Raw genomic sequence first — 134755 nt, 5'->3', positions numbered from 1 at the left:
CTCCACCCGATCGGATGGTGGACCCGATTCACGCCCCCTGCAGGCTGCCTCCCCTGCCCTGACCCCTGTGACTGGCACAGGACCGGGCACATGGAAGTTTCTCCACGGACACACTCCCCCCTCGACCGGGCGCCCCGGCAGTACTCTCGGAAGGCTCGCCGTGAATGTGACCTTTGGCCGTCTGGCCGGAGGTATGGTGCCCGGAAGTAGGAATGTGATAGGAATCTTGGCCAATCAGCCGGAAAAAAGGAACGTTGTGTCTGGTCTAAGTGCCTCACTTTAGGGACATTGGCACACCAGGACATCCCCAGGGACAGGGCGGTAAGCCCTGGACATCAGCTTCGGGACGCGTGGGTGAGGAACCAGAGGGGCTCAGCAGAAAAGCTAGGCGTGTCGCTCACTCAAACACTGGAAAGGCCAGCATGAGGAGGGCGAGGGGTTGATTTTGTGCATCTTCAGACGACAGAACACAGCTGACAAAAGCAGATCGTACCTGACACTGAAAAGACCTTCTCGGGGCGCCTGGGTGGCTCGGTCGGTTACACCTCTGACTCCTGGTTTCGGCTCGTGTCCTGATCGCACGTTTCGTGGGACCGGGCCCCACATCGGGCTCTGTGTTGACGGCGTGCAGTCTGCTTGGTGCTCCGTCTCCCTCTCTCCCTGCCCCTCCCCTGCTTGCGTTCTAGCAAAAGAAATGAAAATAAACTTAAGAAAAGAAAAGACCTTCTAACAGCCAAACCTGACCAGCGTTAGAAGCGGCTGCTCCGGAGGTAGTGAGCTCTCCGTCGCTGGGGGTATTCAAACAGAACTAGGACAGCTGTGGGTCAGGGACATCGCACAAGGTGAGCGGTTGGCCCTCTTGCTCCCTCGGGTTCTTCCTGTCTGATTGCTGCCGGCCTGGGCGGGCCCCAGGGAGAGACCGTGTGCTTCTTTCCTGTCTAAAAATGAATCCTTGCTTCTCATCATTTCTGTCGTGTTCCGTCCTACAGTAACAGCTGGTAGGAAATCACATTCGTACCTTCTCAGGAGCTCTCTTGAACTGCAGTGCAAATTAACTTCATGTGATCTGAAATATAAAAGGTCGCTTCTCCCACAAATTAAAAGCCGGGAGAGAGACGCTTGCCAAGCTCATGAGCACATCAAGTTCTGTAGGGACGTCGGGGGGAGGGCGAGGGCCTGCCGTCCGCCCCCTGCCACGTCCACGAGGAGGGCCCCGCATCGCCCTCTCTCAAGGCCGTCTGCCCGGTCACGACGTCCTCCCGGGCCGTGGCCTCCTCACCCTCGCAGCCTGCTTCTGCCGATCTGCCGGGCACTGAGCACTCAGACAGGGCACACGGAGCCAGGACCCCGTGCGACCCATCTTCCCGGCTTCTTCCCACAGACCCTCTGTCCCGTGTCGTGCGGGAAGGGGGCAGGGCCCCCCGAGGGGCCCTGGGTCTCCCCGCACCGCACCAGGGCAGAGGCCCCGCCCCACCTTCCCACACATGAGACTCGAGAATGTGTCCCCACACCCAGACGGGTGCTTCTAAGGGTTGGACCCCAGCTCTGCAGGCGGGGGGGGGGGGGGGGGAGCTCCCGGCTTCTCCGCTCCGTCCCCTCTGCCTCTCCTCCCCACATGCCCGTCACCAGGACAGAGCTGAGGTCTGTGCTGCACCGCGTCGGCCTTGGCTTGGCCCCACACGTCCAACAGGGCTCCGGGACGGGGGCTTCTCCCTCCGTCCCCACCCTGGGGCCTTGAGGCTCGGGGCTCAGCCCTAGAGACGGAGATGTCGAGGGGACGTGAGAACACGACCGTCTTGTCAGTGCCAGAACGTACAGCATCACACGTGGGTGCGAACAAGGTGAGGAAGAACATCGGCGGAGCACAGCGAAGCATCCGGGTCAGAGGCGTGAGAGCCGTGCCTCAGTTTTCTCCTCCGTGGGGACGTGATCGCGTGCGCCCAGCCCGCAGGCGCCCAGCCCGTAAACCATACACGGAGTCCGGTGCCCGCCAAATGCCTGGCCCAGCGTGTGAGAGACACAGGGGCAGGCCGGGACACGAACAGCCCACAGACGGTCCCACGGAAACTAGGAACGGTGGGGAGACGGCCACGGTGCACCTCCTCGGCAGGGCCTCGTGCCCTGCGTCCGCAGCCGGCTCGTGTCACCACCTCCCCAGCCCCTGCCCGCATGGGCAAACAGGGCCCGTCAGGGCCAGAAGCTCCAAGGCTGGTTCATTTCCTACAGAAACCGTGCCGCGGCCTCACGGGACCACACGGGACACCCGCAGGATTCCTGGCGCCTGTGAGTGGATCTTGTTCTGAAATCCTAATTACTTGCTCCTCCGGAAGAAGTTAGGGAGATGTGGTCAGGCCAGGAAGATGGGCTTGGGGACAGTCAGTGGAGTCAGCTCTGCCCGATGAGGCCCCTGTCGACGCCAGCGGGACTGGAGAGAGGTGGCCGGACCCTCCACGATGGAAACGCACCTCCCTCAACTGACAAGTCCGGGAGGGGCCGTCGCGGAGGACTCTCTCTCACCTCTAGGCCTATGCACATATGTCTCCCTTTCTGGAACTCTCTGCATATCTTCACCTGAAGACCTACCCAATCATCAGGTCTACACTGGGAGAGCGTTCTCTGGACCCTTCCCCCGGGAACCTCTGCTCCCTGCCCCCGGAGCCCGCAGCCCCCATCACGGCACTGGACCCAAGCTGCTTGGGGCGTCTGTCCCCCCAACGAGGAGGTGAGCTCCTGGAAGGTGACTTCACCCTCCCTCGTGGTCCCCAGGACAGCAGAGGGCCCGCGCCACGGTCCCTGTGCAAGTAAACACAGGTTAACGATGGGACGCCACCTGCCCTGAGGGGCTGCACTCCTGCTCGGGCCGGCGGTGTAGCCACAGGATCTGTAACCCTCAGCGCCCCCTCAGTGCCCGGCCTTGCCGAGAAAGACACTGCTGTGCAAAGGCAGTGAGGGACCCGCCCGGGGTTGTACGGCTCCTTCAAGGCCGCACCGAGACCGACGGCCAAGCTTCCCTCACCCCAGACTCAGCACTGACGCCTCCCTGCCTCCGAGTCCCGGCTCCCGGAATGCCTCCCGACTGGGGGCTGGTTCTCCGTGGCTGTGCCAGCGTCACCCCAGGGCCTCCCTCCCTCGGTTGCTACTCCCCGGGAGCCCAGCACACCCACAGACTTGCACACCAGCCGCCACGGCTCACTGCCAGAGCGACGGCCCCGTCATCAGAGCCTCCCTCTGGGGTTCGGAGTCACCCTGGCCTCACCCTGGGCTCCCAGGGGACACCTTGGCCTTGGACTTCCGATCCCCAGAAGGGCACCCCAGCCTCACCACCGGCCCTGCAGCCTGGTCGAACGCTCCCTGACCCAGCCAGCCGCCCCACCCCCCGCAGCCTGCTTAGTCAGGCTTAGCCAGGGGGCTTCTCTCCATCCTGGTCCACGCAAAACGGTGCTTCGCGAACATTCTGCCAGCAGCCCCGTGTAGCAGGCGCTGTTACTTCTCCTCGTATGTTAGCAAGGATCCCCCCGTGTATCCCCTGTGTTTAGGGGAGTGGTCAGGGTACGCCAGGCCCTGGAGGCCTGGACAACATCAGCTTTCTGAATCCCGGGGTCAGGGCCCGCACACACCCCGCGTGCACGGAGGCCCCCGGCTGCCCACACACACCTCCTCCCCTCTGCCCCTGACACCCGCTGAGCCCGCCTGGCCAGCCGCGGCCCGCTGAGCCCGCCACCCCACCTCCCAAAGGCTGCGTTTCTGACATTGCTGGTCCCGCAGGGGAGAGGCACTCAGACTCGGAGAGCATAACGAATCCAAAGAATCCTCATTGCTCATTCAACCTCCTGGCTGAAGCGGAGTTTACACCAGAGAGCAAGCCTGGTGAGGCAGCGGGCTTCCAGAAGCTTCTCTCGAACACGGGGAGAACCTCAGGGTCTGAGGGTGGAAAGCAGTCGTAGGGACCATGACATGGGGGAGAAAGGAGGGCTGGGGGGAGCGGGTGCTCACTGGGGTCACGAGGCGACCCCCCCCACCTCTGCTTCTCAAACACCCCCCAGAACACAGGAGAAGTAGAGTGACACAGTCCGCAGGGTCAGCGAGCGGTGTTCTTTTCTCCTTTCGTTTCCAATGTTTATTTATCTTTGAGAGAGACAGGGAGACAGGGAGACACAGAACGCGAAGCAGGCTCCAGGCTCCGAGCTGTCAGCACACAGCCCGACGCGGGGCTTGAACTCCGGGCCGAGAGATCATGACCCGAGCCGAAGTCGGACGCTCGACCGACGAAGCCCCCCCCGCCCGGCGCCCCTAAAAGAGGTGCTATTTTCTAACGAACGTATGAAGGAGGCATCGCACCCCGTCCAGACCCGGGCCTCGGGACCGCACGCGCTCCTTTGGGCCTGCTGGCCGCCACATCCGGGTCCCCCCGGCAAACCAGGGACTCGGGTCTGCCTTCCCCACGGGCCTTGCCGCTTGTCACCACGCGGTTCTCCCCAAAGCCACGGGGAGAGGCCCTGGCCGCCGGCGGTCCCCGCGGAAGCCTTGGAGGCCGACTCCTCTCTCTCCCGGGCCACACGCTCCTTCAGCAAACCTCCAGGCCGAGTCGGGAATCCAGCCCCCTCCCCTGGTGTGAGCCGCCTTGACCCCTGCCCCAGGTGCCCGGCCTCATCCCCGGGCACCCCGCCGCTCCTGTCCCTACCGTCTGCTCTGCATGCTCCAGCCGGGTCAGTTTTTCTAGAGAGATCAGACAGGGCCAATCCCTCGCAAATCCCTGCCCGCCACCAGCTGCGCGCGGAATTAAGTGAACCCCTTCCCTGGGCCCGCGGCCGTTCTCACCTGGCCCTGGCTCTGTGCTCATTCATCTTGTCAGGGTCCTACAACTCCCCGACCACACGCTGCCTGCGGGAGTCCAGGGGTAGCCCCTAAAAACACATGTCCGGCCACAGAATTCCAGAAACTGTGAAGGGACCTTATTTGGAGAAAGGGTCTTTGCAGCTGTAATTAAGTGCAGGATCTCGAGATGGGCGCATCCTGGCTTGAGGGCGGGCCCTAAATCCAACGACGGGTGTCCTTACGAGAGAAAGGCAGAGGGAGGCCCGAGACACAGAGACACGGGGAGAAGGCAGCCACGTGACTCCAGAAGCGGAGGCCAGGACAACCCAGGACGGTCAGCAGCAGGGGACGCTGGGAGAGGGGCCTGGAGCAGACCTTCCCAGCGAGTCTCCAGGGGAACCACCCAGGCCCCACATCCCGATCGGACTTCTGGCCTCCCGAACCGGGAGCGAGCAAGTTCCTGTTGTGCTAAGCTGCCCGTTTGTGCTCATCTCCTACAGCAGCCCCGGGAAACGAACATGCGGCTGCACGCTTCCTGCCTCAGACCCTTTGCACGTGCTGGGCCCTCTGCCCAGAAGGCGTTTTCAGCCTGCACCCGGCTGACTTCTGCTCGGCCTTCAGGTCTCAGCTGAAATGTCACCTCCTCCTCCGACCATCCCCAACACCATCGCCCGCCTCCGCCTTGGCCCCTTCGTGGCGGGATCCCCACGTGTAACGGGCTCGCTTACCACTCAGCCTCCCCGTCCCTCTGCCCCGTGGAAGACGAAGTCCGTGAAGGCTGTGCATTGTCTCTTTGTCCCCAGGAGGCACAGAGCCTGCACGTGCCTGGCAGAGCATGTGCTCGGCAACAGTGGGGATCAGGCAGACCGATCAGAAGTCCCCTCGCTCGGGACGAACAGTCTTCAGACTTCAGGCATCCACGCGTGGGAGCCACCTGTTCAGCCCGTGTGCATTCCTGCCTCTCTCAGCGCCCCCTCCCCCGAGAGATGCGTTCGGCCCCAGCCCTTCTGGCCAAACGCGCCCCCTCTCTTGGCCGAAACAGCCGTGGGGACAGAGCACCAGCCTGGAGCACAGGGGCCCCATCGCCCCTCCCCAAATACCTGTCGTCTGCCGCGCTGCATTGTGAACGGTCCCCAAGCGCGAAGAGCAGGAGATCAGATCCCAGGCTCGGCGCCCCGCGTCTCCGGGAGCTTTCCCGCAAACAGGGCTGTTTTTCTCTCCGCTGACTCGGGGAGGGAATATTGCAGCCTGGAGGCATTCGGAGATTAAAATGCTTTAATTAACTTTGAGTGACCGACGTTTGCAAGGCCTCTGTAGATGAAAGCCCCGCGGACCCCACTGTGCGACTTCACAAGCGAAATAACAATCCGTGGAATGGGCTGAAAACACGCAGGGAGATCCAGACCCCCCGCGGTCCTCCTGGGACACCAGAGACGCTTCCTGCCCACGGAGGGGGTGAAGTTGTGGGGGGGACATCATCTTGGGAGGGGGTCTGTCTTTATGTTCACACCGTCCTCCCTGACTCCCTCTTCCCTTCCTGATCTACCCGCCAGGGCAGGACACGCGAGCACTGGACGTGCTCATTACGTAGCGGCTCAACGCGGGGCCTGGTCTCCACCCTGTGCAGTCATCCCCCCCCCCCCCCTGCCCCAAGCTGCTTCGGCACCCCCTCCATCCTGTATCGTGGCCTGCGTCCCTCCCACTGCAGTGCCTGGAGACTTCCCCGGGGCCCCGAGTCCAAAGCGGCCCCCCTGACTCCCCCTCATCAGGCTCAGCAGCCATTGTGCGCGGGTGTAGACACATGGCTTCTTTGTCTGTTCTCTCTCGAACTCGACAGCCGCTCTGCCCAGGCAGGGCCTCTGTGGTCTCTCGGCGCCCGGCACAGCCCCCCCAACTCCCCGTCCTGATGGACGAGGATGGACAGGAGGGGGCGGGCCGGCACAGGGAGGGCAGCATCCCACCCCCGTGGCCGCGTGGCCCGGTGCCACCGCACACGGGACAGCCAGGAGTCCAGGTGGCAAAGTGCCTTCCAAGGCGGGCATGGTGGTTGTCCCCACCATAGGTAGGATCCACATCCCCTCCCCTGTGGTCTGTGCCATCCCATGTCTCCCTGTGGCCAGTGGGATGCGGGGGGGGGGGCGGGGGGGTCACACCCACTCCGTACTTGGGCCTAGAGAGGCCCCACAGCTTCTGCCTGTGTCCCCTGGAAGGCTTCCCCCAGGCGACCCTGCAAGGGAGCCCGTCTGGTCTTCCACAGGCAGAGGCCCCGTGTGCGGGAGAGCGGGCCCAGCGCCAGGGCCAGCCCCTAGGACAGGCACCAGACGCAGCTGCTGAGCGCGTGGGCCTGGCCACGCCAGTGGGGACCCGGCCCACAACCACGGGAGCACGTGCAGAGCCCCGGCCCCGACTCGCGCCCCAGGCGGTTCTCAGCCCGGCCAACCCCCAAGGGCTCCCCGGGGCCCTTCTCCGGCAGAACCCTCCCGAGCTCTCCCGACTTTGACCCTGGTGGGCACGACCTCGAGCTGCCTTGGGACCAGGAGCAAGGCTGGCTGGCCCCCTCACCACCTCCTCCTCGACCGTGAGACAAACAGGAGGTGTCTCTCGGTTCCTCTCAGCGTCCTGGAGGGCGGCCCTGTTCTGCTGTCTTACGACAGTGGCACACCCAGCCTGTAGCGCCTCTGCTCTGAAATTCGCCCCCGGGGAGTTTCCCAGAAGCCACAGCGCTGTTCCTCCAGGACGCAGGCCCCAGCCCTCTCCAGAAGACTCTGGGCCCTCCTTTCTTTTCTCGGCAGCCCTACGGCCAGGCGCTGGCCTCGACCCACCCCCAGATCTGGCCTGATCTCTGCCACTCCCCAGCCACTGGGGCCCGCACCCCCACCATCCCCCACCACCCGCCGTCTCCACCGCCGCCGCCTGATGGCTCCGTGGCCAAAGTGTCCAGGCGGCCTCTCTCTCTGCACAGCGTGCTGTTGTGGATTAAAGGCAGCTGCAGATTCCTGGCGCCCTCCGGCTGACAGGCAGCCTACGCCCGCTCCTCTGTGCTCCTGTGAGCACAGGGGACTCAGGCTCGTGACCTGTGGCCACAGCAACCAAAAGGTGGAGGCGACCCCAGCGTCCGTGGACAGACGAACAAACCGGGCCCAGCCAACACCGTGGGCTACCATGCAGCCTCACACCTGCTGCGGCGTGGATGAGCCCTAGGACACTGCAGACCGCGGGACCCCACTTGCGTGGGGCCCCTGGAGTCGTCAGCTCACAGACGCAGAGAGAGGACGGTGGGGAAGCGGCCGGGGTGTGTGTGATGGGGACAGACACTGTCGCGGGTGAAGGAGAGCTTTCAGGTGCAGACGGTGGTGACGCGTGAGTGTATTTAACGCCACGAGACTGTATGTGTAAAAATGGTTAAACCAGTAAGTATTACATTCTGTGTGTTTCACCACAATGAAAACACCGAGAGAGGGTCACCTGGGTGGCTCGGTCGGTCGAGCGTCCGACTTCGGCTCAGGTCATGATCTCACGGTCTGTGAGTTTGAGCCCCGCATCGGGCTCTGTGCTGACAGCTCGGAGCCTGGAGCCTGCTTCCGATTCTGTGTCTCCCTTGCTCTCTGCCCCTCCCCCGCTCACATTCTGCCTCTCTCTCTCTAAAAAATAAACACTAAAAACATATAAAAAAAAAAAAACAGAGAAAGAGTAGGGAGCAGGATGTCCCCGGGCAGCCTCTGCCCCTTGCCTCTCAGGACACAGGCTCAGGGAGCCCTGAGCTGCCACATAGGAGGTCCAGCCACCCCCAGAGGCCGTGGGTGGGAACCCCAGTGGACAGTCCCGGCCGAGCCCAGCCCGAATCCCGATCCACAACACCATGAGCTCCAGCAGAGCGGCTGGTGGGATGGCCTGTCACGCAGCGTGGATGCCGGGAACACAGGGTGAGACAGACGGTCAAGGCGCTGACCCAGGACAAGGCAGGACCCTCCCCCTGTACCCACAGCATGCTGGGAGCTGGGGACGTTCAGGTGAGTCAGCAACACAGCCTGCCCTGCGGGGCTCACGGACGGAGGGGACACATACAGGTCACCAGGCAGCGATCACATAATGTCCTTGGGGGAGCGATGATGGAAATGCGGGACAGCACGGGAGCCCAGAGTGGGGACCGCCCCCCCCCAGTTGGTGGGAACTTCGAGAAGGCAAACCTCGATGGCGCTCACCCCTCCCCTGTCTCGCTCCTCCTCGATGGGGTTCCCCGAAGTCCCCTCCCAGGACAGCACTGCTGCTCAGAGCCTGCTCTTGGGGCCTGTGTCTTGGGGAGGAACTCCCGCCACCATGTCTTCCCCAGAATGGTCCTGACACTTGCCCAGCACAGGCAGGTGCAGGGCTCCAGGTATGGGCTTCAGCCGGGCCCATAGCTCCACAGCAGGGCAGCTGTGTGACCTCAGACACATCACCCAACCTCTCTGAGCCTCTATGTCCTCCCCGGGCACAGGGGTCCTAGGTCCCACCCCTCCCCGGGCGGCTGCAAGGTGTTTACAAGTGATGTCTGCACACAGAGCGCTTGGCTCCTGGGTCATCACCAGTGTCTTCCTGTCTGGCCCGCGCTCTGCCCCGGCGCACTGTGCCATGTCCCCTCCCTGGGCCTCAGTTTCCTCCACTGTTCAGCTAAGGGACCGGCCTGTCCCCGAGACCCCCTGAGCTCTTAGAACACAGCATGCTGGCTCTTGTTCAGGAAATGAGGCCGCAAGGAACGCCTCCACTCTGGGTCAGGTTTCTCTTCTGGAAGGGATAGACCTCCCCCACCTCGCCTGCTCCGGGCCCCGACGTCAGAGACAGTGCACGTCCTGGCTGTCAGCGCCCGGCCCGGCTGGCAGCCTCTGGAGGGGTGGGGGGCCTCGCCTGTCCCCCCCTCTACCTCAGTCACTACCTTTGTGGCCTGGGCCCTCCAGCTGCACCCGGAACTCTCCCTTCCTTCCACGGCACATCTGCCTGCCTGCTACAGAGGACCTCGGACCATTGCCCACCCCCCTCACCGCCCCAGGTACCAGCCCTGGGGCCTGCAGAGCCAAGGCGGCTGGGTCACAGCACTGAGAGGAGGAACCTGGGACGTCTGATCCCAGCACAGGAAACAACAAACCACCAGGCCCCGCTCAGCCTGGGTGGGCATCCCTCACAGCTGCCCAGAGAGAGAGAGAGATCCCGGCTCTGGGCGGTGACCCGGCCTACCCTTCCTGTGACCACGGTGTCCCTGTGCACGAGTCACGGGTGGGGCGGGGGCACTCACGGAGCTCGCGAAGCCCACCCCCGGTCTGTGGCTCAGGGAGGTGGGTGCCTCTGGGGTTCTCCCGAGGTGACGAGTCCAGGAAAGCAGGTCACCCCAACTCACGCGGGACTGGTTACTTGACCACAGGCGGCCACCATCGGAGCCGAGACCAGAGCCAGGTCTCCAGACCCTCGGCTCAGGGCCCCTCCCCCCAGCCCCCCAGGCTGCCACCCCCTCCCCGGGCAGGAAGGAGCCTGGATGTTCGGAGAAGCGCAAGGGGGCCCCCGGGCAGGAGTGGCCGACCCCTAATGAAGCCATCTCACCGCCCTAACAAAGACCTCGTGTGCCTCCAACGACACTTAGCAAATCCAGGCACAAATAAATAACCCAAGTCAAATTGAATTAACCTTCAACTGATCAGCACAGCTAAACAAATTATCCCGAGGCCGAACGAGATTAAAAGGCCTGGCACAGACTGGGGTCGTGCGGCGGGAGGGTTCATTGGGTTTAACGAGTTTAAGCCCAACCCCTGTGTTCTTTTCTCTGGTTCCAGGGCCCCGTGCTCCCAGAGTGCAGCCTTTCGGGGGGGCCGTGGCCCCTGGGGGACTGCAGAGGGAAACCAGAGTGGGGGACGTCCCCTAGAGTGCAAGAGGCTGCTGCTAGCCCTGCCTCCCTCCGCTCACTAGAGGGCAGGAGAGGTTCTTCTGACCCTCCACGGGGAGGCAGGAGCCAGGAAGGTGAGCAGCCCACCTTCGAATGCCCCAGGCACCGCTGTACCCCCAGAGCCCCGGGAGTGGGTACATATGCGGTCCGTCCACACCTGGGCACGCGATTCAGCCTTAAAAACGAAGGAAGTTCCGGCACCTGCTCCACCACGGGCGGACCCTGCAGACACCGTGGTGAGGGACACAAGCTGACACGGGAGGACACGCACTGGGACCCACTCCCACGAGGCCCCGGGGTCGTCAGACTCATACACACGGAGGAGACGGTGGGTCAGGGCTGGCAGAGCAGGTGCGGGTCTGTGCGTAACAGGACAGAGTCTCAGTGTGGGGAGATGGAACGTTCTGGAGCCGGACGGTGGGGCGGCTGCACAACAGCGTGAATGTGCTCGGTGCCCCTGAGCTGCTCACTTAGAAGCAGTTGAAATGCTAAGTTTTAGATTTATTTTACCACAATTAAAAATTACCAAAAAAAAGTGTGTGGTCCGTGAGCCAAGAAAGACAGGTGGGTAAGAGCGAAGGCAGCAGGAGGTGAGGGGCCGCGGGGGCTTGTCCTCTGGGGACGGAGGGCATGGTGGGGCCATGGGGAGGGGGACCGTGGGGGAGATGCCGCAGGCAGGGGCTCTGGCGAGGCGGGGGCGGCCGTGACCGATGTGCACGGAGAAGGGGAACGGGAGCAGGGCTGACCCCGTAGGGCGCTGGGTCCCCTGAACCTCCACCTACACACCTGGGTACCTGATCCCTTTTCCCTGTGGTTACCAGGAAGGTCAAGGCTAATCTTGAGGCCCAATAATCGTGACCGTGGGGAAGGCAGAGGCCAGCGTGCACCCGCTTTGCTTTCATTATGGCCGTGACTGTCCAGTGCAGTTTAGGATTCCTGCTCCTGATTTCGGATGCTCACGGTTCGGCCTGAATTTTAACCCTGCTACTGTGCGCACCTGACGCCCCCTGGAGGATCACAGCGGGCCTGCGCCCTCTCGCTACCCTTATCGCACGGTGGCACCGGGTCTGGCCCTCAGGACGGGCTCCGTGGGTGCCCGTGACATAAATTACACCTTCAAGACCTTTGTTATTAGGTGACTGTACCGCTGGGGAAGAGAGACATCCAGATGAGAGAGAGACAGAGGCAGACAGAGACAGAGAGAAGGGGAGCAAGAGGTCCAGACGGGAACAGAGACAGAGTGACAGACAGGGAGCTGGCTCCCGGCAGGATCAAGGGCGCGTGGGCGGGAAGCGCCTGAGGAAGCAGGGGCTCCTCATCCCCCGTGGGGAGCGAGGACGAGGACGACAGGACAGGACGACCTCACATCCTCTACTCACACAGGCTCCGGGGGCCAGAGCGTTCTGTGGCCTCTGCTGCCCCCTAGAGGTGCTAACTGGTAGCACAGGCTCCCCCCACGGCCTTCCCGGGGTCTGGGGCGGCAGCCCTCCCTCCCGCCCTTTCCCTGCCAACAAGCGGCCCAAACCCCCTGCTGGATTCATCTCAGGGGCTGCGGGTGCGTCTACAGGACGCACGTTTCCCGGCTACGAGGGCCGGAAGTACACATCCTTCCCCGCCTTCTTTCCCGGCTATAAGAACAAAAATGCTGGCGATAAGAGTACAAAGAGCACATCCGTATGTGAACGTGGGAAGTCCCGCCCAATCGACACCCGCTGCCATCCCAGAATGACCTCCAGGACAGTGTCACGCTGGGCCCTGCGTGTCTGGGGCCTCTGGGGCCGCCGCACCCTGTCCTCCCCCACGGCTGCGTTCCTAGGGACCCCTTCCTCCTCGCAGGGCCCTTCAGTGACTACCTGCCCTGTCCTTGGGGGTGGCAGCGTGCCTGTGTCACCTGACGCTCCTGCACCTGCAGCTATGGGCCCCTTTTCTGTCTCGTCTCTGCATCCAGAGAGCCCGCCGATCAGCTCCGAGCAGGAGGTGCTCATCAGGACCACAACACCTGTCTCTCCTGCACAGATAGATGGATGGGGTGGACACACACATGGATGGGTGGACAGGTGGTCAGATGGACAGACGGGTGGGCAGATGGACAGACAGGTGGGCAGAGGGACAGATGGATGAACAGGTGAATGGATGGGTGGGCAGACGGACAAATGGACAGGTGGGCAGATGGACAGATGGGCGAACAAACAGACGGGTGGACAGGTGGACAGACACACGGATGGGTGGACAGGCAGACGAATGGATGGATGGACAGGCAGACCGATGGACAGATGGGTGGACAGACGCATGGATGGACAGGTGGTCAGATGGACCGATGAGAGGACAGATGGACAGGTGGACAGGTGAACAACTGGGAAGATGGATGGACGAGTGGACAGATGGACAGGTGGACAGATGGACGGGTGACGAGATGGACAGACGGGTGGGTACATGGGTGGACAGATGGACAGACGGGCGGGTGACGACAGCACTTTCAGAGCACGAGGAGGCGGACACCAGAGCTGTGTGGGTGGCACTAGCTGGGCGGGACACAGCAGTGCGGGCGTGGGCGGGAGCCCAGTGCACCAGAGCTCTAAGTTCTCCAAACGGGAGCCTGCCCTGGGCCCGAGGTGGGATTCCCCATCAGCGCCGCCGGCCGGGGGTGGCGTCTGTCTGCCCCGATTATTTACTCACTCTTTTTTACGTGCAGCCCCCGAAGTCCCCTCTCGAGGCACGGTTTCACGCGCGCAGACAAATGCAGTCACGGAAGCGCGGCCGCGGTCAAGACACAGAAGTCCCGCCGTCCCCCCCGGAGCCAGAGCTGCCCCTGACCCCCAGCTCTGCAACCGCTGATCTGCTTCCTGTGCCTGGAACCCGGCCTTTCCCGGAACACCGGATGCGTGCAGTCACCTGCCGTGTAGACTTAGTAATATCTCGCTGCGGTGATCGGTTCCGCTTGGACACACAAAACCACAGACACCTGGATGCAAACATCCTCAGAACGCCGAGTCCAGCCTCCCAAAGGAACGCACACGGCGCTGGCACAAGTCCCGGCCCCAGTGACCGCCTGGTCTCAATTCCTCCAAAGGAAGCACACCGAGCACCGCCCACGGGAGGCCCCGGCGTTCCTGGAAAGCTCCAGTGGTCGGAAAGTCCTCGAGCCGTGACCCATGTGCCTTCTTGGAGCCTCCACGTGGTACAGCCCCCAGACACAGGACAGCTGGGCAGAGCGAGGCCGCCTCCCGCCTTCCCAGCCCGTCATGCCCCGTCCCTGCCGGGGCAGAATCTGCTCAGGCCCCCCCTGCCAGTGCTCCTCTGGGCTGCCTCTTCCTCTGCGGACCCTCCCCGCTCCCCGTGCTGCGTGAGCTAAGAGTGGGTGGGAGGCACCTGGGGGCCACCTGGCCAATTTGCCCATTTAACAGATGAGGGTCTTTAGGTGGAGGCCCAGGAAGGGGAAGGGAGTTGTCTAAGGCCACAGGTTAGTGCCAGAGAGCCCCGGGGCAGGGCTCGAGTTCCCTGGCTCCATCCCGCCCCTCTGCCCCCTCCCGCTCCGCGCCCACCCGGGCCCCTCAATCCAAAGCTCCGCACGCCAACTTGAACTTGATCCGAGTCGACAAGCACATTTTCAGGCCCCCTCACGCGCAGCACTGGCGGGAGCAAGGACGAGCCTCCGTGCACGCTGGCAAGATTGGCCGCGGGTTCAACGCGGGGCGACGAGACCGCGTCTTCGCCAGGGGAAATAACTTCTTAAAATATTGAAAGAAAGGCTTTCAGAAATTGTACACGGATTAAGGTTTCATTTCTTAAAGAACTAAACAAACATGTAAGTGCGAGGCAGTTTTCCGGATTTCTAATGAGGGCGGAAAGGCTTGCTCCTCGAACGAAAACGTCGCGATATCTGAGCTCGACCCAGTTCGGCAGAAAACAAAACGACATGCTGAACTCTCGGTTCTGTGCCGTGATGGCATCGGGTCCGAAAACAAGGGATTTTCTTTGTGTTTACTGTGCGGTGTTAAATAAAAACACTCCCTTCGACACGAAACTCCAAAGCTGGGGACTTCCTTAGGCCAGACAGCCCCTGCCGGCCCTGGCTGAGCCGAGGCTACACCCAACAGGGAACACCACCGGCCTCTGCAGGAAAATAATGATTTTACTTCTTACCCTGTGCTGCAGGCATTTCAGAAATGGTCTTTAAATGCTCCCTGGGAAGAAGATTTATTCCCTTTCCAAAGGAACCGCTCCCTGGATCCTTATAAACTGGACTCAGTTTTAATGGTATTCATTAATTTCCCTTGGGAAAAATTTGAATTTCACACAGACCCGGGGCTTTGTTTTTGTAATAAAATATATGCGATTTTCAATTGGTTGCCTTTAATCTTTTTTTCTCCAAAGGCCTCAGCGGCGTGTTTCTTATATCCTGCCTCCGCTTGGATAATCCTGGTTTGGAAAAAATTAATTGTTCATTGTTTTTCTAGATAACCGGGTGCCGCTAAAGGTAATTTCCGTCTTATAGAGAGCCCTAATTAGAATCGCTTCTATTTCTGTGCTGTTTGTTCAAGGGTGTCTGTGACCGTCGTGCTAGGGACACTCTGCCGTGCCGGCAACGGCCCCGGGTCGCCGTCGGGCCTCCCAGCTGGGGCACCGAGAGGACAGCGATAAACTGGGGTTGAACACCAGGGCCCACGGGGCAGAGCATCCCCAGCCGTGGCTGCAAGGCCGCCAAACGGAGAAAGGGCCGCAGACAGCCTCGAACGTGGCCGTGCCCACGTGCCTGTACGTTGGTGTCTTGACAAGCCACGGCCAGCTTCTCCGCCACCTCGGCCTTTCTCCGGGGACGGGATCGTGGCACGAGGGTCTCACGGCCCCGGCGTCGACAAAGCCCACGTAGATATCCCCAGACCTGTGTCAGGAGGCGTCAGGAGACCAGGGAGATGGGCTAACGCTGTCACCCTTCCGCATCAGCGCCCCCCAAGCACCAGCAGTGCGGAGAGCTCGGAGCCACCAGCCACGTGAGGTGCCGTGGATGTGGTGTCGCCAGCTGATTCCAGTGATCCGTGAAGGGAAGGAAACCTTGCACACCTGTGCGTGCCAGGCCCTGCCCCGGGCCCTCCTGCCATGGGGCCTCGTTTCGCCCTCCCAATGACTGGCACGTCTGGAAGGAACGAAACCCTGCCACGCGTGGACGAGCCTTCACGGCACGGCGCTGGGCAAAAGGAGCCGGCTGTGAAAGGCCACGTGGAGTACGAGTCCCCTTGCGGGAAATGTCCCACCTGGCCGATCTGCGGGAACACAAAGTAGGTGAGTGGTTTCCAGGGGCGGGTTCTAGGTGTTTCACCATCCCCAAGATGATTTCTTCTTTGATGCGCACCGCTGGGAAGTATTTTCTAACTCTCGAGCACACGGGGAGCTGTTTTTACATTAACTGCTTTTCAAACAGTGACTGGTCAAGGACGGGCACGTGAGCCAGGCTGGTGATTTCACTGGCACGCAGGGACGGCAGCCTCGGAGCCATCCACGGAGCCCATCTGTTCCCCTTGGGGGCAAGAGACGGTTTCACATGGTGTCTGCCACCTGCCTGAAGGAATCCTAACGCACACATCCGCCCTCTGCGTCCCCGGGCCCTCGTGGGAGACTGGCCGAGACCGTGAGAGGAACAGTCATCTATACTGATAACACCGCTCCACCTATGACCACGTCTCCCCAGAACCCGGAGGCTCTGCGGGACCCTTGCTCGGGCAGACCCTGGGGGCAGCAGGTTGGAGAGCCTCCCGCAGGTTCAAGGGTGGCCAGAAGCACCTCACCTCCAACCAGAGGCCCTCTGAGTCCCAAAGACTGGTGCGCACTGAGGCTCTTCCTCGCCCGGCATGTAGCAGCGGGATGGTGCTTACTTAAGGATGGGAGAACAGGTGGTTAATAATAAACGAGAGGGGCGCCTGGGTGGCTGGGTCAGTTAAGCGTCCGACTTCGGCTCAGGTCACGATCTCGCAGTCCATGAGTTCGAGCCCCGCGTCGGGCTCTGTGCTGACAGCTCAGAGCCTGGAGCCTGTTTCAGATTCTGTGTCTCCCTCTCTCTCTGCCCCTCCCCCGTTCATGCTCTGTCTCTCTCTGTCTCAAAAATAAACGTTAAAAAAAATTAAAAAAAATAATAAACGAGATAAGTAATACATAAATATATAAATAAAGATAAAGTCATAGCTAACTTCATAAAGCTCCAGGGGATCCGTGCACATGAACCTCGCTCAATCCTAGGAGGCAGGCGCCAGTGTCAGCTCCAAACTTGTCCAGAGAGAGGCTGCATGAACAGGTGAATAACAGTGAATGGGTGAATGGACCTTTCGAAGGCTTCCCATGACAAAGCAATGCCCCTGCGATTTGCTTTTGGGGTGTGCGTGGGTGAACGTGCATTTAAATTTAGACCCAATAAAAACGCTCTCCTGAGAAACGGATATCCTTCCCCTTTTCGGAATATGCGAACCTTGAAAGTCAAAATCTTTCCGTGACCTGGCTGCAAGAAAGCTCAAAAACAGATTTCCTTTTGATGTTTATTTCTATTTTGATAACGTTTTGTATACATGCTTTTTATTTTAAGCCACCAGAAGTTGTTTTCAAGGTGCATGCTTCATTTGACTTGACCTGGATTGGACAGGAGTCAACAAATCAGGAGAAAAGGGAAAGATTAGGGATGCTGACATTTCCTAGGGGACTCAGTGACGTGGGCCCACTAGACGGAGGGGACACGCTCCCTGACCCCGCCGGCAGGGCACTGGACAGTGAGTATGGGGTTCTGAAGACACGTTAGTCCCCTGAAAAAAAGTCTCGAGGCTCTAATCGAATCACTGCAGTAGCGATCAGTGCGCGACTCCCCCACCCTGCCAAGAAAACTTCCAGCTTGGGGAAAAAGAGGAGTGGCGGGGGGGGGGGGCTCTCAGAGATCCTGGGGAGGGGCCAGAATTCATCGGGCCACAGGGGCCACATTGGTCCCTCCTCTTCCCCTATACCCGGGCATTCGAGCCCTGAGACCAGTACTCAAGAGTGATCCAGGCCTTACAGCTCTCCGACAGCGGCCTCGGGTAAGTTCCCCGAACCAGAACAGCCCGCTTAAGCGACAGGGATGAGAGCGCTCTACCACGTGGCGCTAAGACCCCGGAGTTACTGCACAGGCAGCACTTAGCACAATGCCCGGCACCCACTGCGGCCTCATGGAGGCTGGCCTAGGGGAGTGGGGGGCAGATGGGCCTCTGATAGGCCGCCAGCATCCCCGGAGACTGTCCCCGCTGAACCCCGCCCCCCCCCCCCGCCGCTGAACACCCTCCCGACCCCGCCGACCCCCCCCTCGCCCCCACAGACCGCCCCGAACCCCGCCGACCGCCTCCGCGGCGCGCCCACCCTGACCCGGGCCTCGCCGAGGGGCCTCCGCGCCGCCCCGCCCGGCCAGGGTCAGCAGGACGCCCCGGCTCGGGACTGGGACGCCCGCGGGCCACACTCGGGGCCCTGACGGCCCGCTCTCGGCGTCGGCTCCTCTCCCACAGCCCCCCCGCCCCCCGTCCCCGGCCGCCACGCGGGTCCCGCAGCCCACAGCCAGGCGAGCCCCGACCGCCGAGCCGCAGGGCTCCCCCGGGACGGCCGAGGACGCGCAGCCGGAGCCCCGCGGGGCGCAGCCCCCTGCCTCGAACACGCGGCCCCTCTCGGCAGCGCGGAACCCGGCGGCTCCGGGACCCGCAGGGAGGCCCGCGCGGGACCGGAAGCCCGCAGCCGCACTTCCGGCGGGGGCGCGGGGGCGAGCGGGTGGCCACCGGCCCCTCCCCCCCCCCCCCCCCCCCGTCGCCCGCGGGCGTCACTTCCGGGCGCGGCGCGGTGAGCGCGGGCGGCACGGCGTGTGGGACGGGTCGGCGGGAGCGCGGTCCCCTGCTCGAGCCCGGGAGCGGCGCTGGTCCTCGCCCGCCGCCTGCCCGTGTGCGTCTGCGGGCGGCGCCCCGGCTCCAGGGGAAGCCGGTGGCCGCGCGGACCCTCACCTGCCAGGGCGCGTGCGCGCGGCCGTCGGCGCGCCGCGGGGACGCGGTCTGATTCACTTATCCGTTCGAACGCAGAAGTGCCCCGGAGGAGACCCCGCCATGGAAGGCAAACCTCTGCTGATGTCCCGACAGAGGACGGAAGTGGTGTGCGGGGTCCCCACCCAGGTGGTGTGCACGGCCTTCAGCAGTCACATCCTGGTGCTGGTGACCCAGTTCGGGAAGATGGGCACCCTGGTCTCCCTGGAACCCAGCGACGTGGCCGGTGACATCGGCAAGCCGGTGCTCACCACTAGAGTCCTTCTGGGGCAGGACGAGGTATAGTGGCCGGGAAGGGGTCCCCACGCTGGGCGCGGGGGGTGGGGGAGCAAGGACCGCGTCTGGGGCTCCGTTTGGCCAGTAGGCAAGTCCCCCTTGCCCCCCTTCCCCCCAGCAGCGACAGCCTTTCCTGGTGCCCGTGCTTGGTGGCTGCCTTTCCCAGCCCGTCGGGACTTTATCCAGCAGACAAGCAGAGACACTGATTTTGTAGTGCGGGTGCCTCGCCTTCATCTTGACCCTGTCACCGCGGCCTGGAGGAGCGAGTGGCTGTCCCTGTTCGGTCTGAAAGATGGCCTGGCAGATTGGACAGACCCCCGCCCCCTAGCCCGGCAGACTCGTCTTTTGGGAGTCCTAGATTAGAGACAGCCAGCAGGGACCCGGGCATCAGAAGGCACCGAGAAAATAAGTATAATGGTGCGTGTTTAGCATTTTGTGTAGGACCGGAATGTTCTGGAGCCTCCTTGAACCCTGAACTGCTGCCGCATCACACTTACCGGGTGGGGGTCCGAGGCTGGTGCAGAAGCCAGGTGGGATCCTACGGGAAAAGAGACTCGCGGTTCAGATGGTTTCTGTCGTTCCTTCACCAGCCTCTCATCCACGTCTTTGCAAAGAACCTGGTGACGTTTGTGTCTCAAGAAGCGGGAAACAGAGCGGTGCTCCTGGCCATGGCCATGAAGGACAGGAGTGTGGAGGGGCTGAAGGCCCTGAAGGAGGTGATCCAGGCCTGCCAGGTGTGGTGACCACGCCCGCTCCTCGGCGCGGCCAAAGGGAGACCCCGACACCCTCTCGATTCGAAGGCCCTCCCCTGGCCGGTCCGCAGGAGGAACTGTCTGGCCTGGGTCCCCGGAGCCGGAAGAAATACGCACACCTCAGGCGTACTCTTGGTTGGTTGGGTCACTGAGTTACCCGCGGTCCGGTGGGAGCACAGCCGTGCAATGTGTCTTGGGGGGCTTGTGAATGGTTCTCAGCAGGGTCCGGGTAGTGGCATTTATTTGAGAGGCCAAAGAGGAGTCATCAGGTAAGAGTCCTGGTCCTCCACACGCGGGGTCAACTGTTGGAGGACGGCTGTTTCTAATAAAAATAAACGCGTACCCTAAGTGACTTCACCATCCTTCTTAGCAGGACTGAGAAGTTTCAGTCACATGGCGCGAGTTCGGTTCCGGGTGCGCCCGGCGGGAGGAAGCCTCGTGTGGCAGGAAACACAGTGTACTTCACGCTCTGCACACGCTCACCCAACTCCTCTTCCTCTGACTTCGCCGAGCGCGTTCGCGTTGCTGGGCAGCCGTTAACTTCCCTTCCGTGAACACTCCCCACGGTCCTGCTGGGCGGCAGTCGCTGCGAGGGTGTGGGGCACAGACCCCAGCCTCAGGAGCCGGGGAGCTGTTCATGTCGCCCCGCGGGCCTGGGGCCAGCCATGGTAGGGCTGTGGGCCCGCTGAGCGCCCAGGGAGGGAATCCTGAATGCTGGGAAAAGGGCGCGCAAAGGCCAGGAAACAGAAGTCCGGCGTGGGACGGCACGGCTGAGCCCGGGCCCCAGGGCGTTGGGGCTGGAAGAGCCCGAGGGTGGGGAGGGGGCCGATGGCAGGGGCCTCTGGTGCTGAATGCTGAGGCCTCTGAGGCCTCGGGCCTTGAGTCAGGCGGGTTTGCCTTTTGGAAATCATCCCAGGAAACACCTCCACAGGCGGGCGGAGCTACGGGGTTGGGCCTTTGTGCGGCTGGGCCTCCGGGAGGGCAGCTTGGGACCCGCGGGGCTCCCCTCGTCCCCCTCCGGCCACAAGGGCACGTCACTGGCCACACCAGAAGCTGGCAGGCTAGATGTTCTACCACGTGAGTCTGTCCCACAAGCTAGAAGCCCGCGGGAGAGCGAGCGGGGGCTCAGGATCTGCAGGCAGAAACCAGCGGGGATCCCCGTGCGCCCAGGATGGCCTTCTGGGCTGGGGGGGGCGGTTCTGAAACAGAGAGTCTTAACCTGAGAAACCCTCCAGGGCGGGCAGTGGAAAGACGGGGCCGAAGCCTCCGGACCAGCGTGAGCTTGCCGAGGGTGGGGCAGAGGGAAACCTCGAGGGCTCTTTTCCTCGGCAGACGCTGCCCGTGCTGGGCACAGACTGGCCGAGGGAATCCAACCAGACTTCCTGGAGGCGGCACCGACTCCTAAACAGGGAAGGCGCTTCACTCACCTGCTGCTACTGGGAGCCTGAGTGACCAAGGTCCCGCCGCCCCCTCCTGGTGCCTGCACCTGTCAGGGACACGGGGGGGAACTGAGGCAGGCCCATCCCTGGGAGACACGGGACTCCTTTGTGGCCGGCTTCGCCCCCCCTCCTGGTCTCGGGCAGCCGTGTCCCCAGCCTGACCGCTCCCACCCTTCCTGCTCTCACACTGGCCTTCCCCGGTAAGATCCTGCACACCAAACCGCACTTGGTGGGCCGCTTGGGGGACCGGGACCGGCACAGGTTCTAAGGACACAGGAGCCGACCGGAGAAGGGAAGGGATCTCCACACATACGAGGACCCCCAAGGTGACTCGTGTGTCCTGACGGGTGGGCAGTAATGTCATGGCCAGAGCGAGGAAGCCCGGGGGGCGGGCACGGGAGACCTTAGGTGGGAGGGGAGGAGCTGGCCCCCGGAGAGGCAGCCCCCCCAGAGCAGGAGCAGAGGCCTGGTGTCCTCAGGTCAACACTTCGGACCAGCGTCTGCCCTGTGCAGTCATGACTTCTCCCGTGTAACAAGCAGGGGACCTGAGGCTTGGGTAGGGTCCCGTCTGAGCCTGGGTTTCGCATCCGCAGCCTCTGGCTTTCTGTTTGGTCCCTAAATGCACAGCAACTAGGACTCACACGCGTGCTGCTTGGCACCGTGGCCAGGCTCTGGGGCCCACCCTTCTCGGCCCTCACTCAGACTGGAGGGAGGTGGCCACCCTGGTCACCCACGTGTGCCAGAGGGGGAAACCGAGGCGGAGTCACGTGGCCGCCCTGAGAAGAGGCAGGGGCGCGCTGGCGGACGCGGGCTGGGGACACGGGGCGGTGCCGGCCCTCGGCCGCCCACCTGGACGGTGGACGTGTAATGGAAACCAGGCCCCCAGCACCTTCCTCAAGTCATCGACAGCGGCCCGAAGCTCGTAAAACACAGACCGACACTCGAGGCTCCCGGCCCGGAAGCCGCCCTGCCGCGCAAACGCAGGCACGGGACTCTGCCCTTTGCCGTGGCCGCGCCCTCCCGGCTGCGACGATTCTGGGGGAGAGGGACGCACTCGACAGAGACCGCGAAGCCTCGGTTTCCGCAGGCGGGGCTGTGTGCTCCGCGGACGTGGACACGGGTGGCGCTTAGCCAGCGGTCAGACTGCAGTTCGGCCTTGCAGTGATTTGTGGCCCAGCGTGAATCATGATCTTTGTTTCGGGCCAGTTTGCCAGCCCCTGCAGCCCAGACTGCCAGACGAGGCTCCTTTGTCAAGGCCGTGCCCTTGGTCGACAGGGCGCGATCTGGCCGGCCCAGCACCACTGAGCTGCACGTGGAGACCCCCGGGCCCCTCCCTCGCATGCCCCCCAGTTCCTTAGAGGACGTGGGGGCGTGGATCCAGCTCCGAGCCAAGGGCCGGCAGGTGCCCTTGGGGGTCAAGAGAAGCCAGGGAGGGCAGCCGCTGTCTGCTGTCACCCCGAGCTGCTTATCCGGGGCTTTGACAGAGCCCCAGTCCCCCCTAAACCAGGTAGGACAACTAACCGGGGGCATCAGACGCTGCTCGCGGGACCGGCTCTTCCGTTAACGCCCTGCAGTGAAGTTGGAAACCAGGAGGGGGGCACGCGGGTAAGTGGCCAAGACGATGCCCATGGATGAGTGAAATCCGAGGGCCCTGAGTGCCCAGGGGACGACGGCAGGGAGGCGCTCTGCGCCGCGGTCTGCTAGTGCACGTCCCAACAGGAAGCACGCAGACGCGGTCACGGGGGGTGAGGACTGGCTCGTGGGAAGCGAGGACGCATCAATCCCTGAGGTCTGTGACAGGATGGGAGGCCCCGAAGCCCCGGGGACAGGGTGCGGGGGGGGCGGGCTTTCGGGAGGAAGCCCAGGTCTGGGGACATTTTGATGGGGACCGTGTCTCCGTGGGCCCCAGGAAGCCCAGGCCAGAGGCCAGAGAGCCGGCGGCCGATAGTCTTAGGGGTCCACGTCTCTGGAGGAGGTGCGCTGGGACCCCTGCGCTGGGCTGCTCAGGGACAGGAGCCCACCCGTTGTGAAGGCAGGTGGGGACCCCGCGGGCCACCTCGGTTCCTGGGCCTTGCGATCTGGCGGGCCAAAGTAGGGAGGCAGCTGGAAGGAGGGGAGGGGGAGAGACACTGAGAGAAACAGAGGTCTCTGAGAAACCACAGGAAGTCCCAGGCCGCGCCGGCTCCCGGGCTGTGCAGGCCCCACGCTCAACCCGCACACGACCTGGGAGCACACGGACCCCTGAGCCCCCTTAGCAGCCGGGAAGACCAAGGCTCAGGGCTGTGCAGGTGAAGCCAGTGGGACAGGGGCCACAGCATCGCCCCATTTAACCCTCGCTGCACCAGAGGAGGTGGGCGTCAGACTCCCGCACACACAGACTAGCGATGCAGCCACGGGGGTCAGTGGTCCCGACGAGATCCACACCCAGATGGCAGGGACCCTGAGGCCAGCTTGTGGCCCCCGCTGGACGGTGGCAGGGCAGGGCAGAGGGTGTGGCCCCGGGGCGGCATCCCAGCAGGCAGGGCCGGTCCGGCAAGGTGGGCAGGCAGCAAGGAGGAGTTTTCTGGGTCCAGGGAAAGGCCAGGACTTCCCCAGAAGCAACAGCGTCTCAGACCGACCCTGGCTGCCGTGAGGAGGAACCGCGGAGGTCCGGAGGCCTCACCGTGGGGCTGGACATCCCGGCCACCCCTCCCTGGCCTGGGGCCCCGCCGCCGAGCTGCTCGAGGGGCCCGGCCGGACAGCCGAAGGAGCCGCCATGGAGGTGAGCTGTGAGCCCCAGTTCATGGGAGGGGTGAGGGGTCCAGGCCGGGGTCCCATTCACTCCAGTGGGGCAGGGGCTCTCAGAGAAAAACGCCCACCCCTTGAAATTCTGGGAGTCCCAGCGTCTGTGCCCCACTCCTTCTCCCCTCAAGAGGACAGGGCCAGGGCAGGCCCCAGGATGCCACCTCGTAGCCAGAAAGGGTCCTCAGGCCAGCACCCCACCCCAGCCCCGCATAGAGACGGAGGAGGGCCTCCAGGTACACACCCAGGACAGCCAGCTACCTCTGGGGCAACAGGCAGGTACAGGCAGGCCCTGGGCACACACGGCTTCTCTCTGGGGACGGAGGCGGCACAGAGGAGGGGGCCGCCCGGGAATGCGCAGGAAGGGAGGGAGGCCCCCAGATCCCACGCTGGGGTCCCCCGGGGCTGATTGGCCCAGATGACGAGAGAAGCCTACGCAGGCGACCTGGCTGGCAGGACAGCAGGACTGAGGCGGCCGTCTTGGGCTGTCTTGGGCTCCAGCGGCCTGTGGCCACCTCCAAGAGAAACAGGAGGCAGGGAGCCCGGGACACGCGGGGGCTCCAAACACAGAGGGAACCGAGGTTCAGAGAGAACCAGGGTCTGCCCAAGGTCACGGACACAGAGAGTGGCGCATCAGGGTCCCACCCCGGTGCGTCTGACCCAGGGCCCTGGCCCAGGTCAGGAGCCAGCATCCTGGAGCCTCCCTGCTCACCCAAGCATGTAAGGGGGCCCAGAATGAGCGAGAGAAAAAAGCTCGTGGCAAACCCTGTCTGCCACTCCCCGGGCGCCAGGCAGGGAGGGCCCCCGGGAGAGTCAGAGCACTCCGATGGGGCCGGCCTGGGGGGAGCGAGGTGTCTCGATGCCCCCACCGCCGTGCCCCAGCCCTGCCTCTGCCTGCCCAGGGGTGGGGGTGGGGGGCAGGGAAGGGGCTGCGAGCCTTCAGTGATGTCCCCAGGTGGCAGCCCGTCTGAGAAGGGGGCTGGCCTGGCAGGGCAGGTGAGGAAGGAGGTCCAGGGCCAGCAGGAAGGCCAAGGAGACACGGGCCGTGGGTCATCAGCGGTGAAGGGCAGGTGTGGGGATGAGGGCTCCCAGGTCTCAGCCGCCCCACAGCCCAGCCAGGACCTGCCGGGAGTCCAGGCACCTGGTCACCGTAGACAGGGGTCAGAGGCCCTGGCCGCCCGGATCTGGGCAGGCAGGTCCGTCCTGTGACGGGCTCGGTCAGCGTCCAGCCCCAGGCAGGGAAATCAGGCCGGGCCGGCCCGCCACCTCTCCTGAGTGTGCGTGGACCGTGACACCCGCGGCCAGGGGTGGGGCCACATTCAAACAGCCCCACGGGCAGCCAGGCGGCTGGGCCGAACCCCAGCCCCCACCCGGCTCCTTCCCCTGCCGCCCTCCCATGCCCCACCCACCCAGGCTCCTTCTCTCCAGGGAGAGCCCTGGGGCCGGACCCTTTCCCTGAACTGAGAGCAGGCCGAGGGGGGTTGTCCCAGGCCCCCAGTGACGGCAGGTGTATGACAGGCCGTACCCCAAGGAGCGGCGGGAGAACTCAGACTCGTCCGCACAGATGAGAAAGCAAAGGCCCAGGGGGGTGAAGGTCTCTGCTAAGGTGACCACCCAGGGCATGGGCAGAACAAGGCCCTGAGGGCCGGGGCTGCCCCCTGAGCGACAGGTCAGGACCCAGAGAAGGAGGGGAGGGGATGGCCCCACCTCGCAGGGTCCCAGTCTTCTAAAGGGCACGCATGGCTGGCGCTGGTAGGAAGGCCCCTGAGCACAGCCATTTCCCAGAGTGTGCAGGAGGCCCTGGAGTGGGGACCCCTGGAGGCCTTCCTGGAGGCAGTGGCTGAACAAGAAAACTTGAGGGCAGACCTGGCCTCCGCCGTCAGAGCAGGGGTGGCCTTGGGCAGAAGAGGATCCCGGATGCCTTGCCCCCACCTGCCGCTGTGCCCCACAGTGTTTCTGCCTTTGAGAAGGCGGCGCTTGGAAAGTCCCTCCGTCTGGGTCCAGGGTCCAGGCCTCGAGCCTCCTCAAAGCCAGGCCCTTCAGTGCCCTCCCAGAGGCCTGGGCCTGCTGACTCCAGCTAGGAAGTCCTTCTGACATCTAACCACAGTGCCCCTGCTGCATTCCCAGTCACTTCAGCAGCAGCCTGGGAAGGATGTAGGCCTGTTTCCCCGCCTGCAGCCCGAGTGGGTTCCCCAGGCCCCTGCCAGCGCCGTCCATGTCCCAGAAGCTGAGTCTTCTCCCTCGAGGGTCCCCAAGCTATTGTCACCAGGGGCAACGATGGGTGCTACCTCCAGAATTGCCCCATAAAGACGACAGCCACGTCCCCGGCCGGCAGCACCACCCTGCACACACCGATGGACGCTCCTGCGGGTCCCGGGGCACCGGCTGGGAGCTGGCATCGAGGGATCAGGGCACACCAGACTGCCCACCCCCCACGTCCGGGGATGGGCACGGCAGCCCCTGTGCAGGGGGTGGGGGGCAGCACAAAGCCAACAGGTGGACAGAAGTGGGATTTGAAGAGGGGACAGGACCGAGTGGGTGACATGCGAGCCTGCGGGACGAGGGGACGGCTGGGAGAAAGGTCGGTGTGGAAGGCTCCAGGCAGTGCTCAGAGGAGGCCCGCTGGGGATGATGCAGAGTGGGGGGCAGACTCAGGCAAGGCCTGTCCTCGGGGGGTTCCCCCGGGGCTGGTGTGTGCAGGGGTGGGGCTGCAGACACGCGGATGAACCTCTCTGAGCCCCCCACCCCCACATCTAAAAGGGAACGAAAGTTCCAACAATTCAGCCCTTGACCCCATCGCCCAGGTCTGCGGGGAGCGTTAGGTGGCACAGAGGACACGGACGGGGTGTCCCCATCACGGGCACAGAGCAGGCACTTGGTCCTGGTACCCACGGCCGCAGCATGAACACATCTGCGACCAGAGTATGGCCCCGACCCCGACGCCCCCTCCAGAGACACAGCAGAGACAGCCGTTCCCCAGAGGGCCTCTGGGCTCAGGGTTGAGCCCAGGGCAGCAGAAGCCAGGCCCCCCAGTGAGCCCAGTGACCTGTCTGTCCCCCTCCACCCCTCCACCCCTCCACCCTGGAGTGTTTCCAGCATACCTGTGGGGGACAGGGTGAGATTCTCACAACGCAAATTCACCCATCCTTGAAGCAAACCGTTTCACCGCATTTAGTGCAGCGGCCTGCCTACCTCGGTCCACAACTTTGTCATCGCCCCACACGGAAACCCGTGGCCCCACGCAGCCCACGCCCACCCCACCCACCGAGACCCCTCCTGGCCGCCTGGGGCCCAGGCAGGAGCCACCTGACCGGCTGGCACAGGCAGGTGAGGGCACCTGGCGGCCTGTAGGATCCTGGGAGCCAGCTGCCAGCGGCCAAGATAGAATGTCAACCGCGGGGGGAGGGGACAGGCCTCAGCTCCTCCCACTCCTGCTGGGCCCCTCCCTGCAGGCGGCAGCTCAGGTGGGCTACCCTGGAGAGGAGGCTGTGGCCGCCCCTCCCCAAGCCCGATAGGGCCTCCAGATAGCAGCCCTTCCCCACCCCCGTGGGGCTGCCACCAGGGCCACGTGGCCACACAAATGACCAGCCAGGCTTCCCTGGAGGCCGGGCCTCCCAGGGCCGGGCCTGAGCTTCCTGCCTGAGAGGTAGGCGCTGGGTCGCTACGGTGGGGCCGGAGGGAGGGGGAGAGGCCAGGGAAGGCCTGGGTGGGAGAGGGGGAGGTGCCCGGTGCCCCAGGTGGCCGGCAAGCAGCTAGAGAACTGGCATCCGGGGCCGGCGAGCGGGCTCGGGGCAGAGAATGGCCCCGCAGCAAAGCTGGCACCCCGACAGTCCGGCAGGTTCCGGGGAGCCGGTGGGTGCCGGGCCGAACTCCCCATTGGCTGCCGCGGGCAGTGCTGTCCGACTCCACCCCGGGCAGCCAGGGCAACGGGGGCTCCCCCACTTTCCCAGACACCTCCGGGCCCTAACGTGTGGGGTCCCCGCAAACCCGAGCAGTGGAGGCGGGCACCACCCCAGGGAAGGAGGGCGTCCCGGGCCCAGGCCTTGGAGCCGAGTTCCTGCGCACGGAGCTGCCCAGGGCTGCCCGGGGTCAGGGGAGCGGGCCAGCCGGTCAGACTCCGGCTCCGCCTGCAGCGACGGCTGCCCCCTCCCTGCCCCCGCTCCCTCCTCCCCGGGCTGCTCCGGGGCTGCTCCCAGCCGCCTGGGTGCACCTTTGCCCTCACTCCTCCCTGCATCCTCTCTCACCTCTGCAGATGACTAACGCCTCGGGGCTCCTGGGAACATGGCCACGGCCCAGCCCCGGGCCGGCTGTGCCCACCGTGCCCGCCGGGCCACAGATGGACCGCATGGGGAACAGCTCCCAGGGCGCCTCCCGGCTCTTCCTCACCACCGCGCTGGCCCGCGGCATCTCGGGGGTCTTTGTGTGGACCGCCCTGGTGCTCACCTGCCACCAGGTAAACCCTCCCCTCTGCGTCTCCGGGTCCCCGCTCTCCGTGGGACGTGGTCCTGGCTGGCCCTGCTGGCATCTGGGACCTCCAGCCATGAGCTTGGGGCAGACATCAGAGGCGGCAGCAGGCCAGGGCACAGGGGCAGGGGAGGGGGCCTTGTCCAGAACGTGGCGTGTGGGAGCCAGGGATGGGAGGTCTGTGCCAGGGACAGAGCTGGGCTGGGAGGACAGGGCGTCGGGGGGGCCGCCCCCTCAGATTCAGGGAAGCAGAGGAGCCCCCGGCCCCAGGCGGTGACAAACCCCGGCAGACGGGGCAGCCCCCCAGAGGGGGGATGGCCGCGCCCAGCAGCGAGGAAGAGCGGGCGCGGGCAGCAGGTCTTGGGCCTGAGCGCAGGGGCCGGGCAGTGGAGAACGGACATTCGGGGAGGCACCGGGGCGACAGCGAGGTGGGAGGCCAGGGAGCCGGCCGTCTGGGCAGAGGGCACTCAGGACGCAGAAGAGCGGAGTTTGGCTTTCAGCCTGGGGGGTGTGGGAGCCAGAGAAGGCGGTGGGGGGGGGGGTGTGAGGGGGGGCAGTGCCGAGAGCAGAGCTGGCCTGCAGGGGAGTGCAGCCGGCACTGGGGGAGGAAACAACTGGCGGGGGCTCCGGGCCAGCAGGCAGGGGGGTGGGTGGCCCAGAGGCCTCCAAGGCACGGAGGGGTGAGCAGACTCCCATCTCGATGAGAGCTGCCTGCTGTGTGGCCTCAAATCACAATACATGGCAGACACAAGGGTGTGATGGGGGCCAGTGGAGCACAGTGCAGCTGAGAGCGGCAGGGGCCATCAGGGAGGACAGCCTGGAGGAGGCAGTGTTTGCACCGCCCCTGGACAGGTAGACCGCACAGGCGGGTGGTGCCTACTCCTCGGTGGAGGAACGGTGTTGGGTCTTGGGGAGGCTGTGATTTATAGAGCAGAGAGCAGCAGAGTCCTGGGTCCGGGTGTCCGGGTCTCGGCTTCCCCGTCTGTGTAACCCTAACCTGCAGCGCTGGCGACTGTGTGTGTGTGTGTGTGTGTGTGTGTGCGCGCGCGCGCGCTTCTTGGGTCCCCACCGCCTAGACAGGGCAGTCAGGGACCCCCCCTCCCCACCATGGAACGCAGCTCCCGTCCCCGCCCACACTGCCAGGCCCCTGTAGCTCAAGGGCAGCTAGACTCTGCCCTTCCAGAGCCCAGAAGGACAGAGGGAGACTCAGCCTCTCGCTTTAAAGACGGGAAGGCAAGGCCGGAGAACACAGGGAGTACTTGCCAAGGCCACCCAGCCGGGCAGCGCCAGCACCGGGCAGAATCCCCATCTCCTACTGGCTGGTCATGCCGGGCCCCTCCCACTGCGCCAGCTGGGACTGAGGGACTGATAAGGAACCTGTCCCCCGCCCCCGCCACTCCCTGTGGGGTCCGCATGGGGCTCCACACACAGCCTCCCTGTCAACTGCCCTCTCTCCGCCTGGCACTGAACGGCACCTCCTCCAGGAAGCCTTCCAGAGGTGCTGTGGGACCACAGCCAGCCCTGTATACCCAGCTCCCTGGTGCATCTTCCTCGTGAAGACCCTGTCACTGGTTTTTCACGTCCTCACAGACGACGTGGAAAATCAGGAAAGGTTTATCGATAAACAGTGGTCACCTGTATCTTCCTACCGTCGCGGAAAGACAGGGATCTTTCCTTTTGGGTCTGCCCTGCGTTTCCAAGGCGTGCGGGGCCGTCCTTGGTTTGTCTTCTGGTGTTTACTCGGCACCTGCTGGAGCACGTCCCCGCGTGGGCATCTCGGGACGCCCCCTCCGCTGGCTGTGTGGGGCTCCTCTGGGGCAGCCTGGCCCCTCGGCCGCGTATCCGCTCCGAGGGACAAATCCCGGAAACGGGTCAGGGCACGAGCCCCGGCGACGGCCCGCCACGCTGAAATGCCAAACTGCCCGCCCAGGGGCCACGGACGGCCCCTCCCCCAGGGAAATTCTCCTTGGACGAGTGAACACACGAGTGCGTGCGTGCGTGCGTGCGTGCGTGCGCGTGTCCGCTAAGAAGGGGCTGCCGCGCCCGGCGAAGTCCTCGCTGCTGCCTCCCACCGCCCCTCTGGCCCGTCGCGCCCACGCCTCCCTGGCTCTGTCCGCCCAGATCTACCTGCACCTGCGCTCCTACACGGTCCCCAACGAGCAGCGCTACATCATTCGCCTGCTCTTCATCGTGCCCATCTACGCCTTCGACTCCTGGCTCAGCCTCCTCCTCCTGGGGGGCCACCAGCACTACATCTACTTCGCCTCGGTGCGTGACTGCTATGAAGGTGAGCGCCCCCTGGCTCCGGGGAGGGCCCGAGGGACGCAGAGCCGGTCCAGCCCAGTCCAGCCCTGCGAGAACCGGCCGCCTGACGCCTGACCCCTGAGGGTCAGGATTCGGGATGCGAGGGCGGGGTCCAGGCCCTGGGTGGGGCATCGCTGCCTCAGTGACCGCTGAGGGCTCCACCCGCCCCGGGGTCACCGGGGATGGCGTGGGCTCCCAAAGCTGAGTGAGGGTCCTGGGCGTGGGCACACAGGGGGTCAGAAAGCCCTCCAGCAGCCGGGCGTCCCCCGGGAGCCCAGGCTCACTGCCGCCCGCCCTGCCCTGCCCCTCTGCAGCCTTTGTCATTTACAGCTTCCTGAGCCTCTGTTTCCAGTACCTGGGGGGCGAGAGCGCCATCATGGCCGAGATTCGGGGGAAGCCCATCCGGTAAGCCTCTCGCCCCGGAGCCCACGGGGGTCCCTCCACGCCCAGGGCAGCAGGGCGGGTCTGGGGACGCGTCCCCCCGGAGCCCTGCTTCAGGGACTGGTCACCCCAGGTCAAGCTGCATCTACGGCACCTGCTGCCTCCAGGGCATGTCCTACTCCATCGGCTTCCTTCGCTTCTGCAAGCAGGTGAGTGGAGGTCTTGCCTGCCTCTGCCCTCCCCTCCCAGCCACCGCCCTGAGCGCCCCCACGCTCCCCTCCCCCACCCAGGCCACACTGCAGTTCTGCATCGTGAAGCCCATCATGGCCGCGGTCACCATCGTCCTGCAGGCGTTCGGCAAATACCACGACGGGGACTTCAAGTAAGGCCAGGCCGATGTGCCTGCGGGGAGGGGGCGGGCCCGGCCTGGTGGGGCACCGTGCTGGGCGGAGGCCGGCAGGGCCTGGGGGAGGGCTCAGCCCAGGGCCAAGTCCCCATACGAACAGACAGGCCTCGCCCTCCTCTCGGGAACCCGCCAGGGCAAGGCCATGGCAGGCAGACCCACGTGTGCCAAGGACCCCAGGACCTCGCAGCCTGCAGCCGGCCCACCCGGAGGAGAACGAGGTGGGGGGGGGGGGGGGTTAAGGCACTCAGGCGCGGGGCGCCGCCGGGGACCTCCCTGGTACCAGGAACCCTGTGCCAGGTCCACGCCCACGCCAGCCCATGCACACGCACAGGCACACACAGACCCAGCTTGCACGCATGTGTCCACACCCACGCCAGCCCGTGCACACACACGGACCCAGCTCACATGCTTATGCGCACACAACGCTGACATGTGCACGTGAACACACACCCACAGGTCACACCAACATGCACACGCATGTTCACATACACCCGCCCGTGTGTCCACGAGGTAGAGGCCCGCTCCCGCAGGCCGTGCCCAGGTGGACAGAGGAAGAGGGACACAGGGTTTCACAGGGAGAAAGGCTACCTCCTCACCACTGTGGGGGGCACCCCAGCTCCCTCGCTGTTGCCCTTGGGTACCGTCCGCCCGCCACGCAGGGAAGGTCCGGGTCTGGGTCACTGTCGGTGCCCAGGCTGGAGCGCACGGGCCAGTGATTCGGCCGAGACAGTGGGGAGGGCACGGGCAGGGTCCTGCCCTGACCCCCGACCCCTGCTCTGGCCCCAGCATCCACAGCGGCTACCTCTACATCACCCTGGTCTACAACGTCTCTGTCAGCCTGGCCCTCTACGCCCTGTTCCTTTTCTACTTGGCCACCAAGGAGCTCCTGCAGCCCTTCGAGCCTGTCCTCAAGTTCTTCACCATCAAGGCCGTCATCTTCCTCTCTTTCTGGCAGGGTGGGTGGGCTGGCAGGGACTGGAGCCCAGAGCCTGTCCCAACCCCATCTCTGCCCCGGTTCCCCGGGTGCCCTTAGGCCTGGCCTCAGTCTCTCTGGTTGTAGCACAGGTCAGTACTACCGCTCCCTCAGCCAGAAGCCACACAGCCCCTGGCACAGGGGAAATATCGAGTCCCTGTCCAGTAGGTCTGGCCTGTGGTGGATGGAACGGACAGGCAGAGGCCCTGGGCCAGGCTGGGGACACCCCCAGACCCCACCCTGCAGAGGCAGGGGTGGGGGGTAAGTGTCAGGCGGGCCCCGGCTCTGGGACCAGGGAGGTCAGGGCAGACGCTTGGGGAGCGCCCAGATGGCCACCATGCTGAGAACTTGGCTTTGGAGGCATCCCTCCCCGTGAATGTCAGCTACCCCAACCCCCACCGTGGGACAGGACCACACGGATGGGACGTCCCAGGGCCTGACCCTCGTCCCCTCTGCAGATCCCGCTGAGCTCACAAGGCCCGTGTAGGGCGGGTGCCTGAGCGGCTGTCACCACCCCCCAGGGATGCTGCTGGCCATCCTGGAGAAGTGTGGGGTCATTCCTGAGGCCCAGGTCATCGACGGGAGCAAGGTAGGGGCTGGCACGCTGGCCGCGGGCTACCAGAACTTCATCATCTGCATCGAGATGCTGTTTGCCTCCATCGCCCTGCGCTACGCCTTCACCGTCCAGGTCTACGCGGAGAAGGAGAGCTCGCCAGGTACGCGGGCCCCACGGGGGGTGGGAGTGTGCCAAGGGCCTGCGGACGGGCCCCGACAGCCCCTCCTGCCTCTGGCCGCACCACATCTCTGTCCCGCCCTCCTGCACGGTCCCAGGGGATGTCAGCCACACGGACAGGGAGACAGCCCCATCGGAGGCTAGACGGGTGCGGCGTCTGCTTCTGGCCCAGGGGCAGCGAGGTGCACGGCTCCGAGCTCGGGGTGAAATGGCTGGACTGGACGTCTGGGCCCCAGGGCCCCGGGCATCCCTAGCGAACGACGCTCAGCGGCAGAGATGGCCTGCGGCCGCTCCAGCAACCTAAAGTGACAAGTGTGAAAGGCTCACTGTAGGCCGGAGGGAAGACAGGAGCCAGCCTGGGCGGCTTCCCCCTGTGGCCCCTGGGGAGTCCCGGCTGGGACAGTCCCAGGGTAGAGGAGCCAGGCTGGGATTCAGAGGTCCTGAAGTGCCCCCTACTGGCCGAGCCCGGGGCCTGGGGATGCCAGACCCCAGCCCTGGGCAGCCCCGAGGCCGGTGGGGGCAGGGCCGTGTCCCCAGGGCCCAGGCCCCCGATGGGGGCGGCAGGGGGGGTGGGGGGGAACAGGTTCAGGGCGCCCTGGCCCCACCCACGTGCTGTCTGCCCCCAGCCCCCGAGGCACCCATGCACAGCATCTCCAGCGGCCTCAAGGAGACCATGAGCCCACAGGACATCGTGCAGGACGCCGTCCACAACTTCTCACCCGCCTATCAGCACTACACCCAGCAGGCCACTCACGAGGCCCCGAGCCCTGGTGCCCACCCCAGTGTGGCCGGAGGCTCTGGCGGCCTCAGGAAGAGTCGCAACGTGGAGAAGAGAATGCTGATCCCCGCAGAGGACCTGTAGGAGGGCCACGGGGACACCGGCCACCTGCCTGGACCAGGCTGCCCAGGCCTCTGGGAAAGCACAGGGCCCCTCACCCTCTTGCCAAAGGTGAAGCCCCTCCTGGGAGCCCTGGTGCCAGGCCGGTGGCACCACTTCCCAGCCTTCCTCCCGCCAGCAGGCCTGTGGCCCCAGGAGAGGGCGCCTGAGTTTATCTGACGAACCGGGAACCCACCGGGCTCACCTGGCCGTCATGGGGCTGTCGTGAGGCAGGCACCAGCAGGGCAGGGGCGGATGGACGGACCTCACTCTGGGCCCTGGGAGAGCGAGGCAGCCCCGGCCTGAGGACACCGGAGCTGTAGGCGCTACGGGCCGGTGGGGGCAGGGGACTGGGCTGGGCAGAGCTGCTTTGCACCCCCTCCAGCCCTGGGGACTCCTGAAAAGCCCCCACCCGGGGAAGGCGTGCCTGATGAGGCTCTGGGAGGTGCCCAGGGCCACCTGCACAGAACCTTCACCCTGGGCAGCCCGTGAAGCGTGTGGGGCTCCTGGGGGCATCACCTATTTATACATAAACAGCCTGCGTTTTCTAGTGACTCCCGTGGCCTCTGTTCCTGCAGGGTCGGCGCCCGGTGGGTGGTCACGGGAGCCCCACTGTGCTAAGTCTGGGTGTCGGGGCAAGTGTCCCGGGCAACGCTCAGAGCAGGGCAAAGAGCTCACGCGTGGACGGAGCGCCCTGCCCTGTGGCCCCGAGAGACCCAGGGTCATGCTCACCTTCCTCCATAAGATGGGCCTCCTGCCAGCCCGCCCTCGGTGGGTGGATGAAGGCCACGGACGCAAGCCCGGAGAGGGCACAGGGCACAGACGGGTCACACCCGGAGCCTGCCTTCCCTCGTCCTTCTCTCTTCCCGTGTGCCAGGCCAGCACCCCGAGAGACACAGGCCCTGCCATCCAGAAGCTGTGACATGCCCGAGCGGCCTGGGAAACATGAAAGAGGGGCCAGAAGCAGCCAGTGGGGTAGGGAGGCCTCCGGGAAGGCCTGTGTCTGGGAGGGGGCGTGGGCAGGGGCCGGCGGATGTGGGGAGCCAGGGCCGCAGGCCGGGCAAGAGCGGCCTGGTGGGCGCCACTCAGTGACAACCTCCCGACCCATCACCGGGGTAAGAGGGAAAGGCGCTGAGGGTCCAGAGACCCCGCAGGGCAGGAGTCAACTACCAGCATGGGCTCACCCCGCGGCCTCCTTGCTCCCTAGGCCTGGAGACACGGGACTCAAGGCCACAGCCTCTCCAAGGGCCCGGATGGGCTGCCCGGCAAGATAGGCCAGGCTGCCTCCCCAAGCGAGGCCCCCACCCGCCTTATCATGCCCTCTGCAGTTGGCGGACCAGAGTCCGCCCAGCTCGGGCCCCACAGGCTGCAGTCAGCAGGTTTGGGGACAGGCGTGGCGCCTCCTGCAGAGACCTGTGGACCACGGCTGGAGGCTATCTGGAGGAGGCGAGGCACGGTGCCAGCCCCACCATGAGCGAAGGAGGGGGCTGTCCTAGAGGCCCGTGCCCGGGAAGGGCCACCCCTTTAGGGCCCAAGGTGCCTAAGGCTATGTGCACCAGGGTAAGTGGGCCAAGACCCCCTTCAAAAGACCAGATGCACTGCGGGCTCCTGGCTGCAGGGGCGCCCTCGGGCCAGGCCTGTGCACTGGGGGCAGCCTGGTCAGCCTGGCACTTTGGGGTGAGGGGAGTCCACATTTACCGAGCACCCACTGTAGGACCCGGCCTACGCTTAGTCCTCACGACAGCCGCAGGGAAGGTGACGAAGGCCCAGAGAGGTTAAGCCACTTGCCTGAGGTCACAGAGCCGGCAGGAGGCAGACCAGCCTCCCAAAGGCCAGCTCTCCCACCTGTCCAGCCCCTACAGACACCTCTGCCCAGACCAGACCCTGCTTCTCCTGGACACCCACAGGGGAGCACAGAGCCTCAAGGTCAAAGCCGCTGCACCCCCCTCACCGGCCTCGTCCGCCAGGGGGGAGCTTGGGTGCTCTGGAGGAGGAGCGGAAGGAGGCACGTCTCACCACCTAGGACAGCAGGGCCGGCTTCCGGTTCTGGGCCCCACCGCACAGGGCCAGGAGCGGCTGGCTTATCTAACTTATCCTGGCCTCCATGCTCTCATGTGGGAAATGGCCCCAACAATCCAACACCAAGGAGGCAGCCTGGAGAGGTGGGTGGCCAGGGCGGGGCAGAGGGGTACCTCTTACTTCCCAGGGGCCCGGAACAGGGCTGGGGTCCGTGCCTCCCCAGCTCATACCCCCAAGCTTGCTGCCAGCTACGGTCACCTGGCCGCCCCAGGGCTCTCGCAGGAGGCACAGGCTGGGCTTCGGGGGCGTCTGGCTTAGCCGTGGGCCACGGTGACCCCATCGTGCTGGCACACTCGGCCCCCTGCCGAGTTCACAGAAGGGAGCGCTAGGCTAGAAAGGGGAGGGAACGGGCCCTCCGTCACTCAGAGGTTAAAGCCAAGGCGCTGAAGCACCCTGCCCACAAGCGACCGCAGGAGCCACCCTGTCAGCTCAGGCAGAGGTGTGGCGGGAGGGCTGGTGGGGCTTGGAGACCCCTAAGGCCGCACCCACCAGCCTGCCCTCCTTCGGCGGCTAAGGCTGAGCTCGGACACGTCTACCCCTTGGAGGAACAGTGGGAAGGGAAGACCGGTGAGGAGGGGACAGCGTCCCTAGAGGATGGGCCCTCCACTCCACTTCCTTTAGGCTACCGGGCAGGGCACCTCGCTGCCCACCCCGGGCAGGACGTCTCTCTCCCCACCTCCCGTAAGACCTGGGCTGAGACGGGGGCACAGGCCGCCAAGGGGGTGGGAGGGAGCAGCCCCAGCTGGAGAGGGAGGGCTGCCCAAGGGCTGGGGGGCTCCTGGTCTCGGTGGATGGGACCCTCAGGAATGGTGCCCACCATTCAGAAGGCCAGCTGGCCAGCTCTGCCAGCCTGACCCCCTGCACGCACCGTGGCTGACCAGACGGACCCCGGAGCCAAGGAGACCCATCGCAGGGGAGGGCGACCGGGTCGGGGGCTGGGATGTGGGGGGGTGCAGCGGCCCAGCACATTCACGGCCCCTGCACTCGAGGACTCGACCCAAAGCACCAATCACAAGACCAGGCGGGTCTGAAACCAGAAAACTCTTTATTGCAAAGGTACAAAAGCGTCACAGCAGAGATGTACAGCAATAAATTAGGTGGTGGCCGTGAGGGGACAGGGCAGGCGCAGGGCACATGTCATACGGACAAGGACCACGACGTGGGGTCTCTTCTCAATAATTTATACCATGATAAAAGCAGCACAAAAATAAATATTGAAATGGAACAGCTGAGTGACCAAGGCCAGGAAATGGGAGGCCTTGCCCCCTGGGAGGACAGAGCCTGCCTCCCTCGGGAAGGACCCCGAGTCTGAAGCACAAGAATCAGGAAAACAAACCCAAGGGACAGAGATCCTTGCCTTTTAAATAAAACAAATCCATACATTAAAACGGGGACAATGAAATCTCAACGAGCTGAAAGGAAAGGCATGAGAGAATGCTCCGGTCTTCCTTCCCTGGCCCCTGGTCCCCAGGAGCGGGCAGGCATGGCGAGGTGCCCCGGGCGGTGACAGAAGCCCCCTCTGGGCAGGGGCGGGGGGCGGGGGAGGGGGCATGCAGGGCGCCAGCACTCCCGAGGGCAGCAGGCAGCGGCGACAGACCCCGGCCCCCACCCCCCCTACTCCAACCGCAGCTCTGCTCGATTAGGGATTTACAGTAAAAACAGGAAAAAAGTTACGAAAAATCTGTACGATAAAATGTGTATATAATTTTATATATATATATACTTTTCTCTCTTTTAAATATTTCCCCGTGGTCCTTATTGATATCCAATGTGGATTACCTACCATGGCTATGGTATCGACAGCTTTTTTTTTTTTTTTTTTAATTTTTTTTTTTACACACTGGGCCTTTTGCTCCGTAAGGATCCGGCAGGCCCCAGACCCCTCACCTTCCCCCAGGACAAGGCGAAGGCCAAGGCCGCACGGCAGTGCTGCCGGAGAGACCCAGACGTCTTCCGTAGGGAGCTCTCCGGGCGTCTGTCCCGCCCAGTCTGCCTCTTCCTGCACAGGGGCCTTGCAGCTCGCTGGGGGTCTCCCTAGGTGGCGGGGGACAGGCCAAGAGGAAGCCGGGAGCCCCAGCAAAGGTCACCGAGGTCATCAGGGGCTCCAAGTGTCAGAAAGAAAGAACAGGTAAAAGTTTCAGGCGAGGAATAAGCACCAAGGTGGCCGCGTCCCCTTGTCCTCTGCACCAACAGACCACCCGGGCGCCCCCAGAAGGCCGGTCCTGGCCCGGTGCCTAGAGTCACCTCCTTGGCCATCACACCCTCCTCACCCTCGGACTCCACCGGTCACTCTGGCAGCGGGACCACAACCCACTCCCGAGGCCGCCGCCGACTTCCCACCTGCTCGGCAGGGATAGCTCCGCTTCCGCCCCGGACCCTGCCGGCCCTCCCTGCGCAGGGCTCCCCGCCAGCTCCCCGCTGCGGACCTCCCCGGGGTCGGTCCAACAGAGGGGAAATTCCCGAGTCCTCGTGCAACTCTGCACGTGTACCCTGGAGGCCCCCAAGGGACCACCCGGTCCAACCCGCTCCTCCGAGGCCCCGCGCCGCCGGCACGCGGGTGTCACGGCAGGCGCGCCCCCAGGCGCGCGCAGTCCTAGAGCAGCCCCCCCTCCCTCCCTCCGCCTCGCGGGCCGCGGGCCTCTGGTGGGGCTGAAGCAGGGTCGGGGTGCTGTTCGCCACCGGGGACAAACGGCTCCTCCCCAGGCACCCAGAGCTCAGTCAGGGCAGGGAGGGGGTGCCCGCACCGGCCGCCGGACCACGACAGGCCACTCTCGGGAGGGGTGGCAGACAGAGCCCCCGCCATCCGGGCCACAGGGCCGGCGACCTTCTGAGGACCTTCCCTCCATACGCCCCGACGCCCCCCGGCGCAAGACACGCGCCCCCGGAGACCTTCTGGAGAGAGCCGGCGGGGCCCGGGGGAGGGCCGGCTGTGTGCGTGCGCGTGCGTGCGCGTGCGTGCGGGAAGGCGTGCGGCCCGCGGGCTCGCCAGACCCCCATCTGCGGCCGCACCCTCGGCCTCGTCCCCGCCGGGAGTCTGCGCTTCGACTGGGGCGTTAAGGGGTCCGCGCCACGCGGACCCTCCGGCGGGCACCCGGGGGGGCGCCCCCCGCCCACCCCCCCCCCTCCCGGCGGCGGGCCACTAGGAGGCGGCCGAGAAGGGCACGGAGGCGGAGGAGACGTCGGCGGACTTGACGATGGTGATGACGCTGGTGGTGGCCACCTTGGTGGGGGCGACGGGCCCGCGGGCCACGGTGCGGGCGAAGGTCTGCAGGGCCTCGTACTTGGAGCGCAGCGCGTCGAGCTCCAGCCGCATGCTGCTGTTCTCCCGCGCCAGCTTCTCCACCTCCTGCTGCAGCTCCACCCGCTGCCGCTCCAGCTCCTCCTTCTGCGTCACGCGCTTGATGCGGCAGCTGGCCGCGTAGCCGCGGTTCTTGAGCGTGCGCCGGCGCTGCTTCAGGCGGGCCACCTCCTCCTTGGTGAGGCCCCGCAGGTGCTGGTTCAGCTCCCGCACCGACATGGACACCAGCTCGTCATCGCTGAGCACCGGGGCGTTCTCGCCCGCCTCCTTCTTGACCTGCGGGGGCCGCGCGGCACGGCGGTCAGCGCGGAGGAGGGGGTGGCCCGGCGTCTGCCCGCGAACGGAGGCCGCGTGGCCGAGAGCCTGGTCCCGGGCAGCAGGTACACCCGGAGGCACCCTCTCTGCCCCCCAAGCCGGCCCTCACGCCTCCGTCGGGGCAGGGGGCCTCCCGACGTCACGCACGCGGCAGAACGCGGGTGGCTCCCTGACGGGGATCCCCGCTACGCCTGCCCGTCACCTGGTTACCACCTGCCGTCCAGAACCTGCGAGGCTGTGGCCCACCCGTGCGCAGCCCTCTGTGAGTCTCCAGTGCCTGGTGCGGGCCGAAGCAGGTGGGGGGGGAACCCAGGCAGGTGAGTGAGGTGGGGGGGGGGACCCAGGAAGGTGAAAGGGGGAACCCAGGCAGGTGTGCGGGGCCGACACAGGCAGGTGAGCAGGGAACCCAGGCAGGTGTCCAGGGCCAATGCAGGCAGGTGTGCGGGGCCAACACAGGCAGGTGAGTGGGGGGGGGGGGGGGGGACCCAGGAAGGTGAACGGGGGCGACCCAGGCAGGTGTGCGGGGTCCACCCAGGCAGGTGAGCCGCAGGGAGGCACAGCAGCCTGTCCTTCCACACCCCTCGGACAAAGTGGGGCCTCGGAAGGGGCTTCGACGTGCATGGCCCACGAATGCACGGAGGTCCCCTGTCCCGCCAGACCCAGCTCTGTTCCCAAGACGAGATAGCCGACCCAGGAGCCCACGCCAGCCTCAGAAGCTGGGAGGGCCCGGGGAGGCAGCACACCGGGCCTGGTCGGAGCCGGGCCCCGCGAGCAGGAGTGCCGAGGTTGACACGCGCCCTGCCGGTGGTACTGCGGGACGGAGGCCACGCTGCCCACCCCTGGGGGCCGGGGATGAGCATGTCCTAGCAGGCAGGGATCCACACCTGCCACTCCCTCCCAAGGAGGCCATCCCCGTGGACGCCAGGGCCCACATCTCCTGAGGCCACAACCCAATCCTGTCCCCAGCTCCCTGGCACGGCTCTGCTGGCCAACAGCCCCCACCCGACTGCAGGGGACAGGGCCTCCCTCTTCACACTCAGGGCAGTCCTGGGAAAGAGGGGCTGCTGGGGCCGGAACGGACCTTTCCCAAGCCTGAGCTCGAGGCAGAAACGGGGTCTGCCCACCCCCACCCCACTTACCTTTAATGCCTTGTTTGGTTTGGGATTAGTCGTCATAACCTGGGCACAGTCACCCGAACAGAAGGGCTTGGAAACTGGATCTAGAAAATCAGACAAGAAACAGAAATGAGTGAGGTGAGGTTCTGGCCAGGCTGGGGACGGGGCCGGCTGCCGTCGCACGTGACCTGAAGCGGGGACGTCCCCACCACAGAGACGCTCCAAGGAGGCTCGGCTCCTCGGTCCACGTCCCCCCGAAAACAAGACAGGAGGCAGCCGGGACTGAGGGGGCTCCCCGCAGGGTGGGCATCCCGGCCACGCTGCCCAGTCCAGCATCAGCCCACGAAGCAACCCAGACCCACCCCGGCCCCCACGCTGGCAGCCACCCGCCTGGGGGGGCACCAGGCCCGGGCGGCCACTGCCTCCCGTCCGACTCCCCCTCTGAGCTGAGCCGCTCGCACCCTCGAGGCACGGGACGCCACATTGAAGGGCCAGAGCGCGCGGACCCAGAGCCCCCTCCCGAGAACGGCCTCACCCGGCACACGAGGAGCACCGCTGGCCCCCAGGACGGCACCCTGCCCGGGCAAGAGCCCCCGTGACTCCTGACCTCGCCTGGCTCCAGAGAGGAAGGGCCCCTTTGGGGAGCCCCTGCGTTTGCCCAGCACACCCCCAGGGACGGGTGCAGCCCCACCCTCCCTAGCAGACCTACCTCCGCAAAGGGCACTGCAGCTGTGACATCACCACCCCCGCCTAGGCTGCCCCACAGCCCTGACCTGAGGCCCGCAGGATCCGGGAGGTAGGGGCCGCCACTGCGCGAGCTCACCGGCTGTCTGGCGGGAGCCGTCCCCGCCGCCCGCCAGCACCCCCCCTCCCCGCCACTGCCCGCCCTTCTGGTTTTGGCGTCTGCATTGTGTCACACATTCTAATCATTCATGAAAAAGCCAGCCAAAGCATCCCAAGCATGATTCCCCTCTGATAGTTGCCATGGCGACCTTGGGAAGTAGCCAGCCCCTGATGGTCGTCATGGAAACAGAGAAGCCCACAGCAACAATGGCTTTGGGCAGGCCGGTGCAGACATCACAGGTTGTGGGACAGTAAACAAACCAGTGTGCCCCGGCGGCTGGGGTGGGGGGCGGGAGGGCCCGGGCTCTGGACGTGCTGGCACATTCTGTAGCTGGCTTAGGAACCGGGGTCCACGTTCCAAACGCCAGGCAAGGTGAACTGAGCAGAGAGAACATCAGAAAACGCACGGGGGAAGGGGGGGGACCCGGGCCCCAGAGACGGAGCCGCACCAAAGCCTTCACCCTGGGGGTGAGTGGGGCTCGGGTGGACGGTCTCCACCCCTCCTTCGCCCACAGCCCCAGGACCCTTGCTACGGCACAGCCTAGACGCCACCCACCCCCAACAGCCCACCTGCCTCCCAGGTCTCAGCACCCGGGCCACCAAACCCCCTGGTTCACTGTTGCCTCTGGCAACACGGCCACTGTCCCAGGCACTGACGACGGATGATGGAGAGCAGGACAGCAGCAGGGCCGGGGCCAGGTGCACCCTCAGGAGGCTTCTGGCTCCTCCACGCCACCCACGCACGCGCGGGAGGCAGACGCACTACAGCGTGGGATGACCCCAGCGGGAAGACAGGAGCTGCTTCCTGACAGCGGCCTGAACCCCAGCATCTGCAGGGGCATGGCGGGCCCGCTGAGTGCCCCTCCCTCCAGGTCCCGGGGTCAAAGCCATGCTAGAGAAGCCACCTGGAGGGCCAGCAGGAGCCAGGCGGCGGGGAGAGCCATGAGAAACTTTTCCACGGGAGCAGGAGGGGTGGCCGGGTGTCATTCCAGCACACGTCAGCGCACAAGGGCCTGGGCCGCCAGGGCATAGCTGTGTGGTGAGTCACGCCTGTTTACAGAGCGAGGAGCTCACATTCCCACAGACCCAAGGCCCTCCCACCCTGCACGGACCGCCCAGCCCGCCCGGCCCCAGCGGAGGAGGGACCTCCGCTCAGACCCCTACCCGACAGGGGTTTCTGTGCCTCACCACCCCCCCCACACCCCGCCCATGACGGGCCAGCTCAGCCAGGACCCCGGGCCACAGCGCTGCGTTCAGGGCAGGGACGCCCCGCCCCCTCTAGGGACCTGCCCTCCGTGACAGCGCGGGGCGGGGAGGCCCAGGTAAGCAGGAGCTACACAGGACTGGGCTCCGCGTCCTCCCCTCCACACAGACCTACGAGGGTCGGCTGGCAGGTCTGCAAGGTCAAGGTCACCTGGGGAAAGCCATAAGTCCACCAGCTCTGAACCCACCTTGCCCAGCTGCCTGGCCTTCTGCGGGCAGGACACAGACAAGAGCCCGGGCAGAGACGGGAGAAGCGGGACCCCCGGGCCGGCCTGGGCTCCAAGCGAGGAGGGATGCCTCTCTGTGGGAGGCGGGCGCCACGAGGGGGTCTGACCTCCGGGGACTTCCTGCAGTTCTCAGACCTTCTGTCCAACAAGAACAACGTGAGGCCTGAGAGAACAGGAGTAAACGTAGACACGAAGCTGGAGAAAAAGCCAGCAAAGCTCTTCTCTCTGTCGGCCTTACGCTCTTCCTCTGGAAATGAGAGCATCAGAACCAGGGGCCCCGGGTTCTGTCCACCTCGTAAAGGCCTCGGCGGAGCCGAGCAGGTGACTCAAGGAGACGCCCTGACTGGGGGGGGGTTTCCCTCTCAACCCCCAGGGCTCCGGGGGCCTGGACCGGCACCCTCCAGAAGCCAGAGACCCTGGGCCAGGTGAGCAAGCCCCAGGCAGGAGCAGACACTGCCCCACATCCCCGCGCTCAAAGACACGACCCCCATGGCCTCGGGCGGACCGGGTCTTGGCTCCTGCCCCCTGTTCAGGCACCCGCCCCGCAGGAAGTCTCCGCCGGCTGACGGAAAACAGGAGTGTCCTCCCGCCTCGAGAGGCGGCGCGCAGACCTGGGCTGCAGGTTCAGGGGCCGGGCTCCAGGAGCGCAGGGTTGGCCCCGGCTGCCCTTCCTGCGAGATCTCAGTACCCGGACAGTAAGGGCACGAGGGCTCACCTCTACCCAAGCCACACGAGGTACACGCAGTAGTGACCCGAGGTCGCTTCCCGCACGAAAGGCAAAAACCCGGCGGCAGCTTCTGGAAACAGGCTCAGAGAGAAGTTTGGCGCTTGTGACGGTGTGTAAGACGAAGGATTTTAAAACAACTGCCCTAAAACGTGTATTTATAAACCGCTGCACCTCAGGCCACCTCCACGGCCACCAGAGTGCACACAGGAAGAACTGTGTTCTGAGACTCGGGGGGAACCCAGCCGGGGTGAGAGGCCACAGCCTGAGAGGCAGGTGCGCCAGCCACTCGGCCTCCCTCCCCTCCCGCCGCAGGCCGGACGCCCAGTCGCCGTGTAAGAAATCACCCACCCTGCCCCCGGCAGCTTCACGAGGGGTCGCTCGGGGATCGGGCCCCACAACCATCGGTCACGGCAACGCCAGCCGGGCCGTGCACGCAGCCCGCGCTCTCCGCCGGCTCTTCTGAACTCCGGTCAAGTCACGGGAGCGGCTCAGTGGCCGGAGCCGGTGGGGGGCTGGGGGGGCGGGGGGGCCAGGAGCAGGTGGGCCTCCTCCGTGCCCGCCTGCCTGTCCGTCCACCCAGTGAGACCACGGACAGTCTTCCACAGCCCTCCAGAAGCTTCTGGTCAAGAAAGTCTGCGCGGTCAGCACTTCTAACTTGGAACACCTTTCAGGCGACCACTTCCCCAACTAAAGAGATCGGTTTTCAACCCAACGCCAGAAATTCGCTCTGACGCGCGCCTACATGAGCTTAAGGCAGAGACCGCTCTAAAAGACACGTGCCAGCAGCCCGGACCGGGCCCGGCTCTGGGGACGGCACCGTTGAGAGTAAGTCAGGGAGCCGGTGCCGGCCCTCCCTCCCGAGGCCCACGAACAACGGGACCGCCCTTCCAGAGGCCAGGATCTCACCCCCTCTACCCCCCCAGCAAACGTGTACCGCTCGCCCGTCGTCTGACGCAGCTCATCTGGGGCGACTCACGGCCCCGGGTCATCCCCGCTGTGCTCCGGCTTTCGCGGGGCCGGACCCAGGCTCGGGGCCCGGGGGGACGCTTTCTCCACCGGTAAAGCCAGGTGGCTGACGGCAGCAATGGCCGCAGCCAAACGGCCCTGGGTCTAGATGGTGTGGCAGGAAAGGGGGTTCAGGGTCTCACGGGGCTCTTAGGTCGGTTAGACTAGACGGGGAGCTTCACGCGCACAGGAAGCCACAGCTCCGACACCTAGCAGGGGGGGTCTCAGAAAACACCTGTTCCCGCTCGGTGTGGAGTGAGGGCGCCCACCGCTCCCTGGCCGGCTGCACCCGGCCCTCCCAGACGACTGTTCCACGCCGGCTCTCCCAGGGCGGCGGGTCCAGGGAGAGGGAGGGGGCAGGGGGCAAACAGGCAGGGAGGAAAGGGGCTCTGTCGTGGAGCACGTCTGCGCTCCCCCGATGGGTGCAAACCCCAAAGGCACAAGCCACGCTGACGTGACCGCCTCTGTCCCGGGGGTGCCGAGGGCCCCTCCTGCCAGCGCCACAGGACGCACCTGCCCCGCGAGCAAAGGTCAGCACGGCCAGCGCGCCCCATACGCTGACGCCTCACCCGACCGAAGACGGGCCCCAGGAGGACCGGGAGGGCTCCCACGCCCCGCCCACCCCAGACACTGGGTGTCCGTGTCCCATCCGGCTCCCTCGACGTGGGGGTGCGTCCTGCCGCTCCTCGCCGGGCCCCCCACCAGCCCGGCCCACACCCAGCCTGCAGGCCGGCCCTGGCCGGCCGCCCTCCGGCAAGACACGACTGTCTGCCTGGCTCGGAGGACGTCTGGTCACCTTGTGTTTGCGGTTCGAGGAAGCTGTGTCATCCTGGCTCTGTCCAGAGGTGACTCAGGCGGCTGCCAGGCTGACAGCGGGCCGAGCGCCTCACCTCCCCGGCCACGCCCTGGCCCCCCACTCCTCTGGCCCCCCTCTGGGTGGTCCTTCTGTCTCTAAGCTCCCTTTGGGGTTCTGTTCGCCCCACAGCTGCCCAGGGGTCCCACCAGCCCCCCATCTCCACGTGCAGCCAGGCTGAGACAGCCTGCGTGTCTGACAGACCCCAGAGACGTGTCCTGTCCTCACACCCGCCCTCCTCCTGTGTCTCCAGCTCAGGTGATGACCCATCGCGCCGTTCACGCAGCAGTCGCCCCCAAGACCTTGTCCCTCCTTCCGTGGCCACCTGCTGAGCCGGGCCTGCTGGACTTGGCCCTCCAGGACTCCCTGGCTCAGGCCCCAGCTTCTTCCGTCTGGACCTCGGTCCCTCAAACGCAGCGCCTCGAGGTGGTAGAAAAACCCCCTGCTTGAAGTCCCTCCCGAGCCCCTCACTGCCTGGACCACCTGTTGCGTTCCGAGCCTCCCCCTCTGTCTGTGCTGGGCTCCCACCCTCCTTCCCCAGCCCTTGCTTCGCCGAAGCCCCCTCCTGCTCTCCCCGTGGTAGGCGGACACCCTCTCCTGAGCCTCCATCGAGGGCCGTGCCCAAAACTGGGTCCTGATCTTTCCGTCCAAGGCTCGCTTCCCTTGCTGGATGGAGGGCGGGGGACATTCTCACCTACACCTGCTCCCCGCACCCCCTGGCGAGTGAAAGGCACGCTGCCTGGGGACGTGCGTCAGCACCGCACCCGAGGGCAGCGGGGCCTGGGCGCCCCACCTCAATACCTCTCCAGCCTCCCCTCATCCAGGGCAGCCGACAGGCAGCGCAGAAAAGCAGGCAGGGTGCCACCCCAGACCCCGGCTGTCAGACTCCGCGGCCGCAGGCCAGGTACCGAGGCCTCGGGCTTGGTGTCCTTTGGTAAAATGGGGTGGGGGTGGGGGGTGCGTGTACGACACGATCCCTACATTCGCTTCTACCCGTTCTGAAGTTCTATGATTTGAAGACAACACTTTCAATTTCCTGAAACTGCAAGAAAGAGGAAACATGACTGACAAAAAGCAAAAGTAAACACGGGAGCAGCGCATCTTCCCTGAGCAGGGAGCAGGGAGGCGGGGAGCAGAGGGGAGGGTGAGTCACTGTTTACTGCTCCGAGGAACAGCCACACAGAGAACGCTCACAGCTGCCCGGGTTCCATTTCCCGTGTGGACTGGACCCTAAGCCAGAAAGTCCACTCCAGAAACCTTTAGACTCGGGAACAGCCAGGACGCGGGCAGGACTCGTCCGCCGCCTGAGATGGTAAACAGACTCAGCTACCGGAGCCCCGAGAGGGACAGCGCGGTGGACAGGGGCGCGGAGAACGTCCGGAAAGCGGCCTCGCTCAGCACAGCCCGGGCGCTGGAGATGGGGCTGGAACGCAGCGAGCCCCGGAACCAACTTCCCCGAGGAGCCCCGATTCAACTCCCATTTTTAGCAACCACCTTGAAAGTGAGTGAGGCTGAACTTGGAACGCGTCCCTTAAAGTCCAGCTCCGTTCAAGCGCGGAAGGCAAGTGAGCTCCGGAGAGAAGACTTGCTTTGTGTTTTCGAGTTAGTAAACTTCATTTTGGAACCAGGAGAGATCCCCTCGTTAAGTTCTCAAAGCAGACCCCCTCTAGGGAGCTCAAACTCAAGCATTCCCACTGGTTTGCCCTGGGGAGGGAAGTCCTCCAGAGGGGTCAGCTACCCGCAAAGCGCAAAGCAAAGCGAGAGAGGCTGGCAAGCGAGTCTCACCTACCTGCACAGCCCACCGTCAGCTTCCGGACCCCTCCCACCTGCTTAGACGGACGCTCTTTAAAGAGCCCAGCCCCAGAAGGCGGCAGATCGGAGACCGCCCGGCACACGGCTGCGCTTTATCAAGATACCTGTGCAGTCAGGGCTGTAAGGGCAAATCCTCACCGAGGCCAATAAGGGAGAAGGGGCAGGGAGAAGGGACACCCAAGCCACACTTGCGGGAACCCACTGACTCTATCTGCTGTGTGGGGCGTGGGTGTTGGAGACCAGGGAGCTTCCCCTGCCGGCACCTGGTGAGGGAAGGTGGCCGGATCTTCCACACTGACAATTCATTTGGCAGGGGAGCACTTCTGCCCCCGCCACGAGAGCGGCGCGACAGGTAAACAGCAGCATAATCATTAACACAGCTCGGAGAGCAGGAACTTCCAGCGGCCCCAAACACCAACTCCACCAATGTGGAGTCTTTGTCAAAAGACGCCACAACACGTGGCGAGGAGCAGTACGATCAGAGACAGGAGGCAGAGCGGTTTCTTTTACCTAAGGGAGAGCTAGGTGGAGAGAGACACGTTTCCTGTACCCTCCCCAGGCTCCCGGAAAGGTGTGCGGAAGCCGGCACCCTGGCACACTGTGTCCCGAACGCGGCAGGATCACAGAGGAAGCCGCGGTCCGACTTAGAGGAGATGGAGCCCCCCACTCACCGATGAGAAAACTGAGAACCACGGGGCTCGGGAGAAGGGACACGTTCGCCCTGTCCCCCTCCCCACCCAAAGCTTCCACATCAGGGCCTCCCTCCGGGGAACCCCTGGCAGGTCAGCTGCTCAGAACGTGACATCGGTCATGAGTCCCCTTCTCCTTGCCCTCCCGCCCCCTCCCCCGGAGCGCGGGTGGAAGCCACCGCGGGGCAGGGCAGCACCCGCCGAGCCGGCGGAAGCACCCAGGTGGACGCGGCCGGGTGGGCCCTGCGCGACCACGCGCTCCCCTACACGTGGCCGTGTATTTTCGCCCCCGCCTTCCCGCCTCGCAGCGGACCTCGGCGGGCTAAAGGCGAAGCAGGTGGGGAGGGCAGGGCAGGGACGCCGGGCCCGCAGGAACGTCCGGGCTCCCTAGGCCGCCCCCCCGGGGTGGAGGGGGGGGGGCACCGCCTCCGGCTCGGACAAGGGGCGGGCGGGGGGCGGGGGCGCGCTCCCGGGCCCAAGAAAGAAAAGCCCCGGCCCGCGCGGCGCGCTCGCGGTTGGGCACCTGACGGCAGGTGCGCGGGCCGGGGTCTCGGGGTCCCGCCCAACTTCGCCGCGGGTCCGAGGCGCCGGTGACTCAGCGGCGCGCGGCCCCGACCCGCCCCCGCCCCCGTCCCGGCCCCGGCCCCCGACCCCCGGCCGGGCCCGACGCGGCTGCTCCTCACCTGGCGTCGCGCGGGGGGGCGCGGGCGCGCGGCGGCTCCTCGCGGGCACGCGCTCTCCTCGCGCTCGCGCTCACTCTCGCGCTTCCTCTCGGCCGCCGCCTCGGCCGCTCGCTGGGGCTCCGACTTCGCGAAGAACAACAAGTCCCCCCCGCCGCCCGCCGCCAGCCCGCCCGCCCGGCTCCCCAGCATCTGACACCGCTTCCGGGATCGGCGTCGGCGCGCGTCACGCCGCCCCGCCCACCGCGCGCCGCCGCCCGGCCCGCCCGCCCTCCCGCCCGCGGCCCCGCCCACCGCGCGCCGCCGCCGCCCGGCCCGCCCCCGGCCCCGCCCATGGTCAGGCCCCGCCCCTAGGCCCCGCCCCTCGTCCACCGCTGCCCCGCGCGCCCCCCGAGTCGCTGTTCCGGATCCCGCAGTGTTGCGGCTGCGGGAGCCGCCGGCTCGCCGCTCCCGCGCCTGCACCTGTGCCCGCAGGTGTCGTGCGCCCCGCGTAGTGACAGCCCTCCGGCTGAGGAAGCCTGCCCGGGAGCACCCCTGTTGCCCACAACGGCGCTCCTGGCCTCGTTGCTCTTCTCCCTGAGCACCTACTTCCCAGGTGGCCGGGCGCGCGGGCCCTCAGCCCCATCAGAGTCCTCGGGAGACAAAGGGAGTCGAGCTGGAGTACGCTCGCTCTCCGAGGACGGGGCGCTCGACGCTAGGGCCAGCCTCAGGGTCGCGGTGTCTATCACAGGAGATGAGTGAATGCATCACAGTGCCCACCACCCTGTCCGAGGGCAAGCAGGCCCTGCAAATGAGGGAAGGGCACCTGGCATTGCCTCCACCCCGGGCCTTAGACATCCCGAGGAATTTCTCTTTGGATAAGGAGGATTCTTCTCCAATATAGGAAAGACAGCAAGGTGAAATGATGATAAATGGCTTTGACCTACATCCCCTGTGAAAGTCTCAGAAACTCAGGAGCCTGGGGAACGGTGCCCAGCTGAAGCCCCAGCTCATGGTTTCAGTGGGGAAACACAGGCCCAGCAAAGGCAGGCACGGAAGGATGTTCTGGCCTCAGATCAGGGCCCGGCTCCTCCAGGAGCGAGCAGCCTGGTCCTGTCCCAGGTGGAGGACAGAGCTGGAGAGAGGACCCCACTGTCAAAATCCAAAACAAACAGAGACCAACCTTGCAAACTCCCTGAACAGACACCACCAGTTTGGTCATACCAACGAAGCTAAGGTAGTGGATTTTGCAAGGCTAAGTTGACCCAAGTCATTTCTTGCTGTGCCTCTGAAAATCAGAAGCAAAGCTTACTCTCTTTTCCGAGGTTGATGTGAAAGGGCCACTAGCCAATTCCATCGCTTAGGAAAATTCTGATATGAAAACCAATCCCTGTGGAGAATGAACACTGTGCTTTCTCACCATAGAAGCTGCTCTTTAAGGACACCCCCCTGAGCCCCATTCCGTGTTTTGGTTTGAGTGTTCCTGGATTTTCCAACTGTCTTTTTGGCGTATACACAACAAACTCAATAATGACGGCTTTGGCCATTCGTTGGTTTTATTTACTTCTGTTACATAGGGACTTTTGACGTTTCATGGTGTCAGAAGTGGGATTCAAACAGAAGACAGCCCCCCCCCCCCCCACACACACACACAGACCCCGAGGCTGCTGAGCAAACAGACCCTGGCACCCACAGAGCCCACTGAGCTCACCACTTTCTTGTCGACCCTGAAGAGTGAAGGTGAGTCTCTCGAATCTGAGCTCTCTCTCTTAGGTTCTAAGCTGCCCAACTTTATTGTGCATGCCTGCTCAGATGGCCAGTGTTTGTGTGCAAGACTCTCTATTTGCATCCTGTAAGGACCCTTTTGGAGCTGTGTTTTGGAGTCATTTTGTCCTTTAGCAGCTTCTGTTTGCCAATCAAAGAATGCATTCCATTTTCTCTGTCTTGTTTTTGAATAAGGTATGAAGGAGATGGGTTTTTGTTGTTATTGTTTTGGTTTTTTTTTTTTTTTGGTTTTGGTTTTTCTTTTTTTGAGGGGGGGGTAAGGGAGAAAGGAAGTAATTTTGTCTTGAATTAAAATGATTGTTCCAGAATAAGAAGGGAAAAAGGACAAGATCTAAATGGTTAAAGAATGTTGCAGATTTGTGGAAAGAGATCTTGAAAAAGGAATTTAATGTGAAGTCAAGCTAAGATTGGAATGGATTTATTTAACTTAAAAAAAAAAAGGATTTTAGGAGAGCCTGGCTGGCTCAGTCAATGGAGCATGCCACTCTTGATCTCGGGGTTGTGAGTTCAAGCCCTGTGTTGAGCATGGAGCCTACTTAAAATTTAAAAAAAGGGGGGGGCGCCTGGGTGGCTCAGTCGGTTAAGTGTCTGACTTCAGCTCAGGTCACGATCTCGTGGTCCGAGAGTTCGAGCCCCGTGTCGGGCTCTGGGCTGATGGCTCAGAGCCTGGAGCCTGCTTCCAATTCTGTGTCTCCCTCTCTCTCTGCCCCTCCCCCGTTCATGCTCTGTCTCTCTCTGTCTCAAAAATAAATAAACGTTTAAAAAAAAATTAAAAAAGGGGCGCCTGGGTGGCGCAGTCGGTTAAGCGTCCGACTTCAGCCAGGTCACGATCTCGCGGTCCGGGAGTTCGAGCCCCGCGTCGGGCTCTGGGCTGATGGCTCGGAGCCTGGAGCCTGTTTCCGATTCTGTGTCTCCCTCTCTCTCTGCCCCTCCCCTGTTCATGCTCTGTCTCTCTCTGTCCCCAAAAAAAACGTTGAAAAAAATTTTTTTTTAATTAAAATAAAAGAATTTTAATATCAAAAGTACATGGTACAAAATTAGAATTTGGTTTTTGCTGTTAAAATCACATTTTTTTTAGATTGTCAGTCTGCCCCTAACAAGAAATTGTAAACAAAGGTGTTTCTGTACTTCTAATGTATTTTGCCTGCAAAGCAAAGATTCTGTATTTTATGAAAATAATTTCATGTGCTTTGTCCTTACCAAGTCTTGGATTAGGTAGGAAAATAACTGAGTCCTCTGTATTAAAAGAACTGAGTTTCATTTTTGCAACTCTGTAACTTTCTGTACCTGCCTCTGAAATTTTAATTGTCACTTGGTAGGAATGAATAACTAAGTACTTTACTGTTTTCACAGTGAACTCTGATCCTGTTTGATCACGTGTTTTAAACCTTTTGGATATTTTTGACAAATTTATCACATATCAAATTCTAAATGAAGTCCTTTTGACCCCAAACTAACTTTGGGATTTTAAAAAGGATCCCTAGACTATCTCAAAAGATTCGTTCCCTCTCCTTATAAAAGAGATGCTGAACGAATTATGTTTTGTTACATTCCATGGGAAGCATTGTCAAATAAAGAATGAAGTCTTTAGCTGATATCTGTATAAATATATGTTAGTAATATAAGCATTCCAGAAATTCCATGAAATTCTTAAAGTCTGACATGTCCTGCTATAATGTTATGTCATAATTCAGGTTATTGTTTTAAAATGTATGTCACATAAAATAACCAAATTTCTGGGGCTTCTGGGTGGCTCAGTCGGTTGAGTATCCAACTTCAGCTCAGGTCATGATCTCAGGGTTCGTGAGTTCGAGCCCCACATCAGGCTCTGTGCTGACCTGCTTCAGATTCTGGGTCTCCCTCTCTCTCTGCCCCTCCCCTGCTTGCTCTCTCTCTCTCTCTCTCTCTCTCTCTCTCAAAAATGAACATAAATTTTTTTAAAAATAAGAACCAAATTTCCTTGTCAAAGGCATTATAATGAACTCCCACTACATCTTTAACCATGGCCATTTTTAAGCCTTTTGCCATTTACAGACACTTACTGTTTTATTCTGATGCTTTCACAAAAAAACGTTCCTGCAAAAATGCTTCCTTTACAAAGACATTCATGGGAACAACCCTAACAAGCAGTCCAGAATGCAGGTTCTCTGAAAACCTCAAGACCATAGCACTGAACTGAGTGAGGATTTCTGAAACTTTAATGGAAAACTGATTGAGTCGTAAAGCCGCTAACTCAAAATGAAGCAAAACAATTTTGTTAATTACAAAACACTGAACAAACTGATAGAGATGACTGTAATTTGGACGACTTCATTTACAGCGTTGCTGGTTCTTTAATGTCTTGTTTTCCAGATGTAAAGGATCCTTTTTCTCCTCTGTCTGAAGTTATCTATGACTCACAACAGTTTGGTAAAGTGTATCTTTGCAACAAAGGTTGAAACATTTTTCTTCCCCCTCCCCCCATTCCTCCAGAAATTAGAAACTCTTACTATTCTCTTTTTAAATTGTTTTATTTTTTAATTAAATACTCTCATTTTTCATGACAATATGTGTCTTTGCATAAGTTTAAAAATAATCTGTTCTCCCTATAACAAGACAAAACTGGCTTGGCTTCCTGGCCTGGAGATGCTTTTGAAAGTCTAATCTGAGTTCCTTTATGAAACATTCCAGCAAGGTAGATTTAAAAGCACCTATAAGGGGGCCCCTGGGTGGCTCAGTTGGTTAAGCATCCAACTTCGGCTCAGGTCATGATCTCATGGTTCACGGGTTTGAGCCCCTCTTCAGGCTCTGCCTTGACAGTTCAGAGCCTGGAGCCTGCTTCGGATTCTGTGTCTCCGTCTCTCTTTGCCCCTCCCCTGTTCTCTCTCTCTCTCTCTCTCTCTCTCTCTCTAAAACAAATAAATAAACATTTTTGAAAAGCACCTATGTGATCAATCACTATTCCTGTGTACTTATGTAAATAATCATACCAAGTATTTGGAAACAGTCTTAATTTGCAAGCAAATTAGTCTTACTGTGGTTATCTTTGATAGACAGGGGATGATTACAGAGAGAAAAATAGGCTTCGATAATACATCTTTGTGGATATCAGATTCTAGTGCTGTTTCTTGTCTCTGAGATTTTGTTTTCTACCTGTAATCTGGACTGCATCCTGAATTCTTCCGGTTTCCTCCAAAATTTGGCTAGAATTTTCCAAACTAACATTTCCAATTCTCCCATTCTCTGGACTTGGAATCTTTATGAAACTAAAACCATCCTTTGCCCAACGCTGGACAACTCGATATCAACTTCGGAGAGCTCAGCACAACAGCTCGTGTGTGGACGGCGACCCGTGCCTGGGGCCGTGTGACTGCTTGGAAAGATCCCCAGGCACATTCATGCCACAAGCTAGAGAAACGGTCAGATCACCACTGCCCTGCTCTCGCCTCATCTGAAGAGTCTCCAACCCCGACGTCTGCAAACTCAACCAGCCGCTCTCCAAACTCAGAAACTGAATTTGTAATTTGCTTGAAATATTAACCTTTTTCTTTTGTTGCCGTAGAAATCTCTGTCGTTAAACTACCTGCTCGCTCGCGTCGTATAGAGGCCTGATTTAGATGGAGCCCAACTGAGGCACTGGCCAACACCCTCAAGTTCACCCTGTCCTAAGCAACTGTTGGGCGATGCGACTGTTAAGACATTATGCATGCTTTTGAAAAATAACTTTAAAAAAATATAACCCATTTAATGTATTTGAATTGTGACATCTTCGCTCCTGGGAACCTCGGCTCCGGGGAACTTTTCAGTCCTCGGGTATTGCTGCCCTTACGGTCATCATGCTGGCCTCTCCAGTACCTTGTACACTCTCCAGGGTTTGAAATGCGGTAGGCAGCTCCTGGTGTGCCGAATGGTACCCATTAGGACCAATCCCCTGGATGAAATCAACAAGAACCACAGAAATGATGGAGACTGCGACCACGGCCCTTGGGCCTGAGGACTCAGCAAGTCTGAAGGTGAGGGAACCCCACTGACAGAGCCACCAGAAAGGGGACCCCTCTGTCAAAATCCAAAACAAACAGAGACCCACCTTGCAAACTCCCTGAACAGACACCACCAGTTTGGTCATACCAACGAAGCTGAGGTAGCAGACTTTGCAAGGCTAAGTTGACCCAAGTCACTTCTTGATTGTGCCTCTGAAAATCAGAGCAAAGCTTCCTCTCTTTCCCGAGGTTGATGTGAGAGGACCGCTAACCAATTCCCTGCCGTTGAGGAAAATTCTGATACGAAAACCAATCCCTGTGGAGAATGAACACTGCTTTCTCACCATAGAAGCCGCTCCCTAAGGACACCCCCCGAGCCCCCTTCTGTGTTTTGGTTTGAGTGTTCCCGGCTTTGCCAACTGTCTTTTTGGTGTATACACAACAAACTCAACAATGACGGCTTTGGCCATCCGTTGGTTTTATTTACTTCTGTTAGGTAGGGATGTCTGGCGCCTCCCAAGTCACGTGGCCCGCCAGCCCACCAACGCCACCCCCCCCCCCAGCACTAGGATGGGAGGCTGAGCCCCTTGACCGTTCCTGGGTCCGTCTTGCAGAAAAAGTGAGCTGCCTCAACGAGGCTGCACGTCTGAGTTCCGGACGAGGAACAGAGGAAATTCGCCAGGGCTCTGGGGGCGACCACAGGCCTCCCGTGGGCACGGCTGCACCTGCTGAGGGGCGTTCAAGAGCCTCAGTTGCCTTGTGGGGGGGATTCTAGGAAACAGGCAGGAGAAAGTGCCAGGAAGTTTGTGGGCCTGTGGTCCACGGTTAGCGCCGCAGCGTGGCTTGGCATTCAGGAAGCCGCCTGGAGAAATGGGCCTCTTCCTGAGCGACCTCGTTCTCACTGGGCGTGGCGGGCCTCGGGGGCTAACCGGGCACATGGGTGTTTGCTGACCGCCTCAACACCGGCCCATCGCTCCAGGGTCGATCCCCCACCCCCTCCCCGACGTCCCCTCGGATGCGCAAGGGGCCTCCTCAGAGGAAAGCTGGGGCTGCCGGCCCCTCGGGTTGGGAACGATTTGGTTCCTCACGTCCACTTTCCCCTATCTGGACCTCAGCGTCTTCTAGAACGTTTGGTTTCTGAGAGCAGCTCCGAGGTTCTCCCACATCAGCTCCCCGAAGGCAGGAAGAGCCGGACCCTGGGCGGCTGGGACGAGGTGGAGGGTGCAGGTGTGACCCGGGGACTCCTCACTGCACAGTCCTGGCCTCAGTTTCCCCAACTGTAAAACAGGCTCGGAAAAATAGAAGGAAGGTGGGTTTTTCAATGAGTCACGTAGAAACAGCGTGACGACCATTTGCAAAAAGAGGTCCTCACCGCACATCAGTATTGTACATTTCCAATGGACCAGAGACCTGACGTTCTTAAGAAGAAGCCATTAAGTGATGAAAACCTTCTGGAAATGGGCTGTGGAAAGGCTTGCACAACGAGAACGTACTGGGTGCCACTCAGCTGTGCGCTTAAAAGGGCTGAAAATGGAAATCTTGGGGCGCCTGGGTGGCCCAGTCAGTTAAGCGTCCGACCCTTGGTTTCAGCTCGGGTCATGATCTCACAGTTCGTGAGTTCACGCCTCACGTCAGACTTTGCAAGGACAGCCCGGAACCTGCTTGGGATTCTCTCTCTCTCTCTCTCTCTGCCCCTCCCTGCTCTCATTCTCTCAAAATAAGTAAATAAACTTAAAAAAAATAGTAAACCTTATAAATATTTTCCTGCAATAAAAAATGAATTAAAAAAAACATTAAAATATTTGCAGAAAACACGAATGACTCCTTAGAAAACTCTGGAGCAGGAAAAATGTTTTTAAATCACAGTTAAAGACCCAGGCCCTGGGAGTGCCTGAGTGGCTCAGTCGGTTGAGCCTCCGACTCTTGATTTCAGCTTAGGTCATGATCCCAGGGTCATGGGATCAAGCCCCACACCACCATGCTAAGCATGGATTGTGCTTAAGATTTTTTTTCTCTCCTCTCTCTCTCTCTATGCCCCTCTCTCCTGCTCACCTGCTCTTTCTCTCTAAAATAAACCCCCAGACACACTAAAAAAGATTTAAGGCAAAAATCACCATAAGCAAAGTCACAACACAAAGTATACACTAGGGAAAAATATTGGCAACCCACATCACAAAGGTCTATCTCCCTAATCTACAAAAGGCTCCTAGGATTATAAAAGGAAGCGATAAAAAGGGGCAGAGGATATGAACAGATCCCTCAGGAAAAAACATACAATGACAAACACAGAGAAAGCTGAGCGTGATCAGAGCGGTGCACGTTAACACGGTATCGAAATCCCATTTCGCGGCCATCAGAATCCAGAATCAGGCGTCGCCGTCAGGCAAGGCGTGGGGAGCAGGCGGCCGCGGCCGCCGGTGGGGGTGCAGGAGGGGAATCCGGGGGCTCCTTCCCCGGAGACCCTGCCCGTCCCCAGACCCAGCCTCCCCCCTCCCAGGGCTGGCTGCCACAGGTGCACCTGCTCACGTGTGAGACCTGGGGCGTGCGCGGCTCATCGCGGGGGCGCCGGTCGTGACAGCAAAAGGTGAGGCGGCCACGTCCTCGCTAAGGGATCGGCCAGGTGAGCGGCGGGACGCGGGCACCGGGGCGCCCCACGCGAGGCACACGCCAGGTCACGTGCGCGGGCGCGGGCGTCTCGTGAGCGCCGCGTGAGTGGGTGGCGTGCGCCACCTGCGGCGCCAGGAGCGAGGGAGACCCCCGTGTGTCCGTGTGTCTGTCTGTACCTGCCAGGCGGACGCCGCAGGAAGGACAAGGTCAGAACGAGCGTCGGCTCGCACCAGATAAAGCGCCCGTCGGAGCCCCGGCGAGAGGCGCCACCTGCTCCTCGACCCCTGTGCGCGCGGCCCCGCCCTCCTTCCAGAGAATCACACGTTGGCAGCGCCGCGCGGCGGACTCAGGTGGCCCTGGCGGAGGTCCGGGGAACGGGAGGGACCCCGAGGCCCCGAGTTTGACTCCTCCGGGGGAAGGGGAGAGGCAGGGGCCAGGCCAACTCCAGCACCCCCCCCCACACACACCCAGGGGGCACCCTGGCCCCGGAAAGGTGGGGGTTGGACCTCGGACAGCCGGGCCTGGGGGACAAGGTAGGGCGGGCGAGCCGGGCCCTCTGGGAAGTCAGCGGGGCGGGGTGTTTGCGCCCCACGCCCTGTGAGGGGGAAGCCTTTGCAGGCGGATGTTTGCTGACCCGGAACGGATGAGTCATGCGTCAGCGCAGGGCAGGCGGTGCTGGTGCTCGCGACGCCCCTTCCTCGGCCCTCCCGGCCACGACTGCCCCGGAGGATGAAGCTTGGCCGGGGAAGCCCCCCTCCCCGCGCCCGGGGAGCCGGCAGCTCTGCCTCGGCCGGGGTCCACCTGCTCTCAGGGCCCGTCCTCAGCCTCGCTGGGGAGTCTCCAGGGCCTCAGCCCGTCCCCAGCGCGTGCGGGTCCCACCCGTTTCCCTGCAGCGGAACCCCCCCCCCCCCCCCCCCCCCGCAACCCTGGGTCCTCTGCCAGGAAGCAGCGATGGCTACCGGGTGACTCGGGGGTGGCCGAGAGCCGCCGTCTGCTTGTCCCCGGCTCACTTCTGGGGTGGAGGCCTGGGTCGGCTCGCCTTGGGGAGGGGCCAGTCTGGAAACCCATCTTTCTCCCGCTAGTGGGGGCAGAGGGGCCCCTCCCTCACCGCAGGTCCGGAGGGAGCACCCTGGCACTGGGCGGCTGTGTGGCCTTGGGCGGGACGCCCGATCTCCGAGCCTGCCTCCACGTCCCTAAACTGGGAGGAGGACTGCCTGAGGGTCAGACGCAGCGAGCTCTTTGTAAGCTGCCGAAGGCTCCCAAACGGAAAGCCCCCCGTCGCCAGGATGATGGTATTGAAGAAGTAATAAAGTTGACTTCCATTCAACACTCTGAGAGCAACCGGGTCAAGATTCCTGAAGAACAAACTTCTCCCGACCCCTCCCACCTGCCCCGGGCGGCAGGTCCGTCCTCTCTGCAGTCCGGCGAGGTTCCTGCTGCCTCCTGGTAGAATCTCCAGCCTGTCGGCTGCCAGCAGGCCCCTCAGACAGAGAATGGTCTGGCACCGAATGTGACTCGCGGGACGTGGAAGTCACAGCGGGACAGCCATCTTCGCTCGCCCCCAGACGACCGCAACGGTATCGATGAGCAGCCGCGGATTCTCTCGCTCTCGTGCCCCACACCCCGGGGGAGGTACTTACTGTGGATTCATCAGACCCTTCCGAGGAGCCGGGCACGGGGGCTCTGCCGTCCTCACGTTACGGAGCGTCAGGGAGCCAGGACTGGGGCCTGGACACTTGTGAGCGGGGGGACTCTGGTTCCGGCGAGAGGCCCGGGCACAGGCATTTATTCTGGTCTTGCCAAACGGAGACAAGCTGCGTGTCCACGTCGGAGGGCGTGGCCCTTACCGGGGCCGGCCGGGAGCCAAGCTCCGTGACCACAGCAAGCTGCACCTTCTGGGGATGCCGGGACGGTGCCTTCCCACCAGGAGCCTGGCCAGACCTTCCCCACGGCCTCGGCCGACAGAGGACGGCGGGCGTCACGCCCGGCGTCGCGAAGGCCGGGTCGCGAAACAAATCGTCACGTTTTCCCAAACGCCAACCATTTCTCCCGCTCTCCAGCCCCGGCTGGGCGTCACACGATTCAGTTCCGTCTCCACGAGGCACCGGCACAGAGCACAGGTGAGGGGCTCCGTCCCCAAGCTGCCCCCATGTCCCCGGACGCCTGCACAAGCCCCGGGTCCCCAGGCTGCGCCCGTTGCTGCCCGGTTGACGACAGATTCGGGGTCAGTACTTCTCTGCGATGGAAGCCATCACAGTGCTGCTCACGATGTGAGAGCGTCACGCGTAGGGTGACAGCGTTACCGTGAAGGAAACAGGGCAGGAACAGTCAGAGGAGGACACGCATCAGAGGAGGACACGCATGGACCAGAAAAGAGAAGAGGGACGAGGGCCTTTGCACCCTGCCCAGGCCGCCGCCCCTGCGGCACATCCTCCACATCCTTGGGTTTGCCCATCGCCCCGGAGCGGCTGCCTCCGCCCCCTCCCTGGGGGCCGAGGCCTCTAATCACGCCGGCCACGGTCACGGTCACGGCCTTCCCCCGCCCCCGAAGCTGACGGCCCCACCAGCAGTCACCTCCTGAGCGCAAACTCGGGTAAGGTCAGGGCTGGCTCATCGGGGATGACAAAAGACGTTCCCACCATTCAGGAAACACCAAGGCTTTTAGGAACCCGGGGGGGAGGGGGGGGGGGAGGGAGGAAGACGGATGTATCTTTCTTATTTTAATGCATCACAGCGCAAAGCAGCTCTGGGAACCCAGAGCCACGTGCTGTGGAAGCCCGAGTCACGAGCAGGTGAGCAGAGACGCTCGAGGACGAGAAGCACCCAGCCGAGCCCCGTCGATCCGGCCGTAACACATCACAGCAGAGGATCCGGTGGAACCGTCGGTTGTAAATGATCGATACCACGAGAAACGCCACTTTGCACCTGACGTCAAGATGCCAAGATCTGGACCCTCCTTTCTGTGCCTCCACTGAGCCCGAGGTCACTTTGGACTCGCCCCAACCTGGGACACCTTGTCCCTGACCAGAATGTCTGCACCGAAAGTCAGGGTGCGGGGCGCAGGACGAGTGTGTGGTGGCACTTTTCTGCGAAGGAAACACGGGCTGCGGCTGCCGTCAGGACACCGCGTGGAATTCCTCGGAGGTTTATTTTACGTATTTATTTACTTTTAAGAAAAGCGAATGAGGGTCTTTTTCTTGTTTCAAACCTACTAATATGCTCTTTGCAGAAAACTTGAACCCCAAACAAGGAAAGAAAACCACGTGTAGCCCCCCCCCCCGCCCCCAATAGGACACCGTTGGGGACACTTGGAGGGCTTATAGGGACAGTGAGACAAAGTGTGAAGTCAGGTCTGTGCTGTGCAGGGCGGGAGGGCTGCAGTCACTGCTCTGGGTCCCTCCCACCCCACCCCACCCCACCCCACTCCCATTCAGCCCCCGGACCAAGAGAGAAGGAGGGGGCACAGGCCGAGGGACTGTCATCCCCTGAGGAGATGCCGCATCTGGGGGACGAGACTTTCCCCATCCATGCCACCTTCCGGTCCTGCCTGACGTGGGCTGGGATCTCTACCCAGCCCCATGCCCTTGGCCTCTGCCCCCCCGCCCCCCCACTGCTGACCGGTCACAGGGTGTCCCCAAGAGCTTCCACCAAAGAAAGCCTAGGGGTGCCTGGGGGGCTCAGCTGGTTAAACGTCCAACTCTTGACTTCGGCTCAGGTCATGATCTCACGGTTCGTGAGTTCCAGCCCCGCGTCGGGCTCTGTGCTGACAGCTCAGAGCCTGGAGCTGCTTCCGATTCTGTGTCTCACATTCTCTCTGCCTCTCTCTCTCTCAAATAAATAAATATATATATATTTTAATTAAAAAAAAGAAACACAAAAAACAAAGAAACCCTACGTCCCCTCTGCAGCTTCAGCCTTTCCAGGGGAAACTTTGGAATGTGGGTGAGGTGCTAGCTGGGAGTGTGTCGCTGGGCTAAGGGACTCCCTACTCCTTAGTCCACGGCCCTGCTTGCACTGGTTCCTAAACTGTGTCCCCCAGAAGCCCCGGGTCCCACAGAGACAAGCCATGCAGAGGGGCCCCGGGGGCACCCAGCTTTTATCTGCCCTGCCCTTTGTGGCTGACACGAGTGTGCCCCCTCAAAGGCTTGCAGGGGTGGGGAGACCACAGCCGGCTCCCCTGCGTTTTCACTCCGGAGCCCAGAGCTGGGCGGCCCCGAACTCAGCCTCAGCCTGGGTCCCCGGAGTGTGGGTTACGCGGGGTGGGGTCTCCAGAGCATGAGCTCCTGAGCCCTGGGACATCAGCATGTGACGTCGAGGGCCTCTACCCTGACCCTAATTGAGGACAAAGGGAAACTGAGGCCCGGCCAGAGGGGCACAGTTGCCATGGGACCAGGCGCGTTCCCCGCAGCGACTCTTTGCTCTGCGCACCCGGGGTCCCGGAGAAACTGCTCTCTGCCACCACCAGTGTTTCCTCCCGGCAGCACGTTTGGATGCTAGGTGCCTGGACCCCAGTCCTGCTTCCTCTACCTCTACCCCCCCCCCGAACACTTGGGGGTGCCCGCAGGTGAGAAACCCAGGACTCGGGGCCTCCCGGGGTCAGAGAGCTCAGATTCCCGTGCCTGTTCCTGCGGCTGCTTGCTCCCTTCCCGTGACGGGGGACTCATTTCCTCGTGAGCCAGCCCGTTCTATTTTCAGACAATTGTTGGAAAGTACTTCCCGCCTCCAGCCAGAGGCTGCCTCCCCGGAGCTTCCGCTCGCTGCCCGGCCGAGTCTCAGATATCACACCGCTCGGCCCGGCTGCCAGGGCCCGGCCTTCCTGGGCACTGGCAGAGCGGGGTCCCTACGGCCCCCTCACACGCAGCCATCCAGCCTCACCACAGGGGCGTCTCGCGGGCGGATTCCGGCGTCCCATGCTCTGCAACGGACTGTTCGCTAGCAGAGGAAATTCCAGAAACCTCCGACTGAGCATAGAGGGGTCTCCGAACTTGCCCCAGCCCCCCCTCCCCCCCAGCACACGGGCATCTAGGTCCTGATAACCGCTGACTCATGGCTTTGAGACTCAGGCACCAGACTGGTGGGGCTTCCGGCAGGGGTGAAGCAGTTTCTAAATTTAGTGGGCGAGGTAGTTGGGAACCGACCAGCGCCCCGGGGAGCCCTGGGTCTCCTCTCCCCGTCCCCCCACCCTGAGTGCCAGGAAGGGCCAGGCCTGGGCTGGGGCTGGGGACACTGACCGGCCAGGGCCCCTGCCCGGGCCCCAGCTGCTTCCTGGCCCGGAGGCAGTTAGGCCACAGGCAGCTGCGGGCCCGCCACTCTCACTGTCTCCCCTGGGGGCTGGCAGGTCCCTGTTTACCTCCGTCCCTCCCTCACCCTGCGGCCACCCAGCCTGGCATTTCAGCTTCTGGGAGGAGCTGCCCGTCTGGTCCCTGCTGCAGGGAATGCCCCCTCCCCCCCCCCCGGCCTTGGTGTCATCCGTACCACCAGTCGCCAGGTCAGGGCCAGGTGCGGGTACGGTTCTCGCCATGACCCTGGGACGCGGTAAAGATGAAAGCGGCTGCCCCCCTGACGCGCCCCTCAGGCCTGTGCCAGCTCCTGACGCTCCCGGCTTCCCTGACCGGGACCTCGCCCTGTGGGTGCTGTTCCTTGGTCCTGGCGGGTGGCCCTTGGATGCAGCAGGAGGCGGCAAGGACAGTGCTGCAGGCCGCCCACTGGGGGACGAACAGCGGTTCAGCAGTGACAGGAGGTTGTCAGGTGCCAGCTAGGTCCAGGGGGGTTGGGGCCGTGGGTGTGGGGGCGAAGGAAGAAGGCCACACGAGCAAAGACCGGTGATGGATAAGGGCGGCCATGGGAGGGGGGGCTCTGATGTGGGAGTGGGAGCGGGGGGGGGCTCCTGACGTGGGAGTGCGGGGAGGGGGGGTCCTGACGTGGGGGGGGCAGCTCCTGACGTGGGAGTGGGGGGGCTTCTGATGTGGGGGGCTCCTGATGTGGGAGTGGGGGGCTCCTGATGTGGGACTATGGGGGGGGGCTCCTGACATGGGGGGGCTCTGATGTGGGAGTGGCGGGCTCCTGACGTGGGGGGGGCTCCTGACGTGGGAGTGGGGGGGCTCTGATGTGGGAGTGGGGGGCTCCTGACGTGGGACTGCAGGGGGGGCTCTGACGTGGGGGGGCTCCTGACGTAGGAGTGGGGGGGGGCTCCTGACGTGGGGGGGCTCCTGACGTGGGAGCGGGGGGGCTCCTGACGTGGGGGGGCTTCTGACGTGGGAGTGGGGGGGCTTCTGACGTGGGAGTGGGGGGGCTCCTGACGTGGGGGGGCTCCTGACGTGGGAAACAGCAAGAGCAGAGTCCAGAGAGCAGAGCCCCACGAGGCGCCGGCAGGTGGCGGCCAGGGACACACGCCCACGCTCCCCGGGCGGTGGCCCCACACAGTCGGGCCACATTTGGAAGCGGTCTTTGACGGTCCGAGTCAGGTGAGGGTCTGAGATCACCCTGGATCGGGGTGGCCCTCAGCCACTGACAGGACAGGGGAGACACGGACGCAGAGGCCACGGAAAGAGGCGGCAAGGGCTGGGGATGCCAGCTCCTCCCTGAGCGAGCGACGAGCGCCAGCTGCCGCCGGGAGCCGGAGGGACGTGGAAGGACCCTCCCCCGGAGCCGGAGGGGGAGCGCGGCCCTGACACCTTGACCTCCGACCCGGGCCCCCCGCACCTGCAGAGAATAATCCCCCGCGGTTTGGGCCTCGGTCTGCGGCGTTTGCCACGGCAGCCCCGGGACGCGACACAGCGCGTCTCAGGGAGGCACCTGTGTTGGCACCCACGGGAGGCCGTGGAAGGCAGACCCCTGGGCCCGGCCCAGGCCCCTGCACTCGGTTCTGGGACGGGGCCGCCTCAGAGTCCTCCGCGAACCCTTCCCCCCCCCCCCCGAACCGCGGCAGAGTCCAGGGTGCAGCTTCTGTGGCGGACGCAGTAGCAGAAGAGCAGCACGGCCTGCCCGGGGAGGGAACCCGGAGGGCTTCTCGGAGGAAAGGGTGGGGCTGGGAGGTTTCAAGGCAGAAGAGGGGCGTGTTTCCGGGGGTCCTGCAGGCAGCACGCGGTGGCGGGTCCTGGGCGGGGAGGTCTGCAGGACCTGGGCAGAGGCGGTCCCCCTGCGCCTGGACCCTGGGACCCCCCCATGGGCGAGCTTCTTCGTCAAAGAAAACCGCCTCCAGGGTGGTCAAACCAGAGCCTGCGTATCCAATCCTGGGTCAGAGGTCAGAGGTCGGGGACAGCCCAGTTTCTCCCATCTCCCCCCGCACGCGGTTGGCACTGGGCAGAACCTCAGCAGACTCGGGAGTCTGGCTCTGCTTTGACCCCTCTTGCCCTCCTCTGGGCCCCTGCCGCCCACAACGGCCCAGCTCCGCCCGCCCGGGGAAGCTTGGAGGAGGCTCTTCCCCTACGCTCCCCGGGGCAGCCTGGAAGGGCAGGTGGGGAAGCTGGCAGCCGATGGCGGTGGGAGCAGATGCTCAGCCCCAGCCCCCTGCCCGGGGCTCGCCCGGCACCTGCCCCTCTCCCGTGACCTGCCTCCCCTCCGTCTCTCCTCCCACCCGCCCAGCCCAGCCGTCTGTACCAAACAACCTCCACACTCGGTGGCTTCGAAAAGTAAGGACAAGCTTCGCTCACGATGGAGTCGCGTCAGAAGACGACAAGCCAGCCTCGCGGGACCCCACTGTCCAGATCTGGAGTGTCTTGTGCCTGCGATAAATAATGATAGCAAAGGATCGATTCTGCTGGATGAGGAATCCACAGTCCATCCTCAGGGGAAGGTCACGGGCCAGCGCTGGGGGCGGGGGTGGGGGGGAGGGGAGGGGAGGGCAGCTCCCCCCGACATAGGACGAGGACGCGGGAGGACGAGACAAGCACAAAAGCGCCTCCCGCCAACTGTGGTCATCGTGACGGCGTCGGGCACAGGTCAGCAGGGAAGCTGAAACTGAGTGGCTGGACGTTTGGAGGGTGAAAGACAGGAGAAATCCAGCAGACACCCCTCGAACCAAGTAATCAAGTTATTGCCAGGAGTGAGATAAGTTACACGTAAGGTCACGTGACTACCGATGGGGAAGAAGTTAGCGTCTCTGCACTATCCCTGCCAGAAATGTGTAACCTGAGCCTAATTGTGAACCAGCAGACAAGCCCGAATTGGGGGCAATTCTACACAGTAACAGGCCTGGACCCTTCCAAAATGTCAATGTCGGGGCACCTGGGTGGTTCGGTCAGTTGAGTGTCTGACTCTTGATTTCTGCTTAGGTCACGATCCCAGGGTGGTGGGATCGAGTCCTATGTTGGGCTCTGCACTGAGCATTGAGCCTGATTGGTATTTTCTCCCTCTCTCTCTCTCTCTCTCTCTCTCTCTCTCTAAAATTAAAAGAAAGAAACAGAGAAAGAAAGAAAGAAAGAAAGAAAGAAAGAAAGAAAGAAAGAAAGAAAGAAAGAAAAAAAGCCAATGTCATGAACCCAGGAGGGCTCAGGGACTATTCCAGAAGAAAGGCTACAAGGGTGGTGGTGGGGGGATAGGGCCATGGAACGCAATGCAGAATCTTGGATTGTCTCTGCCCTAAAGATATTGCTGGAACAGTGGATGGGGGCTTGATAAAGCCACAGATTAATGAAAAGCATTGCTTTGATGTTAATGTCTTGATGTTGACAATAGTCTGGTTATTGTATAAAACAATTCCTAGTTTTCAGGAAATACACCCTCAAGCATTTACGGGTGAAGAGGAATCTTTGTTACTCATTTTTAAATGGTTCAGAAAAAATTATGAATGGATGGAGAGAAAGGGATAGAGCAATGTTCAGGGATTCAGGATGAAGGCTGTCTAGTACTCGGTACTATTCTTGCAAATTCTGACAACACGTCCCCCGACTTGCTTTAAAAGATTCCTTTTTTGTTGTTTATTTATTTTGAGAGAGAGAGAGAGAGAGAGAGAGAGAGAGCATGCAAGCAAAGGCAGGGCAGAGGGAGACAGAGAATCCCAGGCAGGCTCCGTGCCATCAGTGCAGAGCCCGATGTGGGGCTTGAACCCACGAATCGTGAGATCATCATGTGTGCCGAACCCAAGTTGGACACTTACTGAATGAGCCACCCGGGCGGCCCTCAAATTTTATTTAGGCTTCAGGGGCTTAAAAGAACAACGGTCACCACTTTGCTCAAGGGTCTGCACTCTGGGCAGGGCAGCAGCGGTGGTCTGTCTCTGCACCCCCCCCCCCCCCAGTCAGGTGGCACAGTGGCTGAGTCACAGCTTGGAGCTCAGCAGGAGCGGCGGGCGGGTTCCAGGAGCCGCCATCCCAGCGACGGGGAGGGAAGCGGGCACGGCAGGCTCCAGAGCGGGCACAGAGGCTGGCATCTCAGACAACTTTGTTTCAAAACCTCACTGCCCTCCAAAACTATGTAACTGTGTGAGAACAAGGGAACGCTAATCAGCTGGATTGTAATAGTCGCTTCGCAAAGCGTACACATATCAAACGTCGCACATCGTACCTTAAATACCCACAAATTTTGCCAATTATACATCAGTGAGGTTGGAGAAAAATAAGTTTTTCCTGGCTCTTTTCTCGATAACTGTATTGGGCTACAAACCGTAGCATTTACCATTTTGAAGTGTATGATTTGGAGGCTTTTGGTGTTTTCACGCGTTGTGCATCCAGAGCCACCCTCAAATTCCAGGCGTTTCTATCAACCGGAGAGAAACCCTGTGCCCGTTCAGCAGCAACCCCCCCCCCCCACTGCCCTCCCCACCCCCAGCGCCCACTAATCTGCCTTCCGTCTTTGGGGATTTGCCTGTCCTGGGCTTTTCATATCAATGGAACCAGACAATGTGTGGTCTTACGTGCATGTTTTTGAGCTTCTTCGTGCCGTGGATCGTGCTTCCTTCCTTTTTATGGCTGAATAGTATTCCACCATGGGGACAGACCACATTCTGTTTATCCGTTCATCTGTTGCTGGACGTTTGTTTCTACCTTCTGCCTGCTGTGAACAGTGTCGCCGGGAACATGGGTGTGCAAGGCGTTTATCTGAGCATTTCCAGTTCTCTGGGGTGCACGCTCGGGAGCACTCTGGCAGGGCCCCGGGGCAGCCCGGCCCCTTCCCGCCGCCGGGCCACATCTTGGCCAGCACTTGTTGGTGTCTGTCCTCGCCGGGTGCAGCGGCTGCCCTTCCGCTCTGAGCCCTACTCCGTGTCCACGCTGAGGACCGAGGACCAGGCGGTGACCCTGTCCTCCCAGCCCACGCACAGGGCGCCGGCCCGGGGTCCTGGTGTTCCCGCAGGGCAGGGACTGAACGTGGGGGGCTGCGGGCAGGTGTGGCTGGCACACCGCCAGGCCTCCGGCGGCCTCTGCACTGTGAGTCACGGCCACCTGCTGGAATGAGGGCCCACGTCCCTCTCCCACCCCAGAAAAGCAGGTGCGCTCCTGCTGTGGGCAGAAGGAGGGCTTCGGACGGGGTCTCGGCTGCGGTGGCTACAGCGTGGTACCAGGTGGGGGCCAAAGAGCAAACATTTCCTCATCATGGTTCTGGAGGCCGGGAGTCCAAGATCCGGGTGCCGCAGCCCTGGTGTCTGGTGGGAGCCCGCATCCCGGCTTGCAGACGGCGCCTTGTCGGGTCCTCATCTTGGGGGGCTGGGGAAGGAGTGGGGGAAAAGTCTCCCAGCTCCGGGCGCTTCTTATAACGGCACCAATCCCAGGACCGGGGCTCGACCCTCCAGCCCTGGCCCTTAGAGCCTTCCCCTGCTGAGGGCAGGGCCTGGGCTGCCAAGCTCCCGGGACCTGCCAGCCGCTTCCGGGGGCCCGTGGTTCTGAGTAAGGACAATGACCACGGCAGGGAGCGTGGCGCCTCTTTGGGGGGGGGGGGGCGCTACGGGGCACCGGCACCTCCCATGGGCTTTCTGAGTTACACCCTCCACTGCCCTTGGCAAGGTGACCCCACTGCTGCCTCCCTCCCCTGGCAGAAGGGCCCCCACTGGCCATGCCACGGGGCACGGCTCTGGGCTCCCAGTAGGGCCCCCCCCACGTGACAAAGGATCCTTGCTCGTGCCTGCTGTGCCCACCTGTTCTACCAGCCACCGCTGACAGAGGGGCCCCCGGTGGGGCCAGCAAGGCCCCTGCCCCCTGCTTTAGAGCATTCGCTAAACGGCTTGCAGTGGTGAGCCCTCCTGTGTCCCTCTGAGACACACGTGGGGACCCACAGCCATTCCTGTGAACGTGACCGTCACGAGGGTGGGCCCGTCTCCCCCGTCCGGTCACTGCCCGCCTGCGGACACAGCTGGCTACGCGTCCACACTGACCGACCGCCCTTTGCAGGTCTTCACCTGGGCCCCACTGCCTCCTCCTCCCCTGAGGCTCGGCCCTTCCCTACCCGCAGCCGCCACTGAGGAAGGTCCCTTAACTGCAGACCGCTGCTTTGCCAAAGCTCAGGCCCGGTAGGAGTGCCTCGCTCAGGGTTCCCACGGCCTGTCCCTTCACGCCAGGCCGCCCGCTCTACAGAGGAAGGCATCTGGCTGGCCAGTGAGACTGTGGGCCGGGCAGTCGCTCCCGCCTCGTTCGTTCGTGGTGCAGGGTGGGGCTGCGTCCGGAGACCCGAGGACCGCACGGTGACCCCTGATAGGAGGTGGGGCATGGGGTTTCGTCGCCATGGAGCCTCACTCCGGGAGGGTGGACACGTCCTCTGCCATCAAAAGGCCTGGGAGAGGCAGCAGAGCCCCACTGTGCGGGCGGGGAAACTGAGGCTGGGATGCCCGCTGCAGACGTGCCTGCCCATTCGCAGCCCCGGGCTCCCTCTTCGACCCAACGCGGGCATCCCAGAAACCTGGCCTCTGACAGCCAAACGGGAGGGCAGGACCCTGAAGGTGCAGCACCGAGTCCCCGCGACCCCCTCCCTGAACCGCGTCACCCTCACCTGCAGAGGGCACGTGCCACTCAGGTCGGCGGCAGCGAGGTTCGGCTGACCTCCCGCCGCCAGAGGGCGCTGCAAGCACCGCGCAGGCGCCTCCCGCCCAACCCGTGCTGTTTTGCTTCCGGTTGTTCTGGAAGTCGTGGTGCCGAGGGGGGCAAGGGTGGCTTCCGGTTCCGGGACGGCCGTGGCTGGGGCGCCGAGGCGGTTCGCCGGGCGGGTGCTGTGTGGGCCGGGCCGCGGCTGCCGGCGGTACCGATCCCTCCCCGGCGGATCCGAGGCGGGGCCCGCGCGGCCCCCGAGTCGCTCCGTCCTGCGGGGCCGCGGCCCCTTCGCCCGCAGGCCCCAGCCCCGGACGGCCCGGGCGCGAATGAATGAATGAGCGAGCGAGGGGACGGCGGATCGGCGCCGGCCTTCTCCTCGGGTGACACCGCGGCGGCGAGGAGCAGCACGGGGAGGGGGACAGAATGAACCGGGCCAAGCCCGCGACGGTCCGCAGGCCCAGCGCGGCGGCCAAGCCCTCAGGTGTGGGCTTCTGCCTGCGGCCCGGGTTCCCGGGCGTCGGGTCTGGAACGGTGTCCCTGGGCGGATGGGCCGGCTGCGACCGCCTCCGGGAGGCGGACTCCCTCTCGGGGCACACCCGAGGCTGCAGAGAAGCAGCTGAGGATCTCGCTGGCCGGGGGCGGGCGGCAGCACAGGTCGGAGCCGGGCTGCCGAGCGCTGTGGCCGGGCGCATGTGACTGTACGTCTCGGTGCCTCGTTTTCCTCCTCTGCAAAGCGAGAGGACGGGCGCCTGTGTCAGAATCTTGTTGGGACCAAGTGAGCCGACGCTCCCAAGGCAGGGGTCTGGTCTGGTCTGTAGTCAGCACCGCGTGACTGATCGCACCAGAACCTGCTCTGCCCTGGGCTTGCTGGCAACTGATTTCTTGCCTGCCCTGCCGCTCGTCTGAGCCCCTCTGAGAAAGCGGGAGGTTGGAGTCCCTGTGCAGCATCCTCTCCCCGCCCCCCCCCCACCACCGGTGTAAAGGTGCACGTGTCCCCATCTCCCCTCTCTGCAGGGCACCCTCCGCCGGGCGACTTCATTGCTCTGGGCTCAAAGGGTCAGGCCAATGAATCGAAAACGGCGTCCACCCTGCTGAAGCCTGCCCCTTCCGGCCTGCCTTCGGAGCGCAAGCGGGACGCCGCAGCCGCTTTGGCCGGTGCCTCAGCGCTGACCGGCCTCACCAAACGCCCCAAACTCTCCTCCACACCCCCTCTGAGTGCCCTGGGGCGCCTGGCTGAGGCTGCAGTCGCGGAAAAACGCGCTATCTCTCCATCGATTAAAGAACCGTCTGTGGTCCCGATCGAAGGTAAAGCCGGTGTCCGGACTTGGCGGAGAGCAGGCCCCACAGCTCGTCTGCCGGGGGCTCAGGAGAGGCCACTTCCAGGCTTAGCGTGGGTGCGGCACAGGCGGAAGGGTGGAGAGGAGTCCTCTGCCAGTTTGTTCCCCAAAGCGCTTCTCACGCAGGCGCCTCCACCCGCCTCGAGCCGGCCAGCTCGTGACGGGGACGGAGACCGGGAAGTGTTAATGCGGGCTAGGGCTTGGCACAGGGGGGTCTCGGGCCCCCGCGTGCTGCAGGAGCAGGTGTCCACAGCGGGCACGTCGCTGCAGTGAGCCTCAGCGGCCTTCTCTGAGGTTAGGGTGACCCACGGTTCGGGATCCTTACCCATGAAGCGCGCCCAGCTTGTGCCCGTGCGCCGTCTGCTGGGAAGCGGATGGGCTTCGCTCTCTCTGCTCTTCAGCCCCTCTGCGGGGGCTGGCTCGGAGTATGACTGGCCGTACTGCCAGCCACTATGCTCCGTGAGCAGCTTCTGTCCTTGGCTCGCCTCCGCTCTGGGCACTGGGGGTCAGCAGTCACCGAGGCAGACCAGAGGGGGCCCTGTGTTCTGGGGAGTTCCCCTCTGCCCGCGCTTCGGTGATCCTCGCCAACGGGGCAGGAAACGCTATGACGTTAACATCAAGAGAAAGTACGTTAGTTCTGTTATTTACAGAAAGGCTTTGAGCTGCGCGCATCTGAGATCGCTCCTGCTTTTCTGTGCCATATTCCCCGTAATTAACTTTAGCTGCTCCATGAGGCCACGTAGATCAGATCCGTCAAATACCCAGCCAGCCCCAGGTTTGGAACACACAGGTACTCACGTGACAGTGTTGGCAGAGAGAAGCCTCACGAGGGAACTGTAAGGTGCAGGTGAGCCTTAAAGGCTGGCTAGGATCTTGACAGGTGCTCGAGGATGTTGGGGAGTAAACCGCCAGGCAGAGGCCTGCATTCCGGAGAGGAAAGCGTGCCGGGAACGGGCTAGGTCCCGGCAGAGCACGGGGCGAGAATCGAGGCTGGCCGCAGGAGAGATGCTTGTGCCTGATTCGGTTGGCGGTAGGGAGCCCTGGGGCATGGGGAGCAGAAGGCACAGCTGGGGCCAGCTGCACTTTGGGAGACGAGTCAGGCCTCCAGTCCAGGCCCGAGCCTCGCGGGGAGGCAGCCCCCCGCCCCGAGGCGCCCTCCCCTGGCAGCGAGGGCAGGCGGACACCAAAAGCACACACAGGGCTGAGGCTGCTGCCCGGGCCACGGCTCTCCCAGTTAGCAGCCGTGCGTCTCCCGTAAACGGTGGTTCTGGAGAGCAGGTGGAATGCGGTGTGGAAAGCATATCCTGAGCGATGAGGCACTTTGCAAATAGGAGGCCGCACGTAGCTGTGCGTAGCCCCGGGCGTGGGGGACGTCAAGGTCTTCAGCGAGTCTGGCCCACCTGCCCTGCCTGCTCGTCCGCTGTCCTTGGCCCGCGGAAAGCCTTCAGTGAATATCACTGACTCTGTCCTCATTCGGTGAACTCAGCAGTCGACAGCAGTGCCTCCCTCTGTGTGCTTGCGTATTTAAAGACAGCCGGAAGGATCTCTGGTCAAAGCAGACGGCAAGGGGGAGTGGGAGACACCTGGACCCGAGCGATAGCGGGTGGCGCCAGGAGAAGGCGTGGTGGCCCCAACATGCTTTCGGGAGGCACGCTTAGCGAGGCCGCCGCTCACTGTGCGGGGAGGTTGGTGTTCGGAAAGAGGGAAGGACTGAAGACATGGCGGACGTGAACACGGGGGACAAGGTCAAAACCCAAAAAGGGTGCTCTGCGGAGACTGTTAAGGCAGAAACTCCCCTGCAGGCCAGGTCTGGGGAGAAGGCAGAGGCGTGGTCAGCGGCGGTGGGAGGAGACCCCTAGAGAAGCAGCCGCAGTTAGGAAACTCGACAGTGTGAACCGCGTTGGGTCAGTCAATTGGAACGCTTAGAAAAAGTTGGCTCGTTTCTAGAAAAACGTATTCTGGGAGCGGGTAATTCCAGGGTAGCCGTGCGGGACGTGGTAGCCAGTCACCTGGAGGTGACGGGGCCGGCGCTCTGAGGCTGTGGGGCACTGCCCCTGCTGCGGGCCATCGCTGGCTGGGTCGGCCCCGTGAGCCCAGCGGCTCCTGCCCTGCTCCCGTCCTGGCGGTTACTGTTGTCCTTCTTGGGGAAGAGGCAGCCACAACACAGCCCTGAGACCCCGCTTGCTGGGTTTCAGCCCTGTCGTCCCGTGTCTTGGGGAGGGACCCCAAAGGTGGGTTCTGCTTGTGGCCAACCGCCCTGACAGAGCCCTTCCTGTGCCTGCCAGTCCCTCCCTCCGTGCTGCTGGACGAGATCGAGGCCGCTGAGCTCGAGGGCAACGATGGCCGCATCGAGGGGGTGCTGTGTGGGGCCGTCAAGCAGCTCAAGGCCACCCGGGCCAAGCCAGACAGCGCGCTGTACCTGAGCCTCATGTACCTGGCCAAGATCAAGCCCAACATCTTTGCCACAGAGGGCGTCATCGAGGTGAGGGCTGTGGGTGGGAGGGGACGGGCCCCGGCGCCCTCCTGCCCCCCTGCCCCCCTCCCCTGACGACGCACCGCCTCCTGCAGGCTCTGTGCAGCCTTCTGCGGCGCGACGCCTCCATCAACTTCAAGGCCAAGGGGAACAGCCTGGTGTCCGTGCTGGCCTGCAGCCTGCTCATGGCTGCGTACGAGGAGGACGAGAACTGGCCTGAGATCTTTGTTAAGGTGAGGCCGCCTCTTCTGGGAGCTCAGCGCGGCTCTGGGAGCAGGAAGGGGCAACACTGAGTGCGTGCTTGCCGGAGGCTGGATATCTAACGGCCTGGGGCGTCCCCCCTGTGCGGGCCGCCGCGGGGTGGGGGTGGGGGGTTTGCCCTGGGAGCCCCCGCCCCCCCCGCCCAGGGAGCTGGGACATCGGGGAGCGGTGGAGGGCAGGCAGAAGCGAGCTGCCCGCTGGGGCACGGAACGTGGACGTGTGTCGCGTGCAGGTGTACATCGAGGATTCCCTGGGGGAGCGGATCTGGGTGGACAGCCCACACTGCAAGACATTCGTGGACAACGTCCAGACGGCGTTTAACACCAAGATGCCCCCCAAGAGCATGCTTTTGCAGGGGGAGGTGGGGCGCAGCGGCGGGGATCTCAGTGCTGGTGAGAGACACCGGTGGCCGGGCTGGGGAGAGGACGGAGTTCCCGTGAGGGAAGGGCTGGGGTCGCCTCCCTCCGCAGAACCCGGTGGGTGCTCGTGGGACGGCTGGGGGTGGGGGGGTGTCCACGAGTGGCTCTGTGCGCAGGCGGCAGCCCTCACCCCTCGCTCACGGAGGAGGAGGACAGCCAGACGGAGCTCCTGATCGCCGAGGAGAAGCTCAGCCCCGAGCAGGAGGGCCAGCTCATGCCCAGGTAGGCGCCCCGTGCGGCCCCCGGCGGCAGGGCCCGCGGGCGGCCGGGAGGCAGACGGGGTGGGCCCGTGAGGAGAGCCAGCCCTCCTTCCTTCCTCCCCGCTCTGGCCTAGGTACGACGACCTCACAGAGAGCGTGGAGGAGTACGTCCTCGACATGCTCCGCGACCAGCTCAACCGGCGCCAGCCCATCGACAACGTCTCGCGGAACCTCCTGCGGCTGCTCACCTCCACCTGCGGGTACAAGGAGGTGCGGCTGATGGCCGTGCAGAGGCTGGAGATGTGGCTGCAGAACCCCAAGGTGAGGGCGGGGAGCCCCCCGCCTGGGTCCTGTGGGTGCCGAGCTGTGTGCGAGGCTGACGGGGACACCCTCACGTCCCCGCAGCTGACCAGGCCGGCCCAGGACCTGCTGATGTCCGTGTGCATGAACTGCAACACGCATGGTGTCGAGGACATGGACGTCATCTCCCACCTGATCAAGATCCGTCTCAAGCCCAAGGTTCTCCTCAACCACTACATGCTGTGCATCAGGTGCGGCCCCAGTGGGAGCGAGGAGGGCGGCGGGAGGGCAGGGTGGCGGGCGGGCGGCCGCAGTCCGCATCAGGGCCCCTTGGCTCGGCTCGCGTCCAGGGAGCTGCTGAGCGCGCACAAGGACAACTTGGGCACCACCATCAAGTTCGTGGTCTTCAACGAGCTCTCCAATGCGCGGAACCCCAACAACATGCAGATCCTGTACACGGTGCTGCAGCACAGCTCGGAGCTGGCGCCGAAGGTAGGGCGCTGTGCGCGGGGCGGCCTGGCGCTCGTGGGCAGGAGAGCGGCCCCCGGCGTGGGGGCTGCCTCGGCCCGGGAGCCCCACGCCGGACTTGGGGGCTCCGGGCTGCACGACCGGCCATCTTGGTGGAGCCGGCGGTGTGGTGCAGAGTCGGGGGGAGAAAGCCCTGGAAGGGGACAGAGGGCCCAGTGAGCCACGGTCGCTCCCGATCTCGGGTCAGTTCCGGAGCAGGTGCGGCCGTGTCACGGGACTCTTCCTTAGAAGCTAAAACCGGATTCGTTCCGGAGGGGGCGGCACCGAGGCCTAACAAACACAGCCGTTTGCAAGCGAAGGCCCGTCCGGCCGCCCGAGGGGTGGTCTCTCCCAGTGGGGCAGGCGTCTGTGGCGTTGCGCAGCTCTGCGAGCCCCTGGGATCCCAGGGTGCTCTGGGAGAGCGAGAGCAGTGCTGTTGTTAAGGGAATGGGCTAGGCTGGGAAACAGCTGTGTGCAGGGTGGCCGGTAGGCGAGGCCCCTGTTGTCACGGCCGCTCCTTCGTCCTCATGGCCTGCGGTGCGGCATGAGGCATGAAGGGGGCTGGGCCGGCTGAGCCAGCGCGTTCATCCCTGAAGCTCGGCTGCCGCGGTGGGGACCGCGTCTTGGTCCATCCCCTAGTCTAATGAGGGCCGGTCCCTTCCGAACCGGCTGCCAGGACAACTAAAGATGTGTCCCCTGCCGTCCTGCTGTCCGTGCGGTGCCCGCTTGTGCCCGTGCGCTCCAGGGAATCGGGCAGGACGTTCTCCCGGAAGGGTTCTGGGAAGCTTCCCGCAGGACGGAGGGAGCCCTGAGAGCAGGCCGGGGGCGGAAGGAAGCTGACGGCGGTGGGGAGCGACCCCACGTGCCCCTCTCTCCGTGCAGTTCCTGGCCATGGTGTTCCAGGACCTGCTGACCAACAAGGACGACTACCTGCGGGCCTCGCGGGCCCTGCTCCGCGAGATCGTCAAACAGACCAAGCACGAGGTCAACTTCCAGGCCTTCTGCCTGGGGCTCATGCAGGAGCGCAAGGAGGCGCCGTACCTGGAAATGGAGTTCAAGGTGCCGCCGCCGTCCCCTCGGCTCCCACGCGCGGCCACCTCTCGGGCCGTCTGTGGTTGGTGCCCCGTGCGGCCCCAGAGGGCAGCACGGGTCACGTTCTGTGCCTGGCCGCATGTGGGCGACCTCCCGGCTCGGCGTGCGGGCGGGTGGCGGGGAGCCGAGGGGCAGTGTGCCCAGGAAGCCGGGGCCGCGGTGACGTGTTTGTGAGGGGGCGGGTGGTCTGCTCCAGGGGGATTTGAGACTTTGGGGGGTGGAGGGAGATGATGGGGAAGAGGAGGATGGGGGCAGGTGGCGGAGGGCCTCGAGGGCCACGTGGCAAGTTGGCAGCTTTGTTGGCTGAACCTTCTTCCCGCGTGTGCCCAGGCCCTGGTCCCCAGACCTCCTCCCGCCGGCCCTCGCAGGGCACAGGGTCCCGGGGCGTCCTGCTGTCCTGGCCGCCTGTGTACGGGGGCTTGAGCGAGGCCCCCCGGGCACAGGCCCTTCCAGAGCACAGACCTTGCCCCGTGCTTGCAGGAGCGCTTTGTGGTGCACATCACAGACGTGCTGGCGGTGTCCATGATGCTGGGCATCACGGCCCAGGTGAAGGAGGCTGGTGTCGCCTGGGACAAAGGGGAGAAGAAGAGTAAGGACCCGAAACAGGCCCGACTCCGCTCGGGTCACGGGTGGGGACAGCAGGGTGGCAGCGGCCGCTTCCGCGGCTGCAGGCCGTCCCCCGAGGCCCAGCAGACCTGCCCCAGGAACCCTGGGGACCCGGGGGCTTCCCGGGGGCGGCTCCCGGAAGCTGCGCCCGCCTGGTCTCTGGTCGGGTCGCCTGCTCGCTCGAATTGCGGTCTCCCTCACTTCAAGCGTGCCGTGCAGCCAAGGACAGGAGGGGGGCGGGGCGGTGCTGGTGAACTCGGCCTTGTTTGGTTCGTCACGAACCCTGCTGGAAGCCTGGTGCAGACACCTTTCCGGTGATTACCTTAGTGAGGTTGTGAAGAACCCGAGGGGTGAAATCATCGGGAATTTGAGACCTCGTTGAAGTTTCCTTCCACGCGCTGGAGGCTTGTCCGGTGCTCCCTGCGGGTTCTTCCAGCCGCATCGGGGTGCCCCGTCCGCCTCTGTGTCCCTCTCCGTAATCCGTGGGTGGGTGCGGCTGGAATGCTCCGAGTGTCCCCCAGGCCCGCCTTGAACCCGGCCCCTCCGGCTGCCGAGCAGGCGGGCCGTGATCCCGCGTGTCCTTTTCAGACCTCGAGGTGCTGCGCTCCTTCCAGAACCAGATCGCCGCGATCCAGCGGGACGCCGTGTGGTGGCTGCACACCGTCGTCCCGTCCATCAGCAAGCTTGCCCCCAAGGACTACGTGCACTGGTACGGGCCCGGCTCGCTCCGCTGGACGACGCTCCGGAAAGCCCCGCAGCCCCTTCCCCGGGCTCAGCCAACAGGAGGCAGCCGTCCCATAGGCTCGCCTGGGGGTGCCGGGGCTCAGGCGGAGCCTGCCGCCGTGAGGGCAGAGGCGGGTCCTGTCTGGCCAGCCTCGCGGGGGGGGGGGGGGGGGCGGGGGGGAGCCTTGGGAGGCTCTGGGAGACGCCACGGGAGCATCCGCCTCGAGTGGGCAGCTTCCGCACCTGCGGGGGATGTGTCTTTCTGGGGCCTGGCGGGGTCGGGGGAGCTCGCCAGGTCCCCGCGGCCCGACAGCTCGTCTGTCCCCCGCAGCCTGCACAAGGTGCTCTTCACGGAGCAGCCAGAGACCTACTACAAGTGGGACAACTGGCCACCCGAGAGCGACCGCAAGTGAGCACACCTGCTGTGTGTGCGGGGGGGGGGGGGGGGGGCTGGGGGCGGGGCGGTCGGCCCCAGGAGGACCACGCAGGCGGGGCCCCCTCGAACACACCCTGTGCCTCGTCTCCTTCCGGATCCCCAGCCCTGGCGTGCTGTCCACTCCCAGGGGGTCAGCCGGCCACACTCCCCGGGTCAGTGTCACGGCCCTATCTCCCCGGGTCCAGGGCCACCCTGCCCTGTGTGTCCCCCATGCCCCAGCTGTGTTCACCACTGGGCCCCCGTTGCCCCGTCGGCTTGCTCGTCCCCACCTCCTGTGCCCTGTGCTCTCCTCGGGCCGCACTTCAATGGGTGGTGGGCGGTGCCCTGTGTGTTTGTGCCACCGGGGGCGAGGCGCCTTCTCCCATTCTTCCCTGGCGTGGCCGGGCCTCGCCCACAGGGGCCTCCGGAGCGAGGGGACAGGGGAGGGGGTGGCTGCCCTCTTCCCTGTCCAGCCGAGCCTCGGAGCTGGGGCTTTTCCTTCCCGTGGGCACGTGCAGCCCCCGCCGAGCCCACCCCTGCCTGCTCTGCCCGCAGCTTTTTCCTCCGCCTCTGCTCGGAGGTGCCCATCCTGGAGGACACACTGATGCGGATCCTGGTCATCGGGCTGTCCCGGGACCTCCCGCTCGGGCCCGCGGACGCCATGGAGCTTGCCGACCACCTGGTGAGGCGGGCCGCAGCCGTGCAGGCCGACGGTGAGGGTCCCCGCAAACTCTGTCCGGGCCCCCCCTCGGTGGCGGCCTCCACCGCCCCGCTCGGGCGGGCCTGCCTCCACGGTTGCAGCCAGGCGCCCGCTCCTCCCCGTGGCCCCGGGCTCGCCGGACCCCACCGGTCTCTGGAGTCGGGGATCGGGCAGAAGGTTTGCGCCTTCTGTGGCGACGCACCGCGTGCTACTTCTGGAGCTGCCCTGGGACCTGCACACGTTGTCCGTGTGATGAACCGAGGCCCCGTGCAGGCCGCCACCGCGGTCCCACGAACCCCGCTCGCGAGGCGGGCGCCCCTCGCTGCCGCCGGGCCGGCGTCTGACCCTCGGTGTGGCGGGCAGGCCCACAGTGCCCAGGACGCCCGCGTCAGCCCCCGCCCGCCCTCGGCTTCTGGAGAGCTAGCCCCCGTCTGCGGGCTGTCTGTCCGTGGCCCAAACCCCGTGCCTCGGTGGCGCACCACCACATCCCCCCACCGCCCCCGGCACGCGGACGGGCTCCTGAACCTGTGCGTGGCTCCCACGTTTCAGATGTGGAGGTGCTGAAGGTGGAGAGGATCCAGCTGATCGACGCGGTCCTGAACCTGTGCACGTACCACCACCCCGAGAACATTCAGCTGCCCCCTGGGTACGGCGCCTCCCCCCAGCCGGGCTCCCGTCCGCCGCCCCCCTGCGCCGGCCCGTCCGGCCTGCAGACGCCCGTGAGGCTGCACTGACCCGAGCGGCCCCTACCTCCCTGCCTCCCTGCCCGCGCCTGCACCCCGGGGACGCATTCCCCTGCTCTGTCCGTGTTGCTCTGTGCTCAGCACGGACGCTCCCGCCCTGTTGGCTGACGCGCCTGCTCTTCCGCGTTTTCTCACGTGTCTTCTCGAGGGATCATCTGCGTGTGCTTCACCCGCTTCGTGTTGCCGACGCGTTGGTTTTAGTAAATTCCCGGGATGGGCCGCCATCGCCACAGGCCGGGCGAAGAACAGCTTTGGCCCCTAAAAGCCCGTACCCGGGAGCCGTCCCTGCCCCACCCCCACGCTGCCTTAGGCAGCCACTGATCTGCCCTCTGTCCCCGTGGCTGTGACTCTGGGGACACGTCACGTAAACAGACGCACACGTCGTGACCTTGTGCGTCCCGCCTCTGTTACCGGGCAGCCCGTTTTCGAGGTTCACCCGCGTCGTGACGCTTAACCTGGGAGGCACTGCTTCGGGGGGACGCCGCGTCGTGTTCACCACCGTCGGGCGGTGGGCTTGCGGGTGCTCCCTGACCACCGCGAACGTGCCAGCCACGTTCCTACCCGAGTGTTTGTGCACATGCGTGTTTCCGGTTCTCTTCGCGGGGGCTGGCTTACCTTTCCGGGGAGCTGCCAGGCCTCGCGGATCTCCGTTGCCAGCAGCCGTGCCCGCGGGCTGTGGGCCTGCCGTGTCCTCGCCGAGCTGTCAGCTGGCGCACGGCGGCACCGGGAGGTGGTGTAGATCCGTGCTTCCCCGACCACCCGGGGCGCCGAGGGTCTTCGTGCGCTTGTTGGCCGTTTGCTCGTCTTCTCCGGAGAGGGGTTGCTCGGGTTCTTTGTCCGTTATTGGGTGTTTGAATTTTTGTTGTTGGGTTTTGGGAGTTCTTTATATATCGTGGACCTAGACCCTGAACAGGTGACCTGCAGGTGGTTTTTCCTGTTCACGCCGTCAGCAGTGTCCTTGGAGACACTAGGAGACAGTGGCTTTTAATTCGGGGAAGGTCTAGCTCGTCTGTTTTTGTTCGGTTTTTTGTACTCTTGTGTCATTTCTTTTTGTTGGTAAGTTTATTTTGAGACAGAGAGTAAGAGACTGTGGGGGGGGGGGGAGCAGAAAGGGAGACAGAGAACCCTGAGTAGGCTCCACACGGTCAGCACGAGCACCCGGAGCGGGGCTCAAACTCACGAACCGTGAGATTGTGACCTGAGCCCAATACAAGAGCCGGAGGCTCAACCGACTGAGCCACCCAGGTGCCCCTTACGTGTCATTCCTCATCCAGGATCGGGAAGATTTGCTCTGTTTTCCGGTTTCAGGTCTTGAATGTAGGCCTTGGATCCTCCGAGTTGGTTTTGTGCGTGGACGGAGGCAGGGTCGAACTCCGTTCCGCTGTGGGTGGATGTGCACGCGTGGTGGGCCTGGGGCCTCAGCTCTGTCCCGCACAGGGATGCCCCGATGACGTGGCCCCATGTGTCGCTCTGCCGCCGCGTGGGTTGGAGCCCTTCCCAGGAAACCGTTGCCCCACCCGGGGTCACAGGCCTTTCCTGTGTGTTCTCCTAAGAATTTCCAGGTTTTAGCTCATAACGCTCGGGTCTGCGACCTTCCTGAGCTGATGGCAGTGTGGTGTCAGCGACGGGTCCGGCTCCCCGCTCTTTCATGAGGACGGCCAGCGGTCCCGTCGCCGTTTCTCGAAAAGACTGTCCGTTCTCCCGTTGAAGTTTGGTCGCCCTTGTCGGCGGTCGGGTGACCAAGATGTGTGGGCTCTCCCACGCGTTCAGGCGGTCTGTGTGTCTGCCCGTGTCGGTAACACCCTGTCATCGTTCCCGTGGGTTGTGCTGAGGCTTGACATTGGGAAGTGGGACTCTTCTCGCTGTTTTTCCTCAAGACTCGTGGCTGTTCTGGGCCCTCGTATTTCCGTGTGAATTTCCAGGTCAGCTTGTCCGTTGTCAGAGAAGAGCCATCGGGGATTTTGGTGGGTGTTGCTTTGAACGGGTAGATGACGTCGGGGAGCATGGCCACGCTGACAGCGTCTGGTCCCCAGACGTGGGACGTCTTTCGTATCTTTCTGCTGCCGATGTTATGGGTCGCACGTGGGATTCGCTTCTTTGTGTCTTGGGGTGCTGGTGCGCCCTGCTTCCCGACCTGATCACCCTCACACGGCAGCCTGCTGTCCATCTCCCCGAGCCGGCTTCTCAGATCTGCTACTTTCTTAACGACGATTGTGCCGTTGCGTCGCCTGGAACGTTCTGTCCTGTTACCTGAAAGAACCGTAGTTTAGTCGTAAGCGTGTCGTCAGCATGACGTTTCAGTCACAAGGACGACTTCAAGGTTCGTACAGGTGGAGGCCAGGCTTGTTTCTGGCCCTCTGGTGGACACAAGACGAATGCTAACTAACACTGAGCTTTGCCGTCGCGACTGCCCTCGTCCCCACGTTGTAGACGGGACGCCGGGACTCGGCGATGCGCGGGACCTGTCCCTGGGCTCGGCCCCGGCGCGGGGCTCCGGGCAGCGTGGTGGTGGTCACGGTGCCCTTCCCGGGGATGCCGGTGTGGCGGGAGGACCAGGCCCGGGGGTTTGCGATCTTTCGTCTCCTCGCTGGTCGGTCAGGAGGTCGTCTCCGGGCCGTTCCACCCTGGGCAGGACCCATTCCCGTCACCCCCTTGCACGGCCGAGAGCGAGCCGTGGGTGTCCTTGCGTTTCAGGTACCAGCCTCCGAACCTGGCCATCTCAACCCTCTACTGGAAGGCGTGGCCCCTCCTGCTGGTTGTCGCGGCCTTCAACCCAGAGAACATCGGTGAGCCTCCCCTCCCTGGCAGGCTCCGGTCGTCCCAGCTGGCTGTTGCTCTTTGTTCCTGTCGGGGCGTCGTGCTGGGTGGGGACCTGCAGCAGAGCCAGGCCGGGAGCCAGGCGGGGCAGTGGGGCTGTGGGCTGGCCGCCACCTGCTCTCCTCTTGCTCCCTAGGCCTGGCCGCCTGGGAGGAGTACCCCACGCTGAAGATGCTCATGGAAATGGTGATGACCAAGTAAGTGGGCTCGCGCACCGCTGGGGCCAGGGCCCCGTCTGCGGGACGCTGGGAAGCGGAGCCGATCCCGGAACCCCGACTCGCTCCGAAGCATGTCCTCTGTTGCACGGCCACTCGGGTTTCCTTTTCTTGCGGGCTTGAGTTTCCGAGTCTGGGCCCGCAAGCGTTAGCGTCCCCTCCCCGCTGTGGGCTGAGGAGGGAGTAGGATTGAGGCGGGGCCTTGGTGGCCGAGGTTCTCCAGTGACGGCAGCGGGGGCAGGCCAGCTGACGGCTGGTGGCACACCAGGAGCCGGTGGGGGTGTGTGGAGACCAGGGACGCGGTGGGCCAGGTGGTTTAACGGTTGCAGACGTGAACACGGCCTAGGGTCAGCTTGGGTGACCACCGTGTACGCACCGTGGTACGCGGTGACCAGGTGTGTGTGGCCCATTCTGAGGGGTTGTCCTGTGGCCGGTGCGGAGGCCCCAGGGACAGATCTGCCGCGAACGGCCATCACAGGTGGTGGGTCTGAGCTCAGCACGTGTGACAGCAGGCAGCTCGTGTATCTCAGAGAAGCCGCAGGTGCCTGTGGGAGTAGCCGGTCCACCTGCGACGCCCGTGGGCTGGAGACGCCTGCCCGTGGGGAGGGGATCTGGCGCAGGGTGAGCGGGTGTCCAGGATTCTGACACCGTGGGGCCTGATTCTGGAGGTGGCCGGTGTGCTGTCCCGTGGAAGGAGAGCGGGTGGCCGGCGTGGGGGCTCCCTCCCAGAGGCCAGACCTGGCGGCGTTGCCGATGGCCCGACCAGGCTCTCTGACGTGCTTGGTGGCCGAGGTCGTGCACAGGGCGGGGGCCTCGTGAGCACCCGTGACCTTCTCTGTGCGCTGACTGGTGGCCGCGGGCCTCAGATGGGCAGGGCTCTGGGTTCTTCCTGTCTGGTCCCCAGTAACTACTCCTATCCGCCGTGCACGCTGACGGACGAGGAGACGCGGACGGAGATGATCAATCGGGAGCTGCAGACCTCCCAGCGGGAGAAGCAGGAGATCCTGGCGTTCGAGGGCCATCTGGCAGCCGCGTCCACCAAGCAGACCATCACCGAGAACAGCAGCCTTCTCCTGTCTCAGCTCACCAGCCTGGACCCTCAGTACGTCGCGCCCGGGTCCCCGGGGTGGGGGCGAGGCCGGTGGAGCAGCTCCTGGGCCTCTGCGTGGCGCCGGGCCCTGGAAACACTGAATGCGCTCAGCGGCTGGGGGCCGGGCGGAGAGGCTGTCTGGACCTCTCCGGAGGCTGCTGTCGGGCGGGGAGGGAGGTTGCCGCCCTTGCTCCCCGGTGCCGCGCCAGTGGCTCCCTGACACGCTCCCGTCCTCGGGGGCCTTCAGGGGACCCCCTCGGAGGCCTCCCCCCCACATCCTGGATCAAGTGAAAGGCCTCAACCAGTCCCTGCGCCTCGGGCACCTGCTGTGTCGGAGCCGAAGCCCGGACTTTCTCCTCAACATCATCCAGAGGCAGGCGAGTTCCCCGCGGCCCTGGGGTGAGGGGTGTGGGAAGGGGGAGGGGGCCGGGACCGCGGCTCCGGGCTAAGTGAGGCCAGAGCCGGAAGGGAGCGCCCTGGGACACGGGGGCCACCCGGGGACGGGTCCCCTCCGCGTGAGGCAGCTGCCCGCACAGCCGCCGGGAACCACGGCCTCAGGAGGGTGGGGGCCGGCGGACGGGCCGCCGGGGGCGCCGCTGAGTGTGTCCGTGGCCCCAGCCAGGCCTCGTCGCAGTCCATGCCCTGGCTGGCCGACCTGGTGCAGTCGAGCGAGGGCTCCCTGGACGTGCTGCCGGTGCAGTGCCTGTGTGAGTTCCTGCTGCACGACGCCGCCGACGACGCCACGTCCGGGGAGGAGGAGGAGGAGGGCGAGAGCAAGGAGCAGAAGGCCAGGAAGCGTCAGGTCGGTGCCCCCGAGCGCCCCCAGGCCCGCCGCGACCCCGCGCCCGGCCGCGCGGACCCCTGAGCGGCCCCCCTTGCCCCCGCAGAGGCAGCAGAAGCAGCGGCAGCTGCTGGGCCGCCTGCAGGACCTACTCCTGGGCCCCAAGGCCGACGAGCAGACCACGTGCGAGGTGCTGGACTACTTCCTGCGGCGCCTCGGCTCTCCCCAGGTGGCCTCCAGGGTGCTGGCCATGAAGGTGCGGCACGGGGAGGGGCCGCTCTGCTCCGCCCCCGCTCCCTGGCGCCCCCGGCCGGCGTCTCGCTCACCTAGGCTGCTGCTTAGCCGGTTTCGCGTCGAAAGGGTGGCGGTGGTGAGGTCGGGAGAGGCAGACCCTGTGTCGCGCTGGCCCGTGATCCCTCCCCGGGCGCCGACGTGAGCTCCCGGGAGAGACTTAGTGACGGAGTAGCGGTCTCGCCGCCTCTTTCGAGGTGTCGCACGACTTTCCAGAGATGCGGCTCCGGCTGCGGCCTTCTCGTCGGTTCAGGCGTCTCTGAGGGGACGCGGCGTCTTTGCCAGCCAGGCCAGTCCCGCCCCCGGGGGCTTTGAGGGAGCGTGTCCGGCCCACGCACGCGTCTGTTCGCAGGGCTTGTCCCTGGTGCTGTCGGAGGGCAGTCTGCGGGACGGGGAGGAGAAGGAGCCCCCGATGGAGGAGGACTCGGGGGACACAGAGACGCTGCAGGGCTACCAGTGGCTGCTCCGGGACCTGCCCAGGCTGCCCCTGTTCGACAGCGTCCGGACCTCCACCGCCCTGGCGCTTCAGCAGGTACGGGTGCCGGGACGCTGCCGGGCGGCTGAGGGGCGGCAGTGGCACGAGCGGGAGCGGGGGGCTGCCCCGCGAACGAGCTCACGCGACCACCCCTCCCCCAGGCCATCCACATGGAGACCGACCCGCAGACCATCAGCGCCTACCTGGTCTACCTGTCCCAACACACGCCTGTGGAGGAGCAGGGCCAGCACAGCGACCTGGCCCTGGTGAGGGGGTGGGGCGGGGCCCTGCACCTGGAGGTCGCGGGGGTGGGGGGCGGCACAGCCACCTGGGCCGGGGTGGGGGGTGGGGGGCGCTGCAGGAGCCCAGCCTGCTTCCCAGGGCTCTTCTGCCCAGAGCAGGTGTCAAGGGTGTGAGGGTTCAGGTGTGTTTGCGGCCAGAGCGGCACCCCGTGGTGCTCATCGAGGCCTAGCCATGTCCCTTTGTCCCCAGGCCGATGATGCCTGGGCTGTGCAGGTGGGGTTTGCCTGCCCACCCCCCCCCCCCAACCACCCCCCAGGGAGCACTTGCTCAGGGAGGGAGGACGAGGAGCCGGGCCAGCCCATCTGTGTTCTTCTGTGTTCTTATTCCCTGCAGGGAGGGTGGTGGCCCAGGGCACGGGTGTTTCCTCCTCCCCTGCCCTTTCTGGCGGGCCTTCTCCGGACCTTTCTGTCCTGTCTGCCCACTCTGGCTCCGACCTCAGGCGGCTCCCGTGGGCCCGGTGCTCTGTGGGATGAATGGGTGCAGGGAGCAAGGGCACGGGCGGGCAGCTAGGGGTCCCTGGAGGTGGGGTTCTCCCCACGTGTGGGTTCGTCGTCGAGGGGCCAGCCTGGGGACCGCTCGTGGCCTGTGTGCTGCAGGAAGTTCACGCTCCCACCCAGGGCTGGTGTCAGCGTTTCCCCCTCTTTCCCTCCCCCCCACCCCTCCCTGCTCGGAGCAGGAGCAGGGCGGGTGGTGACGTCCGTGACATCTGGGTCGCTGTCCGGGCCGGTGGGCGTCTGCCTCGCTTCTGTCCCACCCTGCCGTTCCCGGCCCTGCCTGGTGGTTCCGTCCCTGTGTGTGCACGCGGGCCCCTCCCTCTGCTGGTCCCGGCGACCCCGGCCCTGGCCGGCACGTGGCTGCGTGGGCTCACGTGGTGCGGCCCCGGCGGGCGGCCTCGCGGTGGGCTGGCGTGGCGGTGACGAGAGCCGGCGGGGCCGGCCCGGGAGGCCCTCTGACGGCCGTGCTCCCCGCCCCCAGGATGTGGCGCGGCTGGTCGTGGAGCGCTCCACCATCATGTCCCACCTGTTCTCCAAGCGCTCCTGCAGCGCCGAGTCGGACGCCGTGCTGGTGGCCCTGCTCTCCATCTTTTCCCGCTACGTGCGGCGCATGCGCAAAAGCAAGGAAGGGGAGGAGGTGTACAGCTGGGTAAGGCTGGCGGCCCCCTCCCCGGGCCCACCCCCCCCCCCCTGCGGCCCCCCACCACCCAGCCAGCCGCCTCCTCTCCTGCAGTCGGAGTCACAGGACCAGGTCTTCCTGCGCTGGACCGGCGGGGAGACGGCCACGATGCACATCCTGGTGGTCCACGCCATGGTCATACTCCTGACGCTGGGGCCTCCCCGCGGTGAGTGGCCGGTGGGGGGGGGGGGGGGGGCGGCTCCCGGCCTCCCCGCCTTCTTCCTCGTGCCCCTGAGCCCCAGCCCCGCCGGGCAGGGTCGCGCAGAGGTGGGGGGAAACACCGCGGCCCCCGCGGGGGGCTCTGAGCGGGGGTCCCCGCAGGGTGAAGACGGGACTGTCTCGCTGACCCAGAGTTTCGGGGAGAGCGCTCCGGAGCCCCCGCGTGGCGGGAGGTCTCCTGAGCCGCCGAGCGCCTCGGATTAAGAAGCCCGGATCCCTGGCGCGTCCTCACCACCCCGGTCCGTGGCCTCGCGTCATCAGGACGTGATGCCCGTCTGTGTGTCCAGGCCTTCGCGGCCCAGCCAGGGAAGCCCGCGGTTCCTGGAACGGGGAGCGTAAACCCGGGGCTGCCTGTGCTGGCCGCGTGCTGTGTCCGGGGCCCGGGGACCTTCTCTTCGCGCCTTTCCGGCCAACTGCCGCGGACTGTTCTGCCGCGTCATTGCCTGTGGGCGTGCAGGGCAGGGACGGGGCCCCTTGCTGGGGTCAGTGTCGTGTGGGCTCTGCTGGGAAGGTGGCCCCTGTCAGGAGGGCAGGAGCGTGTGAGCCTTGGGCAGGGAAGGGAGGCTGGCTCTGCGTCAGCCCAGGGGCGTCTGCGGGGCCTGGGGGTGGGAAGGGGCGGGAGCCCAGGGACAGCACTGGCCGAGTCTCACACAGGCCCCTGTGGCAGACAGGCCGGCCCTGTGGTACAGTCCGCGCCCTCAGCTGGAACGGGGTCGCGGAGATCGTGGGGTTAGACCAAGGAGGGGCGGGCACGGCGCGCAGGCGCCCCTCCCGTCCCTCCGCAGCCTCCGTTCCCACTTGGGGCTCTTCCGGCCCTGGCCTCCTGCCCTGGGGGGGGGGGGGGGGGGAGGGGTCTCACCGCGGAGCTCGGGGTGGCCCTGCCCAACCGTCACACTGCTCGCCACGTTGTCTCTCCCGAAGCCGGGGACGGCGAGTTCCAGGCGCTGCTGGACATCTGGTTCCCGGAGAAGCAGCCTCTGCCCACGGCCTTCCTGGTGGACACGTCGGAGGAGGCGCTGCTGCTGCCCGACTGGCTCAAGCTGCGCATGATCCGCTCCGAGGTTCCTCGCCTGGTGGACGCGGGTACGGGTGGGCCAGCCGGGCCCCGGGGTCTGTCGCCGGGGTGGCCCGGCCACCTGCCACCTCAGTGAGCCCGGCCCCCCACTGTGGCACACCAGGGAGAGGGACTTGGCCTCCGAGGCTCAGGGCGTTCGCCACTCAGCAGGTGCCCACGGGGCTCCCGGTGTGCCTGGAGCCGTGCTGGGCTTTGGGGCGGGCGCCACGCTGCCCCTGGCCGCCAGCCCCTCACAGTCGGGCAGGCAGGCCAAGGCCTCTCTGGAAGCGGGCGGTGCCAGAGGACAGAGGGAAATCGGCCCGGGGGTTTCGAGGGGAGCGGGAAGGGCTGGGTCCTCTGCGCTGGCTCTGGAAGGATGTGGTGGGGGCTGGGCGGCCTGCCGGAGGCTGTTCCCAGACGAGGCCAGCGCGGCGTCTGGCAGGGAGCGCCGGGCAGGTGGAGGGCAGCCCGGGAGGCGGTTCCGTGCGTGGCGGGGCGAGTCTGTGACGCGCAGGGAAGGACACGCTGTAAGGAGCCGCAGGGAGCCAGGGATGGTTCTAGAGGGCTCAGGGGTGGGGGGAGGGGGGCGCAGGGCCGGCACAGTGCCCCCCCCCCCCCCCCCCCCCGGGGTAGTGAGCTGCGGAAGCCGGTGGTAAGCCTCGTGTGGAGAGGCTGGGGCTTCAGGAAGGACCCCGCGGGCCGGGGTGCCGAGCAGGAGGGGCACCGAGCGAGCGTCCCTCTCAGCCTTGCAGGACCTGGAGCCCCAGCAGCTGCTGCTGTTCGTGCAGTCCTTCGGCATCCCTGTGTCCAGCATGAGCAAGCTGCTCCAGTACCTGGACCAGGCGGTGGCCCACGACCCCCAGACGCTGGAGCAGAACATCATGGACAAGAGTGAGAGCCAGGGACCCCCCCCACCCCCCACCCCCGACCATGTGCGGCATACCCCGGCGAGCGTTAGGGGGCAGGGCGGCACTCCCGGCAGGAGGTCTGGCCTGGAGCCCAGCCGCCCTGTCCCAGTACCGCCTGGGTGTCAGCGCCTGCCGGGGTTGGAGGCGGGAGACGCTGCGGGGTGCACTCGGCCCCAGCAGGCCCTTCGTGAAACGTCCCGCGGCTCAGCTCCGGAAACCTCTGGGAAGCTCGGGCCTCGGGAAGCCGGGGCGTTGGGCGGGGGGAGGCGCTTGCTCCCGCGGGCGCGGGGACGTAACCTGGCTGCTGGCTCCCAGATTACATGGCTCACCTGGTGGAGGTTCAGCATGAGAGAGGAGCGTCCGGAGGCCAGACCTTCCATTCCCTGCTCACGGCCTCCCTGCCTCCCCGACGAGGTACTGCCCGACCCCGACCCACACCTCAGCACGCGGACCCGGGGCACGCTCGTCCCGGGCGGGTATCTGACATCCCACCTGAAGGCCCTGCTCCTCCCGGGCCTCCGCCGGCCTGAGTGCACCGGGGGGCGTGGGGGGCGAGGGCCCCTCTGCGGGGCCTGCTCTCGGGTGCCGGGCCCGCGCTGGACGCCAGCTGGAAAGAGTCACCCGCTGAAGCCCGTTCCCCTTTCCGCGCAGACAGCGCCGAGGCGCCGAAACCCAAAAGCAGCCCGGAGCAGCCTTCGGGCCAGGGGCGGACCCGGGCTGTGACCCAGGTGCGGGTGCTCGGCCCCGAGGACGACTTGGCCAGCACAGTCCTGCAGGTACCACCACCGCCTGGGACGGCCTCTCCAGAAGCGGGGCACCCCGGGCTGCCCGGTCCTTCCTCCCGCCCGGAGAGAGGGCCGCCACCCCAGAGCCCACATCCAGATGGGGAGGGCTCCCCGGAGCCAGCCGCCCGGGTCAGAACCGCGCCTCCCTCCCCGGCGCTAGACGACCCTGGCCCGGCCGCTTGGCTTCCCGGCTGGAACGGAGCCTGAAAACCCACCTCAGGTGGGTTGTCTGGCGTGTTTCACTTGAGACTGGCCCCGGGGGCCCGAGCGCTGAGGGCCGCCTTGCCGTGCTGCGCGTGGGCATCGCTCGTGCTGTGCGATTTCGCCCGCCGGAGCGGACGCCTGTCCAGGGTCGTGCACCGTCGTCTGCGCTCGGAACGGTCCTGGGAGCGCTCGCTCCCTGGCCGCCGCCGCCGTGCCTCCTGCCCCTAGGGCTTTCCCCGTTGCAGACACGTGTGTGCACGGCGAGCCCCGCAAGCCCGGGGCCTCCGTGCCACGTTCTCGCCTCCCCGAATGGTGACGTTCCTGCGGAAGGCTTGCGTCTTCCTGCACGAGCAGGCACACGCTCTCTCTCTCTCTCTCTCTCTCTCTCTCTCTCTCTCTCTCTCGCCGGCTGCTTCCGCTCTCCCCCACCGGCCTGCCCTGACGCCCCCCCCCCTTCCCTCTGCTCCAGATCTTCCCGCTGAGCCCGGGCCCGCGGTGGCAGAGCTCCAGCGCCCGCCCCTTCGCCCTCGCGCTGCAGCAGGCCCTGGGCCAGGAGCTGGCGCAACTCCGCCAGGGGAGCCCCGAGCTGTCCGGCGTCACGGTGCGCCTCCTGCAGGCCGTCGCCACCCTGCTCGGCTCCCCGCACGGCGGGGCCCTGGTGATGTCCATGCACCGGAACCACTTCCTCGCCTGCCCTCTGCTGCGCCAGATCTCCCAGTACCAGGTGGGCGCGTGTGCGGCAGAGGCCTGGCCCGCGGGGAGTCACGCGCGAGGGTTGCTGCACGCGTTCCGGGGCCCGGGGCCTCGGCCTTGAGTCCACCCTGAGTCCCGGGTCTTCCGCAGAGCTGGCCCCGGCCCTGCCCACCGGCTGCCCTCACGCCGTCCCTGTGCGGGCCTTCGTCCTCGGCTTCCCAGGGCAGGGAGGGAGCTGGCGGCTGCAGAGCCGGGCGTAGAGCCCCACCTCTGTTCGGGGAGGCGCCCCAGTAAGCCGGGGGCGGGGGTTCCCGGTCCACGTCTGTCACCCCGACTCGGTGACCCTGCCGAACTTGCTCATCTGCCCGCGTCCATGCGTGCTGTCACTCGTGTGTGCGCTCGTGGGGCGTTTCCTCTTCCTCCCCGAGCCGCAGCCGGGCCGGTTTGCAGACGGGAGAATGGCTCGCCGGCTGTGCGGTTTGGAAGGGTCGGAGGTCCCGGCTCTGAGCTGCGGGTCCCCCCCCACAGCGCTGTGTGCCGCAGGACACCGGCTTCTCGTCGCTCTTCCTCAAAGTGCTCGTGCAGATGCTGCAGTGGCTGGACGGCCCCGCCGGGGAGGGCGGACCCCTGCAGGCCCAGCTCAAGCTGTTCGCCGCCCAGTACTCGGCACGCCGCAGGATCAGCGATGGTGAGGGCCTCGGGCTTGCTGCCCCTCCCCTGGGGGCAGTGGGGAGGGCCCAGTCCGTTTGGGGGTGTCAGCCGTTGGGCTGTGTGGGCCCTGCGTGGGCGTCAGCGTGGACGTGGCCCAGGGATTGGAAAACTGGGGCTGTGGGGAACAAAGCGGGAGCCTTAGCGGGAAGTCGGCGGGGGGGTGGGCCGGGGAGGCGGGCAGGCTGGGGAGCGGGGACGGGGGCCTGCGCCACACCCCGGGTCACACGCACGCCTCCCTGCAGCACGGAGTGGGCTCCTGCGCCTCGCCGAGGCCTTGGCGTTCCGCGGGGACTCGGAGGTGGTCAACTCTACTGTCCGGGCCGTGGTCGCCACCCTCAGGTCGGGGGAGAAGTGTGGCGTGGAGCCCGAGCTCGTCGGCAAAGGTAACTCGGGGCCGGGCACTGTCAGAACCCCCAGCCTGGCTGCCGAGCCCAGAGGTCCCTCTCCTAGGTGCCCCGAAAATGGGGCCTGTGGCCAGGAACGGCGGTCCGCCGGAAGGCTCCTCCCCTGGCCGAAGAGCCCTGGCCTGTCTGTCCCAGAGTCAGGTGGCCCGGGGCCCGCCCGTGCCCGTCCCTGGAGCTGGAGTGACGTGGAACACGCTCTTTTCCCCGCAGTCCTCCGGGGCCTGATTGAGGCGGGGTCGCCCCACCTGGAGGAGCTGCTGGCTGCTCTCTTTGCCACCGCGTCCCCGACCTGGAGGCCCGTGGCCGTGCTGAGCTCCCTGCTGCTGCAGGAGAAGGAGCCCCCGGCCCCGGGGGAGCCCGAGGCCGACAGCTGCAGGTGGGCCGGCAGGGCTGGGGGGCTGCTGTGGCCTGCCCGCGCCACCCCCCACCTCTCCCCACGTCCACCCACCCCCGCCCCAGGCCAGCCGTTTCTGACCCGGCCCTGCATTCCCTTCAGCCCGGAGACCGTGCAGCTGGGACCCTGCTCCGGGCTCCTGGTTGACTGGCTGGAGCTGCTGGACCCTGAGGTGATCAGCAGTTGTCCCGACCTACAGCAGAGGCTGCTCTTCTCCCGGAGCAAGGTGGGCTGCGCACGGACCCGGCTTTCCCTCGGTCCCAGCGGAAGCCCAGGCCTGACCTTCGTCGGCCCCGGGGTGGGGGGGTGGGGGGGGGGTTGCCCCGTCCCCTGTGAGCACTGACTGCAGCGGTCAGGTCGGGTCGCTGGGGCGGGCGGGCCAGAGTGGGACCGGCAGTGCGTGGCCCAGGGCCTCGTGCAGGGATGGGAGGCACCGCTGGCGAGCCTCATGGAGAGCAGAGCCCAGCTCCCCGCCCGGGATGGGTCCCCAAGGAGGCTGTGGGGCCTTGCGAGGGGGGGCGGGGAGTCTCAGCGGTGATCACCCTCGTCCGTCCCCGAGCCTCCCGAGGTGCTCCTGCGGCCCGTGGCGGTCTTTGGACCAGCTTCTGAGGTTCTGGAGCAGGAGGTGGGGATCTGGGCTTTGTCGTTCTGTTCGCGCTCACTGTCCCCAAGAAGCCGGTCCGGGCCAGCACACGTTCTGGCTGTGGCGACTCCGGCTGGACCCCACGTGGCCGGGACTGCCTCCCAGGCGGGGGCTCCGGGTCTCGCTGGGAACGGCCTCCTCCCTCTGCTTCCCGGTGGCTCGAGTGGGGCGTCGTCTGCTGACCCTACTCGGCAGAGGACGGCTGGCCGGTCAGCCCAGGTGTCCTTCCTCCGCAGGGCAAAGGTCATCCGGGCCCCCAGGTGCCATCTTTCCGACCCTACCTGCTCGCCCTCCTCACTCACCAGTCCAGCTGGTCCACGTTGCACCAGTGTATCCGCATCCTGCTGGGCAAAAAACCGGGAGCAGAGGTGTGTGTGCCCTCCCCCCCCCCGCCCTTCCCTGAGGGTCAGGCAGCGTGGGGGCGGCATTGAGGGGCCTCTGGACATCTGATCCCGTGCTCCCCACCGCGCCTGGCTTCTTTGGGTGCCTGGGGCTCTTACCCGGAAGGGGGCCCTGCGGTGGGTCTCACCACCCTGGGGATACAGACACCCTCCCCCCGCCGTCCAAGATTCCCCGCCCCGGGCGTCCACCGGGGCAGACGGTCAACAGACAGAACGTCCTCTCCTCGGAGGGTGTCCGTGGCTGCCGTCCACGCCACGTGCAAGGGGTTCCAGGTGCCGGGGGTGGGCAGGGCCGTTCGTTTTGCTGGTGTGAGATGCGGGGAGGTCAGGTGAGGCGGGGTGGCCCTTACCTAGAGAGCTCATCGGGAAAGACGTCCGTGGTGCACACTTTCCACCGCCGGTCACGTCCTGCCCTTCGTTCTCTCGTCGCGACGGTGGTTTGCATTCTGCACCTGGAAACCGAGCCAGAGCTGCTGCGCCCTTGCAGGTTCGACCCTTCGGCGTCGCTGGACTTCCTGTGGGCCTGCATCCACGTGCCGCGGATCTGGCAGGGAAGGGACCAGCGCACCCCTCAGGCAGGTGTCGGGTGGGGCGAGGCCCGCGCCAGCGCCTCCGCTCCGGCCTGGCGCTGACGGGCGGTCGCCGGTTGCAGAAGCGGCGGGAGGAGCTGGCGCTGCGGGTCCGGGCGCCGGAACTCGTCGGCCTGGCGGAGCTGATCCTGGCGGAGGCGGAGGCCAGAAGCCAGGACGGGGACGCCGCCGCCTGCAGTCTGCTCCAGGCCCGGCTGCCCCTGTTGCTCCGCTGCTGTCGCGGGGACGACGCGAGCATCAGGACGGTGACGGCGCACCTGACGGGCTGCATCCAGCAGTGGGGCGACAGGTGAGCGGGCCCCCCTCCCCGGCCGCGGGCCCCGAGGCTGCCGCCCGCGGAGCCCCGTGCGCCCAGCAGCCGCGCCTCGGTCTCTTACAGCGTGCCGGGCAGGCGCTGCCGGGACCTGCTGGTGCAGCTGTACCTGCAGTGGCCGGAGTTGCGGGCGCCCGTGCCGGAGGCCCTGCTGCATAGTGGAGGCGCCACGGGCAGCAGCACCTGCAAGGTGAGCGGGGCGGGGGCGGGGGGCGGGGGCGAGCCCCGGCGGCGGTGAGTGCTGAAAGCCTGCCTCGAGTGGGACGCTCCTTCGGGCCCCCGAGACCCTGCCCGGTGAGCGCCCGGGCCTTTGCGCTCCCCGGAGCCTCTGTCCGTGGAGCGGCGACGCACGCTGCTCGTGGGCCACCTTGCACTCCGCGTGGTCCCGAGAAGCGGGTGTGCTTGGCATGCGCAGATGGCTCGCTCCTTCCTGGGCCGTGGGGTCGTCCGCCGCGTGGCCGGACCCGCCCGCTCATGTCCCCCGCCCACCGTGGGCCCCGGGACCGTCACGCGGCACGGCCCGTGTGCGGTGCTCGCCTCCGCTGCCTTGGGCAGATACGCGGCGGGGGCCCAGGCATCCGGCAGGCCTCCCGTTCCTGCCTCCATGGCGGGATCTGTCACCTTCGTGTTTTCAGCACGACGTAGGGAAATTGGTTCCTTCTAACCCCGTTTCGTTCGCTTTTTTGTCCGTGTCACTTTGCAGAGTTGAGATCGTGTTTTACGCACCGTGTTGCTTTTTTATCTCAATGTACCACTTTGGCGTTTAGCCGAGGGTGTCTGTTTTACGTGGAGGGTGACTGAATTCTGTGTGCGAGGCTGTCTGGAAGCTTTGGCTCCGGCCTGTTTGACGTGGCCCCAGAAAGCACAGGGGGACAGCTTTCCCGGGTCCGCTGCGTGGCCGGGGCCGGGTGTGGGCCTTCTGCGGGTGGCCCCTGACCCTCACCCCGCCATCCCCTCAGCTGGACGGCCTCATCCACCGCGTCATCACCCTCCTGGCAGACACCAGCGACTCAAGGTCGTCAGAGAACAGGGTGGCCGACGCTAACATGGCCTGCCGGAAGCTGGCCGTGGCCCACCCCATCCTGCTGCTCAGGTGTGGGCGCCCGGCTGCGCTCTGGGGGCCCCGGCAGGGCGTCTGGTGGCTCCTCGCGTCCTGCCTGCGCTCGGGTGGTTTAAGAGCGGGCTCTGCATCTGGAAGCTGCCGGCCCTCGTGGCCCAGTGGCGGCCGTTGGCTTCTTCCTGGCTGAGCCGAGTTTGAGCTGGGAGGGCCCGGGCACAGCCCCAGAGGCCGGGTCAGGACACACAGCACCTCGTAGACCTGGAACCCGGTGGGACGGTCAGGGTGGCCAGTTCGGCCCCTCAGGGCGTGCCCCGGAGCTTGTTAGGGGTGGGCCCCGGTGTGGCCCAGGCCACCGACGGATGGGCGGGTTTCGGCCACCCACCACCCACGAGCACCCTTCGTCGCCCCCAGGCACCTGCCCATGATCGCTGCGCTCCTGCACGGCCGCACCCACCTCAACTTCCAGGAGTTCCGGCAGCAGAACCACCTGACCTTCTTCCTGCACGTGCTGGGGGTCCTGGAGCTGCTGCAGCCGCAGGTGTTCCAGAGCGAGCACCAGGGGGCGCTGTGGGACTGTCTGCGTTCCTTCGTCCGCCTGCTTCTGGTGGGTCTGCCGCCAGCTTGGGCCGCCTGCCTTTCACCGCTGGTGGTGGGGCTCCCCTCAGGCCGGGGGGCGCCCCCGGGCCAGGCCCGTGTGCCCTTGTTCCTCCTCTGCCCACTGGCACCCCCACGGCTCCCACCACCCTCCGCCCGCTTCTGCCCTCACAGCCTGGCCAGGCCTGACCTGCCTCCGTCCCCTTCGGCCTGAGGCTGTCGGGTGAGGGCTCCTGGGGCCTGTGGGAGGGCAGGGCTGGCCCGCGTCACCGCAGCAAGGGCAGGGCCAGGCCCCCTACCCGGTGGCTTCTGCCCCCCACCCTGGGCACCAGCTCCCTGCTGCTCGTGCGCCTGGGGACACAGCTCGTGTTCTGCAGCCGGGGCTCAGCACAGCCCTCTCTGCGGCCTTCCTGCCTTCCTGGGGTCTGTCGTCCATCTGCTTTCACGCTCCAGCTAGACGTCTGCCTGTCCACGCTGGCAGTTCACGAACGGCAAGGCCGTTTTGGAGACTTGAGCGTGGCGGCCGGCAGGCGGTGGCGTTGCTGGCGTCTGGGGGTCCGTCCTGAGGCCTCCAGGGCAGGTGTGGCGGGCAGGGTGGGGGCGCCGCAGCTGTGAGCACCCGGCTTCCGCTTTGCAGAGCTACAGAAAGTCGTCCCGCCACCTGGCACCCTTCATCCACAAGTTCGTGCACTTCACCCACAAGTACGTGACCTGCAACGCCCCGGCGGCCGTGTCCTTCCTGCAGAAACACGCGGACGCACTGCAGTGAGTGTGTGTGTGTGTGTGTGTGTGTGTGTGTGTGTCCGTGTCCGGCCTGCACAGGCTCTGGCAGGCGAGGGTCCAGCCCAGCCGGAGGGAAGGCTGTGGGAGGGCAGTCAGTGCTCGGGTCGGGGGGGGGGGACGGGGGGGTCCCCGAGGCAGGGTGGTGGCTGGGAACGGACGCTGCTTGAGGGTTGGAGCCCGGTGTGGGGACGGGTGGGGGCTCCGGCCGAGTCCCACTTCTGTTCTGAACCCACTCCCGGAAGTTCCTTGCCTCCTCCCACACCCGCCCATCCCGCCCCTGTGGCGTCTTCCTCACGGAGAACCTGTGTCCTCCCCAGCGACCTGTCCTTCGACAGCAGCGATCTGGTGACTCTCAAGTCCCTCCTCGCAGGGCTGAGCCTGCCCAGTAGGGACGGCAGAGCCGACCGGGGCCTGGACGAGGAGGGCGAGGGTGAGTGGGCCCCGCAGGGGCGCTGCCGGGAAGGGGCTGGGGCTGCGGGGCGTACAGGGGCAGCTGTGAGGGAGCGGGCGGGCCCCATGCCCCAGGCGGAGTCTGTCGCTGGGCTCTGAGCGCTCGTGCTGCCCCCAGTTTCGCCGAATCATTTGGTGGAGTTTGTAGAAACGTCTGCTGTGGGGCCCGCGCGTGCCTTTATTGGGCGCCCGCTGGGTGCCAGGGCTGCGGCGGGGCGGGTCGCCACTCCAGCCTCGAGGTCACGCTCAGGCAGGTGCAGAGAAAACCCGCACTGGGTGTGGCAGGTGGCAGGTTCGGGCCGGAAAGTGCCATCTCCCGGGCAGCTCCCAGCGGGCTCACCGCCCCCCGTTGAGTGGGTGCCCGCTGTGTCCCAGGCAGCGTGCTCACCCCGGGGCAGCGGCTGCAGCCTCCACCCTCCCGTGGGATTCCGCGGGTGCTTGGCAGGGACGGCCCCGCTTACGCGCAGGGTCCGGAGCCATGGCGATGAGCGCCGGCAGGCCTCGCCTCCGGGCGGGTGGGTGCTCCCGGCCCGGGTGGCTCTGTTTCCGGCCTGAAGGCACCGACTTCCCGGCTTCCAGATGAGAGCTCGGCCGGCTCCCTGCCCCTGGTCAGCGTGTCGCTCTCCACTCCTCTGACCGCAGCGGAGATGGCCCCCTACATGAAGAGGCTCTCCCGGGGCCAGGCCGTGGAGGGTGAGTTTGGGAGCCTGGCTCCTGCAGACCGGGGCGGCCCTGTGGCGGGCGGGGGCACCCGTCGTGGCCCCGTGGTGCCCTGGGTCTGACGGGACACCTGGCCCTCCAGAGGCGCGGGGTCCTTGCCGAGGGGGGAGCCGGGCTCTTTCCTCAGGGGCTTGAGGTGGGGACGGGCCGCCCTGCCGGCAGCCTCACAGACTGCGGATGCGGTGGAGAGCGGGGACCCCAGAGCCGAGCGGCACCCGCGGAGGGCAGGCCTGAAGGGCCGGCGGGGAGCAGAGGGGCTGGGTGGCCGCAACGGCTCGGGCTCCCGGGCACGCTGTGGGGCGGGTGCGTGTCTGGGCATCAGCCGACCGGAGCAGAGCGGGGTGTGAGGGGCTGGCCGCCACCTGGCAGCAGGAGTGTCTTGGGACGGCCGGTGACGGGCAGTGGGGACGGCGGTCCCAGTGGAGATCCCTGGCCTCCTCCCTCTGCCGGACGAGGGTCGGGGGTGGCGGGGTCGCGGTACTTCTGGATGCTTCCTTGTCAACGGTGCCTACAGCGTGGGGTCGGCCTGATGGAACTGGGCGCCAGGTGCTCTTCACCCCGAGGCGCTGGGGGCCTCCCAAGCTCACCAGGCACCAAGGGTGGTGTGGAAGGTTCCAGAGGGCACTGGTGCTAGCGTTCTGATAGGCTGCACCGCGTCTGGAACACCACAGCTCTCTCTGTTGGAACCTGTGCAGAGACCAGACCGGGGACCGGCCAGGGTCCTGGTGGTGTCCTTGCTCGGCCCCTGCCTGGCAGGCGGGATGGGGGACGGTGCGGGCTGGGGCTCCTGCCTCTGGGCTGCGTGGGCACACAGAGGTCCCCGCCCGGGTCCAGCAGCCGAGGCCTGGCCCTCACGTGCTCCCTCTGCCCACTTAGATCTGTTGGAAGTTCTGAGCGACATAGATGAGATGTCTCGGCGGAGACCGGAGATTCTGGGCTTTTTCTCGGTGAGGGAGCTGAGGGCCCGGTCAGCCTTCTGTCAGAAGCGGGTCGCCGCGGGGATGGGGGCAGCCCAGGTGTGAGCCTGGCCCTGCCCCAGGTGCTCCCAGGGAGCGGGGAGCCCAGCCTCGCTCTGGGAACCTATGGTCGGCCGGCCGACGCCTCCCACCTCGTGTTACAAGGCCGTGGGGGTGGGGGCTGGGGGAGCAGGGTCCCCTGCCGACCCTCGCTGCTGTCGCTGTCCTGAGGCCGATGGCCGAGAGCCTGGGGACTGGCAGTCTGAGCTCCCGTCACGCCCCCACCCCTGCAGACCAGTCTACAGCGGCTGATGAGTTCTGCCGAGGAGCCGTGTCGCCACCTGGCCTTCGGCCTGGCCCTGCGCTCCATCCAGAACAACCCCAGGTGAGCCCCGGGCCTGCCCTGACCCTGCTGGTCGAGGGAGCCCCGGACCAGACTCTCGGGGGTCAGTTAACCCCTCCGGGGCCTGGCCGCGGGCTCCAGGGTGGTCTTGGGCGCAGGGGGGAGGCGTCTGTCTGAGCGCGTGTCTTTGCAGCATCGCGGCGGACTTCTTGCCCACGTTCATGTACTGCCTGGGCAGCCGGGACTTTGAGGTGGTGCAGACGGCCCTCAGGAACCTGCCAGAATACACCCTCCTCTGCCAGGGTGAGTCCCGACCCGGCCCACGGGGAAGCGGGCGCCCTGCTTCCCACAGCCCGCTGCCCGTCGGGACCCTGACGTCCGTCCCGTGTCGCCCACAGAGCACGCGGCCGTGTTGCTGCACCGGGCCTTCCTGGTGGGCATGTATGGTCAGATGGACACCAGCGTCCAGATCTCCGAGGCCCTGAGGATCCTGAACATGGAGGCGGTGATGTGAGCCCGCGCGGGGGCCCGTCTGCTGGCCGCCCGGTGGTTCCGGGTCAGGGAGGGCGCCGAGCCAGCGCCGGGCCCGGCAGGGGCAGCGTCCAGGGCCCGCGGCCCCGCGCAGGAGGATGCCGCCGCCCCGGCGAGCCTCGGAGAGGGGCTGGATTTAAATAAAACGTTGTGAATTACCTGAGTGTCGGCTGCCTGGTGCTCGCCTCCCTTGAGACGCCTGCGGGTTGAGCGGGGCGGGGAGGGGGAGCCCGCCCGCCACAGCCCCTGCTCCCTGCTGTCCTGCTCCACCTGTCCGGCCCTGAGCACTTCTGTCGGGTAGGAGCCCCTGGGCCGAGGCTGGTCCCCTCGCTCCCCAGAGGGGCCACAGGCCCAGGACCCTTGGCTGAGGGCACCAGGGCTGGAAGCCGGTGCCGGCCGAGCCGCCCAGAGCGTCCCCACCCGCGAGTGCCCCCCCAGGGAGCTGCGGGTGCTAGGCTGGGCGCCCTGCCCGAGAATGTGGCCCCAGGGGCCCTGAGGGGCAGGGGCAGCGCCCCATAAAGTCGGCCCCACCCCCTTCATGCTTATCAGCAGCACAGATACCGCCCCGCCTTACCCCTACCCACTCTGGCTCCCCACCCCTCCTCACCCCCTAGCAGGCGCCCCTGCCCGCTTGTGCTCCACTGGAGCCACCAGGGGGCGCCGTGGCCAACAAACTGACCCCAAAGGTGCTGGGCTGGGTCAAGGAGGCGGGAGGCAGACGTCCAGGCTGAACTTCCGCCCCTGGAGGGAGACTAGCCCTGGGGAGTGTGAGAGTCACCTCCTTGCCCCGGAAGCCCCTGTGCCCCAGCCTGGCCTCACTTCACCCAGCGGACAGCGGCAGTGCCCCTCCCGGTGTGGAGAAGGCTGGCGTCCCGCCCCTTCCCGGAACCCTTGCTCCCAGCACCCAGCCTCCCTGGTCCCAAGCTCCCGGAAGTTAGCATCCCAGCCCCCACCCAGTGCAGCCCTGAGACCCCAGAAGGGCGGCCTCCGAGGCGGCACCCCTCCCCCAACCCCGACTGGAGAGGGCACCCGTTCAGGCTGCTGGGACCCTCATGGCCAGAAAGCCCCATCAACAGCATGTGACCCGGAGCCCCCGCAGGAGGGTGGGACTCTCCCCCATCAGAACCGCGGCACCAGGGTGTGTGAGGGATCCCAGGAGGCAGAGGAGGCTCTCGGGGGCAGTCTCTGGGCCCCCTCCCTGCCCAGTCTCACCAACCTCAGGGCCTAAGGTCAAGGCCCCCGAGGGAGATCAGGTCCGGGCACAGCCTGGGCCCCTGTCCGCCTGGGCTGCCTCCCCTCCTGGTTCTCTCAATGGAACAGCAGTGTCGGCAGGTTCTGAAACCTCCCGGTGGAGAAGCGCGGGAGGCAGGGGCTCCAGCAGCCGCGAGATCCCGCCCTTGTCCCCCAGCGTGGCAAAGACCAAGGGTCCCCGCGAGGGAGCGGGCGGGCAGGCCGGGCGTGTGCAGTGGCCATGGAGGTGGGGCTGCAGGGGGCCTGGGCACGCGTGCGGGGCCCGTAGGGGACAGCGGGCTTCGAATCAGGTGTGCAGTTTCCGCCATCACACGGAAGGTGCTGCTGAGATGCTGGCTGTTACCTTCGGCACCGGTCTCCCCTCACCCGCCAGGAAACTGAGGCACTGGGGTGGGCGACAGGCCAGGTCTCTGGTGGGGCTCCAGCTGGGCTGAGGGAGTGCTGGGGGCTCAAGGGCAGAGTCGGTGCCCCTGACCCTGGCCGCACCGCCCGTGGAGCCCCTGGAGTGTGGAGGTGGACGGAGGCCAGGCCTGCGCCCCGGTGCGGGGGTTGCGGTGTCCCCCAGCCCACGGCTGTGCGGGGCAAGTGCTCGAGGGAGTGGAGGTGTGGGGGCCGGGTCACCTGCCTGCTGGGCCCCACCCCCAAGCTCCAGGCCCGAGTGGGCGGGGCTTTGTCAGCACAGGCTTAGTGAGACCCCTGAGCTCAGCCCAGGTAGGACCTCCGGGTCCTGTGCCCCCTACCCCGGGTCAGCACCGCTGGGCTCGGGGCCTGCTTGCCGCCTGTCCCTCCATGATGGCAGGGCTGTGGCAAAGGCCCACGGGCCGCCTGTGTGCTCCTCCCCAGCCCGCAAACCCGGGCTCCCCGCGGGGGTCCCCTCGCGCGCACTCAGTAACCAGAGGCCCGCCGAAGGCTGGACCGGGTTTGGGGAAGGGGATCCTTGGGTGTCAGGGAGGTGGCGGGGGGGACAGTCCTGGGCCTCTCTGGGCCTCAGTTTGTCTCTAGCTGACGGGCTGCAGAAACCCAGCAAGAAAATGGAGGCTACCTGAGCGGAGGTGTCCCACGTGAAACACGTGGTGGCGGGCACAGGCGACAGGGCATCTGCTCCCCGATGAGGGGATCCTCCCGGCGTCCCTGTGACTGCTGGCCAGCGTCCAGGGGGCTGGTACCAGGCACCGTGACTGGGTGACTCCAGTGGGGGCGCCCGTGGGGCGGATGGTCCTGGCCCTTGCACACGCCAGGCTTTTCCACTTCCCCCGGGGATGGTGCCAGCCACAGAGGCGGCGTGGGGGCCTGGCGTCCACTGTGTGGGCCTGAGCCTGTGTTCACGGCACTATCTCCAGTGGCCGCACTGCAGACTTGGGACACCCGAGCCGAGGTCCGGCAGGTACAGGTGTGGAATCCACGCAGGGGGGCGGGAAGTGGGGGCGGGGCCTGTGGTCCCTGCCCGTCTGTTCTGGGATCAGTGAGGGCCAGCGCTGAGCCCGGTAGTGAGCTCCCCATGGCTGGGGCCAGTGTGGCCCGGACAGCTCTGGGACTCCACAGGAGTCCAGCCCCAGACTCTCGGCCCCCTTCAGTATAGGACAGAGGATGCCTGTGCAAAGGCCGGGCTGGCTGCAAGGGCTGCTGGTCACTGGGCTTCCTAAGGCAGGTGGGAAGGGGTGGGGCCGGGTGAGGCATTGCCATGGTGATGGTTTCAGGTGCTTCCCCAACAGCTTCCAAACAAAACACCTGGTTTCATTTTCAGTCCCGGGAAGGGGCGGGCCCTGACCCACAAACACGCCCTCGTCCTGCAGGCCAGGGGCAGAAAGGCGCGGGCAGCCCAGATCTCTCCCCACGAGGCTCCCCGGGGCCCAGATCTCTCCCCACGAGGCTCCCCGGGGCCCGTGCCCCTGTGTTTACCCTGGGAAGGCTGGCTTATGCCCCCATTTCGCAGATGAGGGCCATGAGGCCCACGCAGGGCAAATCCGCTCCTGTCGAGGGTCAGAATCATCTCTCCTATTTCCTTCTTCAGGGCACCCCAGAACTGACCCGGATAGGTCCAGCCGGGCAGAGGGAGGGTTATTTCAGGTGTCGGAGGGGGGACCTGTTCCCCCGGGACCTGTTGGGAACACTCTGGGGGAGGCCTGTCCAGTTCCCTCACCAACCAGACCCCGGTCCCGTGCCCGGCCCAGACTGGGCCCCCAGAGACCAGAGGTTGGATCCCACAAGGCCTATGCCAGGGGGAGTCTGGAAGGGTTCCTCGGAGAAGGTAGAATGTCACGTGGGTCTTGAAGGATGAATAGGAGTTTTTGAGGTGAGGACTCAACTTACCATCCTGTAGTTGGGGCCACAGGGTTCTCCTCCTTTATCAAGTGTGAGTGATGAGCCCACAGCCCTGGTTTTCTGCCGGTGCCCTCCTGGCCTGGAGGGGACTGTGGGGCTTTTTGGTGTGGAACAAGGGCGGGGCCTGCACATGGTGGGGCTGGGGGGACATTTGTGCAGGAAGTGGCCTGGCCCCAACTGTTCCAGACGGAGCTCAGGCCCTAGGAGGAGCAGTCAGGGGGAGCAGCACACCCCAAGGTCACAGGGCCACACGCAGAGAGGGGACCTGGGTTGGCGCAGGACTTCCCACTGGAGGGCCCAGGGTCCCTCTGACCGTCTGATGGCCGACAGCCACCTGCTCTGCACACCTGGGCCGCTGCCACTGTCCTCAGCCTCCTGCTGGCCTCCCGAGGATTCGGAGCTGGAGCTGGGGTTCTGTGGAGGGGCCGCTGGGTCGGAGACCCTCTGCTCCCCGGGGCAGCGTTACAGTCGGATCGCAGCCCCGAGGGCCTTTGCGATGGCAAAGCGTGTGGCCGCGGGAGCCGAGGGGCTGCCAGGTCAGAGGCCAGCCCCGGAGGACCCCCGGCCCCAGGAGCTCCTCACCCTGGATCTGAGTTCCCCTGCCTGGAGCTCGCCAATCCTGCTCCCTGGAGGCCCCAGCCCGGGGATGGGCAACACCTGTGGCACAGAGCGTCCCGGGGTCTGACGCCAGCTCAGCCCTTGGGCTGTGGCCTTGGGCAAATCCCCCCACCCCCGCCCGGCTCCACATCTCTGAAATGGGCCTGCCGGTAACACCCAGGGCTCAGGGTGGCCCTCGAGCAGCGTCCTACCCGGAAAGTGCTCAATAAATGACCCGTTCCGTGAACAGAGACGTGCTGTGATCCGGCCAAGGACGCACAGCCATCAGAGGCGGGGCCGGGCTTCCGTCGGCGGCGGCCGGGTGCTGCTGCCTGGCCGCCCCCACCAGCCCCTGCGTGTGCTCTGTTTACCAGGGGCCGGGCGGGCCGGGCCTCATTACAAGAGGCTCCTATAAATGGCGTGAGGAGGATTAATAATGTATTTATAACACATCATCGTGGTAGCCGAAAATGATCTATAAATGTGCGGTAAATGTTTTATAATGTTTTTGTAACCCGTTATAAATGATAAATGGCGGGCTATAGATGCTGGATCAAATATTTATAACGCATTGTGCGCGACGCCTGGCTGCTACAGTTCAGGAAAGCCATTAATAATAAAGTGGATGGAAATGTAAAAGTTACTGACATGCCCAGCAAAGCCATTTATAATGAAATGTAAAATTTGGCTGTTGGAAGCAACCCACGAGCCCTAGCCTCAGCACTGGCCAGGTTCTCCCGGAGCCCAGGAAAGGAGCGGGGTCATGAATTATTTGTGAAGTGTTCAGACGAGAATGTATACTATCCATAGCACGCCATATAAATATGCTATTAATATACCCAAGGCAGCATGAATTATTCATTGGGCCTAATTAATTAATGGGTGGCCCCTTAAAATGAGGTGTCACAGCTTCTAGCCCCCTCTCCCGCCTGGAGCCGCGGGCATGGCGTTGGCCTCCACAGCGCCTGAGCGAGCCCCTGGCCGACCTGACCGTGGCCTTGGGAAGTGGGGGGAGGGACAAACCTTGGCTGTTCTGCGAAGCCAGTATGACCCCCCCTAGCTGTCCTCTCTGTGCAGGTCGTACGTGAGGGGGCTTCCGTCCACTCAGGCGGGGGGGGCTCTGGTCACCTCTCCCCCATGAGGGTGCGTCTCCTACTGCCATGATTGCGTGGCCCCAGGCAGGGAGCCCTATTTCCACGGGGCACCCCTGGCCCCTTCCTCCCTAAACGCCCAGGGATGAGAGGCCCTGTGTGACCCTGAACAGATTCCATAGGGTCCCAGGGCAAACCAGTGTCTGAGCGAGAACTCCAGCCCGGCCTCGGCCCACCCGTCTCACTCCGTGTTTCCTGAGGAAGTCGGGGCGCCCGCTTCTGTGAGACGTTCCTGCAGCAGGGGTTCTGTGGGCAGGTCGGCTTGGGAACCCCTGTGCAGTGTGGCTGTTCCCTTGGGAGTCCTGGGGTACTGCAGGACATAAAGGCTCTGAGAAGTCCTGCAGGGAAAGCTGCAGGGCCAGGGCCTCCCTTTGTTCTCTTGCCTCCCACCCCCATTCCCTCTTGCCCGGCTTCTCCCCGTCTGCCTCAGAGGCTCAGGCCTGCTGTGTTTGGGCGAGTGACCCCGACTCTGTTCCGGCTTGGCCCATCAGTCCTGGTCAAATCGGTTTCTTGGGGCTGAATCCAGGTGACGGGTCTAGAGCGCCCCGCCGCTGCGACCCTCCCCAGGGCCCTGTGGCCCACACGTCCTCCAGAAGCTAAGTGGACACACAAGCTAGAGTTGGCTTCTGGATTGAGATTAGTGATGCCTCTGGCCCTGTCCCTCCTCGTCCTCCCAGGGTGGGTCCCCCACCATCACTGAGAGAAGCAGAATGTGCTGGAAGCAGGAGGTGGGGGAATCAAGACCGACTGGCCCGGAAGTCCTGCCCCCGACCAGGGCGGCCACTCGGGCGGGACACCGGCCTGTGCTGACCCAGAGTCCTCAGGTCCTCACCCCATGTCGGGGCCTGGTCTTCCCGGCTGAACAGGGGGTTCCTCCTTCTCTTGTGGAACCTCAGTTTCTTGGGCTGCAGGATAGGTATGCTCAGCCTTTATCTATTTTTTTTTTTTTTTGAGAGAGAGAGAGAGAGAGAGAGAGAGAGAGCACACGCTGGGGAGGGGCAGAGAGAGGGGAACAGAGGATCCAAAGTGGGCTCTGTGCTGACAGCAGCCATCCCCGTGTGGGGCTGGAACTCACGAACCTCGAGATCGTGACCTGAGCCGAAGTGCGATGCTCAACCAACTGAGCCACCCAGGTGCCCCCGGACCGCTTTTAAAGGGTGCTGTAGGGACACCTGGTGGTTCAGATAAGTGTCCGACTTCAGCTCAGGTCATGATCTCACAGTTGATGAGTTTGAGCCCCGCATCCGGCTCTGTGCTGACATCGTGGAGCCTGCTTGGGATTCTCTCCCTCTCGCCCTCTGCCCCTCCCCTGCTCTCTCAAAATAAATAAACTCAAAAAAGTTCTTTTAAATAAAAAATAAAGAGTGGTTCTATTCAAAGGTAAAGTGGTTGTGAAAATTGATGGGCTGGAGGAGGGAGCCTGGCCGGCCCTGCTCCCTCCCCAGTTCCTCTGTGGGAGTTACACTCACCTTTCTGTAGTCCTTCGACCTTCATTCCCGCCTCAGGGCCTTTGCACGCACCATTCCCTGTGCCTGGGAAATTCTTTCCTGCCCTCCGACCACATCAGCTGTGCTTCTCCTTCAGGTCTCAGCTGTCACGCTCCCCCCTCAGGGACGGCCCCTCCTGCCTTCTGAACCACGACAGGGCCCTTCTTTTACCACCGAACGAGTGGCACTGCGTGTCCCCTTGGACTGCCGTCACAGGTGCAATTTTGCCTCTGCTTGCCTACATGCAACGGAAGAGGAACGCCAGCTAGCTGCTGTGACAAACATCCCCAAGTCCCAGCAACTGAGCCCAGTGCACGTTAACCTCCCCCTCGTCCAGAGACCAACACAGCCGTTCCTGGTCAGCCTAGCCCTGCAGTGTCCCGTGCGCGCGGCCAGCAGGCAGGGAAGACGGTTAGTCTGGAGGTATACCTACCACCTCCATCAGCCAGAACTCAGTCGCACGCCCCCCTCCCTCCGCACCTGCCAGGGAGGCTAGAAAATCGGCCCAGGCAGAGAAAAGAGTGAATGCAAAGGTCCTGAGGCAGGAACATGAGCCTGTCTGAGGGGTGGTTGGAGGAGGAGGACAGGTAGGAAAGACACCGACTGGAGGGAGGGGTGGATGGCCCGTCATAAGGACCGCGCTTTCCTTGTGCGTCAGGTGGGGGTGCAGAGGAGGGCTTTGGGCAGGTGTGGCACACCCTCACCCCCGCTGTTACACATTTTGTGTTGAGAATGGACTGTAGGTGGCAAAGCGGCCGCGGAGGCGCTGTTAGAGGGTTTCTGTAGACATCCCGGCTCATACCAGGTGGTGGCTCTGGCCGGTTTTCTGCTGGACTGCGTGTGGGCATCGAGAGGACAGGATGACAGGGGCACCCCGGGCTTGTGGCCTGAGCAACCGGCAGGAAGGAGCCATCAACGACTGCGCGGCTGGCCATGGGTGGGGCCTGTCTGGGGTCCTGGAGGAGTGGCTGAGTTCAGGGGACCAGTAGGTCAGAGGTTCTGAGGCCACAAGGGGAAGGGGGGGTGCGTGGGGAGGGTGAGGTCAGGGAGTGGCAGGGGTGATAAGGGCCAGGAGGCGTGACAAGGGGCCTGGACTTTATTCCAAGTGCTGCACAGGTCAAGCAGGAAAGCGCCTGGCCAATTGGCTCTCTAGAAAGATCCCTCAGCTGCTGGGGAAGGGTGGACTATGGTGGCCAGAGGGGGGGCAGCAGGAAATGGGTGGGCTAGGGGTGTGCTGGTTTGGGGGTCCCGGAGGGGAGCAGGGCTAATGGAAGGACATGATGTGCTCATGGGGACACTACAAGCGCTGCTCCCCAAGTCACTGTCCCCAGAGGAGGCTGCGTGGTGACCGGCAAGGCAAGAGTGCAGCTTAAACTCCCAAAGACCAGACCTCTGCCCGCCCCCCCCCCCCCGCCCCACTTCCTTCTGAGAGAGGTGGGCCTCAGGCCTGTCTGCCCCTCCTGTACCCGCCGGACCCCTGCCGCCCCCACCGGCCCTTCCCTTCCTCACTGGTTTTTCCAGTTCTCCCAACTGCTGCCCTCGGACTCAGGAAAACCCTGTTCGTTCTAGGTTCCAGGACCAGCCACCCGCCTGGCTGAACCAGCAGGACATCGTCCTTTGTCCTCCTGCTGGGAAAGCCCCAGCGGGGCAGGGCAGGGCAGGGTCCTGTCCGCCTTGAGTCCAGGGCCGGGAGCTCCCTGTCTAGCACCTGCTTGCACACCCCCTCCCCACAGGTTTCACTCACACTGTTAGGCACCTGGAGTGTCCATCCCTCCGGGCTGGGCCACAGGAAAGATCTGGAACGCCACGTGCTGGCTCGGGCCCCGAAGCCGTTTCTGCTCCTTCTAGTGGGCACAGAGCGGCCTCCCTGCAGCCCTGCCAGGGGCCAATCATGAGGAAACACCTTCCTTCCCGCAGGCCTTGTCTGGACAAGCCTTGGGGCCTGGTGGCTGGGTGGCTGAGGTCATCTCACATTTCTGCTGCCCACTGTTTCCGGCTGTCCATCTGCGTGCGAGGCCACAGCCAGGGCTCCACAGAGAATGTGCCCAGGTGACTGGGGCCCCCACGGGAGGTACCCAGTGGAAAGTCAGAAACATCAGGCCAGCATGACCCCCGAGGGGCGTGGAGCCCCGGAACAGCCCGGTGGACAGGCCCGAAGGGGCAGACGGGGACGGACCGACCCGCCCCGCCCCCGCCAGCTGGCCTCACGGGCACGCGCCCCTTTCTCAGCCTCAGCTGCGCTCTGTAAACCGAGAGGCCGGGCTTCGCCTGGACCCCAGCCGGCAGGGGCACCCAGGAGGAAAAGTCCTCTGAAAGCCCAGAAACGCGAGGGGAGCTCCCGCGCTGGGGTGGGGGCGCCCTCCCGGGAGGCCGGGGGTGCCCAGGGCCGAAGACTGGCCTGACCGCCCCACCGTTTATTAGCCTCAGTTTCCCCGTCTGTAGAGGGGCTTTGTCCTGCACTTCTCCACGAGGGCGGGCGGCGGGGGTGGGGGTGTGTGGGGTTGAAAAGAAAGTCCAACGCCGCCCGGGAGCCCTGGAGGCCAGGACCCCGGGACAAGAGCGGGAAGGCGGGTGGGCGTGGCTCCGGGCGGGGGCGGGACCTCGAGGGGGCGGGGCCTGGAGGGGGCGTGGCCGGCTCGAGGCCGTTGTCTGCGCTCGGGACTGGGTGGGGCGCGGCCTGAAGGGGGCGGGGCCGCGGCCCTTGGAGGCGGGCCTCAGGGGCGGGGTCTCGCCGGGGCAGGGGGCTGGGGGCGGGGCCGGCGGGGGGCGGGGCCTGCCGGGGGCTGGCTCGGGCTGCACTCCCGCCGGCCGCGCGGCCGCGGCTCCTCTTCGTCTCCAGGCTCGGGGCCGGGGCCGGGGCCGGGCTTGGGCGGCGGGTCGGAGCCGGGGGTCGGCGGCGAGGTCGGCGGTCCGGCCGGTCGGCGCGGGCGTCGGTCCGCGGCTCCGGGAGAAGCGGTTGGAGCCCCGCGGCCGCCGGGGCGCGCGCGCTGCCCGCATGGCCGCCATCAAGGCGCTGCAGCAGTGGTGCCGGCAGCAGTGCGAGGGCTACCGCGACGTGAGCATCACCAACATGACCACGTCGTTCCGCGACGGCCTGGCCTTCTGCGCCATCCTGCACCGCCACCGGCCCGACCTCCTGTGAGTGCACCTCGGGCGGGGAAGCTGAGCCCCAGGCTGCTGGCGCCGGGGAGCGCGGGTGGGGGAGGGCGCGCGGAGCGGGGTCCTGCGGGCATGACCCGCCCGGTGACCTCAGTTCGCCCGTCCACCAAGCGGTGCTGGGCCGGAGCCAGCCCTGCCGGCCGCCCCCGCTGACTTAGTCAGTCCGTGAGTCAGGCCGGCGTCCGGGCTCCGGCCACAGCCACTCCTCCCCGCGCGTCTCCCTGGGAAAGGGCCGGCGGGGCTACCCTTCTGCGCCGCCTGAGAGCCCCGCCGCCCCAGGGACCACTCACCACATCAGGGAGTGGGTTACTGGGAGCTTCAAGGGCGCTATGCCCTTGACCCTGCCCCAGCAGGTCCAGGCACTTTGGGAATGCAGCCCCGGGGCGCCGTGGGGGAGGGGCGGACGCAGAGCTGGAAGCCCCAGACTTCCCAGGGTCTTGCGGGCAGGCCTGCCGGGGCACCCCAGGGTGACAGGGTATGAGATGGGGGCTGAGCTCCCATCCCCCGGAACCAAGGCACGTGGGCAGGGGAGAGGACTAAGGCGACTCCCCAGGGAGGGTCTTGGAGTGGTGGCTGGCACTTGTTGCTGGACCTTGTCCCCACCTGGGACCCATTCCACCAGTTATTCACTCAGCAAACGCTCCGGCTGGGCGGCTGGGACCTGGCTTGCTGGGACAGAGCTGTCCTCAGAAAGCCACTTGCCTCCTGGAAACAAATGTTTAAAAGCATTCTGAGAAGTCGTGGCTCGTTCCAGGGGTGGCTTGGGGTGCGCGTTTGCCAGGGAGGTCTCAGGGTTGTGAGGGGCCAGAGGCAGCTCCTCAGTGAGGCCTCTCTCTGTACAGATAGGGAAACTGAGGCCCAGAGACGAGGCACCCTTGTTCAGGTCTCAGAGCACATCTGCAGAGCCAAGGCTGGCACTTGGGGCTCCTCCCCCTCACCCAGCTGTAACCTGTACTCCCAGGCACTCTATCGGGAAGCTAGTCTTGAGAAAGAGGCCTGCACGTATTTCCTCCTCCTGCCCAAGGTTGTGAAAGACATTTGTGGAGCTTCATGGGGAGTCGCCCCATGTGGTACTCGGGCAGCAGTGTGTGCCCCCCGCCCAGGGATGTGCCTGGAGGCAGAAGACGTTGGGCAGTGAACACCCTAAGCTGAGCTTTGATGGGGAGGTGGGCTGGGGATGGGACCAGGAGAGGAGGTGGACAGGCCGAGCCCCCCCACCTGGGTGCGGGCAGGTCCCTGGTGAGGCTGGCTGGGGACTGAGCCCAGGCAGCCTGGAGGTCTGCACAAGTCTGCAATTGTAGGGAAGTAAGGTACGCCCGTCTGCTGGCCGGGAGCCTTGGGACCACATCACGGGTATAGCTGCAGAGTTGGGGCTTTTCGGAGCCCCTGGAGCTTCTGTCTGCTTCCAGCAGTGCTGGTTCGGAGGCCCGTGTGTGTGTGTGTGTGTGTGTGTGTGTGTGTGCGTGTGCGCGCGCGCGCGGGGCACTTGAGCCTGTCCCAGCATGCACTGCCTGAGCATGAGCACAGGCTCGTGCACGTGGGTGTGTACCACGCTGGCACAGGCAGGCGTCATATAACTGTTCATTTAACCGTTAATGAGTTTCTGCTCTGTACCCTGCACTGCAGACTGAATACAGTGGACTTGGCCCCTGCCTCAGGGAGTGGCATTGAGGGCGTCGGGTAATCTCAGTTACTGCTGCCTTGGTTAATGTCCATCTGTCCCCACCGGGCTTTTAGTTCCAGAAGGGTGGGATGTCTTTTTTGTTCACTGCTTATCCTCAGTGCCTGGAACTGTACCTGGCACGACAGGTGTGTGGTGGGTATGAGCACATAGTTGGTACAGACCGAGCTATTACGGTTGAGGGCTTGCACTTGGGACTCCGTAGATACAGTAAGAGTTTGGCAGGTGTCCTGGCCAGGTGGGAGCCCTGCAGGTCCCTGTGTGCAGGAGGGAGGGGAGGAGGCCGGGGGTGCAGGCAGGGGGGTAGCCGTAAAGAAGAGGTGCCGGGTGCCGCCCTCCTAGGGTCGCCTCCAAGGCCGGACTGGGGGCGACCCCCCCACCCCCATGCTCCCCATCCTTCGGAGACCCTCTGGCGGCAGCTGACTTTGCCACCAGGAAGTCCTTCCCTGCGCCTCACGTCCAGCCTTCCTGCTGCACAGAAGCTGCTTCCTCCCTGCGGCCTCCTCGGGAGCAGCTGTGAAGGAGCCGGGCGCCCAGCCAGACAGGTGGCGATTGTGTTGCCCTGACGCTAAGTCCGCTTCTGCTTCTGCCTCCGCCCATGAGATCGTGCGGCCCCGGTCCGGGAGGCATGTGTGACCTGTGCTGGCCCCGCGGGGACACCAGGAGGCGAGCATGGGTTGGGGGGTGGGCCCACCCAGTGAGGCCCCACTGGGAGTTAGCCGGGCAGCACCAGCCCGGGCCCCTGGGGTCTCTCATATCGGCCTCAAGGGAGCCCGCTGCTCTGCCCTCGGGTCTGTTTCCCTGGCTATGCCGACCTCTGCCCAGCAGGCAGGTGAGCGCAGGAGCTGCCCAGGACAAACAGCCCCCTTCCCACCTCGGGGCAGAAAACCTGTAAGGGCTGGGCTCCTGCCCCTTCTGGGCTGACCAGAGGGGGCTGAGGGCTTCAGGGGACAGGCAGGAGGCAGGAGTAGCAGCTCCCGCCAGGGAGGAGGGGCAGGAGCCCTTCTGGGCAGCAGGCACAGGGCTTCCGTGGGCTCCTCCTCCTGGGCCGTCTGTAGGGGGAGCGGACAGACCAGGCCGGTGTGTCAACAAGGCCGGTGGGGGGGCGGGGGGGGGTTCCTGCTGCACACTCGCTGGGCCTCCCAGACCCTCAGGCCCATGGGGAGGGGCACCTGGTCTTTCTCCAGGTCCCTCCAGCCTGGGAGGCCGATGTCAGGTGTCAGGGCTGGGGCACAGCAGGGGCTGGGGGCTCCCCCCTTGGCCATGGCAGGGCTCCCTGAGAACCACATGCAGCCCGGAGTCAGGAGAGGCCCCCCACACAGACGCTCGGAGACACCACTGTTCCTCTTCCTGGCCCGGAGCGGAGGGTGGGCTGGGCCCAGGCGGCCGGGCTGGCCTCTCCTCCCACGCCGGCCTCTTGGCCAGCAGGAAGCCTCCTGGGGACAGAGGCCTTCTGTTCCCCAGCCTGAGGGCCCGCTTCCCGGGCCCCCGCCACCGCCTTCCGGCCAGACTCTCCAGAATGGACACAGCAGGGGCCGCGGGCACCCTGTGACGCCCCACTCAGGCCACCGCAGAAGCCCCAGGGCTGACTCTCTCAGATGGGCCCTGCCCTGGGCCAAGGTTGGGGGTCAGGGTTTGCTCCGGCCTGGCAGTGAGGCTGAGGTGTCTGACTTGCCCACTAGGTGCAAGGAGGGTGGGGCCTGGGCCCTGCACCCACCCCAGACCTTCTCCCTGGGGCCTTGGTACCTCGTCATGTCCCATGTCTCCCCGGGCTGAGCACTCTATCGCAAGGTCTGTGCTAGCATCTGCCCGGCGTCTCCCTCCCCACTGCCGTGTGGCTTCTGTCTCGTCTCTGTCCCTCTCCATCTCTGTGGAGACAGACACATCTCTGAGATGCATCTCCCCTCTTCCTGTCCGCTCCCCTTCCCGCTGGGATTAATTCCAGATGTGCTGAGGGTACCTGGAAAAGGCATCTTCCCAGCCCAGCGCCCACCCCCCACGTGGTTGCGTTTTGTTCCAGGAAATAAACAGCGTGAGGTCAGCTCTCCAGGAATTTGGAAGGGGGTACACATTCCCAACAGCCCCAAAAGCCCGGAGGCAGGAGGCTGGCTGTCTCAGCAGTGGGAGGTCAACAGTGTTGGTCAGCCGTGGCCAGGGGAGGGCCCGTGCCTCAGGCTCTCCGGGCCACGCCAGGCCAGGCCAGGGCTGGACGCATGCTGGCACCTGGCACACGGCCGACAGGTCAGCGTTTACACGACGCCCACATAGACCCAATGGGTGCGTTCACTGGCTCACGTTGAAAGAATAGACGCCTGAAAAGTCCCCTTGCTTGGCAAGCATTGGAAGAACTCATTCATCAGAGAGCATTTATAGTGCACCAGCTGTATGCAGGTACCTTGGAGTTTTACCAGAAAGAACCTGAATTCAAATGACGGGAGTTTGACTAAAACATGATCTAACTTGGGGAGTGCCCTGGGCCGCAGCCGCCTCGCCGAGGGCCAGCGAGGGTGAAGCTCGTGCATGCTGGTCCAACAAGGCCTTGCACACAGATTGGCCGTCTTCCGGAGGGTTGGCCAAAGCTGGGCTGTCCGTCTGTCAGGCCTGCCCTAGGAGGCTGAGTCAGGTGCCCGAGGGCAGCCTCCTCCTGAGGCTCCAGGCCTCTCCCCCTTGGCTGTGGACGGCCATTGTCTCCCCTTTGTGCGTGTCTGTGTCCCCTTTTTATAAGGACGCCAGCCATTCTGGATAGGGCCCACCCTCCTGACCTCATTTTAACTGGATTCTGTCTATAAAGAAGACCCTGCTTCCAAAGAAGGTCACATTTTGAGGTTCTGGGGATTAAGACTCCAACAGATCGTTTTGGGTGGGGGGGCACGGTTCAGCCCTTCTCAACAAGAGTCCTCCCCCCCCCCCCATGGCGGAAAGCTGGTCACACCGGGCTTCCTGAGAGGGATGGGCGTGGTCTCTACTTGGCTCTCTCTGAAGGGGTTTGCAAGGCAGCTCAGTCCGGAGATTTCTGCCAGCGCGCCGGCCCCAGAGCTCCAGGCCAGGCAGCCTCAGGGACAAAGGCGATGCCGGCTGAACCCCATGCTGCGGGGGATGTGAGCTCATGGGGCCGCCAGCCAGAGGCAGAGAAGTGTCCACTCAGGGACCTGCAGGGTGCCTGCAGGGAGGGACCCCGGTGGGGTGTGTCAGGCAGGGAAACTGTGTTCCAGCCGCCCGGAACAGCGTGAGCCAAGCTTGGGAGGCTGGGAGGGCAGGACCCTCCGTAGAGAGCTTGGTTCAGGAGGGGTGTGAAAGCCATGAGACTGGCCAGGGTGGTCCAGCTCCACTGTGGAGGCCTTGAGGGCCCAGGGAAGCGGCTGGGACAGGGTCCTGAGGGTGGTGGCCCTTGAACTTGAGTGGGAAGGCAATTCTTTCTGCAGCTTCAGACCCGCACCCCCTTGACCTGCTCAGCGGGGGCTGGCACCACTATTGTGGGCACCGGGACCTGCCTGGAGCGCTGAGATGCTCATTCAGGGTCCGGGGGAACAGAGGGCCCCCACGACATCTGCCGGATGCAGCCACTGCAGCCCCCTCCCCAAGGCAGATGCAGGGGGCAGGGGACCTCCTTCTCCTGCATGTTTGGAGACAAAACAGAGCTTGTGACCCTGCCCTCCTGCCACAGGGGCATCTTGCTGAGACACGGCCGTTTGGGTCAGTGACCCGGGGCAGGTCTGGAAAAGAGATTGAGCTTTCAAAGGGATGGGGTGGGGGAGGGAGGGAAGCCACTGAGATTGGAGGCCGGGGCCTGCCAAGAACCCCTTGGGGCGATGCATGGAGATGAGCCACTCCACGCGCCATGGACACTGGTGGGACAGACCCAGGGTGAAGCGCTCATGTGGCCTCGATGATGAAGCAGGAGGCTGCCATGCCCGCCCCCTCTGGCCATGTCTATCTGGAGATAGCGCTGCCCGCCATCTTGTCCTTGCACAAAAGCACCCTCTGTGCTCACGGGGTGGTCTTAGCATCTGGAACACGTTACCTGGGAGGTGGTCCGAGCGGAAACAGTGAGGTTTCCCCAAAGCCAGCCAGGGCGATGGACGTGGGGCTGGAGGCCGGCAGGGGGGGTCCTCCTAAGAGGGAGGTGGGCCAACGGCAGCCCCGTCCCGTCCCTGCCACGTGGCCCGGGGCCCTGGCCCTGCTCTGTTGGGACCCGCTGCAGCCGGGGCCCCCCAGCCTGCGGTCAGAAGCTGCTGTCCCCCTCTCAGATGGGCACCGTGGGCCGAGAGAGGAGAGGGCTCCCCCAGGGTCCGACGGTGCAGCCTGGCTGAGTTGGGACGCAGTTTTCAGCCCGAGCCCTTCCCCACACCACAGGGCTTCCCGAACAATCCAGTGCACACTGAAGGGGCAGAACTGCCATTGAGGACCCCACAGACGGCAGAGAGGACAGACAGATGGGTATTTGAACGGCCCTCCCAGAAACGTCAGCCTGCATCCGGCTGAGCCCCTGCTGGGCCTGGCTGTGTTTTCTGCTCTGAGCGACCCTGCAGGGGTGCAGTGGGCTGAGATGTGCCCGTGTGGGTGTGGGCACCGAGTCCCGGGCCAGCCTGGCCCTGGTGCAGGGCTTGCCTGAGTGTCTGAATGTTGGCTTTGCTCTTGGCCTCTCCAGGAAGGCCCACTATCCAGGCTGGGCCAGCGAGCCCATTCGTGGCTGCTGTGTGACCTCACTCCTTCCCAGCTGCCGCTCCTGGCCTCAGTTTCCCTATTTCAGCAGGATCACCTCTGAGCTGCTTTGGACACCTATATTTTTGTCTTCCAGAAACTTTGATGCTCTCAGGAAGGAAAACATTTATGAGAACAACAAACTGGTGAGTGCCCCCTGTTCCTGACTCAAAGCTGGCTTGGTGGGCCTGCCCTGTGCCGGCACCCAGGTCCCGTGGACCACCCTCGGGCACCTCCGGGAGCAGCTGTGGTAGTTGCTGCCAGGGCAGATGAGCACATGGAGACCGGAGGCACGCTGCCGAGTTCCGCAACCGGTCCTGAGCCGGGTGACCCCAACCTCAGAAATAGCCTCCAGTCTGATGCCCAGGCCCTCCCGGCCCCCTTTTTCCTGTCGGGGAAGGAAGGGGTTGCGAGTAGCTGAGTGGGGTCCAGATGTGGCTCTGGGAGGATGGGGCCCTTGGCTTGGCCCTTCCCCACCCTGTGGGGGACCAACCGCCCTGAGCTGGACTGTCAGACTGGCCGCCAGGGTCTCGAGCACACTGCCTGTGGCCGCTCTCTGCTGGCTGGCCAGGCCCTGCCCTGTCCTCGCCTCAGTTTCTTTGCTGCAGAATTAGCCCCATTATCTCGATGGGCTGACGCCCAGAGGGACAGGCAGACGCACACCCTGCGGCCGCGGGTCCAGAGCTGGCTTTCCAGCGGGGGTGACAGAGGGAGCTCTGCAGGTCAAAGCTGCGTGTCCCATGCGGTCCCTGCTCGGCTGGTGGACGATTTCAATTTAAGTGTAACTGAATTAAGAAGTAATAAGATGACAACTTTAATTTCCCGGCAGCACTGTCCACACTTCAGACATTCCCTCCCATTGGACAGCTTGAAATAGAGCTGGTCCATCGTCACAGGAAGTTGTGCTGGGGCACTAGCGCATGTGTGCGGGAGTGAACACGTGGGGACAACGGAGTGGAGGTGTATGCCGCCGTGGTCTTCATGAGCGGGGCAGGGCAGGCCTCTGCAGTGACAGTGGGGCCCTGTGGACTCTTGGAGGAGGGGCGGCCTGGTGGGGGTACTGCCAGGGACCAGGGCACGAGGCAGGAGGGCACCTGGCTAGGAGGAGTAAGAGCGGGGAGGGGGGGGGCTGGGGGGCGCGGCCAGAATGGGGGCGTGACCGGAACAGAGTGGGGGTGTGGCTGGAACGGAGGGGGCGTGTCCAGAACAGTGTGGGGCGTGGCCAGAGCAGAGGGGTGTGGCCAGAACGGAGTGGGGGCGTGACTGGAACATAGTGGGGTGTGTGGCTGGACCGGAGTGAGGGCGTGCCCAGAACGGTGAGGGCGTGACCGGAGCGGGAGGAAGGGGGTGCGGCCGGAACAGGGTGGGGGCGTGGCCACAGCAGAAGGGGGTGTGGTGGGAAGGGTGGGGGTGTGGCTGGAAGACTTAGGGCGTGGCCCGGACCGAGCGGGGGTGTGGCCTGAACAGAGTGGGGGTGTGGCCGGAGCAGGGCAAGGGAAGCACTTGGCTTCCACCCTGGGGGCTGCTGTGCTGGCTGCGCTCGGGGTCTGCAGGGTCTATGTTGACACTGGGGTGGGTGGTGAGAAGACGATGGTGGCAGCAGGAGGAGTCAGATTTGGGGTGTATTTTGAAGGGGAGTCCAAGGAGATTGGAGATCTTTGACCTGAGTGTGGAGGGACATCACCGCTGGGCGGGCTTAGGTCTGGGAGGGCTCAGGAGCCCCGTTTCGGACACCTAAAGACCAGCAGTTTAGGGGAAGGGTCCAGATCGGGACTTGAGGGTTGTCAGGTGAGGGATGGGCGTCTACAGGCAGGAGATGCCAGGCTGGCCAAGGCTGAGACCCGCTCCCCAGCAACTTCAGTCCTGTGTGGTCGCACTGTGATCCCCATTGTACAGACCGGTAAACTGAGGCTCAGGGAGGTCATGTCTGAGCAGACCTTGAACTTTGAACCCAGAGCTTTCTGGGCCTGACGGGGTTTCTGGTCTCCTCCCGGGAGGAGCTTGGTGGCCTGGCTGAGAGGGAGGGGGGAATGTCTCCCAGCCCACCCGTGCTGACTACTCCCACTCCCACCCAAGGCCTTCCGTGTGGCCGAGGAGCAGTTGGGCATCCCGGCCCTGCTGGACGCTGAGGACATGGTGGCCCTGAAGGTGCCCGACCGGCTGAGCATCCTGACCTACGTGTCACAGTACTACAACTACTTCCATGGACGCTCCCCTAGTGAGTCGGGGCTGGAGGCCTCCTCTGCCAGCTCAGCACCGGCCCCCAGCATTGCCCGGCGGGAAGCGGGAAGCCAGTCTGTTCTGGCACCCCTCTGGTGCCGCACATGTGGAGCCCCCCATGATCCCCATGCTTCCCCTCAGGGGAGCACGGCCCCCCATTGTGCTGCTGCAAGGGTTGAGCAAGGGTCCGGGTGTCCCCGGCCCCACATCCACTTGCCCACTGAACGCATGAACCCAGATCCTGCCTGTCCTTCCCCTCTGGGCCTCGGTTTGCCCATCTGCACCCCTGGAGCCTATGCCCACAAATCTTGCCTCAGGCGGCTTGGCGGACCCCAGGGTGGGCTCCCGGGCCTGACTGCAGAGGCCCTCACCGCCCCCCCCCCCAACCCCCCACATTTGGCCTTACAGACACCAAGCTAACCCTGGCCGGGTGGGTCCTCCGGGCAGGGTTGGGGCCGGGCCCAAGGGACTTGATTCAGGCTGCTTTATGCACCCTGAAGCTCAGCCACTCCCCTCCCCCCACATTCCTCATCCAGCCTTAGAAATCCCCAGAACAACTCTGGGCACAGGACCAGCCCCGCCTTGATATTTCCACTTTGTGGAGAAACAGAAAAGTCCCATTTCTCCCGACCCAGATCAGGGCTCTCAGAGCCAGAGGGAGGGGCACGGGTGAGGCCAGGCCCCTGCTGGGAATGTGCACTTGGGGTTGCTGGGGCTGCCCCTCCCAGGCCCCCAGAACAGCAGGAGCTGCCCCTCCCGACACCCCCGGCTCCAGGCCCCGTGTTGGGCACTGGCATCTGCAGGGCACCCAGAGCAGGGGTGGGCCCAGATGACTTCAGAGCCTGACCCTCTGTGTCTGGTGCCAGTTGGGGGCATGGCCGGTATCAAGCGGCCCCCGTCGGACTCCGACGAGGAACCGTCTGGGAAGAAGGCCCTGCCCCAGCTGGCCAGACCCTCACCCACCCCAGCCCAGGGCCGGCCACTGTCTCCAGCCAGCACAAAGCCCGCCGCCCAGTGGAAGGATGGGAGTTCAGAGGGCCCCCTGCGGAAGATTGTAAGCACCCCGGCCCTGCCTTCCTTCTGGCTCTTGGGACTGAGTGTGGCCTCTACACCCTGGGCACCTGGGATGGGGGACCCTTGGGTCCCTGGCACGGCCTTAGCTGCTGTTTATCAGGAACCCACCGGGAGTGACTCCACGAGCTCCTTCAACCCTGTGTGGTCGGGATATGATCCCCGTTGTACAGATAGGTAAACTGAGGCCCAGGAAGGTCTAGGTCTGCTCTGAGCAGGGCTAGAACCTTGAACCCAGAACTTTCTGGTTCCTAAGCCGTTTCTGGCCTCCCGGGTGGGTCAGGAAAGAGCCCTGGGTGTGTCCTTCCTGCCTGTCCAGCGCTTTAGGGTGCCCCCACTTTCAGAGGTGGGGACAGAGGACGAGTGACATGCTGTGGTTGGGCGCCCCCTGCTGTCCCAGGGACTGAGCAGCCGGCGGCCCCAGCCTTAAGATTGCTGGGGGGGGGGGAGGGGGGGACGGAGCAGCAGGAGGGCCCGAATCTGTCTCCTGTTCCCCCAGACCCTCGAGGTCAGGTCCCTATAGCCCCTCTCCTTGGGCCGGGCTGCAGACCCTGCACTTGGGAGTCCAGCCGGCCTGGGCATGGGCCATCCTGGCTGCACCTGGCAGACAGCTATCCTCGGGGCCTCAGCCCTCTGGTCCAAGCAGCGGGATCTTGCCGCGGATGAGGCAGCTGTCGGGAGGGAGGGCCGGGGCACATGACCTACACTGGCCTGGGCTGGGGGCTCAGACGTGTCAGCCTCCCCCTCCACCCCCCCCCCCCCCCAGGGCCAGGCCTCGGCGGGCAGCTCCATCAGCAGCACCTGTGGGATCTGTGGCAAACACGTGCACCTCGTGCAACGACACCTGGCTGACGGGAGGCTCTACCACCGGAACTGCTTCAGGTAGGGCCTGTGCACGTGCACGTGTGTACACGCGCACGTTTGTGAGCCCCTGTGTGCGTGTGTGCTGACAGGCACAGATGCTTCCTGGGTATCTGAGCCCCCAGCAGGATCCTCGCGGGGTCTGTGACTCAGAATGGTCACTGTGCGTGAGGAGGGCTGTCTGCTGGATGAGCAGACGCCGGGCTCCACGAGCGTGCGCTCCCGGCAGAGCGTGTGATGGAAAAGTGCACGCCGGCCCGGAGCCTGCTCACAGGTCCTCCTCTGCCCTGCACCAGGTGTAAGCAGTGCTCCAGCACACTGCATTCGGGGGCCTACAGGGCCACCGCCGAGCCCGGCGTCTTCGTGTGTTCCAGCCACCACCCCGAAGCCACCTCTGCAAGCCCCACGTTGCCGCGCTTGGCCCCCCAACAGCCCAGGGCTGTCCCCTTGGACTCCAAGCTGCCCAGAGCCCCATGGAAGGCCCAAGAAGCAAATGGGCACAGAGACACGGGGACAAAGGCCAGGCCAGTGGCCTGGGAGCCTGTGGTGGGCAACTCAACTCCCAAAGGTGTCGCCCCCACTACGACTGAGCCTCGGGCCACCGCCTCCTCCCACGTCCACGAGGGGAGCCCAGCCGGGTCCTCGGCGGGCCCGCCGGGTGGCAAAGCCAACGTGCCCGTGGCCAACAGTTCCCCGAGAGGGTGGTCGTCGCTGGGACAGGACAGGGCAGCAGTCGGCCCCCACCCTGCCGCGACCCCAAGTGCCCCAGACTCTCGCCCAGCCACGCTGCAAGGCCGGGTGACCCCCCAAGGGGCAGCCCCCCAGACCAAGCTCAGGTTGGGCCCAGTGTCTCCGGTCCCGGCAGACACCCCAGACTGGACCCCATCGGCCTCCAGGACACAGCAGGCCCGGGAGAGTTTCTTCCAGACGCCCGCAGCTGCCCCCAGCCCAGCTGGCAGGGCCCCAGCTCCCGCGGATGTGCCTTCTGGGGACAGCGGCAGGGAACAGGCACTGAGCTTCCTGCAGAAGACCCTGCCGGGGCTCAGGGAGACCGGCGCTCAGGAGCCTGGCAGGTGGGTGGGGGCAGGGCGGGGGCAGCCAAGGAGGGTTCCAGGCCTGGCCTGGCTGTAGGACTGACTGTGGGGCTGTGTTCCCCAGCCTCAGTTTCCTCAGCTGGGAAATGGGGAAAATGAGTTGGGGCCCAAAGTGCCTGGTGGTCGGCAGGAGGGGGTTGTGCCGGACACACTCTTGGGGGCCACCCCCTGGCACATCCTGAGCCCCACCTGAGGACCCCCGATGGGGAGCCAGAGGCCGTGAGTGGTCCCGGTGTCGAGTCTGGCCTTGGCGGAGCTCAGCACCCCTGCCCGTGTCGCACACCGGACACAGCAGGCTCTGACGGGTCAGACGGTCCCTGCGGTAGTTTCCCGAGGCTGCTGGGACACACACCACACGCTGGGGGCTAAAGCAACACAAAACCGTTCTCTCCCAGTTCCTGAGGCCCGAAGGCTGAACTCCAGGTGGGCGTTCCCCGCGAGGGCCGGCAGGGGTGGGGGGCCCTGCCGCCTCTTCCAGCTCCCGGTGGCCCCGGTTCCCGGCCTGTGGCCACACGCTCCCTCCTGGCCTCCAGGGTCACCTGGCCTTCTTCCCTCTGTGTCCGTCTTCTACTTCTCTGTCTCTTATGAGGACACCCCCACTCTAATCCAGGATGACCTCATCTAAACTTGATTCCATCTGCAAAGGTTCTATTTCCAAATGAGGCCACACTCTGGCCTTCCGAGTAGACCTGAATTTGGGGGGGACGCCACTCACCACACGACGGTGGCCTAGTGAGCGAGGGGATCGCGTGCCGGGCTGGCTGCTGCCGCTGTGCCCGCCGCCTTGTGCTGCCCCTTGTTTTGGGGGGAGCATTCTGGCCCCTCTGGATCAGCTGGGGGTGCCCAGGGAGGGTGAGCCTGCCCCCCTGCTGCAGGCCGGGGGATGTCCGGGCACCTGGGGGCCAAGGCTGCTCGGCCGTGTGAGGGCTCTGCGCGGGGGACCCCTGGCTGGGTGTCTGCTCCTCCTGGCTGCCCTGGGCTCAGAGAGCAGGGGGGAGAGAAAGTGGCTTCAGAGGGAGAACAGGGCACAGAGCAGCTGCCCTGGCTGGAGAAGGCGCCCAGCTTGCCGCCCTGCACGCAGGTGTGCCCCAGGGGATGCAGGGCGGCCCAGTGACAGGCAGCCCCCTGGAGGACTCGAGCGTGTTGCTGAGGGTGGGGCTAGGCAGGCCCGGCTGGTCCACGGCTCTGGGCAGGGCGCCCACAGTGAGCCCCAGGTGCCTCTAGGCAGGTAGATGGAAGGGGGGTGCCTGGGAGGGAGCTATCCCACGCCCCATGAGGGGTGTGTTTTGGGGTATTTTAATCTCAGCTGATGCCGAAATTAAGCAGGAAGGTAAAATCAGGTGCCGCTATACAGCTGTGTCAGAAGTGGGTGCCCTTGGCCTGTCCCTCGGAGGGGCTATCTCCCTCAGGAGGGTGGGCATTAGGAACCAGCTGCCAGGGGAGGCTGAGGGGCTTCTGCCTGGGGGGCATGGTTGGAAGGGCTCCTGGATCCACCTGTGCCTGATGCCTCCTCTCTCACCTGTAGGCCCTCCCCAGTCACCTCCCCTGCTCTGAAATCCTACACCAGAACGGAAGGGCCACGAGCAAGTCCAGCGGCCAAGCTGTCACTGCTGGCATCTCCCCAAGCCCTTAATCCCCCTGCGAGGACTGAGCCACCAGCCCCCCTAAGCAGGGGCATCACCTCGCAGGTTTCCCCGCCACCCCAGAGCTCGCCCGTATCCTCGGGGACTGGCAAGGCGGGTGCTGGCTCCAGGCTGAAGCCGGAGGTCCCACTGGCAAAGGGTAAGAGCTCTCCCGATGCGGGGTGGGGTGGGGGAGCCCGGGTCTCCCGCTGCGCTCCCCGGAGATCTGCCGGCTTCCGGCCTGGCTCCCAGGCTCCCGCTCCGCGTCCCCGTCACTCACGCTGCTCCACAGCACCCGCCGGCCCTCGCTCTCTCCCGGGTCCGCCTCACTCCAAGTTAGCGGTGGCAGACGCCCCTCGGCGTGGCGCGGCCAGATGGCCACCGCTCACCCGCCCCGCCGTCCCAGCCCGTCAGCGCCGTGTCCCCAGTGACGGTGTAGGCGGGCAGGCAGCTACCGTGCTCCTGTTCTGCCCCGGCCACGGGGTCACCGCCTCCCATGAGGCTCTACATCCACGGTTCCCGAGCATGTCTGTCCTTCCTGCACTGTTCTGATGATGGTGCCCTGTGCTCTGAGGGTCCCAAAGCCCCCTGGACACGGGGCCCCGCCTGGAGCCCGGAGCCCCCTCGGACCGAATCTCGTTTCATGGCCTCACTTTCCTGGGCTGCTCCTCACGCTTTTCTGCGGAACTATGGAGCTGGCTCTCTTCCCGGGCGCCTGGACGTCTCTTAGTGCTGAGCAGTGAGCTGGGCTCAGAGAGCACCCCGTGCAGAGGGTTTTGCCGAGCTCGCTCCGTTGGCTGAGCCCCCGTCATGAAAGCCACTCCGTTCTGAGCCAAGGGGGCCTGCCGACGGGCTATCACGGCTTAGCCACACGTCCCGCAGGCGCACAGCTCACTCGGCATCTGCGGGCCTCACCTGGCCACACCCTCACCCATTTGGAAGCAGGGGAAGTTGAGGCTCAGAGAGGGGAGCGATTCCCCTGAGCACACACAGCACAGGTGGTCAGGCTTGAAGTCCTGAGCCCGATTCCCAGCCGGACTCCTTCCCGTGGGCCGGGCTGCTCTGTGTCCACCTGAGAGGGGACGGCTGCAGGCAGGTGGGGGCGGGGAGATCCAGCCTTTCCCAGCAGACCCCCCTTGCCCGGAACACCCCTCCCCCCCCTCCCCCGCCCATGACCTGTGTCCCTGCCCTCACCTAGGCCCCAGTGCCAGCCCCCAGGAAGGCCAGGAGGACGGGCCGGCAGGATGGAGGGCCCGCCTGAAGCCTGTGGAGAAGAAAAACCCTGCTGAGAGGTGAGGGGTGGGTGGGGCCTGAGCGGCGGCCTGTGGCCCAGGGCTAGCACCGGGCCTGGCACACGTCAGCAGACGCCTGCAGGTAAATGACGGCACATGGACCGACCGAGGCACCCGTGGGAGGGGTCTGTGCACAGCCGCCCGGACCTCTCTCCCGTAGCAGAAGCCAGTTCACAGCAGCCCGAGCGAGGAGGGGGCCGTCACACCGGCCTGCATTCCCTTCATGTAGCTGGAAGGTTGGGAGGGTGGGCAGGGGGATGACAGCCATGGGCTGGTGGGTGCCCACCAGGCCTGAGCCCGGAGCGGGGAAGGGGCTCGGTTAGGACGGGGAAAGGAGAGGCTGCCGCAGCCTTCCTTGAATGAGGCCACGGGTACCCTGGCCAGACCGTCACACGCGCACACCCCGGGGGGCCGGACGCGCCGGTCCAGGGTCACCGTGCAGGGTGGTCGCCCCCCGCGTAGTACGATGCCCAAGGGCAGGCAGCACACTTGGGGACCTGCCCCGGGGCGGGTGTCTGGGTCCCGGGGCGCATCAGATGAGCACGTGCTCCCACCCACAGAGCCGGGTGCGTGTGTGAACACGCACCTGTGTTCTGGGGGTTCACAGCCGGTCGGGTGCGCGTGCCCGGAGCTGCGCCGTGGGCTCCATCCTGGCCTCCAGCGTGGGGGTTTGGGGGACGGCCCGTGCCCCCCTTGGCTGACCCCCTGCCCTCTGTCTAGGGGTCCAGAGTCGAAGGAGCCACGGATCCTGGGAGAGCCTAGGGCGGGCGAGGCACCCGGGAAGGTCCCTGGGAGCTCTGCGGGGCACGTCCACACCCCCCCGGCCCCTCTTGGGCCTGAGAGGACACGGGGCTCAGCGAGCCCTGGGCCCAGCCTCTCAGGTAATACTGGGCGGGAACCCGGCCCCGGGGTGCCCGAGGAGCTGGTGTGGGGGTGGCGGCCTATGCGTGCCTTTACGCTTGCACACGTGTAAGCGTGGCTGTTCCCGCACGCTCAGCTGCCCCTGGATCCACATCCAGCCCCCACACCTCTTCCTGCGTGACCTTGAGCGGGTCTCCAGCCCCCTGGGCTCATCTGCCCCTGTGCTGTCGAGGGTACAGACCTCCCTCCCTGTGTGGACGTGGGCACGGGGCTGTGAGGACTGACCCCATGTTGGCCTATGGGGCCCCGGGTTGGGGAAGCGGTAGGGGGGAGGGCGACGAACCTGCCGGCTCGACAAGTGACCCTGTCCCCTGCCCTCGGGCAGCCGCATCCCCCTCCCTGTCCCCGGCCCCGACCCCGACCCACCGCAGGAAGCTGGCCGTCCCTGCCAGTCTGGACGTTTCTGGAGACTGGCTTTGTCCCGAGCCCCGGGAGCAGGAAGCCGCAGCCGGGAGCTGGAAGAAGGAGAAAGAGAAGCCCCCTGCTCAGGACGCACCAGGTCAGCCCCGAGACACCGGCCCCCATGCTGTCTGGGATGCAGAGGAAGGGGCTCATCTGAGGAGGGAGCGTCTGGTGGGGTTTGCAGGGTGACGAGCCCAAAGGGCCCAGGACGGAGGGAAGGCAGCAGCCTGGGGCACGCCTGCAGCTCTGAGCAATGCGGGCGGGAGGGGCGGCCGGGAGCCTACGGGACCCGGGACCCAGCCCCCAGCGCTTCCCTGCCAGCGCCCACCGGACAGAGGCCCCGGCTCCTCCCGGCACCCGACTGGCCTGGCGATGATGGGGCGTTCGCTCTCGGCAGCTCGCCGGATGGGGTGTCCGGCTGCTGACCCGGGGGCGGGTGGGGGCCGGGGTCAGGTGCGGTGCACTTCTCACGGCCTGCTGGGTGGGGCGGGGGCATCCCGGGCAGGCGGGATCCGGGTCGCGTTGGGCCCGGCACCCCCAGGTCCAGGAGGGAGACTTGTCTTGCCATCTCCAGGGAGGCCCGTGAGCTCGGCCGGCGCCCCCACCCTACCTGGCAAGGCAGTGACCAGCGCGAGCAAGGTGAGTGGGCCGGGGTGCAGGTGGGCAAGGTGCACGGCCCGGCCTCCCCGACTGCCCCTCAGCACCCCTCTGTCCCCAGCTGCACCCTGACTACGTGCCCGAGGAGATCCAGAGACAGATGCAGAACATCGCCAGGCAGCTGGATGCCCTGGAGCTCAAGGGAGTGGAGCTGGAGAAGCGTCTGCGCGCGGCTGAGGGGGGTGAGCCACGGGCACGCCGCCCCGGGCCGGGCCAGCCCCCTCCCGCGTGCCCAGCCTGACCCGTCCCGGCTCCCCTCCCCAGATGCCTCGGAGGACGCGCTCATGGTCGACTGGTTCCAGCTCATTCACAAGAAGCAGCTGCTGCTGAGGCAGGAGTCGGAGCTGATGTACAAGTGAGGGGTCTTTGCCCGAAGGGCCCTCCCCGACGCGGCCGCCGCCTCTGGGTGCAGGCTGGGCTCAGGCCAAGGGGCGGCCGGCCAGGCGGGGCGGGCCTCACGCCTGTGTCCCCTCGGCAGGGCCAAGGACCAGCGCCTGGCAGAGCAGCAGCTGGACCTGGAGGGGGAGCTCCGTCGGCTGATGGCCAAGCCCGGTGCGTCCCGCCCACCACCGGGAGCCCGGCCCGCCAGGGGTGGCGCTCAGTCCTGGCCGCGGGCACGGATGTGGCATTCCCAGGCCCCTCCAGCGGGCTGCCTGGGTGGCCACCCCTTGGGGAGGCTCACGGGTTGTGGTTATGGCACACATTCTGGAGCCCAGGGTCCAGTCTGTGCTCCCCCACGCCTGGCTGTGTGTCCTTGGCCGGGGCACTCGACCCGACTGTGTGCTTGCAAAGTGGGGACGCTAGCCTCCACCGCCCTCAGCCGCAGCGACTGAGTGAGCTAATATGTAGGCGCACACAGCCCAGACTAGCGTGGCCTGTCGGTTTTGTGGATGGCGTGGCTGAGGGCCTGGGGCAGGGGCTCGGGTCCTGGCGGTCCCGACTCTGCCTTTCCTTGCCGTGGGATGGGGCAAGCAGCGCCAGGTCTCTGATCTGGTCGTGCTTCCACTCATCCCTCCACTCGTCCACCCGTCCACCCATCCACCCACCCATCCGTCCATCCAGCATCGCCAGGAGTTCACTGCAGAAGGGCAGGCTCTGTCCAGTTGCTCCTGAGACCCTCCCCCCACCTCCAGTGGAGGAGCCTGACCCTGAGGAGTGGGGACAGTGTGTCCCTGAGCAGGTTGGGACAGCAGGGCTGCCGCTGAAGGCAGGCTGTCCCTGCAGAGTGTCTGAAGTCATCCCAGGACCGGCAGCGGGAGCAGGATCTGCTAAACCAGTACGTGAATACGGTGGATGACCGCAGCAGCATTGTGGACGTCCTGGAGGAGGACCGGCTCAGGTGAGGGCGGGGTCTTGGGGCCCAGGTGATGGGGCGCTAGAACCCTGGCTCCTCCGTGCCAGGTCTGGACTGGCCACCTCATGCTCAGAACCTCTCCCCCGCCCCATCGGCAGGGAGGTACAAGACCCCCGCCGTGTGCGTCCTGCAGGCGGGGGCACTGCGCCCAAAGGCAGACCCAGCCTAGGCCGCCTGACTCAGAGGTTCTCCCCGACAAAGCCCCTCGAGCCCCGTGTTCCCTGACCCTCGGGGGTCAGCGCCTGCTCACGGAGTTGGGCGAGGACGGAAACATTCTATACCGCGACTGGCTCACCGTGGCAGCCGCAGGTGGCTACTGGGCACTTGCAGTGTGACCCGTGCAACAGAGGAGAGAAATTTACACTTTTTTTTTACTAAATACACACAGCCACCTGTATCTCCTGGTGCTGCACTGGGCCGCCAGCGTCGTGACCACCCCGACGGGGCGTTTCTGTCCCCATGTGTAAATGAGGGGCCTGCCGGGGCCACGCAGAGTCAGTGGCCAAGGTTCTTAGACGCGTCCCTCTGTGAGCTTGCCCCCAGGTCCTCCTAGGGCCCTTCTGTCCCCATGGCACGGACGAGGGTCTGGACCCAGACAGGGTCGGCCGAGGGGGCGGGGAGAGCAGCTGGTGCAGGTGTCAGGTGGGCTCAAGGCTCGGGCGTGAGTCCGACAGAGGCCCGCCGCCCTCACTGCCACACCGCCCCCGTTTCAGAGAGCGAGAGGAGGACGAGGTGCTTCAGAACATGATCCAGAATCTGGGTAACTGTGGGAGCGGTCGGGGCCGGGCCTCCCGTGGGGTGGGTGCCAGGCCCCATCTGGCAGATGCGGCCTGAGGACCGAAAGGCTCACCCCAAGGGAGCAAGCTTCCCATCGCTCCGAGGAGCCCCAACCGGCAGCTCCTGATCCTGTGGTCGGGGGCGAGGGGCGTGGCCGGTGCCAGCGGGGGCTCTAAAGGCTGGCGGCGCGTAGGTGGTTCCCACGAGGGAGGGCGGAGGGCCTGGCTTCCTACAGGCTCCGGGGGCCCAGGGAGGGCCCTGGTGGGTGGGAGGGAAGGGCATTCTCGGCAGGGGCAGTGTCCTCAGTGTCCGTCCCCCCACCCCCAGACCTCCACAGAAGCAGCGGGGACCAGAGGAAGAACCCCAAGTTCCGCTTGTCCAGGATCTGGTCCCTGAAGGGCAGAAGCAAAACCCCTGAGTGAGCTGCCTGGCGGGGACGCGGGACCCTCGCCCTTGACCCGGACAGGGCCGGCACCGGGGGGGTGGGGACCTGGACCACCCTGTCTGTGGGGTCTGAGCCGTCTCAATAAAGAAACTGACCACGTGGCCTGGCTCCCTCTCCTGTGCACCACGGGCTCCCGGGCGGCCTGGAGGTCGTGGCCGGCATCCAGTTCTGCGCCAGCGTGGACGTGTCTGTGGCCTTGAGCAGGCGCTGACCCTCCCTGGGCTGGCCTGGACCCTCAGAGATGGGCATTTAAGCTGCTTCCTGGCCCGGCTCCAGGGACAGGAGCCGGGCACAGAGCAGGTCTGTGCCAGGTTCACTCAGGCGCGGGCCCCACGCACGATCTCCAAAGCTCGAGATCTGTGACCTCGGCCTTTAGGGCGGAGGTGAGCTATGCCCTGGGCTGGAAGCATCATTGCCCCAGGCCCTGGTATCCAGCAGGCAGTGGGGCTCACCGCCTTTGCCGACCTCTGGCGGAGAGAGGGCGCGGTCAAGGCAGAGAAGGCCGAAGGGGCGCGGGTTCCCGGCAGCTCACCCAGAGCCCCTGCCCAGCACTGCCCGCACTTGGGGGACCCAGGCCTCAGTCTCCCCTTTTGTGTGGGGAGCTGGCGTGTGTCTGTGCTGTCCCCAGCCACGGTGGGAGCCCGCTGCGGTGGTCCTCGTGGACCCTCAGCAGTGCCACAGCACCAACACTCCCCAGCCTGGTGGCAGACGGGGTCAAGACCCCAAGCGTCCCAGGCAGGACAGAGCAGGGAGACCCTGCTGAGTAGGCCGGGGACCCACGGGGCTCCCACTGCATCCTGTTGCCTTTACGGGGGGGGGGGGTGCTGGAGGGTCTCAGCCGGGGACTTTTGGGACCTGAGGTCAGGCTGTGACATGGGACAGGGAAGGTGGCTGCCTGGTACAGACACGATGCAGAGACGCTCAGCTCTGTGGCCCGTGGACCAGAGCCCCGCCCCCTCTGAGCCTCTGACGACCTACAGCTGGGCTGCACGCGGGCCTCCCGACAGGGCCACGGGGGTGCTTCTGGACACCGGGGCCGGCGGCAGTGTGGCCTCTTCACCACCAGGGGGAGGCAGAGGGCCAGCCAGCAGGGACGGGGCAGCGGAGACGCGGGGAAGCTGTGTTTTACAGACAAGGAAACAGGCTCAGAGAGGCCATGCGACCCCCCTGAAGCTACACAGCGTTAGGTGGGGCCTGGGCCTGGAGCCTGGGACCCTCCCCCGAGGCTCAGGGAGCCCCTGGCGGGCTGGGGTGCGTGTGGAGTCTTTGAGACGGGGGTGGGCAAGGATTCCAAGGACGGCATGCGGTCCCACCCAGAACAGCCCGGGGGAGGGGGGGCGGGGGGGACAGCTGGGGACACGCGCCTCAGGCGTCCCCACAGGGTGAGGGTGTGCCCCTCCCCACGGCTGCTCCCTGGGGTGCCGGCTGGGCACAGGCTGGTGCTCGGCAACAGAGCCCTGCTGGTGGTGGGGCCTCGTGCTCCCTGCCGGGGGGCCGGTGCCTGCAGACCCCGTGGACACCGTGATGGCAGGACACGCATGCACGTGACCTTGGGGACACACGGCTACCAGGTCCTGCAGTGTCCATTCAGCCAGCGGGCAGAGCAGGAGGGCAGCCCCTGGGACGGCCACCCCTGGGTGGAGGTGGGGCCTGGCTTCACCAGGCCCCGCCCCAACTTGGGGGACCCGCCCAGACCCCACCCCCAGGGACCCCCTGCCTAGAAGTTTCCGGAAGGCACAGCTAATGAGCCAGACGCAAGCCCACGTCTGCTGTGTGGTTCCCAAGGCTGCGCTGTCTGCATACAGGAGGCGCTCAATACTTGTCTGGGCCTTTCTCTCCCCACATGGGGCCCAGAAAGACCAGTGTTCCCATCAGTAGACCTGGGGAGGGGGATGTCTTCGTGGGGGGGCTCTTAAGGGTGGGCCGTTCCTGGGCTCCTGACAGCGCACACACATCGTCAAAGCCTCTGGGGCCTCGTGGGTCTAAGGCTCGTGGCCCCAACTGAAGGACGTTCAGGGCAGAAACCCATGGAATGAGGGCTGGCAGAGTACAAATCTGGGGGATCTCAAGGAGGGGAGTGGGCCGGTGTGGGGTGTGGGGCGGGGCTCCTGCATGCCCCACCCACCCGGGAAGGCGGGGCTTGGGCTGGCCTCCCACTTCCCCTCCCCTGCTCGCTCTGTTCACAGGGCTCCATGCAGACACAGCACAGGGCCTTTGCACTGGCTGGTGCCTCCGTCTGGAACCCCATCCCCCACAAGGCTGGCTCCTTATTTTTCAGGTGTCTGCTTAGCCGTGCCCTCCTCAGAGAGGTCTCCCGAGCCCCCTGGCTCTCTGCCGGCCACCCCAGCAGGTTTTCTCACTTGGAGGTCACCTTCTGGACTTAGGTATTGGTTTTGTGTTCTCTAAGACGGGCATTCCCCGAGTCAGGGAGCTCGTCTGTCCCTGGCACTGCTGTGTCCCCAGCACCCAGAACATGGTAGGAGTGCAGCAAATGTTTGTTGGGTGAAACCCGTGTCCCAAGCGGGGACATTGGACCAGCCAGGAGCCTTTCCAGGCCTCGGTTTTCTCTCCTGCGCACATGGGTGGCAATGGTACCGGCCCAGGAGGGAGGCCCTGCCTGAGCCCGGGGCGCGGTCACAGACGCCCCCCCCGGGCCTGGGGGAACCTGTGCTTCCCCGGGGCAGAGTGCCCACCAGGGGTTCCCAGGGAAATGGAGGGGTGCAGGAATCTGGGGGTGCAAGGTCTCTGGGGGGATTTTCTGGGGCGTCGCAGAGCTGAAGGCCTAGTCTCCCAGACCCAGAGAGGGAGCCCGGACCCATCCCCGGCCTCGGCCCCCTCCCCACGTAGGGGTCTGCACTGCGCTCAGGGGACCGGAGGCCCAGGGATGCCAGAGAGGGGCTCACTGCGGTGACCCCGTCCCACACAGCCCCCTGCCAGGAGTGGAGGCTTCATATACAGCTCTAAATAACGGCGGAGGCCACGCCTCACCCCTGTAATCTCCACTGACTAGACCCAACCCTCCTCCCCCAGCCCCTGCCCTGGGTGGCCCCCCTGGATGGGGGTCTCCGTCTGTGATGGGTGAGGCTGCCTTGGCCCTTCCCGTGGACGGTATCTCAGCCCCTGTGACCCCCTCCCATTCTGGAGAAGGGGATCAAGGCCCAGAGAGGGGAAGGGCCTTCTCAGGTCACACGGCAGGGACAGAGGCTGGAGGGAGACGGGGCAGCAGGGCTGTCCTTGGGGGGGGCAGGGCTAGCGGGGTGGGGTCATTGGGGCCACCTGGGGAGCAGACCTCCACAGAAATGGGGGAGCGTTAGGCGGCACTCCGTCACTTTGACAAGAGGGGAAACCGAGTCACGGAGGAGTGCCCGGGGTCACGTGTCAGGCGTGGCGGGCCCTGGATTTTGGTGCCCTTGGCCTTGATCTGGGAGGATGCAGGTGCAGTGACCCTGTCCGGCGGGGCCTGGGCGGGAGCCACTGTCACCCCACAAATGACATCTCTGGGTGGACTTCATGTCCACCCCGTTGTCTCTGGGGTCCCGGGAAGAAAGGGCAGCCCATGTGCTGCCTCCTGGGTCTGAGCCGGGTCCTCCCCACCCACTCACATCCCTCCTGGCCCCCCAACCCCAGGGCCAGCTGCCCCTCCGTGTGTCCGCAGAGAAGGTCCTGCTGACCCAGCAGCCAGCCTCGCTGGAGCCTCTGGGCCCAGAGGCAAGAACAGAGCCCATGGCTCCCTCCCTCCCCCTGCGCCTTGGTCCTGCCCTGGGAGGGCCTCCCGCATGTGTCTCGCTTCCTGCCTGGGACTGTGCATACTGCCGGTCGGGGTGGGGGGCTCATCAAGCCCCCAAAACGGGTTTCAGGGCATCCTGGAGCCCGGGGTGCCCAGAACACTTTGTGGGCCATACTTGTGAACTTGGGTCATGTCCCCAGGGCCCAGCAGCTCGTAACCCACGGGCAGGGCTGCGGCTGGAGGACTGGGGTCTCAGCCCCTCCTCCCACCCACTGTGCCACAGACCTCGCACCCTGCTTCGTGCAGGCTGGGACCTCCCTCCCTCTGAGGCTGCTTTGGCTCCCATTCGCCCCCCAAGCCTCTAGAGCTTCGGCTGTTGGGGCCCTCCTGCCCCGGGCCCCCCTCCCCTGCCCCCCCTGGGGCCCTGCCATTGTGCTGGTCCACCTGGGGGTCTCCTCCTAGCCCTCCCACCCCAAGGCCGGGGTTTCAGAGTCTGCACTCACGAGGTCTCCCAGGTGGGCCGGAAACGCTGATGAAGACGGATGGCGCGAATGTGGCCCATTACGTTGTTAATAAAGAATATCACACACACACCTTAATCTGCAGCCAGCCTGACACTTTACAAAGTACATTAGGATGTAATCCAATTGAAGCCGCAATATCGAGAACATCTTATCTTATCACAAATTGAAATTATATCATATTCCTCTTTCCTTAAATTAAAAAGCTAAAACCTTTCCGTTTGTTCTCACACGGTTGTGTAAAACTTAATCAGTGGTTTTAACAACATTATATTTCCATATGGGCCATTTCTATTCTCATTTCTTTATGAGGGAGAACTTTCTAGAAAGGGGTGATTGCATCAGTGGGTGGGGGCTGATGCCTGGCGTGGTGGCTGGGGTCAGGGGTGAGGTTCTGGAGGGACAGGGCCGGCCTTTGCGTTTGTGTCACAGGAGACAGGGACGATGGGTTTGGCGTTCCGAGTGTCCTGGGGCTGTGAAACAGAGCGCCAGCTTGGGCGCTTCAGGCAAGCGAGGCTGACCCTCTGCCAGTTCCAAGGCCAGAGGTCCGAACTCAAGGTGTCAGGGCCGCGCTCCCTCCCAGGGCTCCAGGGGAGGGTCCTTCCCGCCTCGTCCAGCTCCTGGTGGCCGCCGGCAATCCTGGGCGATCCTGGGCCAGTGGCCGCGTCACCCCAACCTCTGCCTCCGTGGCCACGTGGCCTCCTCCCTGCGTGTGTGTCCGTGTTCCCTCTTCTGTGAGGACACTAGTCCCTGGACTGCGGCCCTCCCTGCCCCAGTGTGACCTCAACTTAACCATCATGTCTGCAGAGTCCCTCCTTCCAAGTAAGGTCAGGTTCGCGGGTCCCAGGGTCAGGACTCAGAACGTTCCTGGGCTCCAGGGTCAGGACACAGGAGGCTTGTGGGTTTTAGGATCAGGACTCAGAACGTTTGTGGGTCCCAGGGTCAGGACACGGGAGGTTCGCAGGTCCCAGTGTCAGGACTCAGAACATTTATGGGTCCCAGGGTCAGGACACAGAAGGTTTGCAGATCCCAGGGCCAAGACTATTACCTTCGTGGGTCCCAAGGTCAGGATGTAAGAGGTTCTTGGGTCCCAGGGCCAGGACAAGGGAGGTTCATGGGTCCCAGGGCCAGGACTAGTATGTTCGCGGGTCCCAAGGTCAATACGCGGGAAGTTTGCGGGTCCCAGGGCCAGGATGCAGGAGGTTCGCGGGTCCCAGGGCCAGGACTAGTATGTTTGCGGGTCCCAGGGCCAGGATGCAGGAGGTTCGCGGGTCCCAGGGCCAGGACTAGTATGTTTGCGGGTCCCAGGGCCAGGATGCAGGAGGTTCGCGGGTCCCAGGGCCAGGACTAGTATGTTTGCGGGTCCCAGGGCCAGGATGCAGGAGGTTCGCGGGTCCCAGGGCCAGGACTAGTATGTTTGTGGGTCCCAGGGTCAGGATGAGGGAGGTTCGCGGGTCCCAGGGTCAGGACTAGTATGTTGGCGGGTCCCAAGGTGAGGACTCGGAACGTTCGCGGGTCCCAGGGCCAGGACTAGTATGTTCGTGGGTCGCGGGGTCAGGATGAGGGAGGTTCACGGGTCCCAGGGCCAGAACGAGGGAGGCTCGCAGGTCCCAGGGTCAGGACTAGTATGTTTGAGGGTCCCGAGGTCAGGACTCAGAATGTTCACGGGTCCCAGGGCCAGTATGCAGGAGGTTCGCAGGTCCCAGGGTCAGGGCTAGTATGTTGACGAGTCCCAAGGTCAGGACTCAAACGTTCTCAGGTCCCAGGGCCAGGAGGATGAGGCTCGCAGGTCCCAGGGCCAGGACTAGTATGTTTGCGGGTCCCAGGGTCAGGACGTGGGAGGTTCGCGGGTCCCAGGGTCAGGACTAGTATGTTCGCGGGTCCCAGGGTCAGGACGAGGGAGGTTCGCGGGTCCCAGGGTCAGGACTAGTATGTTCCAGGGTCCCGAGGTCAGGACTCAGAACGTTTGCCGGTCCCAGGGCCAGGACTAGTATGTTCGCGGATCCCAGGGTCAGGACTAGTATGTTTGCGGGTCCCAGGGTCAGGACTAGTATGTTCGCGGGTCCCAAGGTCAATACGCGGGAAGTTTGCGGGTCCCAGGGCCAGGATGTGGGAGGTTCCCGGGTCCCAGGGTCAGGACGTGGGAGGTTCGCGGGTCCCAGGGTCAGGACTAGTATGTTCGCGGGTCCCAGGGTCAGGATGAGGGAGGTTCGCAGGTCCCAGGGCCAGGACTAGTATGTTCGCGGGTCCGAAGTTCGGGATGCAAAACGTTCACGGGTCCCAGGGCCAGGATGCGAGAGTTTCACGGGTCCCAGGGTCAGGACGAGTATGTTCGTGGGTCCCAAGGTCAGGATGCGGGAAGTTCGCGGGTCCCAGGGCCAGGACGCGGGAGGTTCAGGGTCCCAGGGTCAGGACTGGGAAAGTTCACAGGTT

The 134755-nt window shown here is 64.8% G+C and overlaps 5 protein-coding genes across 11 annotated transcripts; 4 read left to right on the top strand and 1 right to left on the bottom strand.

The window, feature by feature from the left end:
* Window positions 1-17701: 17701 nt before the first annotated feature.
* On the top strand, window positions 17702-20136 carry PSMG3 (proteasome assembly chaperone 3). Of its 2 annotated transcripts, none has more exons than XM_043559537.1 (3): window positions 17702-17778; window positions 18796-19035; window positions 19623-20136. In XM_043559537.1, exons 2-3 carry the CDS (start codon window positions 18820-18822, stop codon window positions 19773-19775), a joined length of 369 nt encoding a protein of 122 aa, XP_043415472.1. In that variant the 5' UTR covers window positions 17702-17778; window positions 18796-18819; the 3' UTR covers window positions 19776-20136. The 2 variants fall into 2 exon arrangements, with proteins under 2 accessions (XP_043415472.1, XP_043415471.1); XM_043559536.1 differs by lacking the exon at window positions 17702-17778 and adding an exon at window positions 18468-18562.
* Window positions 20137-20260: 124 nt separating this feature from the next.
* Window positions 20261-34696, top strand: TMEM184A (transmembrane protein 184A). Of its 2 annotated transcripts, none has more exons than XM_043559534.1 (9): window positions 20261-23984; window positions 28257-28457; window positions 30590-30755; window positions 31087-31177; window positions 31287-31362; window positions 31444-31535; window positions 32346-32515; window positions 33054-33248; window positions 33892-34696. In XM_043559534.1, exons 1-9 carry the CDS (start codon window positions 23979-23981, stop codon window positions 34125-34127), a joined length of 1233 nt encoding a protein of 410 aa, XP_043415469.1. In that variant the 5' UTR covers window positions 20261-23978; the 3' UTR covers window positions 34128-34696. The 2 variants fall into 2 exon arrangements, with proteins under 2 accessions (XP_043415469.1, XP_043415470.1); XM_043559535.1 differs by lacking the exon at window positions 20261-23984 and adding an exon at window positions 25386-27650.
* A 2553-nt stretch (window positions 34697-37249) lies between these two features.
* Window positions 37250-49269, bottom strand: MAFK (MAF bZIP transcription factor K). Of its 3 annotated transcripts, none has more exons than XM_043559531.1 (3): window positions 49052-49269; window positions 40974-41053; window positions 37250-39795 (listed from the first exon to the last, which is right to left on the bottom strand). In XM_043559531.1, exons 2-3 carry the CDS (start codon window positions 41007-41009, stop codon window positions 39361-39363), a joined length of 471 nt encoding a protein of 156 aa, XP_043415466.1. In that variant the 5' UTR covers window positions 41010-41053; window positions 49052-49269; the 3' UTR covers window positions 37250-39360. The 3 variants fall into 3 exon arrangements, with proteins under 3 accessions (XP_043415466.1, XP_043415467.1, XP_043415465.1); XM_043559532.1 differs by lacking the exon at window positions 49052-49269 and adding an exon at window positions 41659-41794; XM_043559530.1 differs by lacking the exons at window positions 40974-41053; window positions 49052-49269 and adding exons at window positions 40037-40305; window positions 40341-40967.
* Window positions 49270-69462: 20193 nt separating this feature from the next.
* Window positions 69463-99167, top strand: INTS1 (integrator complex subunit 1). The gene is given in 48 exon segments (XM_043559529.1): window positions 69463-69813; window positions 70347-70637; window positions 72955-73151; window positions 73238-73375; window positions 73636-73795; window positions 73939-74044; window positions 74157-74343; window positions 74428-74573; window positions 74673-74814; window positions 75712-75888; window positions 76402-76510; window positions 77116-77236; window positions 77582-77659; window positions 78221-78378; window positions 78915-79011; window positions 81803-81894; window positions 82062-82122; window positions 83045-83242; window positions 83478-83607; window positions 83853-84032; window positions 84118-84267; window positions 84655-84834; window positions 84939-85043; window positions 86056-86223; window positions 86308-86419; window positions 87394-87555; window positions 88271-88417; window positions 88750-88848; window positions 89086-89210; window positions 89893-90147; window positions 90645-90804; window positions 91070-91210; window positions 91442-91607; window positions 91728-91851; window positions 92505-92618; window positions 92620-92636; window positions 93157-93244; window positions 93322-93548; window positions 93639-93762; window positions 94532-94665; window positions 95044-95236; window positions 95864-95991; window positions 96327-96439; window positions 97039-97152; window positions 98056-98126; window positions 98429-98520; window positions 98672-98781; window positions 98877-99167. Coding segments are annotated over 48 exon segments (6561 nt in total). The 5' UTR covers window positions 69463-69755; the 3' UTR covers window positions 98993-99167.
* A 9472-nt stretch (window positions 99168-108639) lies between these two features.
* Window positions 108640-128175, top strand: MICALL2 (MICAL like 2). 3 transcript variants are annotated; one of them, XM_043559527.1, is made up of 18 exons: window positions 108846-108955; window positions 115011-115094; window positions 115456-115504; window positions 117435-117576; window positions 118445-118632; window positions 119416-119531; window positions 119807-120583; window positions 122130-122386; window positions 123425-123518; window positions 124239-124399; window positions 124765-124938; window positions 125416-125480; window positions 125560-125680; window positions 125763-125853; window positions 125977-126050; window positions 126723-126837; window positions 127566-127612; window positions 127957-128175. In XM_043559527.1, exons 4-18 carry the CDS (start codon window positions 117492-117494, stop codon window positions 128049-128051), a joined length of 2460 nt encoding a protein of 819 aa, XP_043415462.1. In that variant the 5' UTR covers window positions 108846-108955; window positions 115011-115094; window positions 115456-115504; window positions 117435-117491; the 3' UTR covers window positions 128052-128175. The 3 variants fall into 3 exon arrangements, with proteins under 3 accessions (XP_043415463.1, XP_043415461.1, XP_043415462.1); XM_043559528.1 differs by lacking the exon at window positions 115011-115094 and having other exon boundaries at window positions 108640-108955; window positions 120407-120583; XM_043559526.1 differs by lacking the exon at window positions 115011-115094 and having other exon boundaries at window positions 108641-108955.
* The last annotated feature ends 6580 nt before the right edge of the window (window positions 128176-134755 follow it).

This window comes from Prionailurus bengalensis, chromosome E3 (assembly GCF_016509475.1).
Source record: "Prionailurus bengalensis isolate Pbe53 chromosome E3, Fcat_Pben_1.1_paternal_pri, whole genome shotgun sequence".
NCBI classification, from domain to species: domain Eukaryota; kingdom Metazoa; phylum Chordata; class Mammalia; order Carnivora; family Felidae; genus Prionailurus; species Prionailurus bengalensis.
The sequence above is the reverse complement of the archived record's forward strand: the minus strand, read 5'-3'. Positions and strand labels throughout refer to the sequence as shown.

Coding starts and splice junctions, on each gene's coding strand:
- PSMG3 (XM_043559537.1), top strand. CDS start 18,820: ATGGAAGGCAAACCTCTGCTGATGTCCCGACAGAGGACGGAAGTGGTG. Junction 19,036..19,622: donor TCCTTCTGGGGCAGGACGAG/GTATAGTGGCCG, acceptor TTCCTTCACCAG/CCTCTCATCCACGTCTTTGC.
- TMEM184A (XM_043559534.1), top strand. Junction 31,536..32,345: donor TACCACGACGGGGACTTCAA/GTAAGGCCAGGC, acceptor CTCTGGCCCCAG/CATCCACAGCGGCTACCTCT. Junction 32,516..33,053: donor CTTCCTCTCTTTCTGGCAGG/GTGGGTGGGCTG, acceptor ACCACCCCCCAG/GGATGCTGCTGGCCATCCTG.
- MAFK (XM_043559530.1), bottom strand. CDS start 40,455: ATGCACGTCGAAGCCCCTTCCGAGGCCCCACTTTGTCCGAGGGGTGTG. Junction 40,306..40,340: donor CCCCGCACACCTGCCTGGGT/CGCCCCCGTTCA, acceptor CCCCCCCCCCCC/CCCCCACTCACCTGCCTGTG. Junction 39,796..40,036: donor GGACGGCAGGTGGTAACCAG/GTGACGGGCAGG, acceptor CGGCCCCCGCAG/GTCAAGAAGGAGGCGGGCGA.
- MICALL2 (XM_043559526.1), top strand. CDS start 108,813: ATGGCCGCCATCAAGGCGCTGCAGCAGTGGTGCCGGCAGCAGTGCGAG. Junction 123,519..124,238: donor AAGAAAAACCCTGCTGAGAG/GTGAGGGGTGGG, acceptor CCCTCTGTCTAG/GGGTCCAGAGTCGAAGGAGC. Junction 125,481..125,559: donor CAGTGACCAGCGCGAGCAAG/GTGAGTGGGCCG, acceptor CTCTGTCCCCAG/CTGCACCCTGACTACGTGCC.